The sequence below is a fragment of the Cynocephalus volans genome, chromosome 4 (assembly GCF_027409185.1).
Source record: "Cynocephalus volans isolate mCynVol1 chromosome 4, mCynVol1.pri, whole genome shotgun sequence".
Taxonomy (NCBI): Eukaryota; Metazoa; Chordata; class Mammalia; order Dermoptera; family Cynocephalidae; genus Cynocephalus; species Cynocephalus volans.
In genome coordinates this window covers 72,403,560-72,536,356 of record NC_084463.1, presented here as the reverse complement: position 1 = coordinate 72,536,356, position 132,797 = coordinate 72,403,560, and the positions used below count along the sequence as shown (strand labels likewise).

The window sequence follows — 132,797 nt, the reverse complement described above, 5'->3', positions numbered from 1 at the left end:
CAGTTTGGCCTGACTTTTGGCCTGATTTAATGCAAGACCTGTTTTCTCTCTTAGTCCATTTTCTCTTTGTTGACTCCGTTCTTAGATTGCATCTTTCCACATGATGCAAAAATGTCAGTATGCTTAGTATACATCCTGTTGAGTTCAAAACTAGTGGGAAAATAACACTTATCTCTGTCCCAAGAATCTCAACAAGTACCATCTTGTCACATTGGCTCAGATGGGTGATACTAATCCTTTAAACAATCCCTGCAGCCTTAAAAATGCTAGCTTCAGACTAGCCAGATCTAAGGTACATTCGGCTCAGCCAGAGGCGAAATCAACAACACAACCACCAGATGGGGGGAGTAGCGAGAACTCTAAATTCCAAATGGGGAGCAGTTCCCAGAGTAAGATGAGCAGCACTGTTTATAAGCAGCATTATCTGACATTAAGAAAATAAAAGGAGTAAGCTAGTTTCCTTCATCCATCAAAGGGTGTGCTTATATTATAGAAGCAGAAGATATGCCAGACATTCAGAAAGCTACATTACGAAAGCACTATTACATCTCCACTTTACACATGAGTAAGCTAAAACTTAAAGAGGTAAAGTAATTTTTTTTTAAAGGCAGGTAGGGGCTGGCCAGTTAGCCCAGTTGGTTAGAGTATGGTGATGTTGATAACACAAAGGTCCAGGGTTCGATCCCCGTACTTGCCAGCTGCCAAAAAAAAAAAAAAAAAAAAAAAGGCCGGGGTCGGGGGCGTTAAGTAATTTGCCACAGCTCACAGGGCAAGTAAGTGCCAGGTCCAGGATGTGAACCCAAATTGATTTCACTCCAAAGCAAGTAACAAATGGTTTTTGATCCTGAGTTTGCTTCAGAATAACAAGAGAAACTTTTTACGAATACAGATGACTGCTCTCTACCTCAACCTATGGTGATGGAATCAGTTCTGCAGTGGATTCCAGACATTGCTTTTTCTCTTCTAAATTACAAAATATGTAAAAAAAAAAAAAAAAACTACAGAGAATACCATAATATACCCCAAACCTAGATTTGACAGTTAAAATTTTGCCACACTTTAGTTCAAACTTCGTAACTTGAAATTTTTAATTGAGACAGCTGTAGATCACATGCAATTATATGAAATAATACAGAATGATTCCTTATACACTTTGCTCAGTTTCCCTTAATGGTGACATTTTGCAAAACTGTAGTATACTATCATAACAAGAATACTTATATTGATAAATACCCACCAATCTTATTCAGATTTCCGTAGTTGTATTCATTTATGAGTGTTGCGTGTGTTAAGTTTTATACAATTTTATCATCTGTAAGTTTCTCTATACATTACCACAGTCCAGATAACGAATAGTTCCAACACCGCAAGGATCCCTTGTGTTGTCCTTTCTTAACCATACCCACCTCCCTCCTTCCCTTACATCAGATTTTCTTTAGTTGTTGTTGCTTTTTGTTTTTTAACAGCTGGCCAGTACAGGATCTGAACCTGTGACCTTGATGTTATCAGCACCATTTTCTAACCAAGTGAAATAACTGGTCAGCCCAGATTTTCTTAAAGAAAGCATCTACTTCCAAACCATTTCCCTCCTTGCCTTTCTAAAAGTAGCCAATAACCTGAAAGTGTTCATCCTTCTCCTGCATATTTTATACTTTTACTATATACATATGTTCCTATTAACAATATATTATACTTTTTCTGGGTTTTTTTATTTTGCAAAAATGCAAGAAGCACTTTATTCAAAGCTTTGTGCAAACCTATTTTCAATAGTATGTTTTCAAATGTATCCATGTTGATTCATATAGCTCTTGTTCTTCCATTTTAACTGGATGGCTTTATGATATTCATCCATCTACCTGTTATTAGACGTTTTGGTTATATTAACAATGCTAAAATCCTTGTAAGTGTCTTCTGGCGTAGTGTCCTCTATGCTATATCTCATGGTGGAATTGTTGGGTTGTAGGATATATTCAGCCTGACAATCTGTCGATCTGTCTTATTGACAGATTGCTCTCCCAATTGATTGCACCAATTTATGCCCCCACTACTCCTGTAAGAGTTGCCATTTCACCACTTTCTAGCCAACACTTAGTATATGTCAAATCTGTAATATTTTTTCAGTTGATGAATGTGAAATTTATTATTTTAATTACTCTGACTTTTTTTTAGGAGGTGGAGCATTATTTTGTATATTTCCTTGAATATATATTGATTCTGGTAGGCAACTCCAAGGTTGGGGACTACTTCCCTACCCTCTACTTCTTCTGTAGTTTAAAAAAGAGAAAGGGAAAAAAGAACAGATGAAAACAAAAGAACAAAGGAAAGAATAAAAGGGAAGTATGCTGTCTCTTACAGTAAAAGCCATATTAATTAACACTAAAATCTGCATTTAGTGCCACATTTAGTGATGTCCCAACTGGTAAACTCTAGCAACTGGTATACCTGATACTCTATAATGTAAATCTTCAATCTCCTGACTTGGCACACATGTTAAAGTTCATTGGGATAAGCAGGCTAAACTGGGTTTAAATAAGGTTGAGATTTACTGTTTCTGTTTACGGTAATCTCTCTCTTGTAAAGAGAAAAAAAATAAAAACCGCATTGGGTTTTTGCTTTTTTAATTTTTTTATTTTTTAAATTTTTTTTTTGCTAAAAGGGAAATTTATTTATTTAAACGTGTACATTAATAAAAAAGAAAGATCTCAGATCAACAATCACCTTTACACCTTAAGAAACTAGAAAATGAAGAACAGCCTAAGCTCAGGCTTTTCTGAAGCCTAAGCTTCAGAAAAGGAAGTAATAAAAATTAGAGCAAAGATAAAAGAAATAGAAAATAGAAAAAAAATAGAGAAAATCAATGAAACCAAAAGTTGGTACTTTGATGAGATCCACAAAATTGACAAAACTTTACCTAGATGGACTAAGAAAAAAGAGGGAAGACTTTAATAACTAAAATCAGAAATGAAAGAGGGGTCATTACAACCAAATTTACAGAAATCCAAAGGGTTATTAGAGAATACTATGAATAATTGTTTGTCAACACACTACATCATCTAGATGAAATGAATAAATTACTAGAAACACACCACCTACTAAGACTGAATTATGAAAAAATGGAGAGTTTGAACAGAACTCCAGCTAGTAAGATGAGTGATTATTGTTTTTTGGATTCCTGATGCAGGACTCCCTTGAGGATTTCTTGCATGGCTGGTCATATAGTGGTGAACTCCCACAGTTTTTGTTTGTCAGGAAAATACACTATTTCTCCCTCATTTCTGAAGGATAGCTTTGCAGGGTATAGTATTGTTGGCTGGCAGTTTTTTTCTTTTAGTATTTTGAATATATCATCCCATTTTCTTCTGTCCTGTAGAGTTGCTGTTGAGAGGTCTGCTGTTAATCTTATAGGAGCTCCCTTTAGGTGACTTGACACTTTTCTCTTATTTCTTTTAAGATACTCTCTTTTTCTTTAAGCTTTGTCAGTTTGACTATAGTATGTCTTGAAGAGGATCTTTTTGGGTTGAATCTGTTTGTGGAGGTTTGAGCCTCCCGGATCTGAAGATCTGTGTCTCTCCTTTACACCTGGGAAGTTTTACACTATTATTTCATTAAATAGGTTTTCCATGCCTTTTCCTTTCTCCTTCCCTCTGGAATACCCATGATTTTAATGCTTGTGCACTTAAGGTGGTCTGCTAGTCTCTTAGATTTTCTTCATTTTTTAAAATTCTTTTTTCCCTTTTTTATTTCTCTGCTGGGGTTATTTCAAAAAGACTATCTTCAAGATCAGAAATTCTTTCTTCTGCTTATTCTAGCCTGCTGCTTAAGCTCTTGGTTGTATTTTTTATTTCACTGAGTGAATCCTTCAGTTCCATAAGTTCTGCTACATTCCTTTTTAAGGTATTAATCTCTTTGCAGATTTCCACCTTCATATCCTGGATTTTTTTTCTCATTTCATTATGTTGTCTAACTGAATCTACTTCAACCTCAGTGAGTTTTCTTAAGATTGTTGCTTGGAATTCCTTTTCAGTTATTTTAAGGGTTTCCTGCTCAATAGGGTCTGGTATTTGAGAATTACTGTATTCTTTTGGAGGTGTCATATTTTCTTGGATTTTCATATTTCTAGAATCTCTACATTGATTCTGGTTGTCTGGTAGAGCAGTTGCTTTTTCTATTATTCTGGAGTGGGTTTTGAGGAGAGAGATGTCCTCTTCATTTTCTGGTCTCCACTGGTGACTCTCCTTGTGTCACTGCAGTTGAATGTCTGGTAAGCCACCTGCACAGTGGCTGTGGCTACTGCTGTGGCATTGAGCCACTTTTGCGGCAGCCATGGCTATGGTACTGGCTATCATGGGCTACCTGTGTGGAAGTGATGTTTTCGTCATGCTTCTTTCCTGCTTCCTGGCAGGGAATGCTGCCCTTGACTCCTGAGTTAGCCCCCGGGCATGCTCTTTTTTTTGCCTGCTTCTGGGCTGAGGGTGCTGCCCTCACTGGGCTTTAATGCTAAGAATCTGTAAATTATTTTCCTTATCCTTTTCATTATTAGAAAGATGTGTGAGAGAATAGCATTATGTAAACCACCTACAACAATAGAAATTAACCTTTATTTAGCCAAATTTTTAATCAACTGGCACCCTTTATTCCCTTAATATATTATAGAATAAAACAGTTATGTTTAAATATACTTAATAAATATAAAATAAGTTTAAGTTCTGAGAGAATGAGGAGAGAGATATCAGAGTCAAGGATGATCCATAATGAAAGGCCTCCTTGAGAAGGAAATTGAGGTGCATTTAAAAAGAAATGGTAGCCGTAGATTGGCATCGAGGAGGAAAGATTTCTAGGTAGACAGAATGTTCCATGATATGGTATAGAGGTAGGAAATACATGTGGGATTACAAACTTTCTTGAGTAAAGCAACAGATCTGCTTAGAGGAGCAGATCATTCAACTAATGTCTACTGTGTGCCAGGCAAAATGCTAAGCCTGGGGACACAGCAGTGAACAAAGCACATAACCACTGCTTCCAAGAAACTTACAATCTAGTGACCAAAAAACATGGTAAAATACATAAAGTAATTATAAATTATGATTTTTCTAGGAAATAATAGTGGTAAGTCTGAGAAGATTTTTCTGAGGAAATAAAATTTAAATTGAGACTTAAGCATATGACTGTTCTAAGAAAAATTACAGCATATGCAAAGGCTCCAAGATGGGAATGAGTTTGGTGTGTTCTAGGAACTGACAGAAGTTATTGCGGATGGAACAAGTGAGCAAGAAAGAGAGTGGCATGAGTTGAAGTTGGAAAGATAGAAAGATAGACCATGTATCTATTGTAAACCAATAAAATGAGTTTGAAATTTAATGTAAGTGCAATGAGAAACCATTATAAGGTTTTAAGCAAGCAAGTGCTGTACATTTTCAAAAGATCATTGTGGCCAATGGATTAAAAATGACTGTGGTCAGTGGATTCAAAAGGACATGTAGATGTGGGAAAACTAGCGTCATGATCTAATGACAAATGAGGGCAGCTAGGAAAAGGATGGTTTCGATGAAGATGGAGTGTTATGGGTTGAACTGCCCCCCTTCCCTCAAATTTATGTGTTGAAGTCCTAAGCCCCAGTACCTTAGAATGTGACTATATTTGGAGATAGGGACTTTAAAGAGGTAATTAAGGTGAAATGAGGTCATATGAATGGGCCAAATCCAATCTGACTGGTGTCCTTATAAATAGAAGAGGTTAGGACACAGACAGACACAGAGGGAAAATCATATGAAGAAAATGAAAGATTACAGCTATCTACAAGCCAAGGAGAGAAGCCCTGGAGGAAACCAGCTCTGCTGACACCTTGATCTCAGACTTTCAGGACTGTCAGAAAATTAATTTCTGTTGCGTAAGCCACACCATCTGTGGTACATACTTTGTTATGACAGCCTTAGCAAACTAATATATGGAAATAAGTGGATGTATTCCAGATGTATTTTTGGACCTGAAACCAGTTATTACTTACTGATGGATTGAATTGGGGAAGTCAAGGAGACTCTTAGGTTCCTAGTTTTAGAACTTTTAAACAGATTTACTTAAAATATTTAATAAGACACAATCTTGTGAAATAAAAGCACAACGGTTGATTGAAGGCTTTAAAATTCAGAAAGGATGGGAATTAAATGAAATAGGATAATAACATATGAGGAAGCCTTGCAAAAAAAAGTATGTGTCTTACAAATGTAAATCATTGTTGTTAATTTCATAGTTGTTGTTAGTGCATGATACACAATAGGAATCTACCACAATTTTGAGTGGTTTAGCAAAGGTGAAAATGCCACTTGAGAGAAGTGAGTGTAGAATCATGGAAGATTGATGGGAGCGGGAAAGGCTGGATGTAGCCTGGAAGAACAGTCAGAAATTGGCTGCTGCAGAAATTGAGGTGTAAGCTGAGAAGTGATAGCCCTAGGAAAATCAAAGGGACTGGAGACATTTCAATAAAACACACACACACACTCACACACACACACATGCACACACATACATACACACACACTTACATACATATATACATTAAATAGCTAGAGGCCAGAAAGGAAAATGTGACCAAACCACCTGTCATTTTCTATATAGGCATCAATCCTACTTAAAGTAATTTTCTTCTTACAGCCTTCTTAGGGTCAGGATTCATGCTTAGCCAAAATGCTTTGTGCATAAGCTTAATAAGTGTTTGTATATCAGAGGAACTCATATTTTGCCTTTTTAAAAAGGGTAGTAGATATTCTGGTGGGATAGCTCTAGACCAGGAACTGCAAGTTCTGGCTTAGCCACTCAAGAGCTGTATGGCTTAGGGCAAGTCATTTAAGCCAGTACTGCCCAATAGAAATTTCTGTGATGAGGAGACTGTTTGATATCTGCGCTATCTAATACCATAGCTACTAGTCACATATGTGGCTATTGAGCACTTGAAATGTAGCTAGTGTGACTAAGGAACTGAATATTTTATTTAAATGTGGCTAGTTGCTACCATATTGGACAGTGCAGATTCACCTTGCAAGACCTCAAGTTCTTATTCTGTAAAAGGAGGGCGTTGGGTAAGTGATCATCTTTGCCTTCCTAAAATGTTGTTATTCTAACTCAACACAGCAAATTCATGTGCACATTATAAGAGTTCAAATTTTGACCTCCTAAGGCTATATTTCTAAAGAATGTTAAATTATACAGTTTTTATGTATAGAAAATCTTGACAAATTTTAATCAATTGTGTATAAATAAGTGATGTTTTAGCCCGTATCTCATATGTATTGTGACATTAACAATTGGAGAAGAGGATGGGGTACTTGCAGAAGATTCTGAGACTGCAAGATGATGATTAAAAAGAGTTGAGAAACAGGACTGAGTAAAGGCTAAGGAACTGAGATTGTTTAGAAAAAAAGATGGAGATTTTAATAATTACATTCAAGTATATGAAGGATTAGGAGAAATGGTATCCAGCTGTTCTTCATTTATTAGAACACTAAGAACTTAGGTTAAAGAGGAAATAAGTTAGGTATTAAGTGGCACTTCTAGAGAGTTTGGTATATTAAATTCTCAAAAATTTTACTTTTAAATTTAATGGTTTTGCCAAGATTTGGAACCAGCCTAAATGCCCATCATTGGATGAGTGGATAAGGAAAATGTGGTATATTTACACAACGGAATACTAGTCTGCTATGAAAAAGAATGAAATATTGCCATTCGCAGCAACATGGATGAACTTAGAGAAAGTTATGTTAAGTGAAATAAACCAGCCATAGAAAGAGAAATACCATATGTTCTCACTTATATGTGGGAACTAATAAAAATAAATAAATAAATAGAAAAAAAAGACACAGCAATCACAATAATTCTTTGAACTTGTTAAGTGAAGTGAACAGAACTTCTTGGGGTAGGAAAAAGGGAGAGGGAAAGGAGAAAAGGAGGAATTGGTAAAGGGCCATAAAAATCAATTACATTGTATAATGATAAATTTTTAAAAAATAAATTTTAATGGTTTTTAAAACATTTTTGTGTCACATGTCATTGAAGATATGCCTATGTGAAAAGAGTAGTCATTTAACAGAATGTTAAAGCTACAAACAAATTGGAATCACTGCTGAAGAAAATTTTTAAAATAGGATTAATTGTCAGCTTTCCAGTAAGATTCAAGACATCAGTTTTTGAGATTCTTTACAACACAAATATCAGTTAAATAGATATTTTCAATTATCAATTAAAATTACATTATATGCTAGATATAGATATTTCTGGAATAAACAATTTATTGAAATGATAAGGATTTATCGAATTATAAAATTAAGGTATTTATTTTGATGCATAATGATTTCAAAAGATGATACTTAATATTTATAGAACAAAAACAATGTAAAATATAATTTAGCATAGTGGTTCTCAAATGTTAGCATGCATCAAAATCACCTAGAGGGTTTGTTAAAACCCATATTGCTGTGTCTACCTTCTGAGTCTCTGATGTAGTTGGTCTTGGTTATGGCCTGAAAATGTATGTTTGTCACAGACATCAAAGGAATGGGTTCCTAATTTATGAAGTTCCCCAGGAGTTGTAGCACATATAACATGTCCTTTAGCTGAGTATGTAACTTTGCAGTGACTCTATCTTCAAACATCTGTTTGTGCTAAATCCCTTTTTCAACTCTGTTAATATCTGTTAAATAATAAGATTAGTAACTTGTACTAGCTTTTAATTTTTTTTTTTTTTTTTTTTTTTTTTACTTTTTAAGGAGTGGTTAGTTTACAACTATAAATTAAGTAGGGCTATGAGATTCAGGATTCTCTTCTACCCACAAGTAGCCTGAAAAACAGTGTTCAAAACCAAGGCTCTTGGTCATTGTTCACAGTTGTTTCTAGCTTATTACAGAGGGATCTCTTTCAAGTAAGAGTCTATTTCATAAATTATTGGTTAGCATCTAATATGAAACATGCATAATAATCAACAAAGTCTGTTATAATAAACATTTTATATTTGAGAATTCAGAACATGAATTAGAATGAAAGAGTAAGTAACTTCACTACTACATTAATTTGCAAATAGCATATACAAAATATCTTCTAAATATAAAGCTGGAGAACTTTGAAATAATGTTTCTGAGCTGATAATCAAGTCCTGTCAGGTCAAGCAGAAATTTCTTAAGCAAGTTGTTCCTTACAGTTTCTCTTCATGCAATTATACCAAGTCAGCTAAATCTCAGGTCTTTTTAACCTGCACGATATGATGCAACAATAAAAACTCATTAATACTTCTTATTTTATTTAATCCTTATTATCCTGTGAAATAGGAATTATTATACCTATTATTACCAATACCTAACACATAATCAACACTCTGTAAGTGCTTTTACAAATGTTTTATCTTAGTTTTAAGATAAAACTTAAATTCCAGACATATAGTTAGCAAACAGTAGGAAGACCCAGAAACAGAAGGGAATAAACAAAAGCTCTAAGGCTGTTGAAGCCATGAGTGAACAAATCATGAGAAAGACAGGGAAGGAGAGAGAGTTCTCCAGTTTTAGCAGAAAGGAAGGCAGAGTCCCAGAAGTGGATCACCATGATAGGGGAACTTACAGAGAGTGATTGACTCCGGGGGGTTACAAGGTCACTCCCAATGTAATTAGAGCTATGCTGAATTCTGAGCAAGATACAGAGCTCCATGAGGCCCAGCCACAGTTGCTATGACTGCTTTTTTCTCCCTTTCTTCCTATGTATTCTTAAGTTGAATCCTCATTAACTGAGGTAACCTATGTCCCCTGCAGTATGAAAACCCTCTGAAAGTATATTCAGTAATTTTCCCCCGCAGAATACTTCAGTTGGAATGAAAGACTTTGTCTCTTCACACTTTCAATATGACTTCCCAGAGATCAACCTAGCTTTGTCCTTAATGTTTAACATTAGGATTATATAACACCAAACCAGCACCATTGGTCAATAGAAATAAATAAAATTGTATTTCTTAAATAACAGGGTTCCTATACTCTCTTATCTTTCTACAGGCACAAATTTATTGCTTTTTTTTTTTCATTTTTTTCTTTTTCTCTTTTACAAATTTATTGCTATCCCTTAGAAATGTCTGGAATTAAACATAATATTCCTGATGGAGAATTTGTGCTCTGGAATCAGAAATGTAGGTTCAAATATGGCTCTGACATGTACTAGCAGGGCAGCTTCCAGCAAATATTTAACCTCTTAGTTTCCTCATGTATAAGAGGTGGTTTTTAATACTAACTTTTAATTTTAAAGAATTGTGTAAAGATTAAATGAGATAGTCCATTTAAAACACTTAGCACAGTGTCTGGCACAATGTTAACTGTTTTCCATCAAAAACATTTGAAAATTCAGGCAAATTTGTTAGCATTAGTAGATGTTGTGAAGTCTTGGAGATACATGGTATAGAGACATCTGTCTGGTCTGTGGAGGCTGAATTTTCAAAATTAGTATCATGGCAGCAAGCTAGTTGTTTGAGATTCAAACTGATACCTCCACTTTTGGGCTCTGGGATATCTTGTTACCTCTCTCCCCTCTTCTTTTTCTACATTTATTGAGCATCTATTATTTGTGAAGCATTGCTGGTATGAGGATACAGAGATGGGAGACACTGTTATAGAAGTACTCAGAGGGGTGTTGAGCACAGAGAGACATATATAACCAGTTACAACAAACTGTGGTAAATGCCATGGTGTTGGTGGACAGATCCTTTGAGATCTCAGGTGAAGCCCCTTGTCTACTGTGGGGTGGAGACCAGTGAGAAAGAGAGAGCCAAGAGGGCTTCCTGTTAGAAGTTAAGTCTTGAAGGTTGAGTATCAAGGGAAACCAGGTAAAGGGGGGTGGGGGGTAAGGGAATTTCAAATAGCAATAATAACATCTTTAGAGGCAAAAAGGTGAGAGGGGAAATGGCTTATTCAAGGAACCACAAGTGGTTCAGTATGCCTGCAAAACAGAACACATACAGGTGAGTGGCAGAGATAGTTGAGGAGGGAAGAAAGTACTAAAGTGGTTAAAGGCCTTATATGCCATACTAAGGGATTTGAATTTGTCCTGAACGGTATCACACCATGATCAGATTCGCACGTTGGAAAGATCACTCTGACACCACAAGAGAAGTCTGATGGAAGTAGGTAAAACTAGAAGCAGAAACATGATTTTGGAGGTTCTGCTTTTAAAAAAGGGAAGTGAAGTAGAAGAGAAAATGGGCATGGAGTTGGGTGCTAGACTTTCAGATGTATGAAAGAAAATTAGGACAAATTAGTAACTGGTTGGATGTAAGTAATGATGAGAGGGAGGTGTTTAAAAGGACACCCAGTTTTCTGGCTTGAACAAATGGGTGGATCATGATGTCGTTAAATGTGATGGTGAATCAGAAGGAGGATACAGCTTGGGAGAGTGTGTGCATGGTTAGTGGTAGAGGCAGTTGGGGTAAAGAGTTCAATTTTAGATGTGTTGAGTTGAAGTGTAAATAAATGAAAGATGGAAAGTGAGGAATAGGCATGTGGACTGCTCTTTCCAAAAATGTACCTGTGGAGAAAAGGGCTTGTGAGGATGGAGACATGTTTCTGTAGGTTCAGAGGAAGACTTTCAGGGCTTTTGTGCATGATGGCCTCTGTATCTCTGAGCAGTTGGAGATGATATTTTCTGAGGGTAGGGCGATGATAAATAAATGTGATGAGGAGAATGGTTAAGTTTAGAATAGCCATGTCATATGAGAAGAGGCTCATTGCACATACAAGAAAATGTGGTTAGAAACTATAAATGTGGACGGGCACCAATCCACAAACCTGTAAGATTCCCTTCAGTTGCCCATAGAAACCAGGGTGTCAATCCAGGCTTCCCAGAGACTGGGGGGAGGGCTGGCCACTTCTTTTCAAGTTCCCAGTGTATTAAGGCATGTCGGGATGCCAAAAGAGGGTTATAAAATCAGAGCATGCTTCAAATGTTTGCACTTAGCAAATTAATACTTTTAACATATGATAATTACAATGCAAAATAATTGTGCTGTTTACCAGATAATTACAGAATTTACATAAAATATTAATTCATAATGCATTGTAGTTATTGTCATTTGGTAATGGGACAAAGTTTAAAGTTCTATAATGAATACCTTCTTGTAATCATATAATGTAGGCATGTCTCTGAGATGGTAGTATAACCTCACTTGGACAAAATATCAAAAGCTTTGATTGAAGCTTTTAATGAATATGGGCCCTGGGCCCCATAAACCTTAGGTATTGGAGTGGAAAACACAGATGACTAGGTTAATCCAGTTTAATAGCTCTAGTTCATTATAATACATGTGACAATAGAATTGAGAGCATAGACAATTATGAGAGGTTGAAGCAGTGGATTATGATTTCCAAACTGAATTGGCAAGGAAGTGGTCTTAGTCCATTTGTGCTGTTATATATAACAGAATATCACAGATCTGGTAATTTATAAATAATAGAAATGTATTCCTCAAAATCTGGAAGCTGGGAAGTCCAAGATCAAGGCGTTGGCAGTATTAGTGTCTGGTAAGGACTGCTCTCTGCTTCCAAGATAGCACCTTGTTGCTGCATCCTCCAGTAGGTCCAAAGGCTGTGTCTTCACGTAGTGGAAGGGAAAAGGGCCAAACACTGCATATAGCCTCTTTTATGAAGGCCTTAATCCCATTCATGAGGGAGGACCCGTGATGACCTAATCACCTCCTGAAGGCCCCACCTCTTAATACTAATGATTGAAAATTAAGTTTCGACATGAATTTTGGAGGGACACAAACATTCAAACCATAGCAACGTAAAAAGAGGAGGGAGTGACAGATTGTAGAAAAGGGAGAGGCTAATGATAAATGAGGTGTGAGTAATGAAACAAGAGAACAAAATGGTTATTAAGAGAATGGTATACCATAGTTTCACAACTGGAGTATTTCTGGAAAATGACAGGGTATAGATGTAGGAGCAGGTGACTAAAGTGGAGCATAGATGAGGGTCCATTGTATTGAGAGGTCAAGTAATTGTAAGACTAGTGTTTTGAGAGTGATTTACACGAACATTGAAAATGATCCAAGATAATGGTGAATCTTCATATGAAAAAGGTGATTTTACCCCATTTCAAGGTACCTTGAACTGATAATTGCTCCAAAAGGGGGACAAGGGAGGAAGGAAGAGACAAAGGATTGAATACACGTTATCTTCATCCCTTACTAACCTGTGACTGAAATTTTATATACGAAGAACAATAAGTTACAAAATCTTTGGTTGATGATACAAAAGTGCTTACAGAACACAAAATCACTCCAAAGGGCCTTTCAATCCACTTATCAAAGTAATTTTGTTCTCAATTTAATGGCAGTGAAACAATATTGAACAAAGCAACCTCTGTTGTATCATAAGCCCTTTAATTATAGTGTTCACAGTAGTAAATAATCAAGTTAAGGGACAACTTCCATTATAATCCCAGGTTTTCAATCGCTTTGGTTCTTAAGATTTTCTTTCAATTTAAGTTCTTCATGCATAGTTTCTGCCCAAAGGTTTTGTTTGTGTGGATTGATGGGGTAAGAAGAACAGGGTCCCTGAGGCTGTCCTTAGGGAGGGAGGGCTGCTGCAAAGGAGAGGCTATGCCATTACCTGTGAAGGAATCTGTGAACATGGGACAACGATGATAGCTGACATTTAAGCAGAACTCACCATATGTCAAAAACTGGGCTAAGGGGCCGACCCCGTGGCGGCGCACTTGCGAGAGAAAACTGGGCTAAGTATTTTATATCCATTGACTCATTTAATGTCCCAACAATGTGTGAGGTAGGTGTTATTACCCCTGACGCCAATATTAAAGAACAGGAAATAGGTAATTTGTCCGACATCTCACAGCTAGTAAATGATGGAACTAGGACCTGAACTCAAAACTCTTTTTTAACTCCAGAACCTACAAAGTTGTGGTTCAATACACTCACCATTTGGAGGTGGGGGTGGAAATAAATCCAAGAACCAGTCACGGGCGTCGTTTACACTGATTCCTTTCCTCAGACAGGAAACTAGGGGTCCAGAGCAGTTGATTAGAATCTTGGGTTTGAATCTTGAGTGTCTGAAGCCCGCTCTCCTTGCCCAGCCCTGTTACACCAAATGATACAGATCCCTCCTCGTAATTCTCCCAGGCATGTCATGGCTGGAGGAAGAGATTATCATTTTGCTCAGGGGCCCTTTCCTTTCTGTTTCGCTAGCATTGCAGACAAAATCATTCAAAGCAGCAGCCAGATGTCTTCAGAATGGGTTAGGGAATTTAAAATCAGAATGAAAATTAAGAAAATACCGTAAAAAACTTAAAAATAAAAATAAAACCAGTGATGTTGCACAACCCTGTGAATATACTTAAAAAAAATACTGAATTGCTTAAATGGACAAATTGTACTGTATGTGAATTATCTCTCAGTAATGCTGCTTTTGAAAAAAAAGCAAGAATGTAATGACAAACAAATTTTCATTGATTTTTAGTGATTTCAAATGGAATCCTTGCACATATGACCTGCCACGTGGAGAACCAGATGCCTGGGGTGATCTCCTCACCCATTCATTTCTTATTCAGTCCACATTCATGGAGTCCGCCCCTTGTGCAGGGTGTAAGAACAACAAAGAAGGGGTAGGCCCCAGCCTTTCAAGGATGAAAGATAGGTAAAGAGGAATGCTTGTAACCGAAGATAAACACTGATTTTTTTGCATTGAGGTTTCCAATGACTATGTTGCAAGTTTGAGTGCAAAAAAAGCCGATGAGTTTCACTTTTAAGGGAATGTTTTTCCTTTAGTAAGTTACATCGAGTCACAGACCTAGTCTCAAAGCTTCAATTACAGAAATCGTTTATCCCTTTCGAGTGGGTTTTCGCATACTAAGAGGTAAGTGAAAAACAATTTTACAAAATCAGGCTAATGTTAGAAAATGGGCCTTTATTAATATCGGTGCCTGTTAATGATATCTGTGTTAACTCCAACCTATCCTTGCGGCCTGCAGCCAGCACTGGCACGCCGCTGGGTCAGGTGGAGCTAACGGGGTGGGTGTAGGTGTTTTTACACGTCCTCTCCCGACTTCTTTCGGCCTTGGCCATTTGGCTTGTCCGGGCGGGCTGGAAGAGCCTTTCCTGAGCCCTGGCGGGGAAGGGGCCGGGAGGGGCGGAAGGACTATCTGCGGCCAAGGGCGGCCGTGTTCTCCGCAGAGTTGGGACCCCAGATTGCACCCAACGTTGATCGTCGGGACAGCTGCCTTCGCCGCGCAGAACACCAGGCACGCTCTCAGCCTCTGCCCGGTGAGGCACTGGCGGAGGACAGGATTGAGGGCGAGTTGGTCACGTGCGGCCGGGAGAGGCGGTGGAGGCCGCGAGTCTGCAGGAATGTAGTAACTTGCAGGGGAAAGTTTCCCTCAGCGGCCGGCCGCAGATTCGGTGCGGGAGGGCGCGCAGAGGAAGGAAGAGCCGCGAGGAGGCGGAGCCGGCGAGCGGCTCGGGCGGGCGGTTCTCTCAACTTTAGTTTTGGCGTCTGAGGCGAGTTTCTGTCTCAGTCGGGCGCAGCCGCCGCCGGGGAAAAGAAAGGGAGGAAGGAAGGAAGGAAGGAACAAGAAAAGGAAATAAAAGAGAAAGGGGGAGGGAGACGGCAACTAGCAGTCCGGCTTCCGTCAAGGGAGTTGAAGGGAAAAAGTTATCAGGCGCCGCAGGACCGAGTTTCTCGCAGCCCCTCCCGAGGCTCAGCCGCCAGACCAGTGGAGCCGGGGCGCGGGGTGGGGGCGGAGGCGCCAGGGCGGGGGATGCGGGGCCGCGGCGCAGCCCCCCGGCCCTGAGAGCGAGGCGAACGCCGCTCCCGCCGCCCAGCGCCGCCCGGCCCGCCGCCCTCACCGCTAATCCCGACTCGGCCCGTCGAGCCGGGGCGTCCGGGCGGAGCCCTCGCCCGCCTGGTGCGCGTCGGGGGAGGCAGAAGCCATGGATCCCGGGCAGCAACCGCCGCCTCAGCCAGCCCCCCAGGGCCAAGGGCAGCCACCCGCGCAGTCCCCCCAGGGGCAGGGCCAGCCGTCCGGGCCCGGGCAGCCGGCACCCCCGGCGTCCCAGGCAGCGCCGCAGGCCCCCCCCGCCGGGCACCAGATAGTGCACGTCCGGGGGGACTCGGAGACCGACCTGGAGGCTCTCTTCAACGCCGTCATGAACCCCAAGACGGCCAACGTGCCCCAGACCGTGCCCATGAGGCTCCGGAAGCTGCCCGACTCCTTCTTCAAGCCGCCGGAGCCCAAATCCCACTCCCGACAGGTAACCTCGCCGCCCCTCTTCCCACTTCCCGGCCGGGCCCCAGGCCGGGGGGCGCTCGGGAGCCGCGGCTGCCTGCTCTGGCCAGGGGAGAGGGGTTCCGGGAGCTCTAGCGGGGGCGGGGGTCTCGCGGTGAAGTGGAGGACTTGGAGGCGCCCGCTTGGCCGCGGTGACCGGCTTCCCAACTCCTCCCGGAGTCCGGGGCCGAGATTTGTTTTTCTTCTTGGAGTTTCTCTCTGCGGCTGCAGCCCCGGGGGGCGTGCTTTCCCCCTTCTTCCTTTCTTTCTTTCTTTCTTCCCGGGGTTCCCGAGAGGTTGGCGGGAGTGGCGGGGGAGGTGGGAAGGAAGGAAGGGGGTGGGGAGAGCCGGCCCGGGCCGCGGTGGGTTTGCACAATGCGCGCGCCTCCGCGCGCTCCGCACCTTCGCTCCCGCCCGGGCCGGGCCGGGAAGGGGGAGGGGGGCCTCTGGCATTTGTGTGTGGGTGACTTGCCAGCGGCGGCCGAGTTTGTGAAGTTGAGCCCTCGGCCCCCTTTCCTTCTTGGGCCTCTCGGTCCCCTTCAGTCTCCTGGGGAGTCAAATAATTGTTCTCTTGTTTTCCAGTGTTGATTAGGGGTGGGGGTTGAACCGGTCCATTTAGTTTCTTGCTCTTTCTCTCCCTCTCCCTCCCTCTCCCAAAAGCATTTTGCTCGCGGCCCAGGCGGTTTGAGAACACAGGATTCGGTCTTCCCAGACGCAGACTTTCCTGGAAGTTGTTTACGGAGTTCTTTCACCCCTGCACTTCCCTTGTGCCTTGGAACTTGGGCAGACTCATACTTATCAAACTTAGTAGGGTTCGCGTGTTGGTTTCCCAGTTGTAGACTATTATTTACAGTCTGTTGAAATGCTTTTAATTTAGCCACATCTGTACGTTGCGCAGGAACTGAGTTGCGCTTTACAGTACCAAGGTTTTAATACAAGCCTTTGATAATACACTGCAGGTTGACTCATAGGCCGATTCCTGCCTAGTTCAACTGTGATTAAAAGTTAATGTTTGGGAAGCGATGACTAATTCTAGGATCGCCATTGCTTTTTAATTCTTACTGAGGATACGAACATGGCTGATTTCCACATACTTACAACGTTCGATTATTTTGCCAACTTGGGTCAAAATTGAATTGAAACTATTATGAAAGTGCTAACATTCCAATAGGTCCCAGTGGATTTGTTTAGTGTAGGATTCTCTTTTTATCTTTTCTTTCTTTCTTTTTTCCTTTCAAAACTTGCTTCAGGCTAAACTTCAGCATAGGAACTTTGCCCAAAAGTTAATTGGTTTTCCAAATACTGCAATGTAGTTAGCCCACTCGGGCTGTAACTTGAGTGGAAAGGAGAGTTACCGCCCCCACTTCCATTTCCCCTCCTTTTTGCAGGCCTGTTGTATATTCTGTCGCAGACCAAGGGGTTTTGGAACTCAGAAAAGCTCACTTAACCTGATGACAAAAACCCGGGTTAAGGAGGAGGAAGGAAAAACAATTTAACTGCTTGGCTAAACACTTCAATTTGTTAAGAAGTAGTCTTAGGTATGCTTTTTTCTCTTATCCTTGGAAGTGGGTTTTTAGACTCGTTACGGGTGAATGTGTGTTGGCCTGCACCCTACACTACACAGCTATGCTGCTGGTTACTTAATATGTTTTGAAAGTATAAGACACATAGGAGATTGAATTCCCCATTTTGTGGCACCTATAAGCCAAAAAGAATCTCAACTGAAAAGTGTACTTATTCTTCTAGTAAATAATTACATAAGAATTTGTAGCTAGCAGTTTGTAAATCATACTATTCATAATCTATTTTTTTGTTTATTTTAAATAAAATTTAAATAAGTCGATTATAAATTCTTTTATAATATTCATTTTCCATCTTGAAAAAAAAGCTACTTTGCAAATGAGAAAACTGAGGCTCATGGAAGTTAAGCTATTTGTTCACTGTCACACTAACCAGCTTGCACTTCAGATCTTTGGGGTCTGAATGCAGAATTTTTTTCTGCTATTACATAGTTGTGAATATGTGTATGATTTCTTCAGTTATATATTATAATTGAACTGATAGCATCTTCATCTTCTAGGTATAAAAATATGGTTGGTTTTTCATTCCATTCAGTAGATGGTTTTTAAGAACTTTTGGGTGGTTCTGAATCTTTTGCACACATTAAAAGTTGTGTAGCTTGTGATGATTGTTTTATTGATGGTATTTGTTCATAGCAAGAAAAAATGACAAGGGCTTGTTTTTTCCTAGGCCAAACCCTAGGAAAAAAACATTAATTACTTAAAACCTAGTAAAAAAAAATGTATGTTATTTGGGTTGTGTTTATACCTGGAACATTTTAGAAAATTTTATTATTTTAGGAATTTTTTATTTAGTAGAACGCATGTCTAGTGTGTAATAGCTAAAAATTCATTTAGTTGGGTTGCTTATCGGTAAAATTACAAATGTTTATAACAGTGCTTATTAAAATTACGTAAAATTAAAAGTATCCATCTGAAAACCTGTGTTCCTCAGTGTCAAATATTAAATGTTGAAATTTGCCTTTGAAACTTAGATATTTGGTTGCAATGAAATTCTGTCTAGGAAATTTAAAGGGATGCTCTCTAAAAAGGTTTTCTTTTTTTTAATTTTAAAATTTCTAATAGGCCAGTACCGATGCAGGCACTGCAGGAGCCCTGACTCCACAGCATGTTCGAGCTCATTCCTCTCCAGCTTCCCTGCAACTGGGAGCCGTTTCTCCTGGAACACTGACCCCAACAGGAGTAGTATCTGGCCCAGCAGCTGCACCCACAGCTCAACATCTTCGACAGTCTTCTTTTGAGATACCTGATGATGTACCTCTGCCAGCAGGCTGGGAGATGGCAAAGACATCTTCTGGTCAGAGATACTTCTTAAAGTAAGTGCAAATAATGGTGGGAGACAGTTATCTAAGAAAAACGTGTATTGAAAAACACAGTAAAGTGATGTCAAGGTACAGAATACTACCTATTTTTATATTTTGCTTAATATTTATGTCAAGCTCAGTTAATCTTTCATAATTTTTTTTTCCAGTTTGATATGACCTAAATACCTTTTTTAGCATGTAAAATATTTTGAAAGTTGATTGATTCTTGGTTCAGAGCCTTTTAAAAATGGTTTCTTTTGTGTTAGTTTGGATAGTCTCATTTTGAGTTTGTGCCAAATCTGTTAATTAGCTTAGCACCAAACAGAAAGAATATCATGAAAATGTTCATATTCTGAGAATTATAGGACTGGCATTGACTTAAGAAATATATACAGTACTACTTATATCTTTTTAAATAAATAATTTTATCGGTAAAGAACTATACAACCAGTAGGATTTTTTTGAATGTCAAAATTTTACAGTATTTTCAAGTGTGAAATGACAAGCACTTTAGTTGCAGTTTGATGTGATTTGTCAATTTTTTCCTCCAAATGTAAAGAGAAATACAAGTTTTTAGGTTTGATATGTAATCACTTAGTGGCAAACTTCTTTCAGGCTAGCACGTCTTCAAAACAGAATCCCATTGGGTTATTTATTTTTATCAGCCTTTTTGACTATGACAAAATGGCAAATTGCATTAAACCGAAAAGACCTAAATGGAATTTTTTCCCCTCTGATTTTGAAATTAAAGACCTTAGTTTTATGTTGCATTTGGATCAAGGGTATACAAAATGTTGCCTAAAACTAATTATTATATGCTGAAATTGATGTTTTAAGAAAATGCTCATTTAATAACATTTACTCAGGTTGAGATGATAAAGTGAAAAACAATCCAAGTTTTGACTGAGATCCGTCTTGACAATCTACTCCTGAGGCAATTGTAATATATATTTATTTGATCAGGTAATACAGTTAATGATAGTGTTTTGTTGTGTGAGTCTTGTTATGTGTTTTATATTGATTATCTTTCAGGGCAGGTTGTTACTTTGTAATGTAAAATACAAAGTTTTGTGACAGGCTTATTTAGGAAAAGAGCAGAGGAAAAGGTTTGAACTTGATAACTGTCTACAGTTTTTTGCCTCCCTTTCTGCACCTTTTTCTTTTATTCCTTTTTTGGTGTCTTGCTATCCATTTCAAAGGGTCAGGTTTCAACCAGAACAATAAAAAGCCTGAGTCTGGAAAGTACACACAAGTCTGGTAAACTCATCTGCATGAGCAAGATCATTTGTTCTCAAACAGACATCCAAAGTAAATGATTGAAAGAGCTGCTAGCTGTGAGGGATGTGTCTTGAAGGGGAAAGGAGTGGAAACAAACCAGGTTGTTAGGAAGAGAAAGAAAGGCTGTACTTTTTTGAACCTCTCCCTGCTGGGTCACATGCTGACCTGGCGAGATTTTTAAACAGCTTAATAGCCTGCTTGTCTCCTTTCTTTGGTTGACGCTGTGGCTAAAAGTATAAGGTTAAAGAGCAATATTTATGCTCTTCTTCATCTTTTGTATCTTGTAATAATTGCTCGTGGTGTCTGCCTGCATTTTCATTATTTTGGATGAGTTATCTTTTTTGGAGCTGAAATTAATATTCTAGATATTTATTTTTAAAAGTTTCTAATGGTTCTTCCTTTGAGAAGAAATGTTTCTCTTAAAGGTATTCATACATAAATGGATTAATTAAGGTGTACATACAAACCCCCACCCCACTCATCCCACTCACCCCAAGGAAGGTAAAGGGTGCCAAAATTAGAATCACACCATATGAGGAATGTTTGCAGGAGTGGAGGGAAGTTTACCTGGAAAAGAAAAAACTGGGAAAAGGAGAAATATGACATTGTTCTTTCAGTACTTTTGAGGGACTTTCATGTGGAAGTAAGCTAAGCTTATTATGATAAGAAGCATGAGGAGTTTTGATTCCATGAAAGAATTTTCTCATATCAGGCTTTTCAGAAATAGAGGGGTTTTTCCTGAGAGGTAAATCATGGTAATAAAAGCTGGTGAAATCATGAATTAGCTAGCACCTGTAAGGGATTGTTTAGAATGTTCCTAATAATTGGATGTGGAAGATGGGTGCTGTGGACTTCTAAAATTTTATATTCATCTAAAGAGTATCTGCTTTATGAACAGTATACAACTTGGAGAAATACTATGAAACAAAATTAGTTCACCTAGTGAACTAGTTGCATACTTTACATTAATTTCGAGAGTGAAAAGTTATATCTTACTATACATTTTTTTAGGTATTTGTTGAAACTAACTTAAATTACAATGGTCCAAATATACAAGGTGAAGTAATTTGAGAGAAAACTTAGAAATGTTGACTTTGGAAACAGCCAATTGTTGCCTTGTGACTGTGGATGTATGAGTTTTTTGAAGTCGATTAGCCCATCCTCTAGTTTTATAGAAGCATAATTACTGAAGGATTATAGGCAATCATTGGTATTTTTAAAGCTCTCCCTAGATCATTGAGGTCTTCTGGAGAAGACTTGTACCTTATTCTGGCAAGTGATATGGTGGAAATATGGTACTAGCTATGTTTATCCATGACACCTATTGAAGTTCTGTGATAATTGTGAAGTGTGTATAAAAAAAAAAAAAAGCTTAGTCATTGTATACTATGTATAATACCTATTCTACTGAATTTACTGTTAGAAACTAATTTCAGCATGGTACGTTGAGCTTTTACTTAAAAATAATTTATCCTCTTTACAACTCAGCATTACTGCCTTCTTCAGCTGTCTTATAGTTTTTCCTACAGGAAATAGTTCTTCAAGTAGTTGGTCAACAACTTCCTATTTCTTTATAAGCTGCTGAATAACTTCCTGAATTAGTATTCTATAATATCCCTGGTTACAAGGAGTGTTTTTACTTCTCAGATTAATTTTATTGAATTTGATACCTTGTAACTATTACCATGTACAAAGAACTTCTTGTGTATAATGTACCATGTAGGACCTTATAATTTGATTTAAGGAATCTGATCTAATGATTTGAAAAGTTTATAGATTTGCATTGTTTTAGTAATATTCTTACAATAATTTTTAAAAGATAGTTTTTTTCATTTCCATTATTCATCATTTTCTGAATAACTGGCCATAGTGTTTTTAGTCCTTGAGAATTCAAGGACTTGAGTATCTTGATCCACAGTTTAAAAAGTGTATTTTTTCCAGAGATTTTGAGATTGCATAGCTTTTAACTCAGACATATTCCAGCATTAAACAAACTTGCCTTGCAAGATGTAGTTGATTGCTATAAATAGTTTGATTTTTTTCTGCTACCTATGTTACTTTAGAAATGAATGTGCCACTTCCCAAATAAAGCTACCTCAGAAATGTATCAATTAAAGGAGATGAATTAAGGTTTCTTGTTATATATAGTTCTATCTTATGCTTCCCCTCCCAAACACTTGCCCAGTAGAAGACTATAGCACATACAGTGTATATTGTTACCAAAGTAAAGATTAGATGTTTTAAAAAGGAACCGTTTCATGAGAAACAAGGCTGTGCGGTTTCTTGTTATATTAAGTGTAACTCATATGATTTTCCTTTAAAAATGAAAAGTTTGTAATTTTGCCATTAAACGCTGATTAAGCTTCAAACATGCTTACCACCACCACCGACAAAACTGTTCAAATTGTAATCACAAAGTATTTCCCTATCTGAGGGAAGGGAGGGTCAGTCTCTGCCTGTTTGTCTTGCTGTTGAGGCTGAGTGGAGAAAAAAGATGAAAGTATGCCCTCATCGCTCAGAGAAAATGCTTGCTTCTGCTCTGTGGGCGCTTATCCCAGGGAAGAATGGCCTGCAGTGCTACAGTGATTTAGGGAAGAAAACTCTGGAGGAACTGCATACAACAGTGGCAGAAGAAAGAGTTAGAAGATAGTGGATGTGACAGAGTAAATAGAACATAGAGATTAACTTATTCCCTGGGAAAATATTGGGTATTTTTAGTGTGAACTAAGAAAGATATTTAATTAAGAAACTAGATGTTTAGATACAGCAAACTCAGTTGGCTGAAAGATGGTAGGCTAATTTTCTTTAAAAAAAAAAAAATAAATAACATCCCCAAAATAACCCTCCCCAAAGTCTTATTTTAACCATTTTAAAAAACAAAAAACTTAGGTAGTTTAATACTTGAAACTTAAATTTTTTTTTTTTTTAACAAAAACTGAGATCAGACCTCCTTAGTAATGTAGAGAAATATATCTTATTTTGCAGTTAGAAAAATAATGCTAATTAGTATCCTAAAATAGTAACTGTCATGGACTCTCCACATTGCCTTTTACTTTAAGGCTTTTGGGGAGAGGTAAACTCTAAACCTAACCTTTTAGTTGCCAAAATGTATATTGAAGTTTAGGTTCAAAGTGATGTCATTTTTAAAATCAGTTGTTAAGAGTTAAGATATTCAAATTTAATTTGCTACTTTCTGTAACAGCGTAATTTAGCCATTAATGATGGCTTGAAAGTTTAATAATAGTTGAGTAGCATTGTATAAAGGGAGGTCTTAAAGAGCTGTGTGGTTCTATAACTGTGGTTACTAAGTGAGGAAGTTGTTATAAAAAGGGCTTCCGATTCTAGGATTAATCAGAACTTCAAGCCATGAAAGAGACATTGCTGTTTTTATGAAGAATTGGTTCATAGTTCTGGTTGCTCAAGTACCATAGCACCAAGTTTCCTGGGAACAAGTACTGCCACCGTGGAAGCACTTTTATTTACACAGGGCTTGACCCCCTACTAAAAACAAAGCAGTTTAGTATACATCGCAACAGCCCTTTTTTCCCCCTTAATATTCTAGACAGGGAAAAGTGGTTCAATCCTCACTTGGCTCTTATCATGAGAAGAATGATAATCTTTAACACATCAAGTGATAAGCTGTTGTTTCTTTGAATAATGTTGCAAATTAACAAAATAATGAAAATGGGAGTATCTATTAAAACCCTAGGTTTTCTTCCACCAATGCTTTATTAGTGGTTAGTGCTATTACTTCATTTATCTTCACTTTAATGTGCTTCTCTATGTCTTCATGGGATAATATTATCCACTAGATTGTCCAGTTCTTCAGCTGGGTCCTGATTTGGGAGAGAGTAAGGGGACATTTTGTTAAAATCTTCTTCCTGCCTCTTGCAATTGCTAAGAATTGTTTGTTTGTTTTTAAAATAAGGGTTTTATTTGACCAATAAGTATGTTTAGAGAGAAGTGCATTTTGATACATGCATGAAAACTTACTACAGACTTTTTGATTTAGGGTTTAGAGTAAAGACAGCCTTCGTTAGAGTGCTACTGTGTGCTTTGACAAAATTGAATATGGACTAGAAAGTTGTTTGAAATCCAACTTCTTACATATTCTGAGGAGACTGTAATATGGAGTAGGCATTTGGGAAGAAAGCAAACCCTACTATCTAGGAGATGTGGGGCGAGATGTAGATTTTTTTTCTGTATAAGACATGAATGTGGGTTTCTTCTGTTTTATATTTATAAAACTGTCCTCTCCCACTCTCCTTCCTCCTTCATGTATCTGATTTTAAGGATTTCTTTTAATAAGGTACACATTTTTTATTACAAAAGTGACACTTGTTCATTAGAGAGAATTGGAAAATTCAGAAAAGGGGAGCGAGTGGGGGAGGAAGCACCAAGATTCTACCAGTGAGAGGTCTGTGTTGTAGATACTTGCTTTCATAGCCTCGTGAGTAAACATATTTTGAAATTTAATTTTTAGGGCAGTAACATATACATGGATTTGGAAAAATCCGTAAATACTATAAGGTTTATAAAGAAAAAAAGCAGTGACCTGCATTTCTTTATCTCTGGCTTTCGTTCTCTAGAAGCAAACACTTTTCACTCCTTTTGGATATTTTTCCCCTGGTAATTTTTAAAATTCTGTATTTATAAAATATGCTAAAGTGCTATTTCTTCAATTTTCTTCACCCCTCAAAATCCTCCTTTCCTTAATCCTCCCAATATAATTACTATAATTTTTTGTTAAATATTTTTATATTATATGGCTGTTTCCATTTTGCCCACAGCTGAGCCATGTAATGTACTATGATTTTCTGAACAACTTTTATATTTTCTTGGAATGGTTAATTGCCTTGTTTTTTTATTTGTATTTCTTTTGCTTTTTTGTCCCACTTGGAGACCTCCCTAAGAATCCTTTTTCTTCCTGCTCTGGCCTAGACTTGTTGCTTCAAAGTTGTCATACTAGGCTTTCTCAATTTGCTGACTCTTAAGAGTTTGTGTATCCCTCAGAAATATGCTGAGAAAAAGAGTGCATGGGAGGCAACTGTGTTGAGATCTTTTGTGTCTAAAAATAGACTGTTTTATATCTGTTAACATTTAATTGGTTATAGAATTCAAGGTTAAGTTATTTCTCTTTGGAATTTTAAAGCATTGCTCCATTTTATTATAGCTTCCAATTTTCTTATTGAGCAGTTAAAACCAACTTGCTTCCCTTGGGGATTTTAGTATTTTGTCCCTTATCTTTGGGGATCTGAAATTTCATGATATGCCTTATTATGGACCTTTTAAAATTCATTGTAAAGAATGCATAGTCTGGATACTAGGTCTTCAGTGTGAATGATGCCCCTAAAGTTTTGCAGTGCAGTTGTCCTAACTGTCCTTCTATCTTGGAAAACATTTCTTTTATTAGTTCCTGGATAATTTCTTCCAGTCGGTTTTATCCGTTCTCTTTTTCTAGAATTCTTGCTAGTCAGAATAACTGTTTAAAGACTTCAGTTTGAACAAATAATTCATTACAGATGGCAGTGGAAAAGAAAAGTCCTAATTGATGAATTTTATATTAAAAGATGTCTGTATATATGCGTCAACCAAACTTCACTCTGTAATACCATTGTGCCCAGCCGTTTGTTTTGTTTTGTTTTGTTTTTTAAAGATGACCAGTAAGGGGATCTCAACCCTTGGCTTGGTGTTGTCAGCACCATGCTCAGCCAGTGAGCAAACCGGCCATCCCTATATAGGATCCGAACCCATGGCCTTGGTGTTATCAGCACTGCACTCTACCGAGTGAGCCACGGGCCGGCCCATGCCCAGCCGTTTTTGAACTTAAAAATCTTTATTCTTAAGAAACGTGTAACTTTTTAATTATGTAATTATTGTGTAATAAAGAAGAGATATATAATATGCATTAAAAAAAAGAATAACTCTTTAATTATCTTATCTTTCCCCCCCCTCTTTTCTTGGCCTTTTGTTATGCTTTTTGGGAGAACCCTTCAACTCTAACTTTTAATTTTTCCGTTGATTTTTTCAAAAAGCTCCTTATCATTCTTAATTTCCAGTGGCTTTTTTCTGAGCTTATTGTTTGTTTGTTGTTTTTAATAACATGCTCTTCTTATTTCGTGAGTGTAGTAATAAAGTATCTCTCTGAGGATATTATGCTGAGTTTTTTTTTTTTTTTTTTTTTTAATGTCTGCTACTGCCTTCATTGTCTAAGTGGGCCTCACTGGAGAATGATACAATAGGGACCAAGCCCTGAAGTTGTGGTGGGACCTAAATGTCAGTATCTTAGTTATTTCTTCTTACAGTGGCCAGTCTCTCTAGATAAAAATCTGCCAGTCTCTTCTCTAGAGAGCATTGATGACCATGCGTGTTACAAAATATTAACCACCAGTGTTCTAGGGCTGAATATTGTGAAGCTTCATCCCTGCTATTGGCTGTGCCAGGTGTCTGAATCCACAGCCAATGGGTGCATTTCTCTGGAATATAAATATCCTATCTTCTGCTTGGGTCAGGCAGAGAGGTGTGCAATAGGTTTTTGAAAAGTTGTATGTAAGCTGAATTTTTGTGAGACTAATTTATAATTATTAGGTTGACTAGACGAGGGTACTTCAGAAAGTTCATGGAAAAATAGAATTAAAAGGTAATATGAATCTTTCCATGAACTTTTAGAAATACCCTCATATAAACTTGACAGTTTTCTAAGCTCCAAACAGTGACTATTAGCAATTTCATATGATTTAACTTAAAAATTACAAGATCACTTTTTACTCAATCCTTAAATAAATGCTTTTACCAACCAGATGATTAATTCAATTATATGAGTATTTGTCCCTATTAGTGTCAGTTTTGCTAGCTTACATTTTCATGTGTTAGAGAACTGTATACTTTGACACCAGGGTTGTTGACATTGAGCAGTGTATGAATTTTGTTCAGAGGGTTCGGATTCTGCAAGAAAGTGAGATATTCGTATCTGTATGTCATTTCCAAGTTCTTTGTCTTGTATATACAGCTTTAAAATTCAGGGCTTTAAAATAAAACAGCTTTATAGAATCAGCAGCATACATCTTCCTCCCTCCCTTCCTGCCTTCCTTCCACCTATCCATTCATCAGTCTATCCATCAATCAATACAGATGGTGGTAGGAAAAATATTTATGCATATTTAAATTGATTCAGTAATATCAGTATACTTGCATATAGGTTAACCTCAAGAGGTATATAAGCTTTCCCTGGCAAGTGCTCTTTTCACAGATAGAAAAGTAGCCTATGCTCAGTCTTCAATGGGCCATTGTTGATATCATGGAATATTTTTTCTCTATGTACTGTCCGATGGTCTCATAAGCATTTTTAGGGACTAAGTTAGAATTTAATGAAGACTGGGTTTAGGTTATTATAGAAACACCAGTAGGTGGTGACTGAGATGTGTCAGGACCATTTGTTACTGTTGATCTCGAGTTGAATTTCTCCAGGTCTACTTTTTCAGCAATCTCCTATTTTAGGTAAAAAGTGGTTAAATATGTAAATCTGTTGGGGAAAATGAGGAAGCAAACCTTTTAAGAACTACATAAAATTGTAGTAACCAAAGAAAAACAAGAGCAGAATACTGTAAAGCAATCAAAGAAGCAGGTTAAAAGCTACCAAAAAAAAAAAAAAGGATACTTCTGGGTTGTAAATGGTATTAAAGTGTTGAATGATGTGGGGAAGAATGGAGTAGAATCAACACATCTTACGTGTAGAAATGAGCTAAATAAATGGTGATTCAAGAGACCCTGCCTGGAACTAATACCAGTGATGGGGTTACAGTTAAAATTTACCAAGGTCTCCTGGATAGCTTTAAAAAAAGAAAAAAAAAAAAAAAAACCTGGTGAAAAGTTGTCCAGATGTTTCTGTTTTTCCTCTACACATGTTCAGACTGATATAGGTTATGTTTCCGAAATCATGTACTTTGGATGGACTCCAAATGATGTAATAGGATCACTTTTAACCCCTCCCAGCTGGAGTGTGTGCACACTTTCCTGTTAGGACTAGTACAATTCTCTCCTTACAGGTGAGAAAATAATCACTGTTTCTTGACAATGATATGTAAATATGTAAATATCATTGTCTTCTCTATTTGAGGACAAAGCATGCCCTTTGTATACCTGTTTTTCCAATTTTGAGTTAGTGCCCATCATACTTCAGATAAGAATTGCACAGCTTAGCTAGTTAATTAGTTAACTTCTTTCATCAAACACAGTGGTTTTTCTCAAAAAAGACCAACTTGGTTCTGGATGATGTGTGTTGGGTTGTTTGCTTTGATGTGGTTGTAGTTTCCTTCTCCCGATCATTCTTTCTGTTATTTTCTTTGAATTCATTATATGTGCTTAATGGTCTCTTGATTTCATAAACACCTGTGTAGTGGTTTTATGTAGCAGGTATTGTTTTAAGGGTTTGCTGGGTCCCACTCTTTGGCACTGGGGAAAAATTAATGATAGTTTTGTTGGACTGGATGGTTCTCAAAACTCCATTGTGGGTCAACATGTTTGCCTTTACATTGCTAACTTTTTTGAGACAGTAGTCAAGTCATGCTTATGGGAATTAGCTTTTTCAACTCAGTGAATGTAGGGGTAGAGGAAGTGGGAGGTCAAAGGCAGCTGCAGAAGGGTTTTCTGGTAACAACAAAGAGCTTGCCTTCTCCACCTTGAATGACATTGTGTCTTAAGGGAGTCCTATCTTGATTCTGGTAATAGTGATTAACTCTGCATTCTGACTTTGGGCATTTTATTCATTTTTTAAAAACAGTTCCTCTGATATCAAAACACTTGAAAAACCATTAAATGGCTTGGTTTTACTCACTGCATGAAACAAATTGTTTAAAAGTGAGGATCATGCATTATATGAACAATTTCAAATATAATTGTGTGCATTTTTTAAAGGTTTATTTTGATATTAGTGCCTATTTAAGATTTTTGTGGTTTTTTGGCTACTTTTTGACTATTTGTCAGAAAAAGCTAGTTGAAAGGGATTGTTTTCGGGCCGAGCCCGTGGCGCACTTGGTAGAGTGCTGCGCTGGGAGCGCGGCGACGCTCCCGCCGCGGGTTTGGATCCTATATAGGAATGACCGGTGCACTCCCTGGCTGAGTGCCGGTCACGAAAAAACGACCAAAAAAAAAAAAAAAAAAGAAAGGGATTGTTTTCATTTTCTGGTACTGTTTAAATTTAACTTAATGTTCGTTTGTTTACCAAGTAAAATTATTAGAATTATGCAGACTGATATAAACCCTTTTCATACATTATTTCTGTTTTACTTTGTAATTATCACTGCCAAAATTGAATTTTAATAGTAAAATATGTAAAATGTTACAGTTTTTTACTTTTAAAGTTGCATAGGAAAGCAGCTGATGACTGAAGCATCAACTTTCAGAGATTTAAAGAATTTTTTAAAATAAGCTTTAGAATTTGTTTTAGAAAAACAATCAAATGGTTTAATCTATTATATTACCAAAACCAATACTTGAGTTCTTGTTTATTAATCAACTTTATTCAAATGAGTCACAAAACAAACCTGCTAATATTCTGCTTATCACCATTATTTAGTTCTAATATTCTGCTTATCACCAATATTTATCACTAAATTTTGTCTTTAAAATACTCTAGGATTTTTAATATATTAATAAAACTTTTGTAGAATGCCGAGCAGTCACAATTCTTTACCTAAATTCAGAATTTAATATAGTTTTTGAAGGAAGTTAGGAGTTTCTTGAATGCTAGTAATGTTAAGAAGTGAATTTAGTCAACAGCAACATATTAGGCTAAGATTTCAACTCTCCTTTTTTATAGTAAGCCACATGGAGATCATTTACTGTTACTGATTATCTTACCTTGGGCAGCCATAACAAAATATCATAGCCTGGGTGGCCCAAACAACTGAAACTTATTTCTCACAGTTCTAGTGGTTGGGAAGTCTAAGATCATAGTGAGGACAGGTAGGTTTCATTCTGAGGCCTCTTCTCTTGGCTTGTATGTTGCTGCCATCTTTCTGTGTGCTCGCACAAACCTCTTTTTGTACATACAGGAGGGAAGAGAGCAAGCTCTGTGGTGTTTTTTCCATCATGAGGAAACTCACCCTCATGACCTCACCTAACCCTAATTATCTACAAAGACCCCATTTCTAAATACCATCACATTGGAGGATTTGGGCTTCAATAAATGGATTTGAGAAGGACACAGACATTCAGTCCATGATACTGATTTAACTGAAGAGAGTTTGTATTATGAAAATTTGTGTTTGGAAGGTCAGCTATTTAGATAGTATTATCAAGGGTCTCTCACTTACCTTGGCATTGACTTGTTAAGGAAATTTTTTACTTTCTCACGTCAAAGTGCCAGACTAGCGCTTTATTACCATACTTATTTGTTACTGTTCTGATTTTAAAATATCAAGGTATTATGAACAGCATGTACATTATGTGCAGATGTGGGAGTGATGTGATGTGAGAGTTAAGTTTTTTACATCTCTCTATTGCTGTCCATATTATTTAAAAGTATGTTCTTTGTCCTAATATGCTGTGCCTCTCCTTTTTCTATCTGTGAAAAATTTGAAATATATATACAGAAGAGTATATAAAAATACTTATCTTAAAGAATGATTATGATGCACATACCCATGTAACCACTATTCAGGTTAAGAAAGAGAATATTGTTAGTTCCTTAGAAGACTTTTGTGTGCCTCTCACTGATTACAGCCCTTTCCCTCCATCCAGAGGAACCCATTGTCCTGACTTTTAACTTTTTAGTTTCTGTGTGTGTACTCTTTCAGTTACCTATTACTGCATAACAAACTACCCCAAAACTTCTGGCCTAAAAGAACAGTTTTATTATAGCTTACAATTTTGTGGGTCAAGAATTAAGTCAAGGTACAACTGGATGATTCTTTTCCATGTAACATTGATGGAGGTCATTCAGTGCCATTCAGCTGGCAGATTGGGTCCAAAGATGGCTTCATAGTGGGAGGTCTTATCTTTGGTGTGAATGATTGTAAGACCAGGCTTAGCTTGCATTTTCCAACAGAGTGCCTGCCTATACATGGCCTTTCCAGCATTGCAGTCTCAAGGTAGTTGTATTTCTTAAATGGCAGCTGAGGATTCCTAGAGAGGGGACTTCAAGAGCTCCAAGCAGAAGTTCCAAGCTTCTTACAGCCTAAACTTGGACGTATTCTATTGGAAAGGCCAGTCACTAAGACTAGTATAGATTCAAGCCAAAGGAATTAAACTTCATTTTTCAATGGGAAAAATAGCAAAAAAAAAAAAGTGGTAGTTATTTTTAATTCGCTACAGTCCTTACACCAGTTTTTCTTAATTTTTAACTTTATATAAATGAAATAATGCTGCAGATATTTTTGTGATTTGCTTCTTTTGATCAACTTTGTGAGACTCATGAATGTTAGTGTAGTTTATTTTCATTGCTGTATAGTTTAGTTACTTTCGTAGCGGTATGGCTTTATTTAATGACTAGACCACAATTTATCCATTCTATTGTTGCAGAACATTTGGGTTGTTATATAATAACGTTGAACTGAACATTCATGTACATGTCTTCCATGCAAGGATTTCTCTGTATATGTACAAGAGTTTTTCTAGGATATATATACTAAGAATAAAATTGCTGGGTCACAGGATATGTGCATCTTCAATTTGACAGTTCCAGTGCTTGGTACTTTTGCTAGTCTTCTGTGTTTATATTGGTATCCCATTGTGGTTTTAATTTACATTGCTTGAATCACCAGTGAATCTGATCACATTTTCATATGCTTTTTGTCTGTTCAATGTTCTCTTTTCTAAAGTGCCTGCTCAAACATTTTGCGCACTGTTTTTTTGAATTTTCCCCCTTTCCCTGTATGACTAGTTGATTGTGCTTATTTACTAATCCTTCCGTGTCTGTAGGACATAGAGCTATTTTTCTGTATTCAAAAAGTTTCATATATGGGTCTTTAATACTTTTGTACTTGACTTTTATGAATGGTATGAGCAAAGGTGTCTGGATTAATTTTTCTTTCTTTCTTTCTTTTATCAAATAGATACCCAGTTTTCCTAGAACCATTTACTGAAAAGTCCACTCCTTCCGTCACTGATTAAGCCATTCCACCTCTGTCTGTAATAGATGTATAGATTTGTACTCTGTCCTGTTTTGTCTCTTTCTATCCCTGTGCCAGGAGCCCTGACTTAATTACTAGAGTATTAGAATATGTCTTGATAGTAGAGAAAGTCCTTTTATCCTGTTTTGGCTATTCTTTGTTGTATTCAAATAAAATTTAGAATTGATCTGTCAAGTTCCACAAAGAATCTCTTGAAATTTTGAGACTGCAGTGAATCTATAAAAAAATTTGAAGAATTGGCTTCTTTGTGCTGTTAAGGTTTCCTGTCTATGATGATAATATAAATACCTCCCTCCTTTATTTTCCCTTAATGTAAAAGTTACAGTAATCTAAAGCCTTGGAACTAACTAGACCTGGGTTGGAAACTCAGTTCCGCTTCTTATTGTCTTAGGACCTCAGTCAAGTCACATAAACTCTCTAAACTTAAATTTTCTTTCTTTCTTTTTTCTTGCAGCTGTCTGGTATGTCAATTTTCTATCTATAAAATAAATAGTAATACCTACCAAGCAGAGTGAAAAAGATTAACTATCATGTTAAAACCCTTAGCATAGAATAATAACCTCTCAATGAATGGAAGTTGTTATATTAACATTACACTACATCTATCTCCTTAAAGTTTGTGGGGCATTTTTTTTTAAACTGGGTACCCACATAATGTTATTTTAATATAATTCTTAGTAGTAAAGAGGTTAAAGCTTACTAGTTTAACAAATTAATCAAAATAATATGTATGGGTAGAATTTAGATAATGGGTATATGAATGTTCATTGTAAAAATCTTCCAATCTTGCTATGTGTTTGAAATTTCATAAGAAAAATTTGAGAAAAAATAATGTGTGAAAAATATATAATATTGAAAAGAATTTGCTACTCTCATCCCCCCCACCCCCATGTGAGGTCTAAATAAAGGCAAGTTAAATTTTGACTTTTTAGGTTAAGTGTTTTATTGAAATATTAGCACATATGTGTTCTTGTGGGCTGATCTAGTTTTAAATATTTCACATATTATTAGTCATTGAGCTTTTTTTTTTTTTTAACAGTCAAGGAGTTTCTTTATATCATTAACTTTAGAAGATCTTGTAAAAGTGTTTATAACACAGTTTATAATTAACTTCTGATTTTTGGAGAGATGGAAGGATTGAACCAAGTCCTTTCCTTGGTGTATTGGTTATCTATTGCTGCATTAACTGACTATGCAAAAAAACTAATGTCTTAAGACAATGATTCTGCCATTTGGTTTGGCTCAGCTGAGAGTTCTTACCCCGATATTGCCTAGGATCACTCATGCATCTGTTTCTGGCAGCTGTATTGGGGCTGGAGGGTCTAAGAAGATTTCACTCAAATGTCTGGAGCCTTAAGTGCTGGCTGGCCTGCTCTTAGCTACGTCTTTCCACATGGTCTCATCATACAGCTGTCTGGTCCAGGCTTCTCTATGTGTTGGGAGCATTCCAAGAGGATGAAGGTGGAAGCTTTAAAGCCTCCTGCCTGAAAGCCATTGTACAATGTCACTTCTACCACATTCTGCTAGTTGAAGCAAGTGGCAAGATCAGCCCAGATTCAAGGGTTTAGGAAGTAGAGTCTGCCTCTTGATAGGAGGAACTTCAAAAGATTGTGGCCATGTTTTTTAATCGACTGTACTGGATTGGAAGTTTTGTTAACTAATGTTCATGATATAGGTATTATCATCTTAGGTCCTGAAAAATCGGGGTAAAACATAATGTCAGTGGAAAACAGTTTATTTTGTTAAGAAGTAAAATCTCATTTTTTAAATGAATAATTAATATGAATTTGATAGGTATTTCCTCTTGAGATACCATCATATTAACCGAGTTATTTTCAGACCAGTAGATTGGACAGATAATGGGCTTTTGGTTTACAATTTAGCATTTATGATTTGGCACTAATTGTAATTATCCTCTAAAACTTGACTCTGGTATTTTGCGAAAAACTCTGATGTTAAGTTTTTTAGATTAATTTAGAAATGAACTTACCCGGAAAACTGTAGTAGAAGTGGAACCTGGATTTCCTGATACCTGTGTTTCATTTAATTACTTTGTTGCTCTCTTTCCCTTCCTGAATTCAGTTGAGAAAAATGTTTATTGTTATTTTTGATGGGTTAGACTTTATTAATTTGCTGTTCATTGAATTTTTGGGTTAATTTACAGACTAGTCAGTTATCTGAATTATCAAGTTATATGTTTGTATGTGTTTATATACATAAATATAGGCAAAGTAATTCAGGAAGCAAGTATTTGCAGTGACTTTAGGATGATTGTTTATATTTATGTTGTTCCTGCTTCCCAAAAGTGTTTTTTATGATCAAAACACACATGTCCAGGTTTCCAGGTTTCTTATTGAATGAGCATTTAAGGAGCACTGCTTCAATTAAAGGAAGGTGATGAAGACATTCTCAAGTATTTAATTTCAAAACTAAGCATACGTGTCTGTTTTTAAGGCCTATAAAAATAAGGTTTTTTTCCTCTTCATGAAATTGAGTGATGATAAAAACTGATTTAATCCATTGTAATTTTTTGTTACCTAAAAGTCGAATTTAAACAGTGGGCCAGATTTCAGCACTGTGATTCATACTCCCAAAATGAGTAACACAATTAGCAGGATACCCTAGTTGTTCTCTTGGCTTACCAAAAAAAAAAGTCCGGGTGACTCCTCCATTTTTGGTAGTGGAGTTGTATTGGGTCTGTGAAGAGGCTTTACAAGAAAAAAGAGCAGCTATTTATGGAGCATTTCCTCAGGCCTGCAATTTGAAGCCATTATAGCAAAGTTGCTGAGCAAGTTAGTGATTGCAGGCCAGCAGTCATTCAGGCCCCCACCCTGCAGCCTGTGTGGAGTGAGTTAGAACTACTGCTGGGCCAAGTTTGCCCTCTTCGATCATTGTCAATTCCCTAATTTTTAAAGAGCAGAAGGGTTGCAAACATTCTAAACCTGCTTTGTTAACAGCTATATTATTAAGAGATTATAGGATATAAGCTAGCTTTTGAGTTTTTAGAAATTGTTCAGTGTCCAAGAATCCAATGATTCCCTCACCCCCTATTCCCTTTTAGTTAATTAAAATCAGGTCATCTTATCAAATGCAGAACTTGTCCAGCAGTTTTGCTTAAGCTCATAGCAACAGATGTTGGGTTTCTATCAAAGGAATAACATCCTTTAAACTTAGAGTCTAGGTTTGGGAGAAGTTTGAGTTTGGATTTTAGGTAACTTTGTTTACTACCTATGAAAAACATCATTAATTTCTGTGTGGGGTTCCCCCCCCCCAAATAGTGGTAGAAAATGAAATAAAATGGTCTCACTTGTGTTTTTTGTCATCAAGGGATGAAATTGGCTTATCTGAATTTGGTTGGGAAATTGTATTTGATTGGATATGAGCATATGATGAACTGAAAACCAGTGAGCTTCAGTCTGCTCAGGATAAAATTTGTAAAGTTTTTATCTTAAACAGGACACTTCTAACTCGTGAATTTCACAAACTTTCTACTCTTTGGTGTCAAACTTTTAAAACAGTAGCTTTTCTATATTCTAGTTTGATATCTTAAAAAATTGGGGTGTTGTTGCATGGTATTCTCTGTCCCTGAAAAAAATAAAATCTGTATTTTTCCATTGTTTTGGATTCAATTTCAGGAAAATTTTATATAACTACTAGAGAATTAGTTTTCAGAATACATATAATTGTAATTCAAGAAAGCATCAATCAATAAAATCAGGAATTACATTATAAGAATTGGAGTCTGCTTTTAATTCACATTCTTTGAAAGTGTTGACATTTGATTAACTATTATAAGCTAGGATATTTAAAATTATTTTCTAATCATATCAGCATTATCTATAACAGGTAAGTATTTCCTAACTTACTATGTTTCTATAACCCACCCCCTCAACTGGTGATAGTCAGCAACACAGATTAAAAAGAGAACAGCATCATTACAATATATCCCCCAAATTACTAGGCCTTTTAAAAATGGCACTGTAGTCCCTGAATAATCCTTTTGAGTTTTGTAGACTGGGTGAAATAGTGAGTTTCTTAACTGTGGCAGTTATAATTGAGAGAAATTTCCTAGTTTTGTGACTTAAATTGAGATTTAGGACATTTCTGTTTAGCAAAACGGTGGCTTTTGTGAACTTCTCTTTGAATGTCCTGCCTCACCTTTGTACCCTGCCTTCCCCCGTTTCTAGGAACTACTTAAATAGAATACAGATATCTTCAAGATTCCTGTCAGATGTTATTTTTCTTAGGGAGACTTTCTATATTTTTCCTAGTCCCAAGTATGCCTTAGAGTTCTCTCTTCTGGCCTTCCATGAACCACACTGCTTTGGGAGTACAAGTTTTCACTTTAGACTTGTTGACATTGTATAACCCACATCTAGCATAGTGATAGCATGTTATAAATGCTCACCAAAAAAAATGTTGAGCACTGCTTTTAAATGTTGTTCCTCGTCATTTCAGAAGCATTGAGTTATTTTCATCTCTTTTGGTATCTTCATAAGGCTCCAGCACCTTACCCAGGGCTATGGGACAAGGATTGAAAGTAGCCTGGTCCCTGTCCTCAGGAGGCAAGGTGGGCAAAACAGTAGGAAGTGGCATGAGAAAATACCTAATCAACTGCTAACAATGTGGTAAGCCCTAGGTAGTATAACTTAAGAATACAGAAAAAGAGGAGATTTCTGTGTCAAAATTGTTTGAGATTTGTGGAGGATTTTGGTTTTTGGTTGTATTTGAAAGATGGATAAATAGTATTGGATAAAACAGGATTTTTCAATACTGAATTCTTTTGTTGACATTGCTTGATTTGTGAATGGTTTTGTAATTTGACAACTTGTGATTTTAGTAATTCTGCACTTGGCAAAAAAATTTTTTTTCTCTCATTTGGATTTTAGCTGCCTGATTGCTTGTCTCCTCCACTAGATATTGCAAGGCCCATTCAGTTCTCCATTATGTCTCAAGCATTTAGCATAGTGTGGATGTTCCATATGATTTAATAATGTGGCTAGCTGGCTGATTTACTGACTTCATTCTAAAGCATTGGTTTCCTTGTCTGTAAAATTACTGGATTGGACCCTCTATATAGTTTACAAGAACATTTTCAGCTCTAAAATGCTATGAAAATCAATGAAAACTTTCCTGGAATTCCTAGGTCTCTGTATAAATATTAAGTATTTTCTAATGTGTTAATGTATTTAAAGTGCTTTTCATTTAGAATATAGTATACAAAGCTTAATATATAAACAGTCGTCCCTTCAGTATCCATGGGGGACATTCCAGGACCTATCACTGATACCAAAATCATTGGATGCTCAAGTCTCTGAAATAAAATGATGTAGTATTTGTATATAACCTATGCTCTTCCTCCGATACTTTAAATCACCTCTAGGTTACTTATAGTACCTAATACATTGTAAATGCTATGTAAATAGTTGGTTTATTGTATTGTTTAGAGAATAATGACAAAAAAGGTCTGTACATGTTAAAAACAGGTGCAGTTTTGTTTTTTGATATCTTCTGTGATTGGTTGAATCCACGGATGCGGAACAGAGGGCTGACTTTACTACCATTAAGCAAAAAGACTTAATAATGTTGATAATAGGAGGACTATTTTTAGAGGAAGGACTTTTCTTATTGTGATTTAACTAATACTGTGTAGGAAAATGAAAAGTAAAAGCTCTAAGTGACATTACAGGGTTTGGGTAGAAATTAAGATGGACTTGATATTTAGGGCTGAAAGAGAAAAGGGAGAAGAGGGGGCCAGCCTTTCTAGAGAAAGAATCAGTGATCAGTTTGGGTGGATAGTTTTAAGGCTGCAAACTGATTTTAAGAAATATTTGTCCTGTTTGAGAAAATACTAACATATAACTAATTGATTGTTATCTGTTAAGCTGTAGAAAAGAAATTTTTAAAAAAGCTTTGAGATTTAAACTTCCAGCTGTTTCTAAGTTGTACCTCTTCTGCTAGCCCCCAAACTGAGAGGCAGTTACCATTTCTGAAAGCTAAAAAAGAGCTTTTTATAACCTCCTCAGAGAAGAGCTATCATTGATGTTAGAGCCACGCATAGCCAGACACCTTTTTATATCTTTTGGAATCTGTTCTTTGCAATCAGTTTTAATTTTGGACTGTTTGTCAAATACAAGTTAGAAATTTTTTGACCCATTGTAGGCAGTAATACAAATTGTTGGTGATTGTTTAGTTGCTTTATTTATTCTAGCGTATGGAAGAATGTTAATATTTTGGAGTAGGGTAGTGATTTATACTTAGATTTAATTTTTTTAAAAAATTTATGGTTAATAAGATAATGTATATTCAGATTTATTTAGTAATTGAATGTTAAAGAAACTTCCTTTTGAGCAAGCAAAATTTTTTTTATGTACTGCATTTGATATTACTGTTTTAAAGCGAGAGCAACCATGTCTTAAATACTTGCTTATGTGTATGCTAGTCTCTTACCATGCCTTATCTCATTTGATCCTCTCTGTAGATACCTGTTTTATAGTTTGGCGTCTGCTTTGGAGTGGTGAAGTAACTTACATAGGTTCACCCATCACTCCAAAGCACAAGCAAGTTCTGTTAATAACTATGGCTGCCTCGTTATTTACAACTCTCATTTTTGTCTTACAAATTTTTGTATAGACTGAGTTAAATCTACACTGTATTTCCTGTAGTGTCTGTTTATATTGTGTACTCATTTGGCAATTAATAAATACTTATTGAATTAAACTGGGGTGTTTGCCATGTTCTTAAAACAAATAACATCAGTAAGGATGAATTAACTACTGGGTCAGAAGCTCCCCAGGTGATCTTGATATACGGACATCAATAGTTGTTGAATGAATTGAAAAGACTTTTTAGATTCAACATATATTTGTTATATACTCTTTCATATCATCAGACATATACATCATGCTGCGAGATGGGCGGATCTTCATTTTACAGTTGTGGAGACATTAACTTAGTTTAGACGAGATCGGGTGCGTTCAGGGTGGTATGGCCGTAGACGACATTAACTTAGTTTAGCCAGCACCCACTGCCCAACCCTCAACTGCTGCTGATAGATTTAAGTTCCCTTTATTATTTTATACATATATGTAATAATGTGTGAGAGTACTGCATAAACTGTAAAGGGTCATGTGAAATGTCCTTTTTTACCTGTCTTTGTTTATTGCTAGTAGTAGATCTTATGGTATAGGCATTAAAGGAGAAGAGGGTACATAAACATCTTGCTTTATCTGAAAAACCAGTGTTTTTATTGAACAAATTAGTTGTTAGTACTTACATATTGGGTTAGAATTTGATAAGGATTTCATTTAGGCTCATGTTGCTCTGCTTTTATATGATAACTGAAAACGGTAGCAAATTCAAATGGACACTCATTTATTAAAATTTCCTTAATGGAACTGTCCTACTTGGAATTTCCCCCTTCTGGGAATGATAAGCAATAGGAATGATTTCTTTCATAGAACCTGATTAAGATAAAGTGGCCTTCATCATAAAGACGTGTAAAGAAGACTAAGCAAATGTAGAGGCTGACAGGTGTTTGTAGAGGACATTCCAGCACTGGCAGTCCAGCCTGAGGAGAGAGCCAGGATGACCTCCTGGGTGCCTTCTGGCTCCAGACCTGTGATCAAGTGCCCATAACTAAAGTTGTTTGACCACTGACTATAGTGGTACCAGATAAGCCCATTTTAAATGAAAAGTGAAAATTCTTGGCATTATAGAAAAGATGATTTATACCTACATACACAGAGAAATTCCAGTAATCTTTTTTTAACTATGTCAAGTTACATAGTTCTTGTCATGATATTAAGGCCAAATTACTTCCATGGGAGTAAAATATTTAATTGTATTAGAGAAAAAATGGTTTTATTTAAGGAAATCTTCCTTATGACATTTTAGGACCTCTGGTATTATTTAAAATAAGTCACCTGTTGCATGAATTTTAAATGTTGCTTTTTGATTTTATTACGATGCCTATTTTTAAGGTACAGAATAAGCTTCTGCTTTCAGGAATTCAGCCTAGCATTTCAAATGAGAGCTCCTGTATTGCAACATTATTTATCTATTTTTGTAAAGGGCTGTTAATCACTTGGTGCCACCCTGTCTGAGTTGTGTGCTTGTGGATTGTCTACATGAAATCACTTGATATGGTCTCTCATCACTGCAAAAGTTTTTCCTATATTTTTAGTCCCACAACTCTAGTATGAAGGTAAATTCTTTAATATAAACATTTAGAGACCAGAAGCTTATTGTAGGTGTTGCCTTAGCATTTTTGGAATAGGTCAGTTTTGAAAAATATGTGTCAGTGTAGTTATGCAGCAATCCATTTATCCCACCTTTGGCACTCTCTCTCTCTCAACTATTTCTAATCACAGAATCTTTTGTTTAAAAGGAGGATTAGTATGTCCAGTTCATTTCTATATTATATTTCAAGATTTGAAGTTTTACTATATACTTGGGTTTTCATGGGACTGTCGTTTAATGCCTCTTGAATTATTCTGCAGCAGTATTAGCAATGATTGTAAACTGGAGTTCATATGTGAAATGTGAGACTGTGACTTTTTGATCCAGAGGCCAGGAGTGTTGCCAACTGAACCAAACCCTGCCGTTTCCTAAGAATAGAAGTGCTCTGCTTAGTGATTGGAGTTCAACTCAGTGTTTATGGTGTTCTCCAATAATTGATCAGAATTACAGAAACACATATTGGTTTTGTATGTGTTTTGAGTGGATGAACAAGTATTTCTTTATAGGGAGGAGGAGAGGTAAAATGTGAGTGATTTCTTCAGAGTTTGTGAAGAAATTCTAGTGTATCAAAAATACCACTGATATTTAGGACTTCTGCTCCTATACCTACCCCATAGAAATTGTCATCAAATATGGAAAGAAGTGTCCATTTTAAAATATAGCCAACTTGAAAAGAAACATGTCATAAATGTATCATCTAGGTTCCTCATACTGGGAACCTGAGCTTTGTAAACAATAAATGTTAAACTGAGAAAAAAAATTAAAGGTTAAGGAAAGATTATTAGGATGTCTAAAGAACTAGGTTTTCTGTGAGGCATGAAATATTTGTAAAATGTTGACTGTATTTTTCAAGCTATTAGTATAAATTGTTCAAAATCAAGACATAGTAAGCCTCACAGGTCTTCATTTGATGGATAGGATTAATAATACTTCATAAATTCAGGATTTTTCTCTTTCCGTTTTTTTTTTTTTGGCGGCAGGCCAGTACTAAAGTCAGGATTTTTGTTTTTAAATTGAAACTACCTTATAGGTGTTTCTACTTTTCTATTCTTTTGCTCACTCATCTTGTTCTTCAGGCTTTTCAAATTTTACAGTGTTTTGGTGCCTGAATATTTTGGAGTCTTTCAGGACAAAAGTGGTTATGAAGCCATGATCTGCGGAGAGAATAGACGAGAAGCCCTGTTCCCTGACCCAGGTAACGATAGGTCACTTTAATAAAAATTTGATCAGGTTAAGTTAGTTCAGTCAGTTATGTTCAGGAATTAGTTTAGTTAGTTAAATCACATATAAGTAATGTCCTTGCACAAGTCAGTGGATCTACTATCTAGAGATTAATGTCCATAGCCTGGCCCCAAGTTACCTTTATCTTTATCTGCCACTTTTTCTTCTCACTCCTCTCTCCCTTGCCCGCAAGACACCACCAATCAGGTGCACTGAAGAGATCTTGCACATTCCTGCCATTGTGACTTTGCATATGTTCCTACTGTCTGGGCTTGTTACCCTGAAAAGGTCTCCCCACCCTCATCCATTTTAATTTTGTCATAAGGCTCAGCCTCAGCTCAGATGTGTCACAATTTTTCTGTAGCTTGTACTGATAGTATTTGAACCCTTCCTCCATCTCAACTTTTGTAGCATTAACTTTACTCATCTTTATTCCTATAGCATTTCTTCAACTCTAATATGTATATTTTTCACATTTTAACCTTTGAAATTAGGGTACTTCTTACATTTAATGGGATCTTAGTTTTGATTAAATAAGGTACCTCTGTTGTGGTGTATACTACAGAGAATTGAGGTTCTGTGGTTGCTCCTCTTCTGGAATTTGCACTCTTTTGGGGGGCCTTATCTCTTAATTTCTCTTTTAGCACAATACCTGGTAATTTATCCTCAAATATTGTTTAATGGAATTGAAATACTTTATCTGGCTTTTACTATATTTAAATAAATTTCAAGGGCATGATTTGTTCTGAAATATAGTAACAATAATAGTAATGATGACCAGCATTTATTGAGTTTATTATGTGTGAGGCACTGGTTTAGGTCCTTTATCTGGAGTAATTCAGTGAATCTTCAGATTAACTCTATTGATCCTCATTTTATTGATGAGGAAAGTAAGGCACAGTTCAACCAAAATTATGTAGCTAATAGGTGGCACAGTCAGGGTTTCAGCTCTCAGTTTGACATGAAAGTCCATGGTCTTAAACACTATTATATACTAAAATATATTGGAATATCTATTTAACCAGGATATGCTTTGTGCTTTAGCTGCATCTCTCAGTTAATCATCATCACAGCCCAACAAGATTTATAATATAGTAGAACATTTCACTTATCATCTTTAGATGTAAATTCTAGTCCCTATTATAAGAGATAAATAAGATAAAGTCAGTTCATGTATGTACATGGTAGAATATTTATATGTTGTATGTGCTGGAGCATGAGGGTTTATAAAATGAACCTTTCTACCTTTTGAAATTATTAAATTCAACTGCTGAAGTAAATCCATACTCTAGAGGAAATGAGCTAACATTGAACACCTATATTTAAGGTAGGTGGGCATTATTATCCCTATTTACAGATGAGGAAAGTAAGATTCAGAGAGACTAAATAGCTTGACCAACTGATTGAACAAGAACTGGCAGAATTCAATTTCAGTATTGGATCTCTGCCTCCAACAATGACTTCTCAACAGTCAGGTCCTCTGTGGTGTTATTTTTTTATTTTTAAAGTTTTTAGGTAGTCTTTTTTTCTACTATGCTTTTATTCCACCAACAAATTATCTTAAAACTCAGTCATTAGCTGTTTACTGCTTTATTATGTAATTGCATTATATTCGACAGCTGTTTATCAAAAACCTCATAACCATGTAAATACATACCTAACCATATAGATATATGGGGGTCTTCAAGAAGTTCGTGGAAAGATTTGTATTATCTTTTAATTCCATTTTTCCATGAACTTTTTGTAGACTCCTTGTATTTAATAGTAGCCACATTGCTTCTCTGCCAGCCATAGCATGGACTTTAAAAAGCCAGTTATTAGAGAAATTAGAATGATAGTCATGAAAAAGGAGAAGAAAAATGTTTACTATGTAGATTTTGGAAATTATTTGAATATATTGTGAACTTTAGGTAAAATAAAGCTTTAGAAAAGATTTTTAAAGTATCTTTTTGAATTTTCTAAATACGTACCAATTTTATGACTATTCTTGGTTATTTAGGATGATTAACATAGAGTACAGTCTGTATTGGAAATGTAAGGATTTTGAATGTTTTTAGTCTTTTAAATTCTAGTATATTTCATAACATATAAAATGAATAGAACATGCTTAAACTTGGGAAACTTTGGTGTTTCTTAGTTGACTTGTAAGCAACATGGTGGCTTTGATCTCTAAGCTGCAAGTAAATATCTGACTTGTCTGTAAATATATGGTTTCAGGGTTTTTTGGGAGCCTGAGATCATTGGTTTGAAAGCTGAGTAAGTGTACATTTATGACAGCTTGTGTTTCTGCAGAAGGATAGTAGGTTTGGATTCAATTTATCTCTGAAAAATCTTGTATAATAAGAACTGAAAAAACAAGACCTAATAAGATCTATGTGGTTTAGCAGTGGTTCATTCAGTTCAATAAATCCTGTGTGCTCACTGTGTACCACATACTGATGGTTTCTGGATGCATTGAGGTGGCAAGTTTAAGAATCCCATAGGAGTTAGTGATGCTTACTCAGTATTGGTAAATTTTAATTTGGGGATAGCTATATAGCACCAGAACCATTATAAAGTATTTATTTGATGTGTTTTTAAAATAGTATCCTACTGTTCTTTGGACTACATATCAATGTCTGAAATTCCTTTAACTCATCTTTTGTCCATTCCTGGTCATTATATCAATCCATTTTAAAAAGCAAATAAAAATTACATTTTTTTATTGCACAATTAAGAGGTTTAATGTGAGGGAGAGGGACTGGAAAATACAGAAAGGACAAATAAATTGCTCATGATCTTATCACCTGTTGGTAACATATTGGCTATATATATTTTTAAGACTACTTGCAGTATAATCTTTGGATATTGCCAAATAACTGGCCAGTAAATTTATAGCTGTTTGTCTCTCCACTAGCAGAATATGAAAGAGCCTGTTAGAATATGACATTTTTATTGCTTTTTTTGGTTTTCTGATACATTGTCTATCTCTTCACATATTGCAGTATAGTTTTTACATAATTACATTTTGAAGTATGAGTTCCTTTAGTTTATTAAAGTGAGCATTCTGGGCAAAAAAAAAGCCATACCGGAAGATATGGAGGAAAACTTGGGATTGTTCCTATAAAGCAACAAATTAAAGTTATATTAATGCTGTGCAACCTGAGTACATTCAGATAGGAGATCACTAGCATTACAACTTCCTGAAAGAGCTATGTTTGGAGCCAGAATCTGAAGGAACTGTAGGATTAGAGAAAGAAGATGCATGGTTTGTACAGGGAGATGGAGTATGACCTGTGTGTGCTAGATAAGAAACTGATAACATATCTGCAAGAGAGAAAAGAAACTGACGAAGTAGGGAGTTCAGAATGAGTGGTAAGCCAGGCGACAGATGAAAAGGGAAGCCAGATTTATTGTTGTAGTAGGAGGGGAGAAACCAGACATGAATTGTGCTTGAGAGGAGCTGGCTTAACAGCTTGTGTGGAAGGCAACTTGTGAGGCACAGAGTCTTCTAAGGTATATGTGAATGATTGGCCAAACTTGTTACTGCTGAGTGTAAAAAGTAAAAAAAGAAATAATATTTACATATGATTTAATAATACTTTTGTGATCCTGGAAAAGTGGGAAGAATTTGTTTGGGAAAGGAAAGATATCATTTTCAGTTACGTAAAATATTAAATTTATTTCTCTCCTAACCCATATTCTTTTGAGACTTTATACTCCGGCTAGGGACTGGGTCTCCCTTATTCTGTACTTCACATCACCCCATTTGATGACTTTGCCTATAGTTGGTGCTCAGGAGCATTCATTTATTAATTGCATAAATGAAATAATATAGATTACCAGAGAGCACTCCTCTACTGTTATTTGTTAAGAAAGGATTGCAAACAGAAATTAGGAGGATCATTTTAGTGTTCTTTGTCTTTTATCTGCCAACAAGAGGTCTCAGAATGTTTTGATCTTTGGCCAAGTGCCAGCCAGTGTCTTGGGAGCTTTTAAAATGATGTCTTAGTGCTCAATTATCTTGCATGGCAAATTGTTGAGATATAAAATAACAAATAGCTTTAGTTACAAGTTAAGCCTGTTATATAATATATTTGGTTACCTAATAGTTTTAGCCAAATCTTTTTCTTCCTTTAGATGGTATCCTCAAGAGAGTAGGGGCTCTGTCTTCTACTATTTATTTTTTAGTTTCCACAATGTCTGTAGAATTGCTCATGGCCTGCAGGAATTAAGAAATTATATGTATACTGACTTAATTTATGCTTAAATCCTTAAAATTTTTAAAATTTCCTGAATAAGATTAAGAATGTTAATAGAACTTTGAATAATGGAAAATTCTTTGTTTAATTTAATTTATCTATTTTTTTGATGCTCACATCAGAATATTTATAATATTCAGTAATATACACTATCATTGCTATTCGTGGCCCTTTACCCATTCCTCCCTTCCTACCCCTCCCACTTTTAGTAACCTCAGTTGTCCTTTTGAAAGTTCAGTGTATTATTGTGAATGTTGTATCTTTCTTCCTTTCTTTTATTTATGTTTATTATTTTAGCTTCCACTTACGAGTGAGAACATACAGTATTTCTCTTTCTGTGCCTGGCTTATTTCACTTGATTCGATTTTCTCTAAGTTCATCCATGTTGCTGCAAATGGCAATGTTTCATTCTTTTTTTTATAGCTGAGTAATATTCCATTATGTGTGTATGTATATATATATACACCACATTTTCCTTATCCGGTCATCTAATGATGGACATTGAGGTTGGTTCCAACTCTTGGCTATTGTAAATAGAGCTGCAGTAAACATGGAGGTGCAGGTATATCTTCAACATGATGCCTTCCATTAATAATGGAAAATTCTTACAAATGCAAATTTTTTTTTTGCTCTATATTTTCTTATGAAAATACATACATCCATACAGTATTTCTTTTATCTAGTTGCAGTTATAGTGTGGTGAAATTTCATTTTTTTTTTTACCTTGGTTGAAATTATCAAACATTTTTTTCAATGCACATAGTCTTTATGTTTGTCACTTTTAATGGTTTAGGATTCCATTTAGGAGATATTTACTTGATTTTGATGATTGTGTGGGAGTGTCATAAGACAGTGTACCTAATCTTTCACCCTGTACAGCATAATATTCTGCTTTGACTTGTACCCAGATCCACAATTTTCAGAGTCAATTCAAGTAATGCCTCTTGGGCTATGAAATAAGCCTGAAGAAGCCTTTACCCAAAGGGAGTATGTTTCACTTTTGCTTATTCACAAGGCTGGTCTATCTGCCATTCTAGTTTGGGGACTAGAGCTTATTGTTTGTAGCTCTGCTTCAGTTCATCAAGAATTTCTCCTGCCTTACTTGCTTGCCATATTTGTAGCTGCCAAAGCCCAGATCTGCCAGTGGTATCAAATGAATTTATGAAGCTGCATAGAGATCTTGATTTTCTTTGAATATTCCTTACGAACAGGTTCACTGAACTGCCTTTGAGTTCAATCTGGTTGCAATTCTTGGAAGACTGGATTGAAAGTGTGGTTCCCTGGGACACATTTAGAAGAATTTTCAACAGGCCTTACTTAGGCTGTGAAGGAAAAAGAAACAGTCTGAATGATTAACTTCCTGCCTTTTAAAATTTTTAATTTTGCATACATTAAATTTTATATATATACATAACATAAAACATAAAGTTTAACTTTACATACATACATACCATAAAATTTACCATTTTAACCACTTTTAGATGTTCAATTCAGTGACGTTAAGTACATTTGCAGTGTTATACTACCATCACCAATATCTGTTTCCAGAACTTGTTCATCATTCCAAATAGAAACTCTGTACCTATGATATTAAATAATAAATCTTCATTCTCCCATTTCCCCTAGCCCCTGTTCTATTTTTTGTCTCTGTGAATTTGCCTATTCTTTGTACCTAGTATAAGTGGAATAATAGAATATTTCTCCTTTTCGGTAACAGACTTTCATTCTTTTTTTATGGATGAATTCCATTATGTGGCTGTACCAAATTTGTTTATTCACTCGTTTCTACCTTTTGGCTATAGTGAGTAATGCTACTGTGAACATTGGTGTAAAAGTATCTGTTTGAGTTCCTGCTTTCAGTTATTTTGATATATACCTAAAAGTAGAATTGCTGGATCATACGGTAATTTTATATTTAATTTTGGGGGGAACTGCCAAGCTGTTTTCAGTGGCTGTACCATTTTACATTCATATCAGCAATGCACGAAGGTTCCAGTTACTCCATATCCTTGCCAACAATTGTTTTACATTTTCTGATAATAGGCACTATAATGGGTACAAAGTGGTAGGTTATCTCATACTTTTGATTGGAATTTCCCCTATGTTTAGTGATGTTGAACATCTTTTCATGTGCTTATTAACCATCTATATATCTTTGGAGAAATGTATATTCAAGTTGGCTGTGGTTTGAATGTGTCCCCCAAATTTCGTGGGTTGGAAACTTTTTTTTTCTAAGTAATAGACTATTTTTATAGCAGCTTAGGTTTATGGAGAAACGGAGCAGAAAGTAGAGATAGTTCCCATACTCCTCCCCTCCCGCCACACATGAATAGTTCATGTGTTGGAAACTTAATCCCCAAATTTTTATGTTGATGGCATTTGGAGATGAGGTCTTTTGGAAGTAATTAGGATTAGATAAGGTCATCAAGATGATGTCTCCATGATGGGACTGGTGGCTTTATAAGAAGAGGAAGAAAAATCTGAACTGGCATACTCTTGCCTCTCACCGTGTGCCACCTTCTGCCATGTGGTGCCTTCTGCCATGTTATGATGCAGCAAGAAGGCACTCACCAGATGTGGCCACCTGATCTTGGACTTCCCAGCCTCCAAAAATGTGAGCTAAATTTCTATTTGTAAATTACCCAGTCTGTGGCATTATGTTACAGCAACAGAAAATGGACTTTGACAAAGTCCTTTCTTAACTTTTTAATTAAGCATAGTAGTCATAGTGAAAATTTTGAACTCTTGTTTTTTTCTACGTGACATGAGGAGTTTAGAACCTATAAAGATTCTTCATGTCTTAAATATCTGAATAGAAGCATCAAATACAAGCAACACTTTTCTGTACGTTGTATTAGGACAGGCTAGGTTATACTTTATAACAGTCCAAAAAAACCTCAGTGGCTAAACACTTTATTTCTTGTTTACAAAATGTTTTTTGTGGTCTGCGGCTCTCCGGGAGTGTTCCTTTTTAGTGGCAGTTCAGGCATCCTGGATGTCTCTCTTGACTTTCCCATTTCATTGTGTTGCTATCGTCATCATCACACAAAGGGAAGAGAAATGTTCACGCCTGCTTCTTGCTTTGACCCTGAAAGTGAAACATATCACTTCTCATGGCCCATTAGCAAGAGTTAGACACTAGACCTCTCCTTATTGTAAGGAACATAGGAAGTGTGGAGAAGTACTTGGGCCTGTTTTGTTGCTTAGTAGATGTATCTGCCACATAGAGATAGTTGAGACTTCTAAATTTATAATCAAAGTTTTAATGTTTAATTTTTAATAAGCAAGTATCAAGATCATTACTGCTTCCTAATAATCTTTTCTGTAGTAATGGAAATTGAACCATATCTGTACTTAATTTTGTAGGTCGTCTGTGTATGCTCTTTACAGGAGTATAGACATTCCAATCCTAGTGATTCATGTATTCCTACACCTATTATTTTTTTCCTTCCATTTTATTATATCTATATATAAAAATATCTTATATTTATATATATTAGCCTAAATTTGTTAAATGATAAATTTTAATATAACATATTAGTATACAATTATCTTTCTTGATATCTTAGTTTAAGCAACAGTATTGAACATATAAAGGATTCTCTTAGGGGCTACAGGTACAAAGATGAATAGCACATGATCTGTACTCTTAAGACTAGGATGGTACTTCTCAACAAAGGGTGATTTTTGTCCCATCTTTTCCTGGGGACCTTTGGAAATGTCTGGAGACATTTGATTGCTAGAATTATGTTAAATCTTTTTTAGCCAGAGGGATTTATTGAAATCTACTTGGGTTCTTATTTAAGTGGTACAAAAACCACACCACTGCGATTTAGCCCAAGTTTTCCCTTTCTGGAATGCTTTTCAGTGTCTCCAACTAGCTAGTTTTATAGAGTATTCAGCATTCAGGTCAGAGGTTATCTCCTTTATGTGTCCTCCACTGTATCACTAGGTTGGACCAAGAACCTTTCCACCCTTAGCCTCCCTATCTATCATTTTGTATTAAAATATTATCTTTATGGATCTTCCCCACTAGAAGATAAGCTCCTCCAGATCAGGGACTGTGTCTTTTTCATTTTTATATCAGCAGTAATTGGCACTTGGTAGGGGTTCAGTAAGTGCTTTAGATGAACTGTAGCTCAGATAATATTGTTTGGCTTAGGTTTAGTGTTTTCTGTGTGTGTGGTATGGAGAGGGTTGGGTTTGTGGAGAAAAAAGCTGATTGACAGGAGACTTGAATTCTAGTTCTACCTCTACCACCCGCTAGTGTCATGACTCAGGCATGGTTGAGTCTCAATTCCGTCATCTACAGAGTGAGAGAAGATTGCATTATAAGGTCAGGAAAGTGCTCAACCTGTAAGCAGCCCACTTAACTGAGGCCATACAACCTTATTGAACACAGCTGTGTCCAAAAGTAAACAGAAGAGGCTTCACTGTAACTGCCAGATATTTTTCCCATAATTTAAGGCGGCATATTAGAAACAATAGTTAATACTAAATACCAAGCACCAGGAGTCCAAATGAAGCAGTCTCTTCCTTTATCTGTAAACAAACTTTGAGGGTGCACTTTCTTCTTTACCGATGACCTGGATAAGTGAAGTATTATAGTATTCAATCTGGCTTTACTGTCTTTAGTGAGTATCTCTTACTTGGTTAATGAAGAACTAGCAAAAAGATGCTGATGAAATGGCTTTGTTTTGAGTTTTTCAACCTCTGAGTCATTGGCATCAAAGCAGTTGTAGATGCTGCTTCTACCAGTAACCTCGATATTAGCAGTTGTTGAGCAGGTGACAGGTAGGCAGTGCCCATGCACCTTTTACTCTGTTCTCTGTAGACCATGCTCCTTGGTTTGAGAGGTCAGTCTGGGTGTTGCCCAAAGAAAGCCATGCTAGTGTGTGAATCAGAAAAAGTGTGTTATAATTCCATTGCAAGCACTTAGTTAAATGACTTTGTCTTACTTCGTCATCTATAAATTGAAACAGTTGGTCGGATGGTCTCCAAGTTTCCTTCTAATTCTAACATTGTACTCTTCTCAGTAAGTTTGCCCACTCATTTCAACAATTCTTTTATTTCTATTGGCTTAATCACCAAATTAAGCCATTCAAAAGATTAAGCCATTAAGTAATTCAAAAGATTCAGATTATGCCTGGTACATACTTAGTAATCTGAATATATGCAGTTTGTGGAAAAGTAGAATTAAAAAATATGAATCTTTCCATGAACTTTTTGAAGCACCCTCATATTTTAGGGTCTGCTTCAATTAGTGGAAGTATATTGTACTATCTTTAGGTAATTAAAGGGTAACAGCCCATCTTGGAAATATGCATGTTCTGTTTTTTCTCTCTAATCAGTGCCTTGAGTTTGTTATTCTATGCCTTGACATAGTATAAAAGAAAGGAAAGTAAATGTTTTGCTTATGAAGTTTTATAGTCTAGTTGGTGAGAATAAGCCATACCAAACAATTGTCCCATCTTAGAATCCCTCAAAACTGTGCAACATTTCTATTCATCTTTGTTTCTCCTGCACCCAGTATGATGCTTAGTGTTAGGAAATTGAATGTTTAAATGATTGGCTGTTAAGTGACACACTATAAATACTATAAAAATTTTGGAAAAGAAAAGATCATTAAGGGCTGAAGGCATTAAGAAGATTTAATGTGACAGATAGGCCTAAACAGGTTATTGAAAGAATAAGATTTGGGATCTCTTAAGCTGCCTATGTTGATGTCATGGCTTTTACATGGTTTTGGAGGTTGCTTGAACTAGCAATTTTTTTTTTCTTTCATCACCATTCCTCACCTTCCCCAACCACAGGAGCTCATTTGTCATGTTGCTTATTTGGACATCTTTGATTATAGAAGACAAAGTAACTTTTACCTTTTGTTTGTGATTTTCCTGATCTGTAACATGAGTATATTAGATTAAGTATTTCTGAAATTTTTTTTTTTTTTTTTTTTTGTCTTTTTCGTGACCGGCACTCAGCCAGTGAGTGCACCGGCCATTCCTATATAGGATCCGAACCCGCGGCGGGAGCGTCACCGCACTCCCAGCGCAGCACTCTCCCCAGTGCGCCACGGGTTCGGCCCAGTATTTCTGAAATTTTAAGGAGCTCTTCTAATAAATACTGGGTGTTCTGCCTGATGCCACTTGGCTGATCACATAAAAATCTTCTTGATACAGGTGTGTTTCAACTTATGCATCTGAAATTATGAATATAATAGAAATCAGAGTTTGGCCTAATACTGATAAAACCGTTAGATCCTTAGATTTATCCTCTGCCTTAATATTTGTTATAATAGTGTACTTTCTTCATAATGCCTGACTTCCATAGAGCTTCATAAATCTATAGAAAGATTCCATAAATGTCCTCTTTTGTTCCTCAAAACATTTATAAATCTATATTATGTATGGAGAGTCCTGAGCCTTAATGAACGTATAGTGTAGTGAGGGTTAAAGATCACGTTTGCATAACCCTCTGATCACTGTAGTGGTAGCTCTGTAAAGAAATTTCCATGAAAACACGAGAGGGAACATTCCGTCTGTTAGGGGCTGAATGGAGGCTGAAATTGCTCAGGAAAACCTTCCTAAGTGGATATTTGAGTTGGTCTCAAAGATTTTTGACAGGAGGAGAGTTGGAGAGGAAAAGGAGTTGAAGGCAGAGATACTGTGTGAGCAAAAGCATGGAGACGTGAAATAGTGATCAATGGTTAATGTTTTCCTTCAGGTGTGAAGTATTTTAGAATCTTTCTTTCCACTTGTGATTTTAATCACATCTCCATTTGGACTTTATAGATTGAGTGTTCCAAGTCCAATTAGGCCTGGTCTTTGTTCAATCCCTTAAGCTGTTCTAATAGTTCATGTCGAGCTCTTTTATCTGCCCGTAATCCTGCCGACTGGGCCAATTTTCAAGCTAGGGCTGGGTCTGGAGCTCACAGACCCCTCAAGCCCATTGTCCAGACTGAGTCACAAACCCTTCACACATGAGGCAGGGTCCCCAGACCCCTCACATGCAGGTCTATGAGCTAGGTACCCAGCAAACAGGTCCTTGGAAGCCATAGATTGGAGAGCATGGCTGTGCGGGCAGATGCCTGAGACAGTTGCCAGCCAAGTCGTGGTGCCACACATACAAACTATCTCCACCCACGCACAACTTGCTTGCAAAGAATGTGTTGTACCACCCCCAAGTGGACCTAAGGTGAGGGGGACCTGATTAAATTATTCTATTTTCCCAACAGTTCATCTTTGTGTAGCCAGCTATATTATGCCACTGGTGAGCTATGGTGACCAGGACTTTCCACAAGATCACAGATATGAGTGATTTATAATAGATAGAAGTGACTGTCCACTCTACCACAGTGGCTCTTCTCTGCCAAAGTTATAGTGGACAAAATAGTTTATGAGAAACTCTTGTATTGAGGTTTTCCTTTTATTTCTTTATTTATAAAGATATAAAGAAATAATCTTTATTTTGTAATTCTTAGGTATTTTGGTCTTCTTGCTTTAAAATCCATTAGTGTTTTTTGATCCATTAGTAAGGAATCAGTTATTTTCTATATGTATATTTTATGTGAATTAGATTTTTAAAAAATGGGTTCTGTAGATAACCAAATCGAGTTTTTGTTTGTTTTTTTTTTAAAGATGACCGGTAAGGGGATCTTAACCCTTGACTTGGTGTTGTCAGCACCACGCTCAGCCAGTGAGCGAACCAGCCATCCCTATATGGGATCCGAACACGGGGCCTTGGTGTTATCAGCACCACACTCTCCTGAGTGAGCCACGGGCCGGCCCCCAAATCGAGTTCTTACCTGAGGAACCAACCTTTTTCAGTTATTAGCCTTTTTAGTTATCAAAAGAGAATTTTTTTTTTTGGTGGCTAACCAGTACCAGGATTGAACCCTAGACCTTGGTGTTTATCAGCACCACACTCTAACCAACTAAGATAACAAGCCTCAAAAGAGAATTTTAAAGAGAATCTCAGTAAAACTCTTAGTATATTTTCTCCACTGAGTTGTTTCTTCCAATCCCAGAGCTTGGATTTGTTCTTAGTGTTTGGCATGTTAATGGAAGATTAGAGGAATGTCTTCTTCATACATAGGAACTCTTAAAAAAAACCCAAAAATCTTAAAAAAAAAAACAAAATACCCCTTAGAACCAAAAACCTATGACACTATATGCCTTGGGCACTGCCTCATGTAACATTGAGGATTGAACCTGCTAGCATGGTTCTCATAGATTGAGGCAGTCCTTAAGTGATCATGTTACTTAATGTTTATGGTATAACCTTTTCATTAATTTCTTTTTAATGACTGTGAATGTGACTATTTATAACACTTTCTACCAATATCCGTAAAAATCCCCCTCAAAAAGGTGATAATATATTTTATAGTATAATTGAATTTCATAGTCATTTAACTTGTAAGTTTCAAAGAAAAGCTGTATTTTCAATGAGAGAATCACATTTCAATTGCAGTTTATGGAGAGCAAGTTCAATCTTAGTTTTCAGCCCGAACAAACATTCTGGCTCTGATGAACTAGGGAATTTACAAAGTGATTTTTTTCCTCTCTCTATTTTTAATGAACATGTTAATGTTAAATCCAGAGGAGACAGAGGGAGACATTTAATCTGTATTTATAATTTCGCGTTGATAGACTACTGACTATCCTAAGTAGGGCAGCCCTATAAGCCTGGTTTGGATGACTATCTAGTATTCATTTTCTTTAAAAAAAAAAAAAAAAAAAGTGTGATGTGATCACAGAGAATTTAATGGACGGAAGAATGGTGAGTGGCTACTTGGCCATCTCCTTTGCTACCTATAAAGTACACAGATATGGCAAACTACTTTAATATCTGTAGTGTTCCTCAATATAAAATGTATTCATTAATTTATTATCACCAGTATCCTTAATTTAGCTAAGTGATTCCATTACTCCCTTTAAATTAATGTGTTATTATTTGTAATTTGCTAAGCCCTGACGTGTTGATAAGTCGAAAACTTAATCATATCCATAAATATACAATGAATTTGGTTCTAGGTTTGTTACTAAATATGATTCCTTCCCAGTAGATATAGGAGCCAAAAGACTGAACAGTGTTGACATCAGATATTTTATTTACTTTAAAAATGGTTATATGAGGGCCAAGCCCGTGGCACACTCGGGAGAGTGCTGCCCTGGGAGCGTGGCGACTCTCCCGCCGCGGGTTCGGATCCTATATGGGAATGGCTGGTGCACTCACTGGCTGAGTGCCGGTCACGAAAAAGACAAAAAAAAAAAAAAAAAAAAAAATGGTTATATGAATAAAATGCTTCGTTTTAGCACAGCAGACAATCAAGTGAAGTTTTTATTCTTGTTTAATGGAGGCCTATCATATATCAATCACAGCTGCTGAAGCTGAGGTCCAGAAAAGTTGAATGACTTGTCTTAGATTGGATAACTTAACTCCCCAGTTCAGTAAATCTAGTGCCTTTCCACCATTGTCCTGCTGTCCTGATGGTGGAACCCCTAATTCCACTACCAAATCTTAGTTATCCAAATAACCCCTAAACTAACATTGAACAATTAGATTTTATATACCATTTAATGAGTAATTAACACTAAGACTCTGTGCTTTGTATTTATTTGTATAGAAACCATGTCTCATTGTTTGACATGCATTATATCTATTCATCTTTTAAATGTGATATAAAATATGTAAAAGTTAATTATTTTAGATTTTGCATTCCCTCCCCAAGTTATTTTGCTAACTTTGATGTGAATCTTTTTAGACAATTAAAGACATTCTATAGTGTTATCACCCTATTGTCAAAAGTAAGTAGTAAAGAAAATATATAAGATTCTTTCACTGTTTGTATTATTTTCATCAAATGGCCAGGGGTAGGGAGTATCAGCAGTTGTTATGTTAAAAGTTCGGTGTGTTCTTTATTTTGGTGAGGTCATTTGCCTGCTTTGCCCACATAAGTATTTTGTATGGATTTTGTTGACTGTCTTCCTGGTGATTTACCATTTGGGAAATGTTTCCCAGGTTGTTATGTTAGACTTGTCCCGTATTAATATTTTGGGTGGCTAATGCCCTGTTGTGTTGGGAACAGTTGGAAACTTGAATGTAGCCATAAATATGCAATGAATATGGTTCTAGTTTGTAACGAAATGTGATTCCCTCACAGTAGACATGTGAGCCAACAGACTGAACAGATCCTTATTTGGAAGCTGCTGAGGTCTGATTATAGCTTTGTTTGACTGCCTAAACCTGTCTTCCTTCCTGGTCCTTGATTGAAGGCCTTAGGCCTAAGTAATGTCATTGCAAATGAAGTCATAGTTGGTATTTAACCCGTTTGTTTCCTCCTCTTCATGGTTTTGTTTTGTTTTGTTTTGTCTTTACCCTCGCACTGACAATTGTAAAATGAAAGGATAATATACTCCCAAGGTCTTTAACCTGTATAGGAGAGTTGACTTCTTTTTGATATCTGACATATAGTAGTTCATTTAAAACGGTATTTGCTCAGGAATATCAGTTTAAGCAAAACAGTGGAATATGAGAAAACCATCAGTCATCTTTTCAAGAGGTTGAATTTCTAATCTGGCTCTTGGGTAAATAAATGTCTTATTATTGTACGTGAGAATCTCAGTATGAAACAGTATGTAAAATTAATAGGTTGATTATTCTTCAGTTTTGTTCTTAAAAATATGCAAAGAGCTAGTAAGTCTCCCAGGTAATTTTGATGCAGGTTGTTTGAGGACCACATTTTGAATAATATTTATAGTAGACTTTCTGTGACTTAAATTTCTCAGAACTGTTCCCCACCCCACCCCCTGTTTTAATTCTGCCTTCCCTCTCTCCCCTCCCGCTTCCCTCCTCTGCCCCCTTCCTTCCCCTCCCCCTTCCTTCTCTTGTAAAAGGAGCTACATAGACCTTTTAATTGGAAATCAAGAGACTTGAATTCTGGTCTTTGTTCTCAGTTCATACTATGATAACACCTGTCATTTTCTATATCGTGAAATAAGGACAAATAAATACAGTTTTTGAGCTTTGGGGAGAAATGTTCTTAGTCATTATGGTATTATAAAAAGAACATTGCTGAACATAACTTCAGGTAAAAGCCATTTGGGATCAAGATTGGGAGAACTGTGTGTTCACTTCAGAAAGCCTCCACTTGAGCTTTGGCATTATTATCATGACTGCTCCATCCTCACCACCTTCCTTATGGATTTCCAAGGGGAAACGTATATAAGCATGCCACTCTTATATGACACGTGTTTATGCTGTGTTTAAATTGATTTTATACTTGTGAGCAAATGTTAATTTTATTCAATTTAAGGCTATGGGTCAGATTATAGTGTGGTGTATACAATTTGCAGAGTATAATCATCATGTTTGCTTTTATGTGTTTTTGCTGACACTTGTTCATAATTTTAACTCATTTTTAACAGCCTTTAGTAATAGGCCAATTATTTAAATTTCAATTTAAGATTTTGATTTCCGGTAATAAAAAAACTATGTTGTCATAGAGGCAAGGTGTGTAAGTCTTCTCATTCTTATCAAGTAATAATAGTATGTGCATATCTCAATTTTTTAGGGTTCTAAAAATAGTCCATGTTAGACATATACAAATATAAATAGCATATGGTTGTGGTTTAGGAACTGTAGCTCATAGAAGGATTAGGTTGAACAATGTATCATTGTTCCTAGAGTCAATTAAGCGTGTAGGTTTAGCTAGTTTGGGAACAGCCTCTAGCATGTGACTCTATAAATAACACTTGCACAACAAACATGGGCTTGATAACTGAGCAGTAAATCTGGGCTGACTGCCCACTCCCAATACTGTCACCATAGTATTGTGAGGGCTTGACAGCAATAGCAGAAGTTTAAAATTAAAACATTCTTCACACCTATTTTGTATTATTGCTGGTTTTCTAGTTTTAATCTTATTGTTCTTTCCTAAAAGTCAACTTTTCTTAATAAAAAGCATCTTTAGTAACCTGATTTCTCAATAGATATTTAGGTTTTGTGGTCTTACATATGTTTACAGATTTTCTCACTTTTCAGCAAGGATGGGGGTGACATGGTTTCCCAGATATCTCTGGAATAAAAACAGCACATTTCTACCATGTTATCTTTGTTCACCTATGTCAAAAAAATTTGAGAATTTTAACAATTCCCATGATGTAGCCAAATTGCAAATCCAGGCAGCAAGGATCAATTCAGAATGATACATTTTATCAGTGTCTGAGCAGGTCACTCTTGCTGTTAAGTGTTGTTTTGTTTTTGCTTTTCCTCTTGCAACACAAAGAATATCTTAAAGGTGTGTTAGGAGCTTAAACACTTGACAGCTGCATTTTTTCAAAGTTTCTATTCATAAAGTTTGTAGATTGTGTTGTTAAATTCGTACATGTTTAAATGTTTAACAGCTTCATTTTACTGTTACTGGTTCTAGACTTTAACCAAGATTACATCATTTTACAAATTGAAAGTTTGAGAGGGTCGTTAACTCATAATTTGTGCCATCTGACATCATAGAATCATAGCTGTGCGTGGGTACAAGCAATTTTAAGATTACACTGCTGGGATTTTATGAAAAGTAGGTTTTACAGGTTTTTTTCATTTAGAAGAAAAACATTTTCAAAATTGGATTATGAAAGGGAATTAAAACATACAATATAGCTTCGTTTAAGTTTATAACAGCTTCATTTTACTGATGTCTATATCTTAATTTACACCAGTGACAGAAATCTTGTTTCAGCACATGAAACCAGCATAACTTTTTAAAGCTTCAAACCACCAATTTAAAAGAGTAGATATAGTAAGCATAATAACCCCATAACTGATTTATCTCTTTAACAGTGCTATCAGTTAACCAGTTATTGTTTTGTAATGATTTTGTATTTTTTGCAATAGAGATAACTTTCTGTGCCAACATCAGCGCTTACATGCTAGGTCTGAATTAGTCTCAATAGCTGATGATTTGAAAAAAAAGCATTTAAAAGGATTCTCATTTTCTCTTCTAATTATATTCCCCATAAAAATTCTACTTTGGTAGAGTAGCAAATTACCATTTTAGAAAATCCTTTTCTACTTAGAAACCAGGAAGGTGGAGTGAAAGGAGCACTGAGCTAGAAGCTGAAAGATGTGGTTTTAATCCTGGCTATACCACGTACTAGTAGTGTGATTGAAGGCCAGTTACTCAATTTTTCTGAGCCTCTGTGTCCTCATTTGTAAAGAATTATTCTGAGAAGTGAATGAGAATGATTTTTAGGTAGGGAAGTATGGACTATGCCCAGTCTGCTTCTTACCATTGCAACACCAGATTTTCTAGTCTCTTTTCATTGTCCACTGTCATTGGCTCCTCAGAAAAGCCACATCATCCCGAGAGTAGTTACCAGAAATTGGCAACTTTGTTGTGTATAGTAAATCCCAAGGTTTCAACAAGGAAGGCGGCACATGTATCTAATATTTGGGCGAGAAATATTTCTTTCACCTTTGGAATTCACATAGAGTGCTTTCTCTCTTCCCCTCCCACCCCTCCTTTATCCTAGATTGATCCATATGAGAAGATATCCTTGACTATCATTGTTCCATCCAAAGCCCTGGGAACTTCTGTCAACTACCATATTTCTTTTGTATTCGAATGGGAAAGATGCAAAAGATGTGTGATCCCATTTTTTTTGGTCTGCTGGCTGCTGTTGCAGAGGAGATTTTGGTTTCTTTGTATCTAGTTACTGCAGCTGTCAGAGGAGAGGTGGTGATTTAGTCTTTTTTTTTAAGCTCCTTTTTACTTACATTATAATTTTTTTATATAACAAGGATACACACGTTTATTTGTTCAAATAACAAATACATAAACTGAATAACAAAATACCCTGTAGAAAGAATGGCTTCAAATTTTCATGAAAACTGGAAATGTAAAACTTATTAAAATTTACATATTTCATTTTATAATTTCTACAGTTATTTGAAATAGCTCTCTAAAGTTTCCCCAAATCATGCAAATATCAAATTAAGTTCAACAGAGGAAGATGAATAAAATTTTTAAAGGCAAATTAATTTCTAAGCAATCAAAAGTCCACTTAATAAAAAGAAATAAAGGACAGAAATTAAATAAGTAAGTTTAGCAACGTAAATTTCATACAAAATCAGTAAAACAATATAAACAAAAGGGCACTTTCAAAAAGTTCATGGAAAAAATAGAATTGAAAGATACTGGAAATCTATCCATGATCTTTTGTTTGTTTAGTCTTGATGAGAAATCTAAACAATACCCCAAATGCTCTCACAACATAAGAGGATGTCTGATGTAATAGAAAGAGTACAGGTTTTCCATCAGATAGTTGGGAGTTTAAATCTCAGCTCTTCTGCATACTGGTCATCTGCCCTTGGACACATCAGTTAATCTTAAAGTGTAGGCCTTTTTTTTTTTTTTTTTTTTTTAAGTTATTTTTTTCAAAGCTTGTGAGCAATGGCACGTTATCATCCTCCCTGTTGAACTGTGGTCCTGGAGAAATGTCTTTGGGTCTCTGCATGGTTGCCTCAGGTAGCATTTAGTGTTCTTATGGTTTCTTCGGTAATGTGGTGGTGATGGTGACAATAATATTGTTATTTATTTATTTATTTGGGGGGGCAGCTGGCCATATGGTGATCCAAACCCTTGACCTTGGTGTTATCAGCACCACATTTTCCCAAGTAAGCTAACCAGCCAGCCCAATATTGTTATTCTTTATAAGCTCAGACCTCCCTGCATGTTGAAGGCCCAGAAACGTTTCATGGAATTCACATCTCACAGAAGAATACTAAGTTGTTTAAATATTTCTATATACTATAGCCATAATTAACTAGGGGGATTATGCAAAAAGTCAATTTTTTATTGTCCACATCAGGATTTCTGCCCCTATTTTTGAGTTTATATACATTTTGCTAAGTCATCAAATATGAAAGATGAAATTCTGCAGTATGAAGTAAAGAGACAAAGCCAGAGGTGACTGTACACAAGAGATACTGCTGCTAGACATAGACCTTGGTCAAAGTACAGCTGTGTATGTTTCGTAAGTCTAAACTTTGACAAGTTCATTGTTTCCCAGCTGTAACTACTCTAGAGAGATCACAGGGTTTATCTTGATCATGAATCCAATTCCTTTTTCTTTTCTAATGTAACAGCAGAATAATTTATTTACATTTCTTATTTTCCTATAGGAAGTTCAGCAGTTAAACTATCCTTAGGAACAAGATAAATTAATCCTTCTGATTATTTTATATACAACCACTCATATTTTTAACTCTGAAAATAATGTTTTATGAGTCTTCTCTAATTTTATCTCCTTTGTATGTTTTGATTATTTAATGTTTGACATTTTTTAGAATTGGTGTAGTTTAAGTGACAAAATTCTTTTCTCAATCCTTTTTCAGATTAGCATGTATGTGAGCACTTAATCTACTACATTATTAAATAATGAATACTGCTTTAATATTCATTCAATACAGCACATATTTATTGAGCCTTACTGTGTACCAGGCACTCTGCCACATGCACTTCCTTCAAAACACTTATATTCTAGTGGTAATACAAATTGTGTTTGTAATGTTCTGGCATCTTTTAATTGAATCTTCAGTATCCAGGCCTTTTTATTCTCTCCTTAGTATTTATGTGGAATCTTTGTTATTCAATATATATTACATTTATATTTTTGATATTATTTTTATATATATGTCTGGTATAGAAATTTGTTTTCAGAATTCCTGTACACCAGATGCAATTCTGCATACTGGATGTGTGACTCTGGGCAGGTCCCTCAATTTTCTGGTTGTATCAGTAATGCCAGCCTCGTTAAGTACATTTTTTTTTTTCTGGTGGCTGACTGGTACAGGTATTGAGCCTCGTTAATCATCTCAGTGTTATACTTCTTGATAAGAGAGTAGACACCATCACACCAGAATTTGCTTAACTTTCATCAGCCAGTGAAGTTATTTCCTTCTGCCCCATCCTTTCTTTCTTACCTCCTGTTATAGTGGAAGCAATATCTGCATCCTGTTACTTGCTACTCTCTGAAGGATGATGGTACTCCACCAGTAATCCCTTCATACATTTTCAGCTATTGTTTGTTTTCACATTTAGATACTTGTATCTCTTCCTCTTGAAAAAACAAAAACTCATATTTATCCAGTTGAGTTTTGCTTTCCTCCCTGTGTACAACTAAATCTGTCTGCTTTCTTACCTCCAAATCACCATACCCTCAATGTGCTGTTGAAACTGCTCTTGCCAGTGTCACCATTGATCTTCGTAGTGCCAATTCTAGTGAATCTACAATCCTTACTTATGATTTCATTTTTGGAAAAGGTAGATGTTGATATAATCAGTAAGGTCACAAGGACCTTTAGAGAAAGTTTGATGTTTTTAAGGGCAAAAAAGAAAAAAAGCTTTTTTTTCATTCATTCATTTGACAAATGTTAAGTACTCTTCCAGTGATACAGTAGTGAATAAAATGGACAAGTTTCTATTTTCCTGGAGTTTATGCTCTAGCTGAAGGAAACAAAACAAGTAAAATACATGTCAGATAGTGATAAACGATTATTATCAAGCAAAAATAAAACAAAGAAGAAGTAGGAGTTTGGGTAGGGTGGATTTTAGATGATGTGGCCAGGGAACGCTTATTAAGAATTTGACATTTGAACAAAGACCAGAAGGGAGGTTAGAGAAGGTACCATGCGGATATCTGGGAGAAGGGAGGGCCTGGCAAGCTATTTATTTGGTTTTAGCAAAAATATGGTTTTGTTGTATGAAGTGTTTTTATAGAGTAAAAAGGAAAGCCAGATATTTTTGTGTGTATTGTTGTAAATTGATATAACAGTATTTCTTCTTGATTTAATCTTATAGAATAAATGAAAAGCAAATATTCTAAAGTTCATTTTATTTCACATTTCCTTTGGCATATAAGTGGTTACATTCTTTTATAGTTGGATATTTAGATAATGGCATCTTTATTCCTTAAAGAGATGTAGATCTTTTTTTGAGTAAGTGGAACATTAGCTGGCATACGTAGTACAGCTCTTTAGGGCTTTAAACTAACTTACTGAGTGAGGTCCACCAGCTTTGTTAGGAGTTGAAATTTTAGAATTTGTACATTTTATCTTTTGAGAGCAGTTAAACTATACATTCTCTGAATTATATTCAAAACCTTAATTTAAAGGGGAAAGAAGCTTTAAGAACATATTTATGGATTGGCTTCAATTTGGGGGAAGATTCATGTGGTTGTTTTATGTTCAGTCATCAGAATGGGGTCTTCCTAAATCCTCTGGTGAAGAGCCCTGTGTAATGTGACCTGTAGTTTCAAGACGTGACATTAAAAAATGGGATAATAGTATTTATGTAATCAGTTTTCAGAGAAACTACACTTTTACATACTCAGAAAATCTTCAGCAGTCAGAATCCTGAACTTGCTTTCATTGTACCTCCCGCTTCTCCTTCACCCCCACATATGTCAGGAATTTTAAAGTACTGGAGACAAGGAGTAGTCAGTGGCACATACTATTGAAATTTAAGAACTGCTAGTAATGAACCACTGGCCATTTCCTTTCCTGGTTTCTTAATGGTATAATAGGCAGTGAGAAACATTTCCCTAAATTTTGGTCCTCTTGTGGATTTTAAGCTTCTTTCCTTGAGTATGACTATATTAATTAGCATATGTGTATTGGTTATATCTGTAAGCATAAAAAGCACTGATATCTAGAGAACATTTTATGGTTTAATTTGTTCAGTGGCTCATGTGGAGGATTGAAAAGGAGGAGGAATAAGTCATTACTGAGCTTTGAAGACTTGATCTTTTGGAATAAGATTCTTGGATGGCAAAACTTGAACAAGGTATTTCTTGTACTGTCTAGACCTGAGCAAATGCTGCTGTTGAAAAGTAGATCTATTCAGTGAAAAAAAGAGGTACTGGTAACATTTGAGAAATTATATACTCTGCTACATAAATAAATATTTTCTCTTAACATTTGTAGTTGGTCTGTAATAGCCTCGAAGTGACAGGTACCATTGTCATTTTTAAGTACAGTCATGTGTTGCTTAACAACAGGGATACATTCTGAGAAATGCGTCATCAGGGGATTTTGTCATTGTGTGAACATCAGAGTGTACTCACACAAACCTAGATGGTGTAGCCACCATCATTTGTGCAGTTTGTCATTAACCAAAATATCATGTGGCCCATGACTATATACAGATCTTTCCTGTTTCATCCCTTTTTTGCTTGCCTAGGGGCTAAAAGAACTCTCCTCCCATCTCCAGTAGTTAATAGTTAAGACCCATTCTAGCCAGAGTTTATGATCCTTTCTTAATGTGTTAATGATAAGATAAAATTATTGATGAGATAGTATTCTAGTTCTATTTCAGAATAGTCACAGCAGGTGTCATTTCTTTAACATTTACCTGGTTATTTATTATGGGATGATTCAAGAAGAGAGAACTCAGATTTGAAATTTAATCAGTTACAAAAAATTATTTGGGGAGTTTATTTTTAAAAAAAACAATACCACATTTCTTCTCCCCCCTTTCAAAAATAATATGAATTTATGATTCTTTAATAATAGGAAAACCTAGCAAAGCAGAGTTCTATAATTTTATCATCTAGAACTAAACACTGTTAAAACACTTTGTTCTGCAGTCTGTTCTTCCTATATACTATCACTGCACATATATGTATTTTTAAACAATTAGCCTTATACTGTACCTACTGTTTTATAACCTATAACTTTAAAAAACTGTATTGTGAATTTTTTCCATGTTATTAAATATCCTTCTAAAATATTTTCAATATCTGCACAGTAGTCCATCATATGTAACCATATTTATTTAACCAGTCCTCTACATTGGATTTTAGCTGTAATTCAAATTTTTGCTGTCTACAAATGATACCGAAGAGAATTTTATGTATAAATCTTTGCGTACTTCTGGCTATTATTTCATGATAATTTTTAAGGTAGTTTTATTTGCATAATGATATTTTTAGTTTTTGTTTCACTGAAACAATGAAACTTTGCTGGAAGAAGGAAACTAGTATTAATTGAAAGCTCTCATTTACCAGATACTGTGCTAGATATCTTATAATTTCATAGAATCTTTAGATGTTTTCATTCTCTGTAATATAGATGAAGAAATCTATATGCATACGTATATTTTGCAGTATGTTAACTGTGTGTAGAAAATGTTCTGCATATAACAAAGGACTTTGTGCCAGAACATGTTGTTATTCAGCAGTCAGGAGAAAATGAAAACTTACAGATAAAGTTTTTAATTCTATTTTGGCTTTGGAGTATGTATTATAGTAAGACTTTTATTTTTGTGTATTTTACTTTTTAAAAGGTGTTTTAGGCCTAAGAATTATATGTTATTTGGCATTCTTAGCTCTCAGAAAAAAAGTGGGTAATTGCCTTGTGAATCTTGGGTTTTAGTCATATGATTACTGTTTTAGGTGATTAATTTACAAACTACATTTTAATCTTTAAATTAGAAGTGGATGGTAATTGTCAACCTGGTGAAGATGATTTCCCTTCACTTAAAAGTGCAAGCATAACAATTTCGAAACCTATACTTACAAGATCTAAGAGGTGAAAGTTGACTGACTTAAGGAATGAAAATGTCTGTTGCAGAAGAGTGTGAATGACTTTATACTGTAACAGAGCTTACTTAGAACTCTTTGATTATTAGCCCATGTATCTACCTATTTTGATAAGGAAACTGGTTTTTAGGACCTGGTATTTGTTATCTAATGCAGTGGTTTGTTTTGTCGCAGTCACATTGATCAGACAACAACATGGCAGGACCCCAGGAAGGCCATCCTCTCTCAGATGAATGTTACGGCCCCCACCAGTCCACCAGTGCAGCAGAATATGATGAACTCAGCCTCAGGTGAGTAAGACATTGTAATTAGAGCACATGAATAATGCTTATTAATTGGTAAACCTTTCTGTGGAAAACAGTCATTATTCTTTTAAGGAAACTGGAACATGGGTGATGTTTATTTTCTATCCAGTTTCATATATGAGACACTTTATTTCAAAACGTATACTATATCATAACCTTGTTTAGTCATTAATGCCTAAGGTGGCCAGTAGCTAAAAGCCAGTAGGTGAAAGTTTAGTTCTTTCACCTTGCCATATCAGTTACGTACTGTCTGGCCTCTGTCTCCTTTGTTAGATGGGTCAAAGGCTAGCCCATTATGCACCTTTATACATATTAGGAAAAGGTGCCCCTTCCTCTGGGAAGATTCCTGGCATCAGAGATTGGAGTATTTGGGCTGGATTTCTCATCACTGTCCTGTCCCCTACACTTTACTCCACTGCTTAGTGCCCTGGTTCATGGCACAGATGCCAACAACAGTTAAGTGGTGGCTCTAGTAGCCTTGATGACTTCCTCCTTCACAGCCCATCCATCTTTCCTATCCATCAAACTAACCAACATAATATTAGTAGCTACACTATAAATTTTCTTAAACAGTAGCCTTTGGCAAGGACTGTTGGGGATGGGGGAGGAGTGGTACAATTAGTTGACAGAGTCTTCCTTGGCAAGGAGGGCTCAGAGAACAAATGTCTTTCTGCCCCTGAAGATGCCAATGTGTCAGAATGTTTCTGCTTTCCATAACTCTCTGCTCTGCTTTTAATGGGTTGAACACTTGAACTCTAAAGAGTTAGGAGCCGAAAACAAAGAACAAGACAAAATTTGTGATTGAGCTTTTTTTGTCATAACTTTATTTCTATAAACTCTTGAAGAAAAATTAATTTTTAAAATCTTCATTTTAACTTACTATAAATAATTTACTTTTCTCAGAATCTGTGTTTTATATGTGACATTTAACTTAAATCTTAAAACTTTTAAAGGCAAAAAATTATGCAGGTATTTATTGATTTATATATATATATATATTTTTTAAATGACTGGTAAGGGGATCTTAACCCTTGACGTGGTGTTGTCAGCACCATACTCTCCCAAGTGAGCTAACCGTCCATCCCTATATAGGGATCCGAACCTGTGGCCTTGGTGTTATCAGCACCATACTCTCCCAAGTGAGCCATGGGCCAGCCCTGCCAACTATTTTTTTTAATTACCAGATTTTCAAATAACTGTTGTGAAATCTGCCTTTTATTTATGGTCCAAAAAAGATGATTCACATTATTCATTTTTTTCATGCTCTGTCTAAAAATCTACCTAGAAAGTTAGTGACAAATAACTCATTAATTAAAACCTTATTTTGGAAGATTAGCTATTTGGCATCTAACAAGGTTGATTGTGATTCTTTTAGAGCATTGGTTTGTTTGGGTTTTTTCTATTACATTTTCTTATGATAATGGTGTAAGGAAATGAGAGAATTTGGACTCAACTTTATGTTTAAAATCAAAGGTACATATCAACTTATTTTTTGTGGGTTTTAAAATACTTGTAGATGTTTTTATTTCAACTGTCTTGTTTGTAAAATATGAAATGTTTTATATGCTGCATATAAATTAATAGGCATGCTGACGTAGAGCTGAATTAAGTAAAGAGGCAATTTTGGCAGGAATAGTTTCAATGGAGTGGCAAAAAACACGACTGGGTGATTATGAGTGTGGGAGAGAAACTCTGAAGAGAGGGTTATGGATAGAGTTGGAAGGAAGAACTGAAATAGGAAAAACCACCCCTGAAGACACTTTAAGTGGTGGTGGAAGGTATTTAATACTAAGAATAATGATAGTCCCATTTATATGCCAGGCATTCTGTGAAGGTCATTTTGCACTATCTCATTTATTCCTCGTAATGATTACTTGTTAGGTGCTGTTATTAGTCACACGTCCTACATGAACATGAGTAACTTTCCCCAAATCACACAGCTTTCAAGTAGGAGAAGCCAGATTCAGATTTTGGCAGTGGGATTTTGGATCCCGTGCTCTTAATCTGTATGTGAACCAGGGATAAGATAAGTGACAGAGTAAAGCTTTAGAGAAAGCAGAAGGGGATAGGACCTACTAATGCACTGGATGTGCTATTTAAAAATAGTAGTAGATATACCCAGGGACTCCTTCTCCAGAACATGGATGATGTGGGGATGATGTCTGCTTAAGGATAGGCTTTGTTTCTAATAAAATATGCTGTTCCTTAAAGAGGAGAGACTATTTAAAGGGAACACTGAACACTCAAGGTCATTGCCATATTGACTTTAGTACAGATACTGTCAATATCTTCAGCACTTGATTTAATAGCTAAGCCTCCATTTGTATTTGGGACCAAATTCAGAATAATCCAAACTTAAGTTTGTCTGATTCTGGGAATTTTCATATATGGTTAATATATACTTGACCATCCCCATTAAAGGTGTTGTATCAAACAGCAATGATGGGTTAGGAAATGAAACGGCTAGCTGACAGGTGTGGTGAAACCAAAAACCTTTAAAAAACACAACAACAACTGGTCCCCCCAAAAAAGGAGTCAACAAAAGTTTCAAAATGAGAGCGAGGTGTTATATTAATATGTGCTGAGGTTATTGACAATATCTGTACAGTGTGCCCTTTTCACTGTGAATCTTATGCACTTGTCTGTTGTCTTTCCTCTCTTCGCATTTTAGTGGGTATTTAAGAATAAACAAAGGACTTCTACATGGTGTTGAAATGCTTTGGAATGAATGTCACAGGAACTGTAATCCTGATAGACTTCACGTTCACATAAATTTATAGCCATACTTCCATATTAATAAGGTTTCAACCTAGGGGCTCTCTCCATCTGGAAAGCAGCCGTGATGTTTGGTGGCTATGTACTCTCCGTGAGGTTACACAATACAGTTTTTTAAACAGGTTTAAGAGAAAATGATCTTGCTCTCAGTCAAGAATTGTACAGATGCAGAATTGACTTTTTATCTCCTTGAGAAAAGCAGAAAAGTTATGCTCTTCCATGCTTCAAAAAACGATCTTTTAAGGAGTTTTTAAAGCCAAGAATCAGTGAACAAAGAGAATTGTGGGGGCATTTAGATAAGTTTTGAGGGCATTTACTGTTAAAAAGCAGTAAATGGCTTCCAGTTAGTTAAGCCGCTATCTACCAAAAATTTTCATCCTGAAGGGGATGCCTTCCAAATCTGCTAATCTGAAGCCTTCAGATGAAAGAGAAAGCTACACAGCTCTTTTGAAGCACTTTACTGGGTTAATCAAGCTAAATGTGACTTGATTTATGTTTTTCTCACTAATTAATGTGACAGGAACTTTCTAGTTTTGCTCTTTTTAAAACTTCTCCTCATTCAGAATTTGAGTCCGGTTTTGTGTGTTATGCTTTCTTGTTTCTAATCAGACCACTTTCCTTAAAATACTGTCATTTTCTCTGAACTCCCCAAATCTGTTTTCTGCATAATTTTTATTTATTTTTTTATTAAATTAAAATCGATTATACATATTTTGGGGGTTGAACATTGAGATATTGATTAAATCAATATTACTAGCATATATATTGTTACAAATCGTAATTATTCTTTATGGCCAACCTCTCCCTTTCCTCCATTCACTCCCCCTCCCCCCTCTAATTGCCCTAGATTTCTTCTCTCCTTCTGAAAGAATAATGGTTACTCTGTTAACTTGTTGCCTAGATGATCTGTCCAGTGCTGACAGATGTGATCAGGTCCCCCAATATTATCATAGAGCAGATGCTTCTTCTGTCACTCTGAAATGGGTTTTGTGGAAAGAGACATCCTCTTCTTTTCTTTGTCTCTGCTGGTGACTCTTCTTGTGTGAATGCACTCCAGTGGTTGGCGGACCATCTGCGTGGTGGCTGTGGCATCTAGCCACTTTTGCAGCAGCCATGGTTATTGTGGTGGCTGTGGTGGGCCACCCACATGGAGGTGCTGTATTTGGCATGCTCCTTGGCACTGGCGGTATGCCTGGTTGTGGGGTGTGTTTGGTCCCCTTCTCCAAGCCTCTGGTCCCTGGGCAGGCCCCAAGGCGCTGGCGCCATGTGCCTGGTTGTGGGAGGAGGGTCTGGTCCCCTTCTCCATGGCTCGGGTACCCAGGTGAGCTCCGAGGTGCTGGCATTTTGTGCCTTGTGTGGGAGGAGGGTCCAGTTACCTTCTGCATGCCTCTGGGTCGGGCGGGCCCCAAGGTGCTGGCACGGTGTCCCTGATCATGGGAGAGAGGTCCAGTACCCTTCTCCTAGTCTTGGGTCCCTGGGTGGGTCCCAAGGTACTGGCGTGGTGTGCCTTGTTGTGGGAGGAGGGTCTGGTTCCTGGCTCCATGCCTCGGGTCACTGGGTGAGCCCTAAGGCACTGGCTTGGTGTGCCTGGTTGTGGGAGAGAGGTCCAGTCCCCATCTCCGTGCCCCAGGACCATGGGCAGGCCACGAGTCACGGGTTTGGTGTGCCTGGTTGTGGGAAGGGGTGTTCAGTCCCCTTCTCCGTGCCTCGGGTCCCTGGGTGGGCCCTGAAGCTTTGGTGCGGTGTGCCTGGTTGTGGGAAAGAGGACCATTCCCCTTCTCCTTGCCCCAGGTCTCTGGGTGGGCTCCGAGGTGCTGGCATGTTGTGCCTGGTCGTCGGAGGGTGGTCTGGTCCCCAACTTCATACCTCGGGTCCCTGGGTGAGCCCTAAGGCACTGGCTGAGTGTGCCTGGTTGTAGGAGTGAGGTCCGGCCCCCTTCTCCTTGCCTCGGATCCCTGGGCAGGCCCCAAGGTGCTGGTGTGGTGTGCCTGGTTGTGGGAGGGGGGGTCCAGTCCCCTTCTGCATGCTTCAGGTCCCCAGGCTGGCTCCAAGGCACAGGTGCGGTTTGCCTGGAAGTGAGAATGGGGTCCCCAGATCCAAGTTTCCAGCTCCGAGGCAGGCCCCAAGGTGCTGGTGGTGTGCCTGGGCCAGAACTAATTTTTTGTCCTTTGCTTCTAACACGGGGGGAACTTCCTGTGGGAACCAGTAATTGAGCTGTGTGGTTGTTTAAATTGCTACTTTGCTGCCGTTTCCCTAGGGAAGGCTTTTTGTGCAGCTCAGGGTTTAATGGATGACCTTATAGGTACTTCTGGCTCTCCAGAGACCTGGTGGATCTGTATTCTGTAGAATCTCTGATCTGGGCCTGAGTTTTTTCATCAAACTGCAACCCATGCAATTCTGCATTCCTGACCAGTCTCCTCTGAGAGGTCCTGTGCTGATTGGGGGACAGATCGGCTGTCCTTGCTGTGTCCTAGTGTTCCCCAGGTGGGCACGTCTCCACCACCACCTGTGCTGCAAACACTTGGGATGGGCTCTGTGCTGGTCCCTTGCGATGACTCACTGGCCTCTGAGTGGCTCCCTTTTTTCAGTTGTTCTGGCTCCTCGTTCCTGCATGGATCTATAGGAACCCTATTAGCAGTCTTGCTGCCTCCTAGTAACTCCATCCGAAGGGCACAGCTGCAGCTTCTGCTGGCTCCTGCTCCTTGCGCTTATCAGCTCCGGCCGTAAAGCAGCCGTGGCCCGAAATGCTCAGAGCAGCTTTTTCTTTCTCTCATCGTAGTTTCTCCTTCCTTCATGAACTCCGTAAGTCCTCTTCCCCTGAGCTCCAGCAGCCCCGGCTTGGCTGATGTTACATATTTATAGTTGTAAATTTGGTTGATTTGTGGGAGAGAGTGGCGCTGCGAACCGTCTATTCCGCCATCTTGATTGGATCCCCCTTTTTCTGCTACTCTTCTGCATAATTTTTAATGATTGACTAGACTGAAAGATTTTTTTGAGATACATTCCAATTCTAAGATTCTATGAAATCTCATTTCTTTCATTAAGTCTAATTTGGTTTAGCAGAATGATAAGAGATTTTGTTTTTACAAGTCCTCTTTCAAAATACATGGTTGAAATGATGGATTTCATTACTAGACTGGAGACCTGTGTTTTGTAATTGGGCAAATTCCCAAATATGTATAATTGAGAAATCACGCAAAACAAATATACACCTGAAAAAGTTTCTAGAGGCAAGATTCACCACATCCTGTGAAGAAGATTAATTTGTATTCTATAGCTGTGCCAGTTAAGTGGCAGGTAAATTACAATGAACTTTGTGAAAGGAATTTTAAAGGTTAGGAAAAGAAATAAAAATGAAAGGAAGTTTGAATAATTCAGTAAGATAATGGTTCTGTTTTACTTGATTCTGTATTAAAATACATGATATATACACACATATATAAGTCCTGGTCTATTAAATTACTTGAGGTGGTTGCCCTTTAAAAGTTATATTATAATATAAATAAGTTATTATGCTTATAGTATATTAATTTAATAGCATTTTGATACATGCTTGGGATCTATATAAAATAGTTCTCTACATACTGAGAGTTAGATACATATTCAGTGTTTTTTTTGTTTGATATTAGAAAATAAGGACTTGGGGAGAGAAAAGTGGTATTTCTACGTGTATAAGATGTATTAAGTTTTTTAGTAGTAACTTGTTAACACTGATCCACAAGATTACTAAATCTTAAAGTAAAAGTCAGGAAAGTGTACTCTGAGATGATCCGGAAATAACTGTGTACCAAAAGGTTGGTAGCATTTAGGATCATTAAAAATCCTAAGCCTTGATTTACATTAAGCAAGATCAGTTAACCTTTATCTGATTTTTAAAAATGTCCATTTGGTAACAATCCAAAGCCAGTATGTCCTATTACAGGTATATTTTAAAGGATTCATTGTTTTTATGTTCTTAAAATTAGAAACTATTGGCATTTGCTTGACTTAATTTACCCAATCTACTAATGCAGCACTTTCTGATTTCCCTATTCAGAAAAACTGCATGGAATTCCTAGGAATACCTCAAGATGGGTGGAGAACATGCCCTCTTGATTGTGAAGGTGATGCATGTTAGGGGAATGTGCAAGTGCCTTCATTGCAGCGGGGGTGGGGTGGGGCACACACGTTCAGAAGCAAGCAAAGTGCAATATAGAACTGTCTTAATGTTTGTGTGTTGTATTACTCCTGCTTTGTGTAATCTCTCAGAACATACAAGACCAAATAGGAAAGAGAGATTAGATTATTACCAAGAAAAATGATAGGTAGAAAATAGATGTGAAACGTAAAAATGTCAGGTAGACCATACAGTCCAACAATCCCTCTACTGAGTATATACCCAAAGGATTGGAAGTCATCATGTGGAAGGGATACCTACACGCCCATGTTTATTGTAGCTGTATTTACAATAGCCAAGATGTGGAATGTCCATTGACAGACAACTGAATAAGGAAAATGTGGTATATATACACAATACCGTACTACTCAGCTGTAGAAAAGAATGAAATTCTGCCATTTGCAACAGCATGGATGAGCTTAGAGAAAATTATGTTAACTGAAGTAAGCCAGGCACAGAAAGAGCAATAATAATACACGTCGTCATTCGTAAATGGGAGCTAAAAAAAAAAAAAAAAGAAATGAATAAAAAAAGAAAAGAAAGAGAAAGGAAGGAAGAATCACAACACTTCGAACTTTCAGAAGGAGTGTTCAGAACTGTAGTTATTAAAGGTGGAAAGGGGGGGAGAGGGTGGGGGAGGGAAGGAGGGTTAGCAAGAAATTGTTTAATGAGCACAAAGAATGATTGTGTTTTATAATGATGAATATGCTAATTATAATTCGATCATCACACACTGTACACAGGTATTGATATTCAACTCTGTATTCCGAAAGTATGTATAATCAATTATGTTTCCATAAAAAAATTGACAGGTAAAACATTGGTACAATGTTTTTAACTTTAAAAAGCACAGAAGAGGGTAAAGATATGTGAGAAGTTGCAGAACTGATAAGTTTTAGGTGTTGATAATGCCTACTTTATGTGTTACAATTCATAACTTCGAAGTTTTGCTTTTCTCTTTTGAAACTGAGAGACAACTTAGAATAAGGGTTAAGACCAAGGGCTCTTGAAAGCAGGTGGACCTGGGTTTGAATACCACCTGTCACTTATTGCTTATGAGATCTTGGACAAATTACTATATCTACCTATCCTCAATTTCTTCACATGGAAAATGGGATAGCAACAATAATAGTAACACCGAACTCATAGGGCTGTTGTGAGGATTAAATGACACAGTCTGTATCACTTAATTGGCACATGGAAATTATTGACAATATACAGTATTTGGTATGGTATCTTGCATATATAACGGGTAAGTTAATGTGGTCTGATATTTTATAATTTAATCAATTTATAGTAACTGATAGCCACAGTTACTTCCTGTTGACCACATTGTCTTTAGGACTATGTTTATCTCTATAAGCTTTCTACTGTCAAATATGGGTTGTTGACTCTTATCCAAGTGCAGTGGGTTATCTCTGGCTTTCAGATTCACTTAGAATTTCTGTCTTTTAGATTCACTTAGAATTTCTGTTTGGTTATAGATGTTAGAGTTTAACTATAAATACAGGGGGGAGGGGGTTTACATTAATCAAAAATTTCCTGGGCCGGCCCGTGGCTCACTCGGGAGAGTGTGGTGCTGAGAACACCAAGGCCCCGGGTTCGGATCCCATATACAGATGGCCGGTTCGCTCACTGGCTGAGCGTGGTGCTCACAACACCAAGTCAAGGGTTAAGATCCCCTTACCGGTCATCTTTAAAAAAAAAAAAAAAAAAAATTTCCTGATTCTTCCGAAAGTTCTTGATTAGGATGGAAATTGTCAGTCCAAAGTCATAATATATGGAACAAGTGAAATCAGACAGGAATGAAACTGTAATAAGTAAAGTCCCAAATCAGAGCAATGGAGAGACAGAGACAGTGTGTTTTATTAGTTACTCTCAAGTTCCTATCCCAAATATATTTTAAGCAAAAAAAAGTTTTTGTTTTTTAAACAAAATGTGTTCTTTTTTCCTTGTCTGGAAATTTAGGTAAGTTAAGAAAAGTTGGCCATAGGACAAAGGAAAAATGGTAAAAGCAAAAGCATAATAATCCAGAATCAGTATAACCAATCCTTGAGAGGCTTGGTTTGTTTTATACAGTTTGTGGCCAGACTCATTTGATGATTAAGTTCCTGAAAAATGGTTGGTAATATAGAAACAACCACCCTTTTTCTTTCTTAAAAATGTAGGTCAGGGGCCAACCCCGTGGCGCACTCAGGAGAGTGCGGCACTAGGAGCGCAGCAGTGCTCCCACGGCGGGTTCGGATCCTATATAGGGATGGCCGGTGCGCTCACTGGCTGAGCGCGGTGCGGCCGGTCACAAAAAGACCCCAAAAAAAAAAAAAAAAAAATGTAGATCAGCCTATTTCATTTCAATAAAAGATACAAATAAGCAATAGGTAGGAAATATGGAGATTTTAAAAATTTCTTTGTGAAATTTTTTATTAAACCCAGTGATGGCTTACACGTGGAACTTTTTAATCATGGCTATTGACTGCTGCATAATGAAGCATTCCACTCATTTCAAGACAGCTAATGGACTCTATTTTACTCTGATGGTGAGAGCCTTTCACTCTTTCTCCACTGGGATCACTCTTGATATTACCTGATTTGATATTACCTGATTCCAGTCATGTTTTTGTTTTTTGGGGGTGTGTTGGGGGTGGGGGGAGGCTAGCTGGTATGGGGATCTGAACCAGTTAAGATTTTTAAAAGAAAAGTCTTTATTTTTCGTTCCTTCTTCAAAGAAACCCGAATTAATTGAGAGGTGGGTACACAGAGTTACTTAATTTTTCAGTAGCCTCAGATCAGTATTTTCTTATAGTGCTGCATCTTTAAAAAGATATATTTTAATTTGAGAATCTTGATATGCAAAATAATTATCTAACTCTCAAATGTGTTGGAGAGAGTACTGTGCTTATATACTTAGTTATATTCTTAATTATTTCAAATAAGATTTTCTTTCCTGTCCTTTTTGCTTTATTTTAGAGGTTATCTTCTAAAGCAAGGGAAAATATATAGAAACTCAAGATTATTGAATTCTCTTGACCTGATCTTAGAGCACAAAGAACAAGTATTTTTTCAAAGTCTATTAGAAGTCTTTGAAGTAATCGTTTAGGAAAGTAAATTCGAAATCTGAAAGTTACCAAGATCTTATTGTAAATACTGAATCTAATAAAGCAGAAAAGGATATAAGCTTCTGTTATTTTAACTAATAGAAATTAATTTAGAAGACTACAAGGATATAAAGAAAGAGGTTTTAGATGCATGACTATAATTGCCAACAGCTCTCTTAGTCAAGTGAGTTATTACATATAGTGGGGCTTAAAAATAGAAATGTCTGTGTTCAACTTTTTTCAGTGATTATTTGTAAATTTTTGGAAACTGTGCCCAGCTTTGGAGGAGAGAGAATGAGAAAGAGATTAAATTATTCACATTTAAGTACCAAATAAAATGCCTGTTTTATTTCTTCTCTTGATGAGTGTTGGAATATTAGTTTTGTCTTTCCCACTGATTTCTAAATCCTTCTGGGTTACTCTATTGCTACAGTTATTTTATGACTCATAGGAGGAATATTTGTGTGAAAGATTAAGATGCTAATTCTTTAAAAATGATATCCATAGACTACCATATATAGGCAGCACAAGTGAAATGGAATAAATCCTGCAAAAGTAGTCAGAGTTTTCTAAAATAATATATTTTTTTGATGTTAGTAAGATAAGGAGGTGGTAAATCTTGCTTTAGATTAAAATTTTAATGCAAGGTGGTTGCTTTATTTGAACAGTCTGAAGTGTAAGCTTTTTGAATTTTGTTTTGTTTTTTAAGCTATTTGTTTTTGCTTCAATAATACTTTACAGAAAGCTAATATTTTATAAATAAACCTACTAAAACTCTAAGCTATTTAAGTTAAAATCTAGAATACTCAAGTTGCACTGAAGAAAGTCTGAAAAATTGTATTAGAAGGTTTTCTGGGTTTATACTTGGCCTTTTCTTCTAGGTAGTTTATCCAGCTGTAACATGACAAACAGGAATATGATTTTTAACAGTCTCATAGTTTTACTTTGAGACAGTTGTATTTTTCCCTTTCTAAATCATTCATTCAGTAAATATCACATATCCTACTCTGTACTAGATACTGTGATGGCCTCTAGAATTGCAGAATCAACTCAAGACAGACTTTTTCTATATAGTTGTAGCAGTAAATGTTATGGCAGATGTATGTACTGAGTGTTTTGAGAAAGTAGAGAGGAAGAAAACCTGACTTAGTAGTGGGGAGAGAGAGTAGAGGAGACTTCTTTCAAGGAGGAAAGAGGTTCATTCATTCCCTCAACTAATATTGAATACTTACTATGTGCCACGCACTGTTCTATATTATGAGAATATAGGCTGGCCTGTTAGCTCTGTTAATTATAGAATATAAACCAATATGCAGTGTGTCATATAGTTAAAAATAGAAAGAAGAAAAATAAACCAGTATGGGTCAGAATAATTATCTGGGGGTGGAGGGAGATATTTTAGATAGCTTCTCCAGTGCAGACCTCTAATTGATGTCTCTTGAGCAGAGACCTGAATGAACTGAGGATGAGAGCCATTTGAATATGTGCAGAAAGGTGGGAGAATGTTCCATGCTTAACACAACAGCCGGTTGAAAGGTCATGAGGCATGTTTGAGGAACAACAAGGGAGGTCATTGCATCTGGTACAGTCAGTGAAAGATAGCAGGGAAGCCACATTACATAAGGTCCTTGTAGGTTTTACACAGAGTAGTGACATGATCTTGAATAAGTTTTTTAAAAGTAGGGAGATTAGTTAGGGGGCAGTTCTAATAACCCAGGGGAGAGGATGATCAAGATGGTGGCGGTGGAAGTGGTGAGAAATGGTTGGATTCAGGACGTGAGTTTTAGTGGAAGAGTGGGAATTAAGTTTGATGAAAAAAAGAGAAAGTAAAAAGTAGCAGTAGATGGGTGATTACTGAGGCCTAAAGCCCCTAGCACCGTATAACTAGTGTTAGAATTGTGTGGAGATGAGACTGAAGACATCACCAGAATATCTTTGTGTGATAAGCTAAGAAGCTTGAGCCATAGCCTGAAACATTTGGGCACCATTAAAAATATGACTCTTCTTTAGGGGACTTACCCTATGGTTTTTCCTGTTTTTCTTATTTGGTCATTTGATCTTTGAGATCCAAATATGTCATTTTCTCATATTTAAACCCACCTCCTTGTGTATGTTATATATGAATTTTAATAAGTTAAATTTATTATTGGAACAAAATGACAGAAGTATTCCAAGAAAGATTAGAGAACTGACTTTTAAGCACCTAATATGAGCCATGCCCTGTGTCAAGTACCCTCTCCCATAATCTTCTCAGATCCATTTAGAGAATGTTCATCTCCATTTAATAGATGAGGAAAGTGAACATCGAGCAGGTTAAGGAATTTGCCCAAGGTTAGAGGGCTAATAAATATTGGATCCAAGATTTTAACCCAGGTCTGTCTTAATCTAAATCCTTTACAGTTTTCTCTAAACTATGTGGTCTTTCTAATGTTGACTGTGAGGCTAAAATCATATTTAATTTCATTTGTAATGGATCAAAAACTTTTTGGTTTTTTTTTTAACTAAGTAAGCTGATGAATAGTACTTTTGCTGTATTGGTAAAGTTTGTTTTTTTAAATGTCAGGTTATTTTATTTATTTGTGTTATTTATTTATTTATTGTTGGCTGGCTTGTACAAGGATCTGAACCCTTGACCTTACTGTAACACCACACTCCAATCAGCTGAGCTAACTGGCCAGCCCCCTATACTGGTAAAGTTTGAGTTAATGGTAGTTCTTTAAAAGGTTTAATGAAACAGATGAACCTTATTAGTCTTCTCTATTCTAGAGCAGTGCTTCTCAATTTGTAGTGTGTGGAGGAATCGCCTAGGGATTTGTTAAAATGCAGATTCTTGTTCAGTAGGTGAGTAGGCGTGGGGCCCGAGTGAGTATCTGCATTTCTAACAAGTTTCCTGAGTGAAGAGGGTCTGGAACAATTGTGGAAGAAAATATAGAACCTGGAGTGTTTGATGCTTTTAGTACCTATGCAGTACTGTGTAATGTCTGACTACAGAGGATAACCCATTAAAGATCTGAGAATTTGTCCTGCGAACTTCATGGAGCCCTGGGCCAGAGGACTCCTTCCTTAGAGGAGGTGAGGCAAGGTGATCTTGTGGTACATACAGTGTTTGGAGTTAAGAAAGACCAATTTGGAGGCTAATTTTGTCATGGAAATGTGAAAGTTTACATTAAAGTTTTATTTGAGGGACAGATGTAAATGGTGTTTTAAAGTAAAGCCCACTCAGAATATGGGAACAAACCTTGTGAAGTGTCATTGTCCAGTTTATGGAGAAGAAAGACTAATATTAATCCTGTGAGTGGCATTAAATATATGGGGGTCATCTACACAAATGTGACTGAAGCCATGGGATTTCATGAAAGTTCCAGGAAATGAAAGATTTTTTTAAAAAACCCAACTTTTAATTACTATTTGTCATTCTTACCGTGTAGTACTTAAGAACGTGAATTCTGGAGAACTAGACTTGTCAGAGTTTAAATCCCTGCTCTGCCAATTGCAAGCTTGTAGCTTGGGCTGAGTGATCTTGGGCAAGCTAACTTTTTTTTGTAGTTTACTCATCTGTAAAGTGGGGATAATAATAGTAGTTACATCATGAGGTTGTTAAATGAGTTAGTATTTGCTTGCAAAGAACTTAGTCGGTGCCTTGTAAGAACCGTTTGTGACCCATCATAAATATGAGACCAAAATTTCAACTGAAGTTGGTTAAAATTTTAAAATTACATTCCTTTAAAGAGTCTTTGAATCTACTTTTCCAGCTATTCCTTCTGCTTTCTAAAGAGGCAACTTCTTGATAGATGTGTACTTTGAACCACTCATCAGGGTGTGTTCAGTAAACTTTCTCAGTGTCCTGTGTGACTTTATTCCTGAATCGTGAGGCAGATGAGAGGGAGAGGTTGATCATGTAACTTTGGTGTAGTTAATCAAGACTTTCTTGTTTGATTAGATATTGCAAGTGATTTTAGTTATTTAATACAAGAGGGTCCTTAGGCAAGAGCAGGAAGTTGATGTTGAGTCACCTTCAGTATTATGATGTGGAGTATTTTATTTGGTTTTGAAATATTGCAGGAAGTTAGTATTTGCTATAGTAGATAAGTTATCAATCAAGCAGTAGTAAATTCTACATAAAAATGTTTTATTCCCTAAGGATAAGTAATTCTAATTTATGAATTTAATTATAGTCTACCACTCTCTTTTGCTTATTCTAATTCAAATCTCTTACCCTCTTTACATCTCATTAAAATGCTGGCCTCTTTCTTTCTTCCTTCTTGAGAAGGAAGGGCCTATTTTTTATCTTCTCTTCCCCAAAAGGCTTTGGTGTGGTGGTCAGGCATGATAGTCCAGCCTTGAAAAACTCCCAGTTCTTTTCCATATCTAAGGACGTACCTCTTTAGAGTATATAAAAGTGAATTGAGATGAAAATATTTATTGCCCATTCTGATTCGTCTAGAGGTTGGCCATGAGTTTGGGGGGATTGGCATTATCCTTTAGTAATGGTAATCCCCTTTAAGTATTATCCATTTAACCCTTTACTAGTTGAAATAATGAAAGGTTTTTCTGGTCAATTCTTGATCATAAAAACTAAGTGAACCACTGTACCTCATTCCTTGCTTATTCTGTCCCACCCACACACGCTGGCCTTTTTACTCTTTCCCCTGCCTGGAGTACTTATGCCCCAGATTGTCACATGTTTGGACATGCCTTGCATTCAGGTCTACACTAGTCAATGCAGTCCTTCTTGATCTCCATTTCTAATAGATCAATTCCCATTTTTCTTTCTGCATTTCTGCCATTTATTTTTTTTTCACTGCACTTATTATTAGCCAACATAGTACTGTACATATCTGTCTTCCTGTCTAGAACATAAGTTCTGTGAAACAAGGACTGTTTTGTTTATTGTGATATCTCCAGGGCCTAGAATAGTGCCTGAATATAGTAGGAGCTCAATAAATATTTGTTGAATGAAAGAATTTGCAATATTCCGTGTGCCTTCAGTTTAAGTGGCACCAAATAATAGAGAAATTGAACTTATATAGAAAGAATGAAACTGAATATTTTGTTTCACAAGCATAAATAAATGATTTTATTTTATTATTATTTTTTTTTTTTAGTGGCTGGCTGGTTTGAGGATCTAAACCCATGGCTTTAGTGTAAAGAATTTTAATTGGATTTCATTTTGATTACATGCATTTCAGCCATTGTTTATTCTCACTCGAAGGCACTATGCTGGACAATAAAATGGAAAAAATGCATAATATATACTCCTGTGTTCAGGAATTTCATAGTTTATCCAGGAAGAAAACATACATAATGAAATAATACTGTATGGTAAGTGCAATGGCATAGGTATAAAGAAAGTATTCCGCCAGCACAGAGAAATGGCTCTTCATTTGCACTGAGAAACTAAAAATAGTTTGAAGCTAAGTGGCCAGGAATAATTCCCATGGATCACATCAGTTCTTCTTACTTCCAGACTACCTACTCCTCACTTCTATCTGATCATCAAAGGACAAACAACATAATGAATTTTGATCTACTTCTCCATAATAATAGCGTGGGCCATCCATGTTTTAAAAATGAGAGAACAAACAACACCATTCTTATGGCTGCTTTATCCTAGTAGAGGGAAGCCATTTGCTTCATTCTTATTCTAGCAAGTGTGGCTTGTGCCATTCTCAGACAAGTAGGGCTTGATAGATTGATCTCTGAACTTCCCCCCACCACTGTTCCCAACAATGAATAAATGTCATTGTGTATATGATGGATAGATTGAAGAAGCAGTCCTGTATCAGCTAAAGAATTCTAAGAGGTAATTTTAGTATTTTTTTTTTTTCTTTTTTTTTTTTTTTTTTGGCATTTGGCCGGCATGGGGATCCAAGCCCTTGACCTTGGTGTTATAACACTGCACTCTGACCAACTGAGCTAATAGGCCAGCCCTTAAGTAGTTATTTTAAATCTTTGGTTCTCAAAGTGTATTCCTTAGAAGAGAAGCATCTGCATCATCTGGGAATTTTCAGGCTCAACTCCTGACCTAATGAATCAGAAAATATGGGGGTAGGGAGTGTTTAGCAACATGTGTTTTAACAAACCATCCAGGTGATTCCAATGCGTACTAAAGTTTGAGGGCTACTGTTTTAGATCATCTGATGTAAATAAAATAATTGCCATTTAAATTTACTTCATTTTATAAACTCCATATTGGAGAAGTTATATTTATAACACACTAAAACCAGAATATAAATTGAACTTAAAGGCATCCTAAATTTATTTTGATCTATCCCTGTGATCTCCTCTTATAAATTTATTTTTGTGGGAAGCCCAGATCCTCCTTGGACTTACTGACCTTACTTCATTCTAACTCTAGCCCAAACAGATGCTTGAATCAGACTTTCATTGGCCTTTGTAACTTGATTCAGAAAATATGTTACTTATGCTTTCTCACTTTTTCATGGATATTCAGCAGTTAGCTTAGTTTAACAAGATGACGTGGAATCCTGCATTAAGAATCAAGTCACTGAACTTCTTCTAAGGATCCACTTGACTAAAAATTTTTTTGTGTGAATAAAATCTGGATCTACATTGTTTTATTTTATTCACATTTAATCTTGAAGAATTGTTTCTTCTTGTTTTTTCTCTTAATTCTGTTATTGAAGATTCCATGTGGTGCAAAGCTAAAAGGTTATCTTTTCTTTTCTTTTTTTTTTTTTTTTTTGTCTTTTTCGTGACCGGCACTCAGCCAGTGAGTGCACCGGCCATTCCCATATAGGATCCGAACCCGCGGCGGGAGCGTCGCTCCCAGCGCCGCACTCTCATGAGTGCGCCACGGGCTCGGCCCAAAGGTTATCTTTTCTAATGTATTCCTTACCTTTGATCAGCAGCTTTTTTTCAATATACAGCAAGCATCCTATTTGGCCATCCCTTTCCACATGACATTGTATTTGTACTCACAGAGTGTTAAGTGAAAGACATGTGAATATATAAAATGTTCTTTTCTGTTTATCATACATATTTTGGTATAAATTTGACTGCTCACAAAATTATTGGTATAATTCTATTTCATACACACATTATTTAATTCTTTAATTGGAAATATGGTGAGAAAATAGGCAACAGTCACTACATTGTTTATACTAGGCTTATCTCTCCTTTTTATATTCATGTCCAAAACTTATGCATTTAGAGGTTTGTTTCTGATTGTATACAGTATACAAGAACAGTGTTGTTGAAAGTTTTCCTGAATTTAATTTTTGAAGTCTACTGTTTTTAGTGAAATTTATAGTTAGTGATTAAAACATGGGTATAAAAGGGATAAAGTCACTATTCCACTTTGAGAATTTAATCTGTGAAAACACCGGCATAAGTTTTGAGGGATGTTTATGTCTTTAGGAAGTAGCATATTGTATGGGTTAAAATAAAAGCAGAAGCTCTGAAACCAGATTTCTGATTAGTAACTACTTTAGGCAAGTCACTAACCCTCTCCAGACATCACTGTGTTCATCTACATGGTGGGGATAAGAACAGTGCCTAGCAAATGGAACTACTGTATGGATTTAAATGTGATAATGTGTGTCATCATTATGTGATGGTAGTAATGGAGCTAGTAGTGGAGGAGGTAGGTGCTACTGCTGTCAATGCCCCAGTCGTTGTGTGTTGCACTATTATTTATAACGGGGGAAAAAAAGAAACAGCTTTGATATCCAACACTAGGGAAAGAGTAAATGAATTATATAGTGTATCAGTACAATAAGATCTGTGAAGCCATTAAAAAAGAACAAGGTAGACCTATGTGTTGTGTCAAGAAAAGGTTCCCATAATATATTAAGTGAATAAAGCAAGTATGTTACAGATAGAGCACACCACCAGTGGGTATGCAGGTATTATGGAATGTGCACAGGAAAAAATCCAGAAGCATGTTATAAAAATTGAAATGGCTATATGCATTTCTAATTTTTGTTTTTTTTTTTAACTTAAATGAACTAAAAATTAATACAGATGTGAAAAAGTTTAAAAGGGAAAAGACACTAGAGTACTGACATCTGTTACATTTGGTTTAGAAACATGTTAATTGAAAATAATGTATGTACTACATGATTTTAAGTTTATTTATAGAAAGTTCAAAGTATTAGATAAAAGGCAGGACATTCATTCTTCCCTTAAACATTTATTGAGCAGCTATTCAGGGTACTAGCCTACAAATTTTTAAAGATGAATGACCTGCTCATTGTCAGGAGAACAGATATGTAAATAAGTAATCCCAGCCCTATCTGTTAAAAGTTATTAGAAAATAGAAGAGGAAAATAATTTTTATCTGGGAAGGCTGAATTGAAGAGGATCTGAGCTGTTGCATGATGAATGAGTTTATGTGGGGTGGTAGTGGAAGAATGTCTGTGATAATGGGAACAGTTTATACAAGGACATGACATGATTTAGTGAAAAGTTGGTGGGAAAATTGGTGACTAAAGAAGACTTAGAAAGTGAGTTTAAGGGCCGGCCTATGGCTCACTTGGGAGACTGTGGTGCTGATGGCACCAAGGCCACAGGTTCAGATCCCTGTGTAGGGATGGCTGGTTTGCTCACTTGGGAGAGCGTGGTGCTGACATCAAGTCAAGGGTTGGGATCCCCTTACTGGTCATCTTTTTTTTTTTTTTTTTTTAAGTGAGTTTAGCTGGTATAGGATTTGGGCATTTTCCTTTTGATGGTGGAGAGCAGTGGGAATGTTTTTTGGTTTTTTGTTTGTTTTTAATAAAGCTGCCTGGTACCGGGATTTGGGATTCGAACCCTTGACCTTGGTGTTATCAGCACCATGCTCTCCCAATGGAGATAATTGGTCAGTCCTTAGAAATGTCTTTTAGAAGGCAATGAGTGACATTTAAAAGTTGATTAGAACATATTTTAAGAAGAAAACCTTGGTGGCTATTCGATAGAGGACACTGGAGTGAGGTGAGATGAGAAATCAGTCACTGGGGAAGGAACCTTTATGGCAGTTAAGAAGAAGAGCTGGTAAGTATTGATGGCTGAGTTCTTAGGGATGGACTGGGGCAGATCAATCAAAGAATGTAAGTGAAGCCTACAGGATGGAGTGGGTGGAGCAGGTAGGGAAGGTTGGTTAATATCCAAGATACCTCTCTTGGTTCTGTGTCAGACAGCTAAGGTTTATGTTAAAACAGTTAAGGTTATGTTGTTAGAAAAAGATACAGAATGCATATACTCAAGCAGTTTCTAAGGCTCTGATGAGGTCTCTTGGGGTTGTTGAGTTGAGGTTCCCAAAGGCACTGGTGTTGATTCTTTTCATCGCCGTGATGAAACTTAGAATTTTTAAACATGATTGTTTTTCAAAAGAAATTTTACAGTTGAGCCGTCTTCACAATTAAAGGTAGTAGTAAACCATTGGTATTGAGTTTTGGAGTTCTGTCTTCCTGGTGGGGAAATAGAGCCCAAAGTTATGGTGAAATCTAGTGAGAAAAGGTTTGATTTTTATATGTGTTAAACAGTTTTGCTTCCCATTCACCTTTTAGTAAAGTTAGGATGCCTACAGAAAATTCCAACTCTGGACGTGGTTAGCATTGTGTACATAGCTCCACATCCAGGACTGGAAGGAGGGCCTTCCCCCTACGGACTCTAGGCATGCAGAATACTTCAATTCCAAATGTCTGCATTTCCTTACAATAGCAAGTTGGTCTGTTCCTGATTCAAATGAAACTGGCCTAGAATTAGGGCTTTGGGTCCCATGGGCATGTGTGAGTGGCCAGTTTAACCAAAGTTACTTACTCAGCACCACCCATGAGGCTGGCTTGTACTGACAATATAGAAAGAAGGAACTTGTTCATTTTTGCACAATAGGCATATTGAGTCTCTGGTCCTGAATGTGGGAGATGAATGAAGTGTAGAGATGAAGAGCAATTAGACTGCCTGGGTTTGAGTATCATCTCTGACGCTAACAGCTTTGTGGTCTTATACCAGACTTTAACCATTCTGTGCCTCAATTTCCTCATTAGAATAAGTAGTACTACTGCTTATGTCGTTTATTTTTCTAAGGATTAAATGAGCTAATGTACATAATATACATAGAACATGCTAAGCACTCAATTCATGTTAGTTCACAGAAGAAAAGATTTTAGGCATGTACTCAGACTCTTTCCAATTTATACTTCTTGCCTTGCCTCTCCTGACTCCTGGTAGGAATGGGAAGTGGGGGAGTTGAGAGGAATAAGGATACAAGGAGGAAATATGTTTGAATACTTTAATAATTTATTCCAGGCCTCTATTGTTATTACCTCCCAAAAGCAATTGTCTCGCTTCCTTGCTCTTGTAATGATAGAAAAATCTTCTTAGAGTTAACTGCATTTTTTAATCCTATCTCCCAGATATTGTTTCCTCCCTCTACAGCTTTGAAATGGTATCTTTTCTCTCTTCCTGAGAAATTTGCCTTCCAGCTTTAGCACTAATCTGCCCACTTCCAAGCCTCTGACAAACTTAAACATCCAACCATAACCCCCACCTCCTAGCAATTTCTGTTCTGCTTAAAAGTAAACTTTTTTTGGACTGTAGTTTTGTGTATTTCGGTTTTTCTTGGTATGAGCAGTCACATAAATAACGGATATAAAGCTAGCTGGTTAGCTTAGTCTGTTAAGAGAATGATGCTGACAACACCAAGGTCCAGGGTTTGATCCCTGTACTGGCCAGCAAAATAATAATAATAATAATAATAACAATAACAAAAAGAAAAAAAAAATAATGGAAATAAATGGAGCTTGGCTTAGCTAAAGTATGCTTTACATTAAATAGAATGTTTAGGTGTTCTGGAAACACTTGGATGTATTTTTGTTAAAGAGCCTTGGTGTCCCTAGAAAGGTACTGTCACAGAACTGATTAGACTGGGGGATAGTCCCTGATCTGTAAGCACTTCCATGTCTTGTATTAAGAGTAATAATTATTTGGGTCATGACTTCCAAAAGGATTTTTTTTTAAATCTGACTTTTTTGTCCATCTGTGTCTTTGGGGATGTTGATTTTATTATTTGGTGGTTTCTTTTTAGTGGAGAAGATTCAGGTATATAGGTTTACCTTTCTTCTCTGAACACAGGCTTAAATCTGTTTAATGAATTGTTTTATGTCAAGATGTGTTTTCTTTTTAAATTAGCATCCTCCCCCCTACTTTTTTTTAGGTGCACCAAATAAAAACCAACGATGATTTTTTTTCTGTATTATAGGTCCTCTTCCTGATGGATGGGAACAAGCCATGACTCAGGATGGAGAAATTTACTATATAAACCATAAGAACAAGACCACCTCTTGGCTAGACCCAAGGCTTGACCCTCGTTTTGGTAAAGGTTCATCTCAAAACCTTTTTAGATATTTTTGATTACTATTTTTTGTATGTGAATTTGGGAAAGCACATTTAAATAAAATTGCATTGCTTTGTAGTATTAAAAAGTGACTCTGCCCACCCAACTTCTTCCAGTACTATTTTTATTCCTCTCATACCTCTCATTTTAAGTTTGACAAATTTAAGTCTTAATCAGATTTTTAGCCTGGGCTCCTCAGGTTGGGGTATGTCGTAGTGGCTGACTAACCAGAAACACTGTATCTTTCATATTTTGGGGGAGACATAGTGATCTTGCTTAAAACAATCTTTCTAGCTGTAATAATCAGATTGTCATGCAATATCTAAAACCTGGAAATACCAGCTTTTCTCAGTGACCTGGTGTCTGCATTTGTTTACCTACCGAGAGTGGTGAGTACTATGCCATTCCTAGATATCCTCTTGGTGGGGGGAACCCGTCACCCTAGAAATGGTCCAATGAAAGTATTTTCTCCTTCTTTTGGCTTTTTTTCTTTTAAAAGTAAAGGCCCTTGTCTTTGTTTTTCATTTAGGAAACAAAAAACAAGCCATATTCCCCTCCAAATTATCTAAATAATTTCCATTTGCACAAAGGAGCCCTCCACTCCCAAATATGCACATTTTGATAAGGGTGTACAAGTTCTTCGCTGTGTTTCTAGCCTTTTTTTTATTTTTTATTTTTTATTTCTTTTTTTACTGTTTTCAGTTTCTTCGGTTGGGTTTCTGAGATATTTTTCCAAAGCCATGGAAAATGAATCTAAAAAGGAGCAGATAATTGTGGTTTTGAAGCTTTGGTCTTGGACTAGATGCAGCTAAATGAAAACAATGTGCAGATCACCGAGTAGGTCATACTGAGGGGACTGGGAACCTTTGAAGCTTTACAGGGGTTGACCTAACAACAACTGCGGGGCCCTTACGGGAAAGAGGAATTAACTCTGTGAATGCCATCAAAACACAACCCTGGGGGAAAAAAGAAAAAGAAAAACTCTGTCCTGGAGCTGGTTGGGTAAAATAACTTCCCTGTTAGGAACATTATGAACAGTTCTCCTGTGTCTTATGTATACCTTAAAACAAACAATATTCTGGTTTGTCCAAACTGACAGATAGGTCAGCTTTATAGACTGACTGAACCCCCATTCAAGTAAAGTCAAAGGTGGCAGAGACTGTCATTTTGACAGATATCTGGTTTGGCTTAAATGCTGGCCTTTTGCACTCCAAGACCTGTTTGGGTGTTAAAAAAGTGATGGGATGGAGTGTGTTAATAATTTGCAACTTTAGATTCTGTTTAATATTTGAATAAGCCCGTGTGGTTGAAACAGGAAGCCACGTAAGGTAGAGAATTTAATAAATGTTGCCACTTGTATGGACTGGAACAATAGCAGCCATGTTTCCTTAAATCATCTTTAATGAAATGATTTCAACTTGTCTACATTTCGGAAATTTTAAAGAATGGTACTGTGGGTTTTTCCCCCCCAATCTAAGGTTATGAAAGATGATGATCAACTCTCAACTGACTGCAGAGATCAGGAATTAGAACAAAGCTTTTTATTTATTTTTTTAATAAGTATTTTTAGTTAAAACAGTGAAGTAAAACAACTTACTGTGAACTTAGGTAGATCTGTTGATTACACACACAGCTTGGTCTTTTGTTTTAAGCAGGGGAAGGTACTGAAAAAAAAATACCCCCTCCCTACCTCCAATATATATGTATACACAGCATACAATTAGATATGCCCCCCCCCCCCGCAAAAAAAAAGTTTTATTAATTTCTCATATTGCATTTAGTTTCCCTTTTTGGGCCCACTCTGTATGTGTATCCCAGACAGCCTTGACAACATGCCAAAGCCTTTTATTTTGTGGCCCGACTTTTAATCTGTTCCAGACCTTTTCAGTCAGAGAGCTCAAGTGTAACTGAAGGGGAGCAGGAAAGAAAAAAATGTGTGGGTTTCTCTGATCTAGAGTGACAGCAAATAGAGACAAGCTGTTAGCTGCTGGATTTGAAGTTTTCCTTGAAATCTGAAGTTCTGTAGAGTGGATTATGTTTTATCTTTGGCAAAGAAATATAAACTATCCTCTTATTTCTGACCCTTTGAGCCATGCAAACACAAACAAATGGTATAGGTTATTGCTTTCATTGTTATGGAGTTTGCTTTTCTATATTCTCCAATCTGCATTAAAGTATTTATAAAATTTTAGCTTAAGTCTAGTAGACGTGTGTCTTTTGGCATCTTAGAATGGAAATTACACCTCTGTAGGAGCTTATGACTTACCTCCTGCAGACATCAACACCTTTTATATTTCTATTCTTTATCATGTGCTTTGAGATAAATTATATTTAGAATAATTTATCAGTCTTCATTCACATCCCACATGAAGTTAATAAGTTATCTATGTAATTTTAGGAAATTAAATAGTAATTTGTTGTAATTGGCTCTTTTTTTATCTGATTTCCTTATTCTTTAACATTTAAAACTAAATATCTTTTATATTTATAATATTTTAGAGAATATTAGTAATTCATAACATCATGATGTGACATCAAATGGCAATAAGGATGCACTGATACTGAGTTTTGAAAAAGGAGGTTTTTTCTTTTGTTTGTTTAAGTAATCATATTAGGAATGTTTTTACTCAGTATTAAAGAAAATGGATCCTTCGAAATTATGCAGGCCATTAAATTATTTTATATAAACACATAAGAAACTCTTTTTCCTGTAGATTTTGTGTAATTCCTGTTCTTCAGAATGAAAAAAAGATCTACTCTAAAACTAACAGTCAATGAACTGATCTTTTATTTAATGTTATTGTCCCTATTGTTTATATAAAAAGATGTATTAAAATATTGTTAGAATCTGTGTTTTTGGAAGCAAGTGCTGATGGCACGACTGAGATAAAAATGTTTGGTGTAAACAAAATACAAGGGTCTTCAGAAAGTTCATAGATTCGTATTATCTTCTAATTCTATTTTTTCTCAAACTTTTAAAAATATCTTCATATTATAGCCAGAGATTTGGGGGGGAAATTATGCCTTTGAGTTTTAAAGGAAGAAATGATTAATTTAGCATGGCAAAAAACAGAATATCCTTTAATTCCTAACTATAATTTTGTGCACAGAAATTCTCCTAACTATAATTTTGTCCACAGAAATTCGCATGGAAATGTGAAAGGTAATTAAAATTCAGGTGTTGATTTTGGTTCTTTGTTTCAACATTTCCCAAAACTTGTTATACATGCGTACACACAGTGTGTGTACGTGTGTATATAATGTACTTTATTAAATAAAATTAAAAGAATAAGTGAAATTCAAATATCTGTTTAAAAATTTAACTCTTGAGAATCATTAACCTTTTCTCTTTTTAAGACCAAGTATTTCTGATAGCTATTATAATATTTTTCTTTTAATGAAAATGCACCTAATGACCAACTAAATACCTGAATATCTGTCCTATTAGTGATGGAGGAAAAAACACTGAAGGCTGTAGAAATTAAATCTGTAACTTCATTAATGAAGTCTTGGGTAGATAGAATGTCAACATCTAATGACTTGAGTTTTATCAAAGCAAGTCTCTTGACATCCAGGCATTAAAAATGGTTTTTTTGCTTTTTGTTTCTTTACCAACTCTTAAATCGCTACTGGTGATCATAGGTTGTCAGTATTTGATTGTGGACTGTATTATTATGATTCCTCTAATCAGCATTTCTCAGTAGGGAGAATGCTAGTATACTGGGCACTACAGAACATTCGATATCCCTGGCTCACTAAACGCTATAGAGCCACCCAGTCATTGTGACTCTCCAAACCACCACCACTTTTTGTTTGTTTGTTTTTTAAATGCTGGGAGATGTAGGGAATATTGACCAAAATCTGAGCTCCTCTGAGATCTAGAGAAATTGTAACCTATCCAAGGCTTTATGGTTAAGAGACAGAACTGAAATCTGAATTTGATCTTTTGACACGAGAATTTTTAAGAAATCTAGATTGCATGCATTTACTCTTTGAGAAATACACCTAATATACCAGTACTGATACGTGGAAATTTTAGAGGAAAGAAGACCAGTGGTATCTAATATCCTGTAAGTATACTTATATCCTGTATTGTGACTCATCTTGATGAAATTACCCAAAGATAATGAGTTTCTAATTACAGAAGAGATTATAAAATCTCTGATTGGAACACACTTTGAGCCATCTAGTTCAGTTATCTACACAATTCATGCCTCACCTCTGTCATGTTCTTAAGAGATTGTCTTCCAATTTCAGCTTTGACCTTTCCCTTGACTGGGTAGTATACTGCATTAGAAGGCAGTCCATTCTACTTGAGGAAAGTTCTGATGACCAGAAAGTTTGTGTCCCTTTATTTCCTATAAATCTACTTCCCTTCACATTGGTGGATATAGCTCTAACCTCAGCAGTGTTCTCTTCTAACTCTGGTTTCTCCAATTTTTCCCGTGTTAAGAGTTCTCTGTTCTTTACCAATTCACTCGCCTCCTTTCATTTTTCTAGTGCCTCTTTAAATGTGATATTCTGGGGTGTTTTATATGTGCATAATCCAGTGAGAAAAGTAGTTACAGCATTGCTCTGACCTGGCATGTTCTGTGCCCTCCAAAAATCCATTTTTCAAATCCACAAGAGAGACTAGCATTCTATTTTCCACATGATAGTTATATAATGTGCTGGATTCAATTGAATTAAATCGTGATGTAGAAAAAATTACACACTAAATTGGGAATCAAGAGACCCAAGTTCTTCTGGTATCACAATGTAACCAGCAGATTCAGAAAGATACCGATCTCTTAACTTAATTTGACTCATCTGTAAAATGTGACTGGATGCTCTGAAGAATATTTCCAGTCTTTAGCTGAATACAATATGCTTAATTATGAGTTCTTTACTAACTGCTTTGGACCCTTGCTTAAGTTTACTTCTCAAAAGCCTTATTGACTTGAGTGCGTTGAGGTTTCAGAGATACTTCTGAAGCATTTATTGTACAATTTAAGTTTAGCTTTTGGTTCTCTGGTCACAGTTGGGAATTACTTTTCAAGAGGAGATAGAGGAATCTTTCAACCTTTAATCTAAAGATAAGCCTTATCGCATGGTGAGTATGCCCAAGCAAACAAATGTGATGGGAGATGGGAAGTGTTGGGTGGAATAGTTAAGCTTGTCCACATTCTTAAATTTTTGGAAGCATATGGCAGTTTAAACATGCTCATATACTAGCAGGGTTCAGTTTTACTGCCTTAAAGATGGTGCATTGCTGGTATACTTTGTTTCTAAAATTCAGAACTTCCATAAAGTTGCCACAATAGAGGTCTGATGTAAGTGGATTTGAAGCATAGTTCCAGGCTGTATGCTTAGCGAAGCCTGATTTAAGACATACTGTTAGTCAGAGATTGTTACTAATTGTTGCCCTTAGTGCATTTTTTTTTTTTTTTACTTAAGCATTTGCTGAAAAGAATATTTTAATACATAAGTTTATAGAATAAATACCAGAATTAGTTCAGTGCTTGAGCTTTGCAGTTTTATTTGTTAAACTATTTTGGCAGTATCCTACTAAATTTATCAATTATAGTAAGCAATCTCCACTACTCACCAAAGGTGAATAGACATATGTTGATGAAGTTAAATTACTATGTAATTTCTACTTGATAGATAGTTTAGTGAGGGAAATAGTAGTAAGTTATTCATACAGGATTTTCTTTTTTTTTTTTCCTGGTGGCTGGCTGCCGTGGGGAACTGAAGCCTTAACCTTGGTGTGTTACAAGGCCATGCTGTAACCAGCTGAGCTAACCAGCCAGCCCCCTCATACAGGATTTTTAAAACTTAAAAGCTTAAGATCACCAAAATTACTGAATGGGAACTTAATGACTTATTTGTATTATTAAAGCTCCTAACATCAAACGCAAAAAAATCTTAGTTTCTAAAATAAAACTATGTTTCAAATTATATTTTTATTAATTCTGACTATGCTGGAGAAGAGGAGCCAATTATTGTTGCTTGCCACTTTTTGTGCCAACTCAGACATCCAGGTACACAAGAGTACTTCAAAAAGCTCATGGGAAGATTCGTATTATCTTTTAATTCTGTTGTTCCCTGAACTTTTTGAAGTACCTGCATAAGAAACAGAAAAAGAGATTATAGAATTCCCAAGGGAAAATTCAAATATCTGTTGTTTGGATTTTTTGGTTTTTGTTTGTTTTTGTTTTTGCTTTTTTTTTTTTTTTTTTTTTTGCAGCTGGCTGCTATTGGGCTCCAAACCCATGACCTTGGGGTTATATGGCTGTGCTCTAACCAACTGAGCTGTTTCAATAAGTTAGAATGATTTAGAAGGAGAGTGGTTCAGATTTTTTGTTTGTTTTATACTCATTTTGTTCTGCTACCCTGGTTGCTGAGGTCATTTTAGAACTCATTCTGTACTTACTTCAACTTGTAGGTTCTCCTCTGAATTACTAATGCCATCCTACTAATGAGGGATAAAAACTATTTCAGGATTGATTTACTCATTGAACAAATGTTAGAGTTCCAGTTACATGCCAGGCACTATGCTAGACATCGGGAAGAGGGGGATGCAAGCTACTAAACAAGTAAAAAAATCATTACAAAATGTGTTAAGTACAATGAAGAATAATAAATAAGATACAGAGAAAGGAAATAGTGGGGGCGCTGCTTGCACCTGGGAGGTCAAGGAAGACTTTTGTGAAGAGGGACACTAAAGGATAAGAAGCCAGTCACACTCCATACTATATAAAAGGATCAATTTTTGTGCTTATCAGTAAAAACTCTAAGGTATGCATCTCTTCTAAATTATAAATTCCCGCAGTGAAAGAGCATTAGTGGTAATAAACTAGAGTCATGTCATTTAATGATGGGGATATGTTCTGAGAATGCGTTGTTAGGCAATTTCATTGTTGTGTGAACATCACAGAGTGTGCCTACACTCACATAGATATGTATAGCCTACTGCAACCTAGGCTATATAAGTATAGCCTGTTATTCTAACCACTGTTTATTCGGTCTGTTATTAACTGAAACGTTGTTATGCAGTGCATACCTGTTTATGGAATTAAAATTAAAGCTGTTATCAGTGGACCTGTACACTCATTAATCTGACGTGAATTCATAGCACTAGGTACATATTAAAATGTAACTCCCCTTCTCTTTAGAGCAATAGTCTCATCTGAACTTTCTTTCCAAACTAGACTTTAAACTTTATTTCCTTAGTAGGAGGGATACATGATTGTACTCTGGGAAAAGAGAGAGAGTTGAAAACTAGTTAGAACACTTTCTCCTTTTTCCACCTAACCTCATTAGCAATCCCTGTGTCTTGCCCCTCACTGCTTAATTAGGTGATGAGGAGAAAATGTTCTGTTGGGATTTTTTTTTAGCTCCATCTACAATTGTATTGTTTGAAAAAGTACCATTATAATGAATTTTTATGCCAGTATTTTGTTAGATGATTGAAGGAGAAGAAAGTGGATTGATCCAAGTATTGATATTTTTTATTACTATTTTTTGAACAGTTAAAATGTGAATAACCCAGTTTTGGGGGGTGGGGTGCTGGGAACTGGTGCTTGGGAAGGGAGAGAAGTGCAAAGTGTAGGAGGGAGAGATTATTTTGCCTGTGACGAGACCTAGAGTAGGGTCTTAGAGTAGGTGAACTGTTACCACATATTGGTCATTAGGGAAATACAAATTAAAACCACTGTGAGATACCACTTGACTCCTATTAGGATAGCTAAAATACAAAAGACAGACAGTAATATGTGTTGACCGGAATGTGGAGGTATTGGAACCCTTGTACATTGCTGGTGGAATTGAAAAATGATGTATTCCCTTTGGAAGATAGTTTGGCAATTCCTTAAAAAGTTAATTATAACATTCCCATATGACCTGGCAATTCCATTCCTAGGTATATATGCAAAAGAATTGAAAACAAATATCCACACAAAAATCTGTACATGAATGTCGATAACATTATTATTCATAATAGCCAAAAAGTGCAAATAACCCATCAACTGATGAATGGACTAGCAAAATGAGTATATCCATTTAATGGGATACTTATTATTTGTCAACAAAAAGGAGTGCAATGCTGATACATACTATAATATGGATGAATCTTGAAAACGTTAAGTGAAAGAAGCCAGTCACAAAAGGCCACTTATTGTTTGATTCCATTTGTATGAAATGTCCAGAATAGACAAACCCATAGAGACAGAAAGTAGATTAGTGGTTGCCAGGGACTGGGGAGAGGGGCAAGAGGGAGTGACAGGGTTTCTTTTTGGAGTGATGAAAATGTTCTGACGTTAGATAGTGGTGATGGTTGCACAGTTTTATGAATATATAAAAACTACTGAATTGTATATGTTAAAAGGGTGAATTTTGTGGTATGTGTATTATCTCAGTAAAAAAATCATCCCAAAGCACGGCATTGTCAATTAGGTACATACCTTAGTTAAATTTTGGAAAACATCTTTTGCGTATTGATTGTAAAAAGATGTATTCAGTCATTAGATTAGGACCCTGGCCTTTTACTTCTTTTGTAAGAGATTTTCAGTATGAATCAAATAGTAAGTAATTTTTACTAAAAAACTATCATTTTATATTTAAGTAGGTTATTATGTCAACTTATAGCAACTTTTTGTAGATGATTCAGTCCCTAGATCATGTAGAAAATAAACATTTAGGCCCAGCAGTAGGTGTTTTGTGTTGTGTTTTTATTATTTTAAGACCCACAGACAGCCTATTAGTTCGTGGTTTTAGAAGTATTCATTTCTTTTTACAAGTCTGCTATTTAATAATCTTGGTTACACTTGTAAGTATGGGGAAAATCTAAATTTTGTTTCTAAATGTTGTAAACAAATTACTGTAAATATGCAATGTCTGAGATTTGATAAAATATTAGACAAAGTAAAAAAGTGTTTTTGTTGTGGGAGATTTGATGTAGATTAGAATTTTTAAACTATTAGAACATTAATTTTAAATTTACATTTAATAAGGTTACTAGAATTGAATTTATTATTCCAAAGCTTATGACTAAGAGGTTTGTAATAGCTTGTAATAGTCCAGAGGTTTTGAGGGTACAAATTATGTAAATCTAAAAGTTATTTGGAGTTTGAAAATTTGAGTGTTTAGAATCAAACTTAGGAGGAGGCCTGGGATGGTGACCCCCTTTTCTCTTAGAGAAAGTAGTCTCTTATTTTTCAGTAATTACTGAGTCGGTTTGCTACCATAAAACCGTTTTGTTTAGTAACACTTAAAACAGTTACTGTTTCATAGTCCAAGCAGCACAGACTCTGATTTTTAAAATATAGCATATTATAATTTTTAAATTCAGAAGTTTTTAGGGTTTTTTCCTCTTCACCTGTTAAAAATTTTATTAAAACTAGAAACATTAAAACTGGGATTTCAATAGTTGATCACAGGGGAAGAAGTTAGTAATACTATTCTTTTCTTTTCTAGCTGCCCTGCCCCCTTCTCCAGAAAACAAAGCCTGTTTTGTTTCTTGCCTGCTTGTGAGGTCTCTGCTGCACCCCATGTGGGTGCACTGCTCTGTGCTTTGTTGAATGCTTAAGATACTCAGAAGGTAAAAAACTGGATACTTCTGGAGAGGAATAATCCCAACTTCAGTAGATAAACAAGGTTGTTTGAATCGGTCATTTAAGTGAGCTCTTTATATGGAAACCTTGTAGCACTGCTTGTATCCACAGGTAACAACATTTAGATAAACACAACTAAAAGTGCTCACCATAGTCACCAGACTATTTCTGTTACATATTTTGTGCAAGTTTCTGTTTAATTCTATGGACTGGTTCTTCCTTTATTTTTTGATATCCTATTTTTCCTCTTCCATGATTTTGAATAGTTCAAATAAGCTTAGATTTGAAAGAGACCTTACCAACCAATTCAGTTATATAATAGCAGTGGCTGTTGTTATTAACAATTACTGCTTATGGTATCTAATTGTGGGAAACTGGTAAGAAGCGAAGGATATTTATCTCTTTATTTTCATGTAATTTTGTTACTGCTCAATTTTCACCAGGAATACATATTACTTTGTAAACAACTTATTAAATATTACTTAATAATGAAATCTAGTGTAGAAAGTTCAAAAGCTTTTTCTAATTTGTTTTTGGTTTTTTTGCGGCAGGCCAGTATGGGGCTCCAAACCCTTGACCTGGTGTAATCAGCACCACACTCTACCGATTGAACTAAGCAGCCAACCTGATGTTTCTTAATAGGTGAAATATTTAACAGTGTGTAACTCTAGAATCTGTTTTGAAATCAGTAATGTTTTAATAATTTCAATGCTTCTCAACTTACTAATAGGCTATTTTATAATATTTTTTAAAAACTTAACTGCTTGAAACTGAAAACATTTTATTCCAATAGTTGTTTGCTCTAGGCCTCAAAATGACATGTTTGCTGTACGTGATGGATATCAGATCAGCCCAATTCATTTTTAACTCATGCTGTTGAGCCTGACATAGCACAAGTTTAAAACATTTCTATGTGGAAATGTAGAAACGAGTGTTCTATTGGAATGCCAAGAACATGTTTCACCCAAAGAGAAAGATCCCCTTAGCTCAATCTCCACCATCCATCTTTTTCCATTTCGATCTTATAGGAAAGATAAATACGCATATCTTTGTGAATCAAAGGAATTCTTGGAGGGCTGGCTGGTTAGCTCAGTCGGTTAGAGCTCAGTATTATAACCCTGTGGTCACGGGTTCAGATCCTCATACCAGCCAGCCGCAAAAAAACAAAAGTCAGGAAAACTTGGAAAAAGTGAATGGCATAATAAAATGGGAGGAGGGTAAGTTTGTGTGTGTCTATGAAGAAGAAGGGAGATATGGGAATTCAAAGGAGATATAGGGATCATCAAGGTATGGAATGATTATCTGTTGGAGTGGTAATGTTAAGGTTTAGAAACACTATTTTGGAGAAGGGGGGAAACTAACATTTACTGTTCAAGGTTTATGATAGAATACTCAGTCCCCACAATGACTCCCAAAGGGAGATGTTAGCATCCCCAGGCACAGCTGAGAAAACTGGGGCTTGGATGAGTTACTGAATTGGTATGCCCAACTGTAATCAAGGTTTGTTTGATTGTAAAAGCTGTGTTTTTTATATCATACTGCAGGGAAGTTCAGACTGAGCCTCTGAAGGTTCAAGTCAAAGCCTGCTGAAATGAATTGATGATAGATTAATAGAAGAAAAGCCATAACAGATCTATTTAATCATAGTTTTATGTGACACTGGAGCCATCAGAATAACAACCCAAAGACCTAGGGCAAACTATCTATTTTTATGCAAGGTCAGTGAATCATGGACATCTGTGCAGAAAGATGATGGGACAAAAAGGGTACGATCTAATAGTAACAGACTGAGGGGGAAAACCCAGCAAGGCCTGTCTGTTTACATTCTTCTCAGTCTCCCTATGCATGGGTATGTGGCAGGACCCTCTCTGGAGTGGGTAACTTGTGACCTACAATCAAACAGGGTAGGTCAGAGAATTTCTTTATGGCCAGTTTTTATACAGAAAAGCAGGGGGTAATGTTTTTAGGTTTTACGGATGGCTTTGGGGATTCTGAGGCCTTCACTTTGGGTTATCATTTTCTGAACCACAACAATACTATGGTACCTGTCAGTTGTATATCTATGTTGGTGACAGATATAAACAACTTATTAAATGAGGTTGTTGGTGCCTGGCAAACCTTAGCTCTCAAGAATTGCTGTTTTTTTTCCTACCCATTACCTTATAAAATACTATAAACTATAAAAATGACATTTTAGCCATTTATTCTTTATAAAGCCATTTCATAAGTCAAAAAGTTTGATTTTTTTTTTTTTTTTTTTTTTGCCATATAAAACTTTGGGTAAGATGAAACAGTATGTCATATTTTGACATCCATTCTTTGTTCTTTTAGACAAAAATATTAAGACAAGATAACCGAAAAGACAACTGGGGTCAAATTTTAAAAGTAAAGGTCAGAAAATAAAACCACACAAAGCAGTGAGGGCAGTGCTAGAGGCCTGCCAGGTCCTTAGGCCATTCAGCTCCTGAGGATATCAGGAACTAAAAGTGTTAAGAATAAGGAAGGAGATACAGAAATAGGCTCAGTGGTGAAAGTCAGGCATACAGATGACCTAGTTCAAACATTTACAATGATTGAATGACCACATGTCAAGTCATAGAGAAGTCACAAATTTTCTAGAATCAATATCATACAGACCATGCTCTTTTAACCACAGTACAATTAAATTAGAACCCCATAATAAAAAGTTAGCTTCAAAAAAAAGATGGCTCATTATTAAGGTTGTACTGTATAATAGCATATTATGAACATATTATAAAGGCAGTACTGGTACAAGAGTAGTTAGATTAATGAATAGAAAATCCAGAAATAAAATAACAATATGTGGAAATTTAGTCTATGATAAAGATGACTGTGGGGAAGATACACTTTTACACAAATGGCATTGGGACTAATGGGTGGTCATATTGAAAAAAGATAAAATTATGTGGATCCATTCATGCCATGGATTGGATTGAATTGCCAAATAAATCCAATGGTACTACATTTTTCAAATTAAAAATGGGTGAATTTCTCGCCTGCAAGTGAGGAAAACAAATTTCAAAAAAGATTGATAAATTTGACTACTTAAAAAATAAATTCTTATCTGGAAAAAAAGTCAAGTAAAAAGACAAATGACAAACCTGAGGGAAATCATTTGTAACGTATCCCAGGTAAAAGTTTTCTAACCCTAATATATAGATTGTCTAAAATAAAGAAGGTAAAGATAACCTTTAATAGTCATATAGAAAAAGATATGAATACAGTTCATGTAAAAAAAAAAATCAAATGACCCTTTAAAATATGAAATTGCTCAAACTTTATTATAAGACATAGCAAAAATAAAATTACTCTAAGATACCATTTCTCATCTTTTAGATTGGCAAAAATCCAAAAACCTTCCAAGGCTTTGGGGGAAAAAGTCACTCTTAATACGTTAGTGGCAGAGAAACAACAAAATACAACCCCTTCCGAGGAGGAGGTCAGCACAGATTTGTCAGTATCTAGTAAAACTACTTAGGCTTTTAACCACTAACTAAGCAATCTCCTATCTAGGAATCTACCCCAAAGATGAAGTAGCAAAAATATAAAATAAGGTATGAATGAGCTTATTTGGTACAGCACTCTACTAATAGTGAGAACATAATAGAATATTGGTTGAATAGAATACTGATCAGCTACAAGTGTACTTCAAACATTTTCAGAAAAATAGAATTGAAAGATAATGTGAATCTTTCCATGAACCTTTGAAGAACTGTCATATTTCAAAAAAGGAAGTGGGTGAGGGAAAATCTATATACTGCTTTGGAGTGATCTCAAGGTTATATTGTTAAGTAGAAAAAAAGGAAAGTGGAAGAAAGTGTTAATAGTATGCTACCATATATCTAAGAAAAAAGGGTGTGTATGTGTTTGCTTAGATTTTTAAAAATAGAATAAACCAAAAACTGTTAAAAACCTGTTATCTGTCGGGGTTTAGGAGAGGGGGATGGGAAGTAAAGCAAGTCTCTAAAATTCAAAAGCAAAATGTCAAAAGTAAACCTGTATATGGAGTTGGCCTAATCATACAGAGAGGAATTATTTCAGGTGACTTTAAACCACAGTGATTTCACAGTGTATACCTCATGGAATATGTAGAGAACAAAAAATTGCAAAGAAATCTGAAACTTTTAAATAGTCATTTTGTTGACCATAATTTTAATAATCATTTTATTTTTAGACGATTGCATATTAGTGTTAGAACCAAATTTTTCAGCATAAGAGAAATAGCTGTTATAAGATCAGAGAAGCTTAAGTAAAAACTATGAATCCTACATTTGAGTTAGAAATATTCATTTTCTGAAAGGGGGATGGGAAACCACCTAAAAGCAGTGACAAAGAAGCAACAGAATTATCATAGGTAACTCTAGTGCCCAGATTAATGTCTCTAAATACCATTTCCCACTAAAAGAAATCAGGGCTTCTTAGAAAAAGGGCTGACTAGAATCTGGGGCAGGGAACGTGCAAGATGAGCCTGGAACATCTTTTTATGCCGAAAATCAATCAAGGAAGCTGACCAAGGCCACTTATAGCCATAGCAAAAGAACTCAACCTGAAGGGCTTTCACTGGCCAAATATGGTAGACTTTGAGAATTGATCAAAATAACTGTACTGAATTAAAACACATCATAAACATTTAAAAATTTGTGATTTCTTAATGATTTTTTTAGAAACCTTTATTGGGTACCTTTAAGAAGATGCTATGGACCAATTCACCATGCTGAAAATACATACATGAAGGGAATGCCTCAGACATTTATTCTGACCCTACCTCTACGAACTATTTTTAGGGTAATCAGATACCTAATATGGGAAAATTCTCATTTATAGAACTTCAGATAATACATATGAGAAAAGAGAGTACCACCATTTTGCCACCTCTAATGAAATAATGAATTTAGACAAATAAGAGCTGCTAAAAACCAGTAGGTGAAGGAAACTTAAAATGGATACAATAGGTTTATCATGTCTGCACTCACCGATCCATTGTCACAGCCTCAAAAGGAAGACAACAGACATCTTGGTCCTTCTCATCTTACTACCAGTGAAGTAGTCTTGCCCAAAAATGTGATCAAGCCTCTGTATCTAACTTGTTTCCAGCCAATCAAGGGATAGAGAAACATGTTAAATGGTACTATGGGGATGCAATCAGCAAAATTCAGGCTATAGAAACTTCTACAGGGCAAACCTGAGAACAAGGGTTCTCAAACTTTGGCATGCATCAAAAATCCCTGGAAGAGCTGGCTGGTTAGCTCAGTTGGTTAGAGCACAGCCTTGTAACACCAAGGTCAAGGGTTCGGATCCTCATACAAGCCAGCCGCCAAAAAAAAGAAAGAAAGAAAACACCGGGAGGGATTGTTAACACAGAGATTGCTAAATTCTATAACTGTAGTTTCTCATTCAGTAGTTTTGGATTAGGGCTTATGAATTCGCATTTCTAAAAAGTTGCTTGGTGCTGTTGCTCCTGATGGTCCAGAAACCACATTTTAAGAGCCATTTTATAAAAGAAGACTTAGATTATGAATCAAATGCAATGTATAGACCTTGTTTGGATTCTGTTTTGGACAAACCAACTGTAAAAAAAAAAATATATATATATATATATATATATATATATATATATCATTGATATTAGGAAAATATAAACATGGGGTTGGACATTTGATAATATTAAGGAATTGGTAAATTTTGACAGTGCAATCATGCCATTGTAATTACTGTTTTTTTTTCTTTTTTGAAGTGCCCCCATTTTTTAGAGATACAAGAGTACTTCAAAAAGTTCGTGGAAAAATTGAATTAAAAGATAATATGGATCTTTTCATGAACCTTTAAAGATCCCTCATACATGTTGAAATTATTTATGGGTGAAATGATATAATGTTTGTTTGAAAATAATTGGAGGAAGAAAGTGGATGAGGATAGAGGTAAAATAAGATTGGTCATGTATTGATCATTTGGAAGTTGAGTGATGAATGAGTACATGAAGATTCATTATATTATTTTTCTATTTCTCTATATCTTTAGAGAAATTATTTTCAAATTCAAAAAATATGTTTGGAAACAAAAATATACTCTAAGACAGCTCATGAGTTAGATAGAAATTACAAATACTTGAAATAAAGCAGTCATGAATTACACTATTTCAAAAAGTACATGCAAGTAAAGCAGTACTTAAAGGTAAATTTATTGACTTAAATTCTCCAAAAAGATTTAAATGAAGTAAGTTCAACTTAAAAGTTAGAAAAAGAAATACAGAAATACTGGAGGGGAAAAGTAGGAACAAAACAGAAATAAGTTGATAATGCCATCATCTTACATTGAGTAGCTTGGTGGGTTATATTGAACTAAGGCATTTTGAGAGCTTGGTCTGTAGTCTTTTTTATAATATCCTTTGTTCTATATCAGTGTTATGCTGGCCTTATAGGAGAACTAGGCAAACTAAAGGGAAATTGGTAGGATTTTTTGTATTGTCTTATGTCTTAAAAGTTAATTTTCTGCCTCAGTGAATAAATACTTAACTTACTTAGAAATGGTTCAGTGTTTTTTTCAGCACACATTTTTGCCAGATGCTATGCTAGGCACTTGGGGATATATTAATGGATAGGATACTGCCCCCACTCCTGTGGCACTCAGTCTAAGAGAAGATACAAATTTGTAAACTAAAAGTTAGAATCAGTTCAAATCCCTGTACCAACCAGCTGCCAAAAAAATAAAAAATTAGAATCAAATGAGAAATGTCAGTAGACAAAGTGGAAAAGTTCTGAGGCAATGTCCTGAGGGAAGAAGATTCTTAGTATATATGATGGACTCTAGGAAAGGCACATGAGGTTTGTTCAAGTAGTCTCTAAGAAGAGGTGTCATTTACCAACTGCCACTGTGTTACAACAGAGGACACATGAAAAATGACAACGGATTTGCTATGTGGCCGCAAGGCCAGTAAGTTACAAGAGCTGTCAGTGTATGTTATTCAGGATTTTTGTAATGAGGTTTATGAGAGATTGGTCTGTAATTTCCTTTCTCTCAGTGTCCTTGTAAGGTATCAAGATTATGCTATCCTCATAAGTGTTGGGAAGTATTTCTTCTTTGTTATGCTCTGGAAGAAGTTATATAAGATTGGTATTATTTCTTCCTTGAATGTTTGTGAAGCCATTTGAGCCTGGTTTTTCTTTTTAGTGTGTATTAAACATTTAGTAGAAACTGTGACCCAAAATTTCAACATAAAAAGTGGAATATGTGTCTGAAAAGGTATATCATTCTTATTAAAATTTTCGCATACAACTTCCATCTGCTCACTGAGGTTAATCCACAGTTTGATCAGTGTTGTATCAGTGACAAATTTACTAGTATAAAAATCCAGTCCGTTTCTAACCGCCAAATAGTATTATAGGTTCAACTAAAAAAAAAGAGACAAGTCTCTGTCATCCAGATGCTTATTGACTCATTTGATATGAGCATACATCAGATCATTTTAATCTGCTTGCTTTATTAGGGATATATATATATATGTGTGTGTGTGTATATATATATATATATGGATTACATTAATGGTAGATTATTTTGATGGGTTTTGCTGCCCAGAATGCTTTGGCTCAGTTGCTTTGGGTAGTGACTTTTAAAGTAAATTTATATATTTTTATAATAAATTATATATTGATATCATTCCAACTTTGTAAGTTATTTAAAAAAAAAGTCTCCCTCCAACTCCCAGTATCCTAGCTACAGAGTCAATAGATGTTAGTTGCTTTGTTGCTGTTCTTCAATTCATATTCTCTGAATATGCAATATATATTTCTTTTTTTTCTTTTTTACACTTTCTATTCTGTCTTAGAGATTGTTCCATATCATTGCATATTACAGCTATCTATTGTTTCTTTTCTGTACATCTTAAATATTTTCTCTTGTCTTCCTTAACTAGTTTTTCAGGATAGATCTTTTGTTTCATTTCAGCCATGAACCAGAGAATCAGTCAGAGTGCTCCAGTGAAACAGCCACCACCTCTGGCTCCCCAGAGCCCACAGGGAGGCGTCATGGGTGGCAGCAATTCCAACCAGCAGCAACAGATGCGGCTGCAACAACTGCAGATGGAGAAAGAGAGACTGCGACTGAAACAGCAAGAACTGCTTCGGCAGGTGAGGCCACAGGTTAGAAACCAGCCTTCCACTTTTGGGGGTTTGTTTTCCTACATAAAGTTGGGCAAATTTCATTTTAGCGTGGATTAGTTACAAAGGAACATTGTCTCTGTAAAACTAGACCAACACAGAAACATACTATCTAGCTCTGTCTTTGTCTTGGATTCTTGACTGGCCTTTGATCCAGGTGGATTGTAACTTGTAAACCTGTATCATAAAGAACTGTTGGGCCATGGTCATTACAGCTGAGCAAAAAAAAATCAAAGGAGGCAAGGACGATTCCTCAAATGTACGTGGGATTGTAGATTACTGTATTTCTGGGGATTTCACTAAGGGGAAAACTCTCGAGACTTCACTTGGGGAGAAACATCTTTTACTTTAAAAGAATTATTTGTGTGTGGGGGAGTACACCAATATGACATTCCTCAAATGACAGATGATGTTTTAATATTGCCAAATCTAAGAGTTTTCATTTAAAACATAATACAAATTATTCTCAGTTTAGAAGGTCCCAGTCCACTGTTCCTTAAAATTACCTTCTTAAGGATATTTTTTCATGTTGGGAAGGGTAGAACCTTTCAGCAGAGAACTTGATCATTTCCATCAGTTTTCTTTCAGAAGGTACTGTTGGTCTTTATGTTTTGTAAGAATAAATAATCACTCATCTCAAAATTAATTATTACATGTTCTTATTTCAGAGTGGTTAAATCTAAGTTCAGATATTGAGGATGTGATCTTATGTTAATCAGTATAATTTTTAATTTTATATAAAATTTTTTTGGATAATAAAAACATGGTACAGTAGTGAAATTACAGTGGAAATAAAATCTCCTTTTCTCTCCCTAGTTCTTTACTCTGAATGTAAATATGAGTCGCCTGTTTTTGTTTTTATTTTTTTCCAGAGATATTGTGTTTACAGACATAAAATACATACATCTGTGCTATTTTTTCCCACCTAAATGGTAGCATAGTAGATAAGCGTAGACATTCAAAAATCATTGTACTCTACGTTTGTTACCAGGATGTAGGCATTTAAAGAAACTTTTTTTTTTTAAGGGCTGTATTTTAAAACTGTTATCCGAGTGTCATTGAAAATATATAAACTTGCTACTGTTTCTGAACTCTGGTTTGGAATTTGAAAAACTGGTACCTGAGGAATTAATTTAAGCTATGAAATCCCAGACAGACTTGCCTTTAAACTGTTTGTGCTCTGTCAGTAACCTGTCAGTGTAATTCTAGTGCGGTTGGCATCAAAGGTGAGCCATGATAGAGGAAGTAAGGGAGTTTGTGCCAGCATAGAATGTCAGGAAGTGGTCTTTTTTTTTTGGCTGCTAGCCAGTACAGGAATTGAACCCTGGACCTTGGTGTTAGCAGCACCACGCTCTAACCAACTGAGCTAACCAGCCAGCCCAGGAAGTGGTCTTGAAAGCAATGTTTCTTCATCTGCTATAAAGATGAAGAGAGGAAGCACATTAACATAGTTTATTGTACATCTGACTTTGTAACAAATTATTGTAAAGGAAGGGTATTTTTCATTTAGATAAAACTTTATTGTCAGAACAAGGTAGCACCATCAAGAATATTACTTGGCTATTAGAAGAAATAAAGTAATTTAAAAGTGTATTTTACAAAGCATGTTTTCACTATTTGCTTTTCATTTTGTTACTGAGTACTAGTTGGTCAAGTAAATTTAAGTCTCGATTTCACGTATTAATGAAGACTGTCAAAATCAAGAAACCTTAAGAAAAAGTTCTTGAATTGCTAAAATAAAAATCTTGCTGTTTTAAAGATAATTTTTTAAATCTTTTAGAAATGGGCCATGTGTCATTTTGTTATATGCCATACATAGATCAGCCTGGCTTTTTTTGGTGGGCAAAATGCTGCTACTTGTAAAACTCTTCCTTCCAAAGAATTTTTCTAAACCTATTCTTATTCTTACTCTGGGTGATGGGTCCTGGACAGAATAGCTTCACTACCTTTAAAGGTAACCTCTTTGTTTCTTCTTTGCTACACACTGTGTTGTCTTTTCTTATGTTGAAGTGACAGACCTGCTTTGTTCTCAAACTAATAGTCTGTTGCTTAGAATTGTTTTTGTTTTCGTTGTTTAGCAATCAGTATAAATTCAGTACATATATCTTAAGCCTTTTGGGTTTCTGTGAACTTCTTCCATTGAGGGTTTCTCTTATCAGTGAATTATCAAATATATTTTACCTGCTTCATCTAATTTAATACTTAGAAGCAAAGAACCTACCTGACCAGTATCAAATTTTATTTTAGTCCTGACACCTGCAGTCTTGCTGTCCTATCCTCAATGATGTTAAAAACTGCTGAGGTTTTAGTTTTGTTATGTGGTTACTCCATTGGCTCCTGTCTTTCTCAGTCTGCTTCGTCTTGGGTAGCTTGGGAATTCTGTGCTATGGTGATATGTCTGGATACAATTTGTAAGTCAGCCTACACAGCCAAACCATGTGGCTTAAAGTAATTTTTATTCGTCTTATTTTTTACTCTTAGGCAATGCGGAATATCAATCCCAGCACAGCAAATTCTCCAAAATGTCAGGTAGGCTCTTATCTGATGTTTTAGCACTGAAAAACAAAAACAAAAAAGATATTAAATTAGGAAAGAGAGAAACTTGTATTCCAGGGCCTGTCCTTACTGATTAGCTGAGAATATAACTCCAACCCATCTTTCTACCAGTATACTTAAGTTAACATTACTGTTCCCAGAAGGCTACATTAACTGCTCCCTCCCACTCCTCCCAGAGAGCTTCTAGCATTCCTCTTGATTCCGTGGAGGTCTTTTTTATTCCACATTTAAAATGTATTATGTCTCAATTGTATATCCTGTCAACCTCAAGGTATGCCTAATTTTTATTTGCATAGCTTAAAATAGTATTTTTAATAATTTAAAGGAATTAATAAGTTGAACACTAACAAAGGTAGTACAGGTTATTTACCTGGGTATGCTAGTTTAGGAAATCTTATTTAGAATTATAATACTATGAGGAAAAATATAAAAATTATGAGAACAGAGAAGGATTTGCCTGGATAGTGTTTCAGGTTTCTTTGTTGGCTTTGTCAACATTTCTCCCTGATGAACCCCGGGAAGCACAGGTTGTGAAGGCATCTTATTTAGACAGAAAGATTGTGGCCATTTTTTCTTCTAACACAGGCTTTTGTCTGACTCATGGGAAGGATCTCATTCTTGAACCAAAGAGATTCTGTGTTTGGGGTTCATAATAAGATCTGAAGAAATTAGGAGCTAGAGAATCATTGTACTTTTCTTGGATAGGCAGAAGCAACTATAAAATATCTCACATTCTATGTAGCTCATTCTGCACTAGGCTAAATAAGTGCATTGATTTAGAGTCAGCTGTAGAAGTGGGAAATCCACTCATTTCGGATACTGCACATTGAAGCACCATGCCAATAAAATCAGATACACTCCTCATAGAAACCAGTTAACTTTGTGATGGATGGAAAAGTATTCTTTATCTATCTCATAAGTGTCTCTATTTAACCAGAAGACCAAGTATGAGAATAACTCATAACAAGTCATCTTCGCTAAAGTAGAGCATAGATAATTCTTCTGATTCTTAATATACATTTAACTGTGAAGAGCAACATATCATTAGATCTTTATAAAGTGAAGATATTTTTCTTTGCTTTTTCTCTGAAATGTTTCTTAAGAGAAGGCTTTTTATTCATGATAAATGAAATGGAAACGAATATCAGAGCAGAAATGAACTCAAATAAGATTTGGGCTCAAGTAAAAAGTCCTCCATGCCAAAAGTGGATGTTGAAATTGTTTCTTTTCTTTTTTTTTCTACTGAAATTTTAAGCCTTAAATCTGGTAAATAAATTAAATGCTTCTGAGTCTTTATTTCATACTTGAATAGAAGAGTAAATAGTTGCTGTAATTAAAATTATCAGAAATTCTTAGATACTTTTTTTAATGATAAGACTTTAGGGGCCGAGCCCGTGGCACACTCGGGAGAGTGCGGCGCTGGGAGCGCAGCGACGCTCCCGCCGCGGGTTCGGATCCTATATAGGACTGGCCGGTGCACTCACTGGCTGAGTGCCGGTCACAAAAAAGACAAAAAAAAAAAAAAAAAAAAGACTTTAGAAAAGGTGAGACTTATAAGTAATAAGAATTCTAAGATATTCAGATTCTAGAGTTGATTACTTAAATTTGCCTAGACCAGAGCAAGAAACCTGAGAGATAGGCTTTTTAATATCCACTTTGCATATGCTGGAGATTAAAATATTAATTTGTAACATATGTTTTAGTTGTCAGTGTATTTACCTGGGACAGTTGTGAAAAATGTCAGTGTATGTATGAAGTTCCAGTATATGGTTAAATTTGGAGTAGCTCAGATACATGGAATCTGGTGGTATTTATATTAAGCAACCATTTGTATGTGTTTTTCTCATCCTGTGTATTTTCTAGACGACCTTAAGTTAGATGTCAGGAAAGTTTTCACAAAGAAGAGCCATATCTTAAGTGAAGATGGCTTTAAGTAGGGTTTACCGGGATAACCAAGAAAGCCAGAAGAGCTTTTTAGTCTCGAAGAATAGAATATATAAAGGCATAGCTCAATATCTGAGAGCTAGGCACTGTTGTTTAAAGTTTTTTTGGGGTTTTTTTTGTTTTTTTTTTTTTTACTTTTCTAATAGAAATTAGTGCAGCTGAGTTAATGATGAAATCAGTGTCATTATTTTATAATTATGTACTGCATATGTTGGGGGTTCTGAAAAGGTATCAAACATCAAAATGTTTATGAATTACTAGCTTTAAAAGCTGCCTTTAAGTACTTTTGGTAGGATTAACAAATCATGTTTATATTGTAAGACTCTGTGGTCATGTATACTAATGTCAGAATGGGTGAGGTTAATAAAAATTTCTAAGAGATGTGACTCAAATGATATTAAAATACAAAATGTTGAAAAATAAAACTTCAGAGGCATTTATATATCTTCTTAGTTAAATATGGAAATCATCGCCTTAATTTGTTATGGTGTGTTTGTAGAAATTTTGAAAAATTTGTCCTTATAGAGCTTCAGATTTTAATTTTTTTGATTATTCATAATTTTTATATTTCAAAAGCAATTTCTATTCTCAGAAAAAAAATTTTGAAACTGTAAATATCTTTGCTTTGTGAGACTGAGCATTTATCTCTTAATGTTCTAGTCATATCTTTCTTACACATCAATGTTCCTTTGTAAATTGGAAAGACCTTTTGAGAGAGTAGGTTTAGGAATTTATTCCAGCTTCTGTTTCAAGGTCTTTTGAAAGAAACACTTGAAGGAAAGATAGTCTCTCCCCTCCCCCCAAGTATGGATGTTTTTACCTTCTCTTGTGTTTAATAATGTGGCTGTTAATATCTGTGGTTCCCTAATACCTATGAGATCAAGAGATCAAGTCTAGACTCTGCAACCTGGTTTATGGTCTATGGTCAGTAGCCTTCTCTCTTACTGATTCTGGTTAAGCTAGTTACTCTTCCATTAACTGAGTGTACTCTGCTGCCATGTTGCTATGATTCTGCTCATGAACTTTTCCCCACAGTGAGAACCTTGCTTATCCCCCTTCCCTTTTACTGGTTAAGATTCTCTGTTTCCCTTATAAGGCCAGGTCAAAACTCAACCCAAGTGGCCTCATCAGAATTCTTGAAACTACCCAGAAAATAAAAACATGCTGTATTATAAAGATGTCTTAACTCAGCAGCCTGTATAATTCAAATTTATTTATTTATTTATTTATTTATTTTTTAATAATCTTTTGTGTTTTATTTTATTTATTATTTTTTTAAATTTTATTTTGTCAAATAATTCAAATTTAGATGGTAAAAGTATGATATGGGGCATGCTGGCCAGTTAGCTCAATTGGTTAGAGTGTGGTGCTGCTAACACCAAGGTCCAGGGTTCGATCCCTGTACCAGCCAGCTGCCCCCAAAAAGAAGAAAAGTGTGATATTGGGACTATTTTTGTTTCTGAGCAAATGATCCTTCAGTCTTAGAAGGTACACTATGAGCAGTTGGAAGTTGGCAAGTGGAGAGGCAGGTTGGAAGGAGAAAAAAAAAAGAAATTACATTATAAATAACTAATGAATATTATGTAGCTGCCCTTCCTTATGGGTAGTAATAAATATGCATCAGGGTCAGTCACTGGTTTAAATGAGTGGCAAAACCCACAGTATTACCATTAAGAATGTTGTATTGCGCCATTACCCCTCAATAGTGAAAAGGTTCAGATGTCCACAGTTTTAGTCAAATAAAACAAAATAATACTGGTGTTCAGAGCAATGTGAAAACAATCTCCAGCAATGTTTTCTTTTCCTTCTGAATTTAGTAATTTGGCTTTTTTTCGTCCAAACTATTTTCATGTTAGCAGATGCTAGAAAAGCTGTTTCAGAATCTATTAATGCTTTTTCCAACATTTTCTCCTTTCTCTTTGAAGTCCTAATATTGAATAAATTGTAGATTCATTTGGATGTTTTCCAGTGAATATTTTATATTTTATTTTTAATGGATATGTTGAAAACTTTGTATGTAAGGAGGAGAGGATTTACCCTCACACACTGCATTACTCTTGTAAGTTATTTCATTTGTTTTATTAACTAAAATTGCCTCTTGCTTGTTATTTGAGCAATGCCATGATAACTTTTATTACTTTGAAGCCATAATTTAGTAACACAAATTAGAAAAGACCTAATTCCAGAAACTCTCCAGAAAGAGTGTTGAATCTCAGGATAATGCTGGGAACACCAAACTGCAACTCTTTTGGATGTTACTTTTCAAGCATTTAGGATTATCATATAGTTCTCCTAACTGTCTCCAAATACATGTGTATACTTTTTTTAGTCAAAAGGAGTTGTTCTGAAGTTGAGGATACTTTGATAAATGACACAAACATTTAAAAAAAAAAAAACCATTGTAAACATTGGCTAAACATTTTAATGACTTTAGAAATAACAAAAAAGTCCATGACTGCTGAAAGCTTTATTGGAAAATGGGATATGGCAGGGTCCCTATCTTGAACAGTTGGAAGAAACGGCTTTTTTTTATTTTTTAAATTGTCAACAAAAACTGCTATCACTAAGACAAACTGTAAGTTATATATAGAGTTATTCTCCATTTCTAAATTTGGATTGTCAGTTCACTAAGCTAACCTTCCTTAAACAAATTGATTACCATTCCTTCCTCCTACCCCCCCCAAGCCCTTCACTCATTTGCCATATGTTATCCAAGAATGGATACACTCTTACATAGCTCACTATTTGCGAAAGACAAAATTGCTTTTTAAGAAAGTATTTAAAGTTGATTTGATAGTAACCTCCCCAAGTCATTAATTCTTATGTTAATATTTTTATATGCGGTAAATATAATTTGTTTCACTGGGTTCAGTAAGGAAGATTTTAAAAATTTTTGTTGATATTTAAAGGAAATTATCAAAAACGTCAAATGGGGAGGATTGCATGTAGTTGTTTAGGAAAATAGGCCAACCTTTTTTCCCCCTTCTTAACATATGTCTTTGGAGCTCAGTCAAGTCTAAAAACAGTAACCTCTAGTTCCCACATAAACACACAGACACACAAAGGGCAGATCTTAGAAGTAAAATGGAAATTTGGGGATGTATCTTACTCCACGCTTTACCTAGTCACATTTTGAAGACAGGTGAACATGAAGTTAGAGCTAATTGAAAAAGAGTTCCTCCCATAACCTATCCTGTTTCCAGTGAGGAACAATTAAATCATGGGTTTCAGTTGTGAGGAATTTCTTGTATTCTTAGCTAAGGATTATAAATGTGAAAGTGAAGGTACTGCATAAAACTAAGAATTCTAGATGTAAAATATTAAAAATTTGTTTCAGGGCCATATAGACCTTTTGCTAGTGACTTTAGGAAAAAAATATTATTTTAATATGGTTAAGTTCCTTATTCTTAATTTTTTAATAAAAAAATTGTATTTCGTATATACCTCCATTTTACTACATAAGCCTGTATATATCTATGTAGAAAATGCCTATTCTGTTGCAATAAAGCCATTTTATCAAAACAAATTTTAGATAAATAACATTATTTTATAATTGGGTAAATCTGGCATAGCTGTTTTAAAAATAAGCCTTGGGACATAATTGGATTGTTTACAAAACTGATTTCAGTTGAAACATTTCACATTGAAAGTTACGTCTGTCTCTAAGGAGTTTTTGGATTATTTTATCCTGAACACAGTGCCTAAAATTAGAGTACTGAACTAAATATACAAGTTTGTTAAACTTCACTTTTCCCAAAGGTAGTTAGAATAAATAGTTTGACAGACATTGAAAAATGGTGAAATAAGCAAGTTATAGGAAACTCAGCCAAAACTTAATCATGCTTCTGTTCTGTATTTCAAAGTTCAAATAGTTCCTTTAGGGTATTCAGCTTTTTTTTTAAATGAAACAAGTATTTTTAGCTCATTTTCTTCTGTAATAATACAAAAATGTGGCTTTTCCCATTGAGCTTGTAAATCTTAGCTAATCTGGGACTCAGAGTCAGAACTATCTGCAATATAAGTAAAACCAATGGACCCAGCTTGGTCTGGAGGGAACTTTCCAGACTGGTTTATAAAGGAAAACTTGAGTTTGACTGCTTTATATAGTGAACTTTTATGGACCCAGGAACCAGGCATGAGCCATTGGCCCTTCTTTTATTTCCCTCCTCCCATTTAAATAGCAATGTAACTTATCATAGGATAAAAAAGACACTTTAAGATAATGTATATCTGGTAAAGTATTTTGATCTCACGTAAAATTGATGCTTTGGTTCACTACAGTAGTCTGTAGTCTAGAAACACTTAGAATATTTCTAGCTTTTTAAATTTGGGAGGTATCCAAGAGAATTGAAAGTATCTACACAAAGCCAAAATTTAGAAACAGCCCAAACGTCTTATCAACAGATAAAAATTATAGTATATCTATACAATGGAATACAACTATCCCTTGTTATCCATAGGGGATTGCTTCCAGGACCCTCCTCAGATACTAAAATCTGAGGATGTTCAAGTCCCTTTTATAAAATGGCTTAGTATTTGCGTATAACCTATGCATATGGCTCCAATATACTTTAAATCATGCCTAGATTACTTGTAATACTTAATACAATGCCAGCATTTGCGTGTATACAATGCAAAAGTAGTTCACGTCATGTGCCAAATTCAAATTTCATGTTTTGGGGCTTTGTGGAATTATTTTTTAAAGAATATTTTCAATCCACAGTTGGTTGAATCCATGGATGTAGAGCCCATGGATGTGGAGGGCTGACTTAGTAATAAAAAGTAGTAAACTATTGATACAATGTGAATGAATCTTAAAACTGTGCTAGAATATATGCAATGATTCCATTTATAGAAAATTTTATAAAATACCAACTAATCTACAGTGCAAAAAAAAAGTAGATCATTAATTTCTGAGGGTGGGAGTAGGGGAGGTGGGAAGTAGCCGGAGAAAATTTTGGGGGTGATTATCTTGATTGTAATGGTAGTTTCACAGGTATACATATATTTCAAAACTCATCAAATTGTCCACTTCATGTGTAATTTATTGGGCATCAATTAAACATCAGTAAAGCTGTTTAAAAAGTACTTTGAGTGTCTATCAATCCTGTTCTATTTGCTATAACTAGAAATTTCAAAACTCAGTATGGTGTCTATAATCTATGTGTATATTATTTGTATCATTGTCTTTGTCACATTGTTTGTTTCCGTGCCATATTTTTCCTTATTTGATTAATAATGCTAACACCTTCCAGCCACCACCGTAAATAAAGCAGCCTTTTTTTGTTGATCCTGACAAGTTCAGTTTAGGTGAATCCTTAGGTTACTTACTCTTAATCATGGCTCAAATAGAGGTTTGATGAAAAGAGGGTTTCCCTAGCCCTTCAAGGCTTTGAATATCTCCTTAGGTAACTTGGAATGATTTGCCTTATTTATTCACATCTCTTAAGTTAACTTTCTTGTAAATCTGGATGGTAGGTTCTTCGTACCTGCTGGCAGAAATTCAGATGTTAAATGAAGCAAAAAGTAAAGTTTTGACAGCTTTGAGCAAGCATAGTGGCAAAATTCAAAGTGGAAAAGACATGGAGAGTCTGATCTGCACAATCGAAAAAGTGGAAACTAACTTTAAAAAGCTAAAGTAAAAAGTTATAAAAAGAATGTGAAAATGAAAACCATTTCAGGTGTTTCAGTAACGATTGACAGGTTAGGGTCATGTACTTGCTTTGTGTTGCAAGGAGTTCAGAAATAAACAAACAGAAACGGGAGCATGCCTTCTTTGACAAAAAGCAAATGAGGGTCTTCAGGATATTTGCAAACACTCCTGTTGTTTGAAAGAACCACAGCTTTGTCAACACAACCCTAGGCATCAGCATCATCCAGAGCCTATAATTTTATTTGTTGTAAAGTTTATTGCTAATTGCATCCTCCTATTTTAAGAGCAATTTAGATTCTTCAAAGTACAGTCATCCCTTGGTATCTGTGGGAGATTGGGTCAGGATCTCCCTCGGATACCAAAATCGGCAGATTCTCAAATCTCTTATATAAAATGGTGTAGTAGGAAGAGGGGGAGAGCCAACGTCTAGTCTAGAAGACACCCTCATTGTAAAGACCTGAGTCAAGAAGTTGCTTAGAATCTTTTCTCAGCTTGTTACATTGTGAAATATTTCTTACATATTGAAGAGCATGTTTTAAAAAAAGTATATGTACAGGTTAAAGAATAACAATAAAGCAAATACCCTCGGGAAAAAATAAAATAAAATGGTATAGTATTTGTGTATAACTAGGCACATCTTCCTGTACACTTTAAACCATTTCTATATTTATAATATCTAATATGACGTAAATGCAATGTAAATAGTTGTTATACTGTATTGTTTAGGGACTAATGACAAGGAAAAAAGGTCTGTGCGTATTCAGTACAGATGCAACCATCTGTCCGTGTCCTTGAATCCACAGATGTGGAATGCACCAATACAGAGAGCTGACTGTATTAGAAGTGATTGTTTCATGCTCCAAAACGATCTAGTCATTCACTCTGCCCTTAAGGGGCACAGAAGAAATAAAGAAATAATATTGTATAATAAGTGCTATGATTATGTTCCGTATGCTGAGGGTGTTAAAGAAATGATATCTGTGTGTCTAATCCAGTCTCAAAATGGAGGTGGGATCATTATGGAGAGTTACCTAAGGAGGTGTCATCACCAGGTCTTAAATAATAGGGAAGAAAGAAGAGTGTTCTAGACAGGAACCACAAGTGGAAAGGCATGGTACTACAACAATGTGTCTTCCTACCGACCTGCAGGGAGTGGACTATCATTGTTCTAAAGTTACTTGTCATTTTGCAAGATGAGAGTAGAAGGGGTCAAAGATAAGAGGATACAGAGAAAACAAATGGAAGGGATCCCCAGAAGCACTGGGAAAGTAGGTTAGCCTTTAACAGGAGGAGGGAAAACAAATTCATTTTCTGACACTAGAAGAAAAGTTATAAAGATGAGTGTGAGTGAAGATACCTTCGAGGGGAGCAGGGAGAGGTGACAGGAGGAGCCAGAAAATTGTAGATTGTGACAGATGACTTCACTGTTCTTATTTAAATGGGAGAGAGGTGGAAATAGACTTGACAAAATAGGGGCTTGAGAGACTGTGCCATATTCACAGTAGTGGCCATGAGGATGTGAAAAAGAACAGACCAAGGATAAAAAAATTTTTTTTTTATCAGTGTATGGTACTCAGAGCCTAACCAAGACTGAAGACTTAATTTGTAATAACATTCTGGATATTTTTGTGGTTTTTCCTTAACATTTCTTATCAATCTCAATATAAAAATGAAGCAAACACATTTTAGCATTGATTTAGGGTTAGGATTTGCTGGGCTGAGATAAAATTATATGTACAAGAGGAATCTGAAAGGTGCTCATGCATATTTCAAATGATCAATAATGAAAGCTTGTAGGCACTGAGGAAGAAATAAGAAACTGGAAGGGAGTCAGTAAGCTGGAATAATAACTAGAGAAGGGTCTAGAGTCTCTGAGGTTGGAGGGCTTGTAGGGTGGAAGTGAGGTCCTGCAGGAACTGGGTGGAAAGAAAAAATGTGGCCAGAAAGTGGGATAAATGGATGGAAGATTTCTGGGAGAGAAATTTCTAAGCCAGTTCCAGGATGTGACTGAGAGAGTTAATGACTGAAATACAATGGTGAAGAGGTCAGTACCCTTGCAATTTAAAAGAGATCAGGAATTTCAAAACTGGGTTATTATGTGTGTACAAGAAGCAATTAACCTGGTGTGGGAGAGGGTGTATACTACTTAGGCATTCGGCTGAGTCTGTGGATCCCTTCTCAGAATATTGGGGGTTTTTGATGTATAGGATAAAATGTATAGAATTACAAGAAAAGGAATTGTTATTGATACAGTTATCAAAATAGTAAATAAAAATTTGTGGTGACTTGTGCTTTATTGTATAAATAGCATATTGAAATACTAATGATCATAAGAGGTATTTTAAGATATTTGTAACAACTATGATGTCACAAGAAGATATCTGTATCTTATATTGATGAAAAGTCAGAAGTACAGTAAATACTACTGTTTGTTGCCCATATTCATAATTGAAGAAAATGCAAAATTTAACTTAGAGATTAGCAAAAATTAAGGCGTAAACTTTTTTCCTCATTCAAGTTCAGAGACCCTCTGAATTTTCTCATTGTCCGCTGGTTAAGAAACCCTGGTTTAAAGGATGGTATATTGGGGCCGAGCCCGTGGCGCACTCGGTAGAGTGCTGCGCTGGGAGCGCAGCAACGCTCCCGCCGCGGGTTCGGATCCTATATAGGAATGACCGGTGCACTCACTGGCTGAGTGCCGGTCACGAAAAAGACAAAAAAATAAAAAAATAAAAAAAATAAAGGATGGTATATCCAGAAGGCATAAACCTGAATAGAAAGAAGTGGTTTTTGCATGAGGGAAAGAAATCGTAGTCCAGAAATAGCAGTGTAGAGCTAGGAGAATATTTCGACACCTCCGGGTCCTGCGGTGATTATGGGGGTGAGTGGGCTGGAGATGGTGGGGCTATGCCTCAGGGAGCAGACTTGGCTCAGGAAAGCTGCTGAAGTGGTGTGGGGTGGGTGGGGCAGTGTCCTTTGTGATAAAAAACCATATTTTAAATCAAACCAAAAAGTGGAAAGAAAGGAAGCTGTTGCTCAGGCAGAAATAATGTTTATGAGAACTAGAGAGGTATAGTGAAAATTCTTAGGAAGATAAGGAACAGTGAACAAATGAAAAGGAGAGAGAAGGAACAGGGTAGTAATGAAGGTGTTAGGGGTTGGTCGGAGTGAGATGAACCCGCCTCAAGGTCTTGGGCAAAGACTGAGGCCCAGGATGTTTGGAAGCCTGTTGAGCTGGGCCTCCTGGAACCATCAGAGTAGCAGCCCATAGCCCTTGCTCAGTTTTCTAGGTAGAAATCCTGCCGAGAAATTGTTGTATATCCCTGAAGATATTTTACCCAATTTTAAATATTATGGTTATGGTGGAAAAACTTTGGGGTCATGTTTTTACTCTTTTTTCCTCTCTCTCTGTTATACAGCTCAAGATTAAAAAAAAAAAACCTGAAATCAAGTGAGACACTTAAGAGCAAAATGTAAAACAGTGTTAGGGGTGGATGGGAGGATTGGTGTCTTATAGTAAGTAAATCATCAAATGATGTTCTTCCTCCTTTGTTTTTATTGCTGGTGCAGAACACACAAAACCATATGATAGTTGGTGAATAAAAATAAACGTTGAGAGTTATATTGTTAAAGATCATACTTGTCATTCTACCCCAAAGGAGAATTTGGGAGTATCTGCCAGAGGAAGGAAAATAACAAAATGAAACTAAGTATCAAATTATGTGTGGGGGGAGGGGTTGATATAACTAGACAAACTTTCAATTTATGTAACTTAATTATCAATCACTTGAATTAGAAAAACTTTGTCATTCTGATTGGGAAATATAATAAATTTAAAATAGATACACAGTTACTTTAATTTGCATTTTATTTCTTTAAACTTAATGATAAATGTGTTTGTGTTCGTGTGTTTTGTTTTTGTTTTTGTTTTTGTTTAGGAATTAGCTCTCCGTAGCCAGTTACCAACACTGGAGCAGGATGGTGGGACTCAAAATCCAGTATCTTCTCCCGGGATGTCTCAGGAATTGAGAACAATGACAACCAATAGCTCAGATCCCTTTCTTAACAGGTTGGTAAGAGTTGCTACTGGCCATTATCTGAAAAAGATCATAGCTTTAAGGTCATTCTGCTTTCATGCTTGTGATAGGCTGTTTTGAACATCTGTGTGGGCCAAAAACCATAGCTGTAAATGAATCTCTGCACAAATGGCAAGTACAACAAAAGTTGAAGATTAAAAACCATCTCCTATGAGAGGAAATGAGTTGTTCAGACTTGTAGAGGGAGTACTTACTCAAAGTCACAGCGTGTTTGCTTCTGCCTATACCGTTGACTAACAGTTGCTTAAAATTACAGGCTCATGAAAGAACATGTGAATGCCTTTTTATGTGAAAGCAAGTGAACTGCATCTTAATCCTACATAGGATTGCATTGGAAGGAATTTTCCACATAGCTGTTCAATCTGAGAGGTTTTACCCAGCAGCACTATAAGGCCTCATGTTCTTAAGGGCTATAGTTCAAGGAAATAAAATGTAAGGTTGTGCCTCTTTCAAAATATGCATTAAGATTAATTGCAGTATTTGAAAATAATATCGCTTAAGGTAAGGGTGCTTCTTTGTGAGCTACCACAAATCTTGGGTTTCAAGCAGATTGCAATATTATGTAAACTGCTATGTTTGAAAACTGCAAGCTGAAACAGGTCCTATTCTTTGCCTAGAAAGCTATTTGAAATTAAGATTCGACTAAAATTCATTCTTCTAGATTATAAAATATCTATGGAGTTTAAATTTTTTTAAAATATGGGAATACTTTGTGCTCTCAATCATTTTTCTAACCAATTTTATTTTATTTTTTTTATTTTTATTTTTTTTAAAAGATGACCGGTAAGGGGATCTTAACCCTTGACTTGGTGTTGTCAGCACCACACTCAGCCAGTGAGCGAACCGGCCATCCCTATATGGGATCCGAACCCGGGGCCTTGGTGTTATCAGCACCGCACTCTACTGAGTGAGCCACGGGCCGGCCCCTAACCAATTTTAAACAACACACTTTTAACAATATTTAAAGGTATTTTCGTTTAGGAAAGCTATTATACCACTCCTTTATAGTTCTCACCAATTGAATTGAAAACTTTAAGGAAAAACAAGATATCTTATCCTAAAAATATTTAGTACAATAGAATTTCCCATCATTTGCTCTTAAGATTAGTGCTGGTAGCCTAGTTGGGAGGTTTGATTTTGAAGGTCATCTAAAATGTAGTTTAAGTTTGTATTTACTCTTCTGACACACACAGTTTAAAGTTCTGTCTAAAACTGAGTGTATTTATACAAGATTATAGTTCTGAATTTAAACTGAGACTAATTAGGAAAGGTCATAGCCACAGAACTTTTTTTTTTTCTCCACAAGGAAAATTTCAGATCAATATAATTTCAGTACCAATCCCATTGAAGGCCTATATTAATCCAGGGATAAAACTGATAGGCTTCATATCTTTCTGACAGTCATTTATGAAGATGCTTTCTTAAAACTTTTGACGAGAACTGGGCTACAGTTTGAGGTCCTATTTTCTGGTAAGATCACAGAGTGGCAGATAATCAATGTTATTAGTCTAAGGGCAGCATCCTGTTTGTTCTCTGTTATACCCCAGTTTCTAAAGCATACATCTGACTTAAAAAAAAAAAAAAAACCATTGCTTACAGATTTATACACATTCCTCAAGCTCTGAAGACTTGTTCCCCTAATTTGCCATGAAGCTGACTCTTCCTAGTATTACAACATCCTCTTACCTTCCTTTCAGTCTGAGATTATTCAATACTAGCTCAGGTATTTCCCTCCATGAAACCTTTCCCCTGCACTTTTCAAGCTCCCTCTTCTTTGTTCTGAAAGCAGTCTTTGCACACAGCTCATGTAGCCCTTGTATATGATTCATTACTATATTTTTTCTTTTCCTTCCTCAAAGTGGGGAGCCTCTCAGAAGTATCATTTGTAGGTGGTAGGGGTGGGGGGGTGGGGGTTGTTAACCTCTGTATCCTCAGTCTAGTCTAATTCCTATCATAAAGTAGCAGATGCTCACTGAATGTTTATTGAATCAGTAGGTGCTGCAGGAGGTGGCGTTCTGCAGGAAAAAGGCCCAGGAACATCCAATGTGCTTCCCCTGTGGTTTGGAATGAACTCTATACAACTCTGTAAATTCAGCTATTCTGTAACTAACTCCAGTGTCTGATGTGTGTTCCATGCTTAGCAGTGGGAATACTGATAAATAGGGTCAGGCCCTTGTCCCAGATCAGGGCAGGAAAAATATAAACAAACCACAACCTTCTCATACATGGCTACATTGTATACTAATGGTCTCAGAGGCAAATTTGTGTTTCCTTCATCTATGTGAGGCTTTTTAATCTTGCCAAAACCTGGCAGAAGCTTGGAATAAAACGGTGGTTGCAATATACAGAGTGAGAGGGAGAGGACAAGGCAAAAGAATTGAGTAATTAAGGGAAAAAATTTGGGTTACCGAGTTATTAATCTTGAGCAATTGTTAAAGCTTGTTTTTAAAGCTTAGTTGTTTTTGTTTTTTAACATTTGAGTTAAACAGCTGCTTAGATTTCTAAGCTGTGAGGAAAGTTAAATTTCACATTCATATTCACATACCACTGAGAATAACAGTTGCCTTGATTTTACACTTTTCCATAAGATTTTCTAGAATTAAGAGAACTCCAAATTTTACAGTCAGTGCCAGCTGATATCTATTTGCTACTACCTTAGTAAAGTGTTCTATTTATGAAAATAATGATCTGAGGATATTTCCCATACCTGAATATAAATCTGGTTTATATTTCTTTTAGCATAAAGTAAAAATCTGTCTTGACTCACGTTTTTCTCTCAAGGGATGTACCTTGTAGTTTTTGTTTGTTTGTTTGTTTTTTTAATCTTTCCTTCAACTGGAGTTATAAGGCCTCCTATCTTTTGCTGAGGTGTTTGGGTTTTTTTCCCCCCTAAACAGAAGCAAGGAGATCAAGCTACGAATTCTTATCTTATCGGCAGTGACTTATCTATTTTGGCCCAGCAGTGACTTATCTATTTTGGCCCAGTCCAAAAAGGAATTCTGGTTATTTATGTTGGGTTGATTTTTCCTTGGCTTAAGTTCTCTACATGAGAGCTAGGAATTTAACATGAGTCTAGTACAGACCTGCATTACCGCCCACCTAGAGTTTGTGTTTTGACCTCTCTACATCTGCTACTACCACCACTTGGGGAATTGAGACCTTAGAACAAGTGAGCTATGTGTATCCCCCCCTAGATTCAAATGGTATTGTGGAGAATTTTCTGTCAGCTAGGAAAACTAACTGGGTCTTTTTTCCTTACTGCCAGCAAGCACAGAGCCTTAGGAGAGATGTTGGCCCCTTAGAGCTGCCAGCTTCAATTAGGATTAACTTGTCTATTTCACTTTATAGCACAAGGGTTACGTATGGCCTTGAAGGAGGGTGCTTGTTTCAGACATTGCAGAGCTGGAATTTTCACTAATTCTCTTTGAGAATCATGTTAGTACTCAGCAGTTATTTCTTTTTTGCCTTGAATTGATTTTTTAATTTTTGTATTGGTCTTTAACTGTCATTTTTTGTAGTGGCACCTACCATTCTCGAGATGAGAGTACAGACAGTGGACTAAGCATGAGCAGCTACAGTGTCCCTCGAACCCCAGATGACTTCCTGAACAGCGTTGATGAGATGGATACAGGTTGGTATTCCTTATTCCTCTTAGTAACCTGTCTCTCAATCAGATATAGTCATATTATCACCAGGTCTAGTAAGCCATTGTGAGCAAAGATTATTCAGAAGAAAACCAATTATAATTCTGTAAACTTCAATTCAGATTGAGCCTGCTTTGTTTCTACATGATGTTAGTAATTTAATTTTATTCCTGGTTTTTAAATATCATGGATTGGATATCTTAGCTCTCTGATTAAAACTGATATGATTTATTTTAGCATGTTAGAAAGAAATTTCTCTGTGTCATTCATTGTCTGCCTATGAGGGGTTTTGGTCCAACTTAGTTGTTATGAGGCCCAGGAAAGCTGAGAATGGCTAGGTGGTAGGGCCCACCTACTTCATTGTTAGAATGATTGAAGAGGTCTTGCAAGAACTAAGAAATACCTGACTCATGGGGGTAATTAAGGAACCACTTATCCTGTGGCTTACTTGGTGACCATTTTCCTGTAGTTGACAACTGTTAGATTACATGAATTGGCAGGAAAATGGAGCATTTGTCTAGCTAACTAGCACTTTAGCTGACTGCTTCTCTTCTGAAAGCATTTGGTAAGTCTTTTGTGCCTGCGCTCATCCACCTCATGGCTTTGATGCTTCCTGGAATCTACACCACCCCTTCCTCTCTGCTTAACTAGATTTTAAATTATCCTTGGGAGCCACTTCATATCCATCTCATGCATACCACCTTTCCTTACTTCTGTAATCTATTTCTCTCTTCTCTAAACCCCTATACCCTTGATGGTTTATATTAGTTTTTCTGAAAACATGATCTATTGAAGCTCTGAGGAATGTTAATGTTATACACAAAAAAGATTCTGTGGCCACGTAAGTTTGGGAAACATAGAAACAAGGTGTATTAGTCCGTTTCTATTGCTTATAACAAAATACTTGCATCTGGGTGATTTATAAGAAAACAAAATTTATTGCTTACAGTTTCAGCGGCTGGAAGTCCAAAGTCCAAGGAACACATCTGGTGAAGGCTTTCTTTGGTGGTGACTTCTGTGACGGCAGGGTATCACATTGCGAAAACGGCAGAGCAGAGAGTCTAAACTCCTCATTCACACTTTTTTTAATGCCCTCAGAGCCATGCCCCTGACCACCATTATCAATCTATTCACTACTGCAAGGTCATAGAATCTAATCACCTCTTCAAGGCTCCACCTTTCAATTATCATAATAGGATTTCCCACCTTCAGCAGTTACAGTGGGGATTAAGCCTCACTGAGGTTGGAGCGGGGGCATCCAATCTATGGTTCAAGGCTTGGAAGATTTATTTATTTAAGGACTTCTGGAAGGCTTGTTTTGCTATTATGAGTGTGAATCTCCAAGAGCAGAATAGAGTATTCATGCCATCCTTTTATTTCATAGTAGTGTTCCCCAAAGTGTATGTAAGGGAAAGGTAGTCTATACCATTCATTTTATGTTTAATGTTATAATGGTGGTGCATATCTGGAAGACAGTAGAGTAGTGATGCTGTTGTAAAGTGTACTTGTTCTTTCTCCACCTGCTGCATATAATGTTTTAAGGGATTTTTTTTTTTTAATGACCCCCTTCAGTGCTCAGCACATAATAAGAAGCAGTCAAGTTGTTGGTTGAATATCTGAACAAATGTTGATGCAAAAGTAAACTTGGCATTGTCATTTTGTTATCTGTGGGTTGTTTGGCCTAAAATAAACACGGCATCAGTTCAGGTCAGTCAGGAGTGCTTTTCTTTATGCACTTCTGTAAGCTCATGTGATACAGCTCTGATGTTAGCTTTTCAAAAAGGACCTTATTATCTCTCTCTTCTCTGTTCCAACTAGGTGATACTATCAACCAAAGTACCCTGCCCTCACAGCAGAACCGTTTCCCAGACTACCTAGAAGCCATTCCTGGGACAAATGTGGACCTTGGAACACTGGAAGGAGATGGAATGAACATAGAAGGAGAGGAGTTGATGCCAAGCCTGCAAGAAGCTTTGAGTTCTGACATCCTTAATGACATGGAGTCTGTTTTGGCTGCCACCAAGCTAGATAAAGAAAGCTTTCTTACATGGTTATAGAGCCCTCAGGTAGACTGAATTCTAAATCTGTGAAGGATCTAAGGAGATAAGACATACATACCTGAAATTTCCAAATAAGCCAGTTGCAATTTTCTGGCTAAAACAGAAAAAGATGAACAAACGTCCAGCAAGATTCTTTCATCCACTATTTTGCTCTTCCTTGTCCATTGCTGCTGTTAATATATTGCTGACTTCTTTCACAGTTGGCTCTAAAGAATCAAAAACAAACAAACAAAAAAAACCTTTTTTGTTTCTTTTGCTATTGTAACTACTGTTCATTTTGGGGGCTGGGGGAAGTGAGCCTGTTTTGATGATGGATGCCATTCCTTTTGCCCAGTTAGATGTTCACCAGTCATTGTAACTAAATACTCAGACTTGGAAGTCCAATGCTTCATGTCACAGCATTTAGTTTGTTCAAGCAATTGTTTCTTCAGCTGCCTTTGGCAAGTGGAAAAACATGACTTACTGGTCTGACAAGCCAAAAATGTTGTATCTGATATTAAGTACTTAATCCTGATTCGAAGAGATAGCTAAAACCAAGGCTGAAGACTGTTTTACTTTCAGTGTTTTTTTTTTTCCCTCCTAGTGCTATCATTGGTCACATAGTGACCTTGATTTTGTTTTAGGAGCTTATAAGGCATGAGACAATTTCCATAGAAATATATTAATTATTGCCACATACTCTAGTATAGGTTTTGGTGGATATTTTTGTGGGTGTTTTTTTCCCCCTTTTTTCGGTTGGTTGGTTTTGTTGGAACCTAGGCAAATTATCATATTAGTGAATCTGTTTATAGTTGTAGCTTGGGACAATTATTATAGTTTTTTTGGTAAAATCTATATTTCTTGTTTTTTTACCATTTTATTTAAATCTTGATTATCTGTTCTCTCTATATATATACACACACACTTACAATGTTTTTAATAGTGTGATAGTGGAATGTATCTTTTTTTTTTTTTTTTATGGTTTCCATACTTTCCAATTTATTTTTAAAATGGTAGCTTTGAATGTATGCATTTAAAATACACAACTAGTAGTTTATATTTCACAGGTAGTTTAAATCTGGTTGGGGCAATCTGCAGATGTTTGGGGTAGATTAATGTTCTAGAAAGGGCTATTACTATGGATAGTGCTTAGAGGAGTATTTTCTGCCTTCTGGGCACACAATAAATATTATCTGATGAATTGGAAAGGAGCAAAAAAGAAATGGCTTTATTTTCCCTCTTGGACTCCTTTGGACTAATTTTGAGTTTTGATGGGAAATCACTTAGTAGGTTCAAAATGTACATGACAGAAGTAAGCTTTATAGTGGTTTACCTTCCTTTAGCTTTGGAAGTTTACTTTCACCTTAGTTTTGGAAGTAAATTCTAGTACGTCAGTTCCCATTTGTAATGAACACATTAGATACTAGATTGAAATATTGCCTACAAGATTGTTTCGACTTATAAGACATGCTCCTACATCTGTATGCTGAAAATTGACTCTGGATAGTATGTAGAATACTGTAAGGTCATGAGTTAGCTGGTAAATTGATCAGATTAATAAATGTATATTGGTAGCTGAATTTAGCAAAGAAATAGAGATAATCATGATTATACCTTTATTTTTACAGGAAGAGATATAACTAGAGTATGTGTCTACAGGAATGATAATGGTTTCCAAAGAGTATTTTTTAAAGGAACAAAATGAGCATGAATTAACTCTTCAATATAAGCTATGAAGTAATGAGTTGGTTGTGAATTATAGTGGCACCGGCTAAGCACTTCTGTGATTTAAGGGTCTTTCAATGTTTGTAGAATAAGCCCTTATTTTCAAGGGTTTATAACAAACATAAAATCTCTTTTCCTGGCTAAAGCTGCTATGAAAAGCCTCAGTTTGGGAAGATAGATTTTTTTTTTTTTTTCATTTACAAAATCTAAGTATTTTGGCCCTTTGATTTGGAGGAGTGCAAAGTTGGAAGTAGGAAGTTTTATTTTAAGTACTTTCAGTGCTCAAAAAAATGCAATCACTGTGTTGTATATAATGATTCATAGGTCGATCATTTGTAATAATTTACTCTAAGGCTTTTATTAAGAATACAGCAGAAAGATTAAATCTTGAATTAAGTCTGGGGGGAAATAGCCACTGTGCAGATGCATTGAGTTTTAGAGTAATAATGAAATTCTACTTAGAATGCAAAATTGAGTATGTGGATGATAAAGCATGTTTCTTTTTTCTTTTCTTTTTTTTTTTTTAACGTGCAGAAGATCAAAGCTACTTGGAAGGAGTGCCTACAATTTGCCAGTAAGCCACAAATTAAGATTGCATCTTATATATCAGCAGAGTAGCTTTAGCTTACAGGGAGGGTGGGAAAGTGGGGAGGGGTTGTGAAGATGTAGTGGGACCTTGATAGAGAACTGTACAAACTTATTTCTCTTCAATAAAGACTTGTATTGCATCTTACTGCCAATAAAGGCAGTTGTTCCTAAAATTTCAATCACTTAAGTACACCCACCAAACAAGAATATGGAGATCTTCGTTTCCCCTCGACTTTATCTTGCCCAGTTATACCTCAATGTTGTGGCAGCACTGTGGTACCTGACACAGTGCTTTGATGTTATCACACCCTCTATACTGACCTGAAGGAGACCTGAGAGTCCTTTCTCTTTTTGAGTTTGAATCATAGCCTCAATGTGGTCTTTCTTGTTTTATGTTCTTGTTCCTAATGTAAAAGTGTTTAACTACTTCTTGGTTGTATTGGGTAGCATTGGGATAAGATTTTAACTGGGTATTCTTGAATTGCTTTTACAATAAACCAATTTTATAATCTTTAAATTTATCAGCTCTTTACATTTGTGTTATTTTCAGTTAGGGCTTGTTAGATCTACTTATGGCTGGGAGCACATTGTTTTAGAGTTTCAATTCTTCCAAAGCACTGTTTGATGTAATAACTATTTTCTAAATATAGTGCCTTTTTTAAAAAAAGAAAAACAAACATAAGGAAGTGACTATGATACAAATAATGTTGCTGTTTTAGGCATTCATATTAAATAGATGCATTCTATATGGAACATGGCAGAAAGACTGAAAAATAACAGTAATTAATTGTGTAATTCAGAATTTATACCAATCAGTGTTGAAACTCAAACAGTGCAAAAGTGGGAAGCAGTCTTCAGTGATTAACAATTTTCATAGCTTTTATACATCTGAGAAATGAGTGCTCAGATTAATTTTATCTTCGCAAGCATGTTTTTATAAGAATTGTGGGTGTGTCTATCTTAACAATTGTTTTCTGTATCTTGAAAAAGTATTCTCCACGTTTTAAATGTTTTATACTAGAGAATTCTTTAATGCACACTTGTCAAATATATATATAATATCAATGTTACCTTTTTCTTTGTTTTTTGTTTTAGATTAAGAGCATGCTCATATGTTAGGTACTTATATAAATTGTTACATTTTTTCTTATGTAATACCTTTCAGTTTGTTTATGTGGTTCAAATATATTCTTTCCTTAAACTCTTCTTTGTTGTTTTTAACAATTGATAGTGCTTAAAACTGCTTTTGGCTTCTTCATGGTCTTCCTATAGAACAAGTACTGGAAATAAAAGGTGATTACAGTAGTAACTGGTAGACACATTAAACTTAAGGTTCATTTTGCTTCTTAAAGTTACACATGACATCTGGAACTTTTGAGGTATGAATATAATTCTTTGAACTTTATGTTCTGTACTCTTCGCATACACCATCCCCATCAGTGATAGTGCCTAAGGGTAATTGTGTCTCCTTTATTCTTAAATGACATTACTATGTGTAACAGCACAGAAGAAACTAAGAAGAACGTGGTACTGTCTTTCAAAATGGCCTTTGGTTTTATCTCCAAAATATTCTCTCATGGTCTTCAAATTAGAACACTTATATTAGTGGAAAATGTTACTTATTGTTTTAGTAAATAAAAACATTTGCAGATTTAAGTTTTAGGTCCTGAACTCTGAATAAGAAGTAGATTTGATTGTCTTTGAAAATTATTTATTTTTGTGTTTGTGTGTGTGTATAATATCTTCAGTTATTGATACATATCAGTTTTGGTGAGGCAAATCTGAAAGCTTTTTATGGTTTACTATGTATAATTTCTTCACATTAGTAGAACACTAATTTTGTGGATCTTGAAGTTGATTGTTTCCTTTATCTAGTGTAAAATATAATGGTAATACCTCTTAGCTCAAAACCATACCTTGTGTCTGTAGACATTGTTCCTCTTACTGAGGAGTTGCTCCAAGGGGTGGTGTACTTTATGTTGGATGACTTGAAGCCCAGTATCACAGTCTTTTAGAACCTGACATTGAGTAATTTACATATTTTCCTTAGACCCAAAATTAAAGTTCAGTAGCTCAGGAAATGAATTGCCCAGCTGGAATAAACAGGAAAATAGTCTTCTAGAGAGAGAAATAAAGAACAATAAATAATAATAATAGAAAACCTGGGTATTTATTACAGGAGTCATCAGTAGTCTGGTGGGTTACGTTTAATTCCCCCAATTTCCATTTGTTGACAGTTAAGGTTGCAAAAGAAGAGCAACCCCAAGGACCCAGTCACATTTTCTTAGCTTCTCTAACAGCAACCAGACCTTTTCTGGTCCTAGCAACCGTTAATTGTACTGAAAGCCTGGCTTTAAATTCATGTGCTGCTTGCTCTCCTTTGGCTCCAGGGTTCTGCATTCACTAATGCTGTTGGAATCGATGGTGGTTCTGACAGGGTGTCTGCCATGTCGTTTCTATCCAACTTAAAACTGTTGGCATTTAGTCTCTTTATTTCAGTCATGAGAAACTTGTGATAAAGTCTTTTCTGATTTAAAGTTTAATTATTGAATTAAAAATCAGATGAGAAATCTGTGACTTTTAGTACTACCATTTTTTCCACATCACAAGTAGAATACGTTTTGCTCTATTGTCTAAATACAGAAAGCTCTGATATGAGTAAAATTGATAATTTCTTAACAATTAACATAGCCTTAGACTGGCAGACTTAATATTGTCACACATTAAAAACAGTTGCGGAATCAAGACACTAGCAGAAAAAGATGATATTGAAAAGATACTCTGAATTTTAAAATCTGCCATATTTTTAACAGGAAACAAAACTCCCAAACTAAGTGACCTGACTTCTAGGCTGCTATGATTCTATCAGAAGTTTAAAAAAAAAAAAAAAATGAAGCATCAGTGTTATTCAAAACGCTATTTGGAAAACTTCAGGCAAAGAGTCTACCTATGTAAAATTCCTAAACAACTGCTCTGGTACATGAAACTTTGTTTTTTTTTTTTTAAGTGAAACTTAAAAGCTAGAGTTACTGTAACTTTGTGAAATTGGTATTGGTTTGCTTGCACTCAAGTGAGTGGACAGGACTTAATTCTTAGTAAAAGGAACCAACAGAGTGATGTAGCCATTGGGAAACCTGGCTGAAGATCATTTTTCCTCCTTCAGGGAACCTTGTAACAACTTGTATTTAAGCACTTCTTTCTACTGATTAACAGAGAAACTTATCTGCTGCCAGAGTTCAACAGAGGCATCTAATGGGGGGGTCACCAGCATCTAAATGATGCTCAGATGATCACAACTATATGAGACTCTGATCACTGGAGTGACTATGAATTTAAGACCTTAGATTTTATGAGAGATACAAAGACTCATGTTTAGGAACAGCCAGACCACTAGGGTAACTAGAAGTCACACAGCAAGAACTACATGTGTGTTATCTTCTGAAAGGAGGGCATTTGCCTGATGTGCTTCCTCTCAGAGGACCAATAAATCTTTTGAGCCCGTTAAAATAATCTCACTGGGACTGCCCAGAGGAGACTGTGAACTTGAGATTTAGTTGTTCTTTTACAATCCAAACCATTGAACAATAGTTCTACATTCTAGGCCAAAGGAATTTCTGTGGAATTCTGCTATGGGATTTTCAGAAGGCCAACATGAGCCCATGTACTGCCCAAAAAACAGCTGATGATTCATTGGGTGTGTGTGTGTTAACAACCAGCTCAGAGCTCTCCTGTGAGGGCACATCTTTGATCTTGAATGGAGTAGCAAGCACTGGCCAAATTTGGGATATTGTTTAGGAAATTTGATACTGATTTGCTCTATTGACAAAATCCCTATCTGTCTTCCAAATTCACTGAAGCAAAATTCTCAAGGCCTGAACATTTCCAATGTTCTCATAGTTTTGTTGTTCTGTCCTGCTGAATATGGCAAATTGAAAAGCAGATTATTCCAATCAAGATGATGTCCCACTGCCATCACTTACTGTGGGACTTGAAGTCGCTGAGACTTTTCCATCATGGGTAATATAAAAATGTTACAATTTACACCATCTTAGACACTGGCTATGAGAACCAAAACAAAGTGTTGTAAGAACAACCTAGTAGACTGTTAACATTTTTTTAAAGTGATAATATTTTTTAAGATCACCATGATCTTTCTCAGTATCATCTTGTTTAGAGACATATTATTATTGAAATTCAAAATAGTCCTTCAAACTTGAGTAGGTCTACTCAGGGTATCTTCATAGATGCGTGAGGCTCTGCCTTGCTCTGTCCCTGGTGTGCACACCAAGAAACCTACCCCTTCCCAGTCTTATATAAGTATATTATTTTTCAATAACAATGAATATTTTAATCTATAATTATCACACTGTCACATATTACCTTATGTGATCATACCCATTCTTGTAAGATGTAGTAGGTATTACTGTTACCATTCCTAACTAGGTGCCCTCAAACATAGGTCCAAATCATGCACTATGGCTGTGATATAAGTAGTAGAAGTTGAGGGTATAGCCCATACCTTGGAAATGTTTCCTGTCTACAAGCTAACCATATTCATTGAGCTCAAAATTGCCTTTATTTCTCGGTTCTGAGCTTCCTTACCTTTGGCCTCACTGCAAGTAAGACTTTGCTGTCCACACAGAGGAAATTCTTGGAAGATTGCCACAACAATTAGAGTGCTCTAGTAGTTTAAATTTCCTGTCTTTTTTTTTTTTTTCTTTCTCTCTTTTTAATGGCAGCTGGCTGGTTATAGGGATCAAACCCTGGACCTTGTTGTTATCAGTACCACACTCTAACCAACTAAACTAACCAGCCAGCCTCATTTTTAAAAATCATCTGTACACTGCCAGGTAAATTCTAGTCTTGAGCAATAAATGGTATGGTGACTTCCTCAAGGAGGAAGATAAGACTGTTAAGTGCTGAAGTGTATAGTTCACTTAGTGTAGCGTGAGAGCATAGTCTGCAGGAAGATTACTTCTTTCTGGGACAATTAGGAAAGTCCTTACACAGGTGCTCTATAAGCTGGGCATTGAGTGGTTGTGACTAATCCAGCCAGAAGTGGTCAGTATCAGAAGAAAGAGCACGAGGCAGGAAAACTAAGAATATTTGGGGAGTGGGGAGTATTTCCATTTGGCTGAGCTGTAAATATGTAGTGGATTAACTCATACAACAAATATTAGACTGTCTAATATGTGCCGGGCACAATTCTAGCCTCTGGGAACAAAACA

At 36.1% G+C, this 132,797-nt stretch overlaps 1 protein-coding gene and 1 non-coding gene across 10 annotated transcripts; one reads left to right on the top strand and one right to left on the bottom strand.

Annotated features, from left to right (window-relative positions):
- The first annotated feature begins 15,509 nt into the window (after positions 1–15,509).
- On the top strand, positions 15,510–128,086 carry YAP1 (Yes1 associated transcriptional regulator). Of its 9 annotated transcripts, XM_063093552.1 has the most exons (10): positions 15,510–16,279; positions 18,939–19,189; positions 66,062–66,177; positions 87,422–87,541; positions 105,112–105,305; positions 107,805–107,852; positions 119,415–119,545; positions 123,092–123,204; positions 125,036–125,283; positions 127,516–128,086. In XM_063093552.1, exons 1-9 carry the CDS (start codon positions 15,959–15,961, stop codon positions 125,272–125,274), a joined length of 1,533 nt encoding a protein of 510 aa, XP_062949622.1. In that variant the 5' UTR covers positions 15,510–15,958; the 3' UTR covers positions 125,275–125,283; positions 127,516–128,086. The 9 variants fall into 9 exon arrangements, with proteins under 9 accessions (XP_062949622.1, XP_062949621.1, XP_062949625.1 ...); XM_063093551.1 differs by having other exon boundaries at positions 125,036–128,086; XM_063093555.1 differs by having other exon boundaries at positions 15,511–16,279; positions 87,422–87,535; positions 105,112–105,293; positions 125,036–128,086.
- TRNAS-GCU (transfer RNA serine (anticodon GCU)) lies at positions 106,626–106,699 on the bottom strand. The gene has a single exon. It is a non-coding gene; the product is annotated as a tRNA-Ser (tRNA).
- Positions 128,087–132,797: the final 4,711 nt, after the last annotated feature.

What these genes read in the sequence shown, in the direction of transcription:
- YAP1 (XM_063093552.1), top strand. Translation starts at nt 15,959, where the DNA reads ATGGATCCCGGGCAGCAACCGCCGCCTCAGCCAGCCCCCCAGGGCCAA. An exon ending in CCAAATCCCACTCCCGACAG is followed by an intron (nt 16,280 to 18,938) that starts GTAACCTCGCCG and finishes AATTTCTAATAG; the next exon opens with GCCAGTACCGATGCAGGCAC. An exon ending in TGACCCTCGTTTTGGTAAAG is followed by an intron (nt 87,542 to 105,111) that starts GTTCATCTCAAA and finishes GTTTCATTTCAG; the next exon opens with CCATGAACCAGAGAATCAGT.